The 143,867-nt window shown below is 41.1% G+C and overlaps 1 protein-coding gene across 1 annotated transcript; it reads right to left on the minus strand.

Annotated features, from left to right (window-relative positions):
- Positions 1 to 6,464: 6,464 nt before the first annotated feature.
- On the minus strand, positions 6,465 to 61,600 carry slc30a9 (solute carrier family 30 member 9; the record flags this gene model as incomplete). Its single annotated transcript, XM_055636960.1, has 19 exons — positions 6,465 to 7,088; positions 7,594 to 7,707; positions 9,436 to 9,565; positions 11,899 to 12,064; positions 15,244 to 15,351; positions 18,764 to 18,835; positions 19,602 to 19,641; positions 21,439 to 21,574; positions 21,885 to 21,940; positions 27,452 to 27,554; positions 29,195 to 29,262; positions 35,603 to 35,661; positions 35,968 to 36,050; positions 39,162 to 39,254; positions 40,316 to 40,415; positions 41,706 to 41,753; positions 46,401 to 46,580; positions 55,661 to 55,779; positions 61,542 to 61,600. Coding segments are annotated over 19 exons (1,779 nt in total), but the record flags the coding sequence as incomplete, so codon positions are not given.
- Positions 61,601 to 143,867: the final 82,267 nt, after the last annotated feature.

Consider the following 143,867-nt stretch of genomic DNA (forward strand, 5'->3'; position numbering starts at 1 on the left):
GCCAGTACTTGACATAATTGGCAGGTTTCTGCCCAGATGTAACACCAGCAGTGCAGAAGCAGCTCCAAGAAATGTTTCAGCTATTGACATTTCCAATATCTATTGAGTCATAACTTCATTTTCAATCTGGTCTAAATGTCATACTCAAAGCAATTATTTGGCTTCTGTATTACATCATACTCAAACCCTCCAGCCATATCAAAACAAATTGATGTCTGATGTAACAAACGTGCCCAAAAAGAAATATTAAAAATGCCCGTCATACCTGCAAGTAACTGGAAATGAGGAAAACTGCTTCATAGTTCAAATAATACGTATTCATGAATCTGGTACCTAATTTATAGCAATTTATTATTTAACTTTGAGTCATACATTCCTGAACAACTGTTTTAAAACATCATTTTTTGCCTGGGTAATTGTATGTGCAAACTGATCAATATTTTAAGGATTCTCATATTCAAATACTGTGTGGCACTCCATTTATATTTCAGCTTTAGCATCTGTTCTAGCAGGTTTGGGCATTGCATTGATTGTAGACTTATGGATGATATTTGCATGGCTTTGAAGTGAATTGCAGTAACATTCCCTACACATGGAATCATTAACCGTTTTGTTTCAGTATCAGCCGATTATGATTATAGTATATTGCAATATTAATTACATGCAGATCAACTTCAGAACAGCCTTCACTCATCTCAAAACCAGGACAATTTGCACACCTTCCACCTTAAAGGCTGCACAGGACGTTCACAAAAATAACACGTGACTCTCCAATATTTTCAGTTTCTTCAAAATACGATTAAGGTCCTTTCATCTAATTATTACAACTTTTACTTAGCACATTTGAATGCTAAATGAAAAGAAACAAATTTAGGAATGCACAATGAAAACACAATTTAGAAGCAAAGGGCAGAAATGATTTTGAACCATCACACACACACACAAAACAAGTACACAACAAATAATTTGCTACTAATTTCTTTATGAGACACTGAAACACAGGTGTACTTTTAGAATACTAATGAAAATCCCAGTTATCAATTCCATTAATCCAGGTAGAATGAGGTATTCAGCAGGTCAAGCAGCATTTGGAACAGAATGGCCAGTAAATCTTTTGGGTCAAGACCCCCTCCTCTCCCACTACAGACATGGCCTGACCCACCAAGTTCCTCCAGCAGCTTGTTGTTTGCTCCAGATTACACCATCTGCAGCCTATTGTGTCAACTTTTTAAATTAAAACTCTCATTGCCTTAAAACAAACCAACTTTTATCAATAAATGAATACTTGAATTGCATTGATTTAAGAAACTTAAGTTGATGGCTCACAGGTCTATTCCAGTGAATCTGTACTTTCATTTAAACTGAATGTAACACCTATATCACACTCATCTTTGTCATCATTGGTGCTGAATGCAAATTATTCCTTTAATATTGTTTAGTTGATGCTAAAAATTGGACATAATTAACATTGTTTTACCCTTAGTGCAAATAATAGCTTATGTTTGTGAAGACTTCATTAATTCAATCAAATCATTGATAGCTCAAAAGAGCTGCTATGAACACCTCATTAGGAGGTGCCAGACCTTTACAAAACAAAGTGTAACATTTTATTAATTGAACAAAGAGGGACTTCTGATAAAGCAACAGAATTGGTGCCATTGGAGCAGCCTATTATAGAAATATTCATTTTGTATTAAAAACAAAGTGCTGCTGGATCTCAGTGGGTCAGTCAGCAAATGTAGAGACTCCAAACTTCAGTAACTGCAGTCTAATTTCTTAATTCCTTTTGTGTCATTCATATAGATGTAGCTCTATTGGACTTTGGTTAGGCTGCATTTGGAGTATTGCATGCAAATCTGCTCATGCCAGTACAGGAAAGATGTGGAGGTTTTGGAGGGTACAGAGGTGGTTTAGCAGAATGCTGCCTGGATTAGAGGGTTTCAGCTAAAAGGAGAGGTTGGATAGATGTTGACTGTTTTCTCTGGAACATCAGAGGTTGAGAGAGACGATATAAGTATATAAAATTAGTGACAGGCATAGATTGGGTAAAGTCAGAAACGTTTTCCAGGGGTGGAAATGTCCAACACAGCTACAAAGTTGAGAGGGGGAAAGTTTTCTTTTTACACACAGTGGTCGGGACCTTTAGCGTGCTGCCAGTTGTGCTGGTGGAGGTATATACAATAATAGTGTTAGAGGCTTTTGGATGGGCACATAGAAGTTTAAGGAGTAGTGGAATGTGGATTATGTAGAGGCAATGAAATCAGTTTAACTTGGCATCAAGTTCAGCACAAACATTGTTCCTGTGCTGTACTATTCCATGTGTATTCTGTAGCTGCTGCTCGCCTTTTAACAGGGACTCGAAAGAGGGAGCACATATCGCCAATTCTGGCCTCCCTACACTGGCTCCCGGTGCACTTTCGGGTTCATTTTAAGTTACTGTTATTTGTTTTTAAATCTCTGAATGGGCTCGCCCCGCCTTACCTCTCTGAGCTGCTCCACCCATACACTCCTGCCCGGTCCCTCAGGTCAGCTGGTCAGCTGCTCCTGGAGGTACCGAGGTCTAGTCGGAGGCTCAGAGGGGATAGAGCCTTCTCTGTTGCTGCTCCGGCACTCTGGAACACCCTGCCGCTGCACATCAGACAGGCCCCCTCACTGTCCATCTTCAAATCCAGTGTTAAAACGCATTTGTACTCCCTGGCTTTTGACCATGCCTGAGGCTTTGCTTCTGTTTGTGGTGTTTTTGATGTTTCTTTATTTTACATGTCTTTTCCTACTATTTCTTTTGATTGTTATTTTTGGTGTGTATTAACTTTTTTGTCAATGATTAGTGATGTACAGCACTTTGTTGCAGCTATGTTTGTTTTTAAAGTGCTCTATAAATAAAATTATTATTATTATTATTATTATTATTATTATTATTATTCCTACTCTGCAACTTAGAACTTTTCTTTCTTAACAAAACCTTCCACCTGAAATATTAATTATTTCTCCAGACAGAAAAGACTGCAGATGCTGAAAACTGGAACAAAAAAAACCTGCTGCAAGAACTCAGCGCAACAGAGGAAAGGTCTTGACACAAAATGTCAACTGTCCATTTCCCTCCACACATGCCAGACCTGCAGAATTCCACTTGAAGTTTGTTTTTCAACACTGGCTGAGTGTTTCCTGCATCTGTTTTTATTGCAGTATTACCAACAGCAGGGAAAAAGTGTTGCTAAAAACTTCTTGGTTTGCAAAAAGAGCAAAGAGATGGTGCTGGGATACAAGAACATTAGGGATGGATACAAGAATAAGAAATTAATATCTGGGTAGGAACTCCATGGGATAGACCAGAAGCCTTAATCATAAAAAAGAGACAATATTGATTTTTAGTTCAGTAATCATCTATACGATTAGAATCAGAACGGGAATTCTGCAGATAAGACCAAAGAATTACACCTGTCAATGTACGACAGGTTTGCAGAGACTAAAGGTGTCCTATAATGATGCCATGAGAAGAACACTGCTAAGGAAACCTAGATTGTGTAGTGCTAGTAACATGTTTGTGGCTGCAGGAGTCAGTACTTTAGAAGCTATCCTAAGAAATCATATGTATAAATTCATTTGCAGGATAAATGACTCTAAACATGTAATTATTGTGGCCATGTCAAACATAAGGTTTAGCACTACACGCTACGAATCCGTTGTGGAGACACTGCAATCGTTGTCTCGTTGTTGGACATTGATCATTCTTTTTTATTCTGGATTTTAATTCATGTATTGTGTTTTTTTTAATATATAATTTATGATGCTTTTATGTGATATACTAAGATTTTATATGTATTTTATGATGTTTGTATATGCAATGTATTTTAATGTAATGTTGTCTGGATCTTGAGTCTGAAATAAAGTTTATTATTATTATTATTAATGTGTGATAGGAATTTTACAGCCACTCAATGTGAGAATGAACAAGCCATTTTAGGATTACATGAGAAAATAAGTGCATTGGCTGTCTAGAATTGAGTCAAACACATCTAAATGCAACTCATGACATCTAGAACCCATGTATTGTCTGCACCTGGATTAAAAATTGGGAAAGCATTAATCCATCTTTAAGCATCAAGATCTTTAGAAAGGTATGCATTTCCAATAAAACAAATGAGCAGAAAATTAGATGAGGCAGTTTACACTTGTAAACTTTACACGTAAACTGATGATGAAAGGAAGGAAAAAAAAAAAAATCAGCTTATTGTAACAAGTCTGTTACAATCGACAAAGATGATAAAATATATTTTACTTCGAGCAAGGCATTGTCTGCTATGTTGCATTCTTAACATGACATGTAAAAAAAAGTTCAAACAAGACATGGCTACTTTTGCATTTAGCCATAACATTGTTGCTGTCTGCATTTTTATGTTGGTTTATTTATAACAAAGCAATTAAATTGTGAAATATTATATTGTGCATTATTAATGGTTTACAGTTAATTAAGGTTCCAAGACATTCATTGATCTTTTTTCAAAACTGACCCAACTTATTAGGTGAAAAAAAGCCAAATGTATTTTAATGTTGAAAATTGTTTTCCTGAAGGTGCATCAGGGTAGATTGTCGTGATTGAGAAAACAGGATCACTCACTTAGCAGTTTATGGTAATTAATAATCAAGGCAATCCATTATGTCCAGAAATCCAAATTCAGCATTTTCTACAACCAAATGTAGTTTATATACATATCGTGAAACAGTGCAAGATTAAATTATTTCTCTTAAATGATCTGTATAACGTGTAACAAAATAATTACCATTTGTCTCTAGAACAACAATTTTGGTGAGTTTAAATGCATCAATCGTTTACACATCCTCTTATATCATTCTAGCCTTTTCACTAAAGGCTGGCTTAATATAAAACATAAACTGTAGAATATCTATGAAAAAAATTAAAATTGATTTCAAATACTTTGCATGCAAAAATTGCCTATGCAATTGAAAAGGTTCCCAATGTTGGGCGAGTCCAGAAACAGGGGGGGCACAGTCTTAGAATGAAGGGGAGGTCATTTAAGACTGAGGTGATAAAGTTCACCCAGAGAGTTGTGAATTTGTGGAATTCCCTGCCACAGAGGGCAGTGTTGGATTTAAGAGAGGAGTTAGATAGAGCTCTAGGGGCTAGTGGAGTCAAGAGATATGGGGAGAAGGCAGGCACGGGTTATTGATTGGGGACGATCAGCCATGATCACAATGAATGGCGGTGCTGGCTCGAAGGGCCAAATGGCCTCCTCCTGCACCTATTTTCTATGTTTCTAAAATATTAGTGAACGCTCGAAATGCGTAATGCCATTTTTGAAAAATTAAAGATTTTGGCATACCAATTAACTTCTGTTGTGATTACAAGGTAAATGTTCTCAATGCTGACCTTAATTCCAGTCTCAAAACATGACTCCCAATTCATATATTTTAATTTCCCATACCAAATATACTGAAATTACAGTCAACTCCAATGTTATGTGGGAGGGTTGTGATCCTAGCACCTGGCCCGCATCGCGATTTTCCATAACGCAAGGTTGCGTCACCTGTACATGCATACGAAACTCAAGTTGAAAAAAATGATTTATTCATTATCTCCAACCCACTCTCATGAACTTCTCAAATGCCTTATCTCAATTTTTGGAATACTGATTTATGAATTCTGTAAGGGCGAATGTCTGTTACCCGAGCTGCTAAAAAGCTTGGGGGAGGTAGCCTGTATATCGTCACAGCATTTTGTAGTGAACTTACAGGCATTTAGAAATTATTGATGTTTTAATTGGTTCTCTTAGAAATGGCAAAAAGAGATTACTCTTACTCTCACCGTCCCAGAAACGAGTGGATTTGGTAAACACCACATCATCTAGCACCCTTAAATGAGATGGACTTCAAGATTTTTATAGCACCTTTAATTCCAACAGTTCTAACTCCCATGCTGTCAAAAAAGATGTACAGTTCTGGTGTGTTCCACTAATTTTTCAATTTCATAAATATACATATATAGTTGAGATCACTAAGTTCAAATGATATTTTCAGCAGATTTTGCATGTAACAGCAAACTTGTAATTTCTAAACTGAACACAGTTTCCTGCTTTGCCTGCTCTGATTACCATTAATAAATAAGTATTTACTTTGGTGGATGGATACGACACTCACAATGTAAACAAGGGCAACTTTCAGCTCTTCCTGTAAAGCAATTTGAGTAGCAGTTGCTGAGTTTCCCAGATTACCACAACATAATGTATCCTTTGGGCTGTTAAATATTTCATAAAGTAAGTCAACTTCTGTTTTCTGATTTTAGTTTAAATAAGGGGATTCGCTATTTGATAAACTCATACCACAAATCTGAAAACGCTCCCATTATGGTCTGAGTACTAAACTTCAAACTTAAATATTAGATAATTTTGTTTCTCACTGTGAAATATTCTCCAAGATTTGAAATGAAACTCAGGACTTTGCATGTAAGAGATTAAGATACATTTTATTTCCTTCCATATAATTTTGGTTTGAATTTACGAGTAAACTCAATGGACCCAGAATTGAAAAAGATTGTGAAGTTAGCCTTCATCTTTTCAGTTAGCATTATGTCAAACCTGAACAAGATGAAACACAATGGTGTCATGTTTGAATCAGGGTAATTTTACATCAGTAAACCAAGGAATATGTTTCAATGGAAAGTTAGTTTATCTATCAGACTTGAGAACAGGTGGGCCAAGCTGTCTATTTCAATCTCATTCCTGACCCAACCATGCCTGGCTTCTGAACAAACAATCTGATGAATAGCATTCTAATGAATAGCAGCCAGGAAGATATTCAAAATAGTTGCACTGCTAATAATCGATGTTTGAACCACTTCCTTAACCATGTTACAACACAATAGATCCCTCCATACCACTGCAACCATGTCAGCCTTCCATAAATTGGATCATGAAATGTTTTAAATAACAGCATTTGATAATATTAGCTTACAATGACTACAGTAGACATTGGAGGGTTTTTTTCCCTTGTATTTATGATGATTTTCATTTGATATCCTGGCATTTTCATAAGATCTCCAAATCCACATGACGTACATCTGGATATTTTTGCTGTAAAAGAAAAGATGTTCCAATTATATTTACTTTCTTTAAACAAAAACATTTATAATGCATGACAAGAATTAAACCAACAGACATATGCATTCTAGTAAAAAGTTAAGAATCTGAATATTTGAGATATGATATTTCATGAATTTGTAGACAACACCTTATTTAAAAAGGGACATGGATCTTAATTCTGGCAGGTCAGAATCTGCTACAACTTTATTACTTCTTTAATCGTCAAGTTACTGAATCCCTGGTTGGTTCCAAATTTGCATGGAGCTCACAGAGCTTATACTCAAAAAGTTTCACATGCGAGTCTGAAGGGTCTTGACCCAAAACGTCACCTATTCCTTTTCTCCAGAGATGCTGTCTGACCCACTGAGTTACTGCAGCTGTTTGTGTCTATCTTAGGTTTAAACCAGCATCTACAGTTCCTTCTTTCACATGGTTCTTAAATATATACACACACACACATCTCAAATACATTGTACAAGGATAAATGTGTGTCTACCTTAAGTGCCTTTTCTAATCGATCAACCTCGGCTCCTAATGTATCAATAATATTCTCTCCGTGTTTCAGCATAAATGCTTCCAATTCCTCAGGAGATTTTACCAGCTGAATTTCCTACAGAATTAAAAAAAAGGTGTAAATTTCAATTTGAACTTTCAAAGCAGTTTCAGTGATGCGAGATTATTCTGCCAAATATCTTCAATGATGGAAACAAGATACAGGCTGATGATAAAAGAAATAAGACAGTAAAAGTTGAAAGGAAGAACAATTAACAAATAATGTGTTTCTCCAGCATTTTTGTCTACCTTCGATTTTTCCAGCATCTGCAGTTCTTTTTTAAACAAATAATCAGGGATCATAGAACAGAACCATAAAAAAAAGCAACTGTAAAAGCAACTGAAAGCATCCCATACTGCAAATAACAGAGCTGTGACAAGAGCTGTAGGACAAAAATTGCTCCTTAAATAATCTCATAACATTAATAATTATTTCACATCATTAATTACATTTCGTGCTGAAAGGTGTTTAGGAGCCGGAAGTCTTAGAGGGCCGATGGAAAGGAAGTAATTGTACGGATGCAGGTTGGCTCTGCAAATAATCATGTGAATAAAGTACCTTTGTTGGCAGTTTAAATTATCAATCCTTTTCAGTACCTTTGAGAATAAGGGAAATACTGCAGCTTGGTATTTGAAGTGCCAGTCAAATAAATGTTTTATTATTAAATATAGACCCTATGCCCGAATCAGAATACCAAATGCCAGGCAGATGTCTCCCAGTTAAGATAACTCAACAAATGCCTGCACTATGAGATTCAATTAAGGGACTGCACAATAGAACAAATAAAATCTGCCTCAATTGCTGGATTCCCAAGCAAGCAATTGTCTAAATTGGAAAGATTGGAAGAAAATAATTTCCCCAGTATAGTGAGCTGGCTATGACAGATAAAACAGAGCAGATGCAGTATGTTATTATAGTGCACTGGTCACATGGGGGGGGGGGAGAATTACACAATATCACAACCAACTCAAATGAGAACCTGGAGAATGATGCTTCACCAGCACCGTGCAACTCATCTAGAAATGGTAAACACAGACCTTAACTGAATTTCTTTCCTGCAGCTAGAATTGTTCTCCAGTTGTTGCCTAACCCTCTGAGTTATTCCAGAATGTTGTGTTTATCTTGGTATAAAAGCCAGCATCGACAGTTCCTTGTCATCACATGGTAAGTATGCAAGATTGTTAACTCTAGAAACTTATGTAAACATATGTAAAATTGTTGAGCTAGCCAAAGCCAGACAAGAATGCTAGATGACCAACAGGAGGCAAAATGCAAGGCAAATAGGCAGATTAGAGAAAGTACAATTGTGATTGCTGCCACTTGATAGAGACATGGAAGCACCACGAGCAGCAGAGGGAGAAACTGGCTTGCATCTGGGAAAGGGCATGCAAAATGTGGATCAGAAAACTATTTTCACAAATAGTACAGGACAAAAAAGTAGAAAATTCATGGAGTGGATGAGGTGCTGGGTAGATCCAGGTTCAGATTCAAAGTGCCAGTCGAAATCAATGCCATAAGGCAGCACCGATTGACAAAATGCTGGTGAAAGGGCAATTTATTGATTCAGCCAGAACAAGTATTATCCTGCTCAAGCAAGTCATTAATGTATGTCATTAAGATAATTCAGTTCATAATGCAGTACAAAAAGTAATAATTTACAAGCTTCCTTATAGCACATTAAACTTCAAGTCCTATTTTTTGCAGATGCTGGATCTCACTAGATATTGCAATTTTGCACAGAGTAGAATGGCTCCTCCACAGTGCCATTATTTAAATTTTACATACATTTAAGATTATGTCAATGTCTTGCTTCTCCAGGTAAGATCTTGTCACTATCCTTCCATCAAAATCAACTTCTGCTTTAAAACGAACTGTATTCATACCCATGTCAGTGGCCTTTACATCGTGCACAGCCCTGATAAAAAGATTAATCCAGTATTACTATTAAAACAATTCTACAGAACAATGCAAATTTAGGATGATTACAGCAAGATCACCTGCAACCACTTCCTCAGTATCCAAGAAAAAAACAAACCATGGGGGGGGGGAAGACAAATTATTAATTGTGATAATTATAATACACAATCTCTATATTTTTGCATCCCATCAATTACATAATCTATCTCGGCTTCTCTTTCAATTTTAGCTACATTCTCTTCCTTGATACAGGTATTCCCGTGTCTTAAATGCCATTCTCAGAGTCCACTATGGCATTTACTGTTGCCTCCTAACGGGCAGAAACCTCAATTTTGTCATCTTACTTCAAGCTGGCCCTCTTTATCCCATTAATCATCCCATCCAGTACTTCAGCTGCCATGCAATATTGGCAGTCTCATTTCCACCCAAGTTACCCCTCCCAACAGACAGTGAAAGAATCAGCTATCTCCAGGCTGATAGCTGGAGCTATCAGCTATCTATTATTTTCCTCTGGCTTATCCATTCGCTTGTGAATGTGACCCATGCCATTAACAAGCTTACTGTAAAGACTATATTTGTTGTGGTTTTGGTATGCAATTGAAATATATCTGAGGAAATATATAGTCTAAGAACAACAAGGCACCATGGGAAGCTAGAAACACTAGAAAAGAAATTGGAAGAGCCTTGCCGGAAATAAATGAATCATCGTCACACACGGGCGAGTTGCCTGGTGGCTAATGTTGTGGCACATTTTAAGAAGCGCTGCAAAGAAAAGCCTTGGAACTCAGAGATGAATAAACCTACCGTCTGTGGTAGGAATGTTATTGGAGAGAATGATGAAGGATAAGATACCACATACATTGGGAAAGACATGGTTTATTAAGGATAGTCAGCATGGTTTTATGCACAGGAGATTACGCCTCACAAATTTGATCGTTTTGAAGAGGTAACCAAGAAACCCGATTAGGGAAGGCCATGCATATAGTCTACATGGACTTGAACAAAACCTTTGATAAAGGCTCTATGCAGTAGTCTGCTCTGGAAGGTTAGATCACATGAGATTCAGGGAGAGCTAGCTAAATTGATACAGAATTGGCTTACTTGTTGGAAACCGAGGGCAGTGGTGGAAGGTTGTCTATCGGTCTGGAGGTTTGTGCCTCAGGGAGGGGCTTGTTTCCATGCAGTATGGTCAAAGTCTAAATTGTTCAAGAATTCATTATTTTCCCTCTCTACAATACAGCTTAAATTTCAAAGAGATCAGACATGTAAACTGGCACCAGATATCTGGCTTTGTGTTGGGTAAGCAAATGTGCATCACCATTCTGGTAATCCATGATCTCCCATCAAGCAAGTTCTAATCAATTGTGCAAAGAATGAGGATCAAAACCTTTTGTTTGCTCTATTATTTAATTTCAAAATATTAGTGGTTTAATGGTATGTTATCTAATTTGACTATTTCTGTCGCATATTTTCAAATAATTCCTCCAAACGCACAAAACCAAACCTTGCTTTCGAAGCCCTTTTTTTCCCCATTTGCCACTGAAATAGCTGACAATCAAAATTTTACTGATTCCACAATTTTTTTTAAAAAGCAAAACCAATCATACAAAACACAAATAGTGCGTCATCCTCAAATGCCCTTGTGTACCATGGATTCACTGGATGCAGCAAGTGGTCAGAAAAATGGGCAATATAGAGCAATTGACTATTATAGAACTTTTCATTTCACATGCAGTTGGATGCATACTGAGTTGGATGATCAGCCATGATCATATTGAATGGCGGGGCAGGCTCAAAAGGCCAAATGGCCTACTCCTGCACCTATTTTCTATGTTTCTATGCCAATTATTTTTACTTTAAGTTTAGAGATACAGCATGGAAACAGGCCATTTGGCCCAGCGAGTCCGCACCAACGATCGATCAACCGTATACTAATTCTATGTCCTACACACGAGGGATAATTTACAGAAGCCAATTAACCTACAGATCTGCACGTTTTTAGAATGTGGGAGGAAACCTGAACACCTGGAAAAAGTATAAACTCTGCACAGACAGCGCCTGTAGTCAGAATCGAACCCAGGTCTCTGGTGTTAAGGCAACAGTTCTACCATCGCGCCACTGTACTGTCCTATTTTAAATGGATCGAAATAGTGCAGACTCCATCAAATACCCACGTAATCAATTCTTTCTGCTAAAGAAGAAAATTCTCTCAGACAGATTATACTTTATTAGATCCTTTACTTGAAATATTCAGCAGCAATGAAAGCTTTCTTCGTGCTAATCATGATAGAAAATGTTACAGCATAGCAACAGGCTCTTCTATCCAAATACCTTACTGAAGGGTCATTCTCCAAAAGTTCAGTAAGCCTTTGTACATTTTCTGGCTGGATCGACCTCCCAATCAGAGCCTCAGTATTTGTGTAGATCAAAAATGTTGAAATAATGCCCAAGAGAGTTCCGATACCAAGGGAGCCAATGCAATCATAATATGGATTACCTAAATAAAAATAGATATATAACATCAATATCTGTTTCCATTATCCCATCCTCAAATACCAAAACATTTCAACTAAAAATAGGAAAATTGCATCCTAAATTTCAGGTATTTGCACAACATGGACGTAGAAATTAAAAAAATATTCTGCATTTTCTGTGCTGATTGGAATGGATTTTACTTCAGAAAATGGATCTATTTATGCCCGTGCTTCGTATAGGCACATCTGACACATATACATTTGAATTACAAAACCAGAAATTCTAACATGAAAGATACCAAAATAAAATAAAAGGCTGGAAATAAACAGCAAAGCACAAAGCATCTTAAATTGGAACTGGAAAGAAAGCTACCGACACCACAGGTGTTAAGCAAAGAGAGGGGCAAAAAGTAAGGTTGGGATAAGGGGAAGGAAAAAAAATAAAGAAAAAGGGTTCAAGATAAAAGAAGGGAATGACAGTGCATCCGATTGATACAAGAAAACTTTTTATTAATGTCCATTCAGCAGTCAAAAACAATGCAACTTTTTTAAAAATACCGATAACCCTAGTTATAACGGGCCACGGGGGAGGGAATGGTGTCCGTTATTGCCGATGGTCCGCTGTAACCGAGTGAGGGAATCGCACCAACCACTGAGCAGTCATCATGAAGCAATAAGTTATCTTCAAATGCAAAGTTCTTTTTAACAGCTAAAAATGTATTTTTGTTACTGCTCGTGACGGTCACAGTGGCGCAGCGATAGAGTTGCTGCCTTACAGCGAATGCAGCGCCGGAGACCCAGGTTTGATCCGACTACGGGGGTGCTGTCTGTGCGGAGTTTGTACGTTCTCCCCGTGACCTGCATGGGTTTTCTCCGAGATCTTCGGTTTCCTCCCACACTCCAAAGACGTACAGGTTTGTAGGTTAATTGGCTTGATAAAAATGTAAAAATTGTCCCTAGTGGATGTGGGATGGTGTTAATGTGCGGGGATCGTTGGTTGGCGCGGACCCGGTGGGACGAAGGGCCTGTTTCCGCGCTGTATCTCAAAACTAAACTAAAAACATTGTCTAATAGAGTATCATTGCACAAGTGTAGATCAAATCGATTGCTTCTCAATTGCAACGGCCTTTCGCAGTTTAACGAGCAAACGTGTCCTTAAAGCGACAGTGGTGTCTGATTACTGTGGGGACTTCCGTCCGTTGAAAAAACCAAATCCATTATAAATAGGTCCGTTATAATGATGGTAGATTATAGTCTCTTGGAGTTCGAACATAACAGGTTTTAATCATTCCACATTTTGCAGCTTTACAATCAGTTGCTTGGGTCACAAATTCGAGGGGTTTGTCCTCAAACCTCTTTTGCTCCTTTAAAAAACTCTCAGCAGGCTTATGGTCAGCTTCGCTAACATCCCCTTGTGGAGGTGGATGAGAAATTTTCCATTCTAACGCACTTTGGGAAGTCTTTAATACTAGCATGAAAGTTTTGTTTGCCTTTCTGTACAAAAACATGCACAATTCTTGAGGGCTAAATGGATGGTGTTATCTTAAGGTAAAAAGGGAAGATATGGCATGTTTGATGAATAGGTCATTAAAATGATCAGAGTTCACTAGTTCTCAAAGATATTTGACATTAAATGTTGGCTCCGTTCTTCCCAGAGGCTGCCTGACCTGCTGAATATTTCTGTTGTTTTCTGTTTTTATTTGTGTAAGTAAAATGTCCAATGTAGAAGTGTAGCATATTGATAAAAATATGAAATACTTTTTGGTTAACTCTTGCTTGTAAAATAACTGAACCAAAATTAAAGGACTGTGTTTTGTTTGGATCTCATTAAAGTGAGAACATAGAACAGTACAACACAGGAACATGCCAATCGGCCCACAATGTTTGTGCCGAACATGATGCCATGTTAAACTGATTTCCCTCTACATGACCCATATCCCTCTATTCCCTACACTTCCACGTGTGTACCAAAATCTACTTAACGCCACCATCATATCTGCTTCCAGCACCACCGTAGTGCGTTCCAGGCTCCACCACTGCGCAAAAACTTGCCGTGCACATCTCCATTGAACTTATCCCCTCTCACCTTATAGCTATGCCCTCTATTGTTAGACATTTCCACCCTGGAGAAAAGGTTTGACTGTCTACCCTATCTATGCCTCTTATAATGTGATATACTTCTATCAAATCTCTCCTTCACTTCTGATGGTCCAGAGAAAACAATCAAAGTCTATTCAACATCTCCCTGTAGCACTAAACACTTTAATCCAGGCAGTATTCTTGTAAACATCCATTGCACCCTCTCCAAAACCACTATATCCTTCCTGTAATGGGGTGTCCAGAACTGCATGCAATACTCCAAATGCATCCAAACCAAAGTCCTAGAGCTGCACTATTTCTTCCACTTATATTCAATGAAGGCAAGCATTAAACACCCTACCTACTTGTGCTGCTACTTTAATGAACTATGAACCTGGACTCCAAGTTCCCACAGCACATCAGTACTGTTATGGGTCCTGCCATTAACTGTGAGGTTGTTAGTACTTTGGAGTGAGACAAGGCGACATGTTGACTCCTAATCCAGAAACCTGATTGGAATGCTCATGAGATAATTTTTAATTTTCAGGGAGTTGGAGGATTATATTCAAATGTCCTCTGCTAGACAAACTATTCAAGGATTATTATTAATAGTTCAATGAAAAAATTAAAAACATTAAAAATGTCAAACCATTTAGCTAGATTAAATTAATTCTAAAAAAATTAATTAAGAAGCAATTACTCTTTCCCCTCTACTATTGCAATGAATGTTCTTTTGCCAGGGTTAATCTGGCACGATTTTAATGGACAAATTCCTCAGCCTAATTGCTTGGTCACTGCAGCAATTTCATGCTTCACCATTGTATTTTGTGAGGGGTCCAAGACAAAACGTATTTGGCAAAACAGCAACAACAAAACCTACAAGCGAGTTCAATACCAAACTGCTGGCATGTACCAGTAAGTTCCAGCCAGTGAAAATGTGATAATAAATACCCAACATGGCTGGTTAAAACATAAATCAATGCTGGCATCTCCAATAATTTCAAGGCCACTGAAAGTACCTACTGTACAACTTTGTCACATGCACACAAAATAAGCCATGTTCGTTCCCAATCACACAGAAAATTGAAGAAACTAACGATGAGTATTTTAATGTATTTTTTACCTGTAAGGGACGTTAGCGCCATACAGCTGCCAGCTAATAATACTCCTAGCACAGCAGCTGCATCTTCCAACAGAACAACATTGGTGGTCGGGTCATGACTGTGCACCACTAGGAAACAAATAAGTTATATTTTAATAGAGGCACAATGAGCATGACACTAAAGAATGTATTAGTACGTAGTGAATCTTTAGAATCCGATTAATACTTAGGTATTTAAAGTCTACGGATGAATATCTGAAGATGTTCATGCAGGTGTTGATTAACGGCTGTTTCATAAAAAAAAATCACATAACTTAGCAATGTTACAAAATTTTGAGATTTAAAAAATCCCTATTGATTTTCTATGGACATAACAAAAAAGCTGTGATCGTGGACAGTCAAAAGCCCATAACCTTCTTAAAAATTAAGAGAACTGAATGAAATTTTCAGTTATCATAGATTGAAGCATTCTGAAACAAATATAAAATAATCTTACTTGGATGACCTGAAATTAAAGCATATAATTAGTTAGTTACCCAATTATAGCTAATTTCAAACTTAAATTACTAGATCTAAACATCTATCCATTTCTTAATAAATGATTAACATTTTTAAATAGCCAAGTGTCCAAATAATATTCACAAATAATTCACAATAAAACATGATTTTTAAATCTCATTTACATCAATTTATAGGCCAAATGGAAGGAATTTAGTGTTCAATTGCTGTAAATTAAAGTCAATTTAAATTAGCTTTCTAATGGGTTCCTGTGAACGCGCTGGTTTAGAACGTTCACATTGCACTGGATTTGTGCCCTCAAACGCCCAGAAAAATACTGCGGGATATAAAGAGCCCAAAATGAACTACTCGCTATAGAAAACTTTATATACAGGGTTATATACAAGCCCCATTTAATGTAAAAATAAGGTACATACCTTTAATTGTTTGCTTTATAAAGCCCTGGGGCTGCGAGAGGTTGCGGGTTGAGAGAGTGATTTTTAAACTACTATAACTATTATACAAGGCCATAAAAACTAATAATACCTTTTGCGACGGGGTCTTTAAGCGATTTTCCGTTAATGATTTACTAGGCTGAACATTTTCGATTGCAACAGCCTAGTAAAAATCGCGTTTTAAACCCGCCCCCTCTAAACAGTGCCAAAATTGCGCACACGGGGTAGGGCAGATGCTCAGCCACGATTCAGGTAGGTTTTGTAACATACCTACATAACTAAGTGGATTTAAGCATTGGGCATAATTTAATGATAAATTATTTGCACCTGCATCCGAAGCATGTGGAGTTCATTTGTACTCCATAGACTTTTGTTTGTAGGCTGACATTTCTGAACAGTACAGATATTCCTTAATTTATGAATAGGTTTTATGAATCGTCTATCCTTAATTTATGAATTTGAACATTAAACAGTTGATAACATTTTAATAACTTTGCAACACAACAAATAAAAAGCACCATGGCACCTTTTCCCCCTGTACAATTATTTGACCCAGATTCATGACAATAACCAGACCAGACATCACTTATTTCTAGATATTTGGCACAATATGAAAATGAGATTCACTTCTAAAGTCTAAAAACAAAAGTCTCTCACGACATTATGTATGGAGTATAATTAAGCAGATTGTGTAGAATAAATTAGTCTTGCTTGAGCAGAATATTTATAATTAATTGCCAGATGTTCTCACAACAATATTTCTCAAGTAACTAACAATTCGGTTAACCAGGATAATGTTGAAAAGTTTATCAGTGGTGTGTGAAATGTGTTAAATAACACAAATAAAAATGGAAAACAAAGTTCTTCATGCAGCCCTTCATGCAGTTCTTCATTTCCAATTATCTATCTTGTTATAGTAATTGGAGGAAATTACTACATAGAATAAGTCCTTTGGCCTGCTATATCTGTGCCGACCACGATGCCAATTTAAGCTCATTTCATCTGTTTGAACATAATATATAGCCCTACATTACCTGCTGGTATCTTACCGATTACACAAACCTATCTAATCCTACCAGTATTTTCACATTTGTGTTAAAAAAGTTACAGATAAGGAATACTAGCCATTTTGGCTTGAGAAAGAACCCGACTTCTTAGTCGGAGCTTTCACATTTAATAAATTTAGGGTTTTTAGACTCACATGCTTTACACATAGGACATTTTATAAATTGATAACTGTAAAAAGTACTGCAGAACATTCTCTGAAACTGAGTCTTCTTGTAGCTTTATTTTACACACCTTTTTCATATCACTTGCAGAATTATACAGATAGCTTGCTATGTGCATTTCCATAATGCTAATTGGATATAACATAATTGATAAATTAGGGAACATTTTTTATATTGCAGACCCAAATTGGTTATAACGTGATTTTAATCTGGAACTAGAGAACAATTTTTAATTCTTAGGAATGCAACTATTGTTAGATCAGAACTGTATACATTCAAGCCACCTTTTTCAGTATCTGAACAGCAGAAGCCCTCAAATATTCTCCTGAATACCCCGCATCATCTTGTTGCATTCAAAACAGCATGTCCGGATGTGTTGACTTAAAATAGTTATTGAAAGAAACATCCTAACACTTATGCATCTCCATCACCACCATCTTACCATGACGCTAACATGTTCTTTGTCCTGTTAATTATCTGCAATGCCGACATGCTTTTGTTTTGATTCTTTCCTTTTCTGAGGACTTCATTTTCATTTCCTTAATAATGAACAGCACAATTTTCTCAATATTTATGTTAATTTCATTCTTTCCCAAACCTTGTTCTTGGTTCCTGCAGTGGTGTTTATCGTTTTACAATCTACTGGAATCTCTCTAGAATCCAGTGAACTTTGGTTATCTTCCAAAATTATTTTTGAGCTTCCAGATAATAATTTAACAATTTTCATTAATAATATTAATTTTGAGTTGATAAATTACTTTTGTTCTTTGTTATTTACTTATTTGGAAATGCCTTTGATGTTTCCTGCTACGAAAATAAATACAAATTGTTTGTTTTAATCCTCTGTTATATCCATATTTCCTTATAACAAAACATGCTTCAACTTCCAATAGAAACATGCTTAACTTTGATATTCTGCTCTTCAAAACACATACATGCAGTCCTCGGGTTTTGATAGGGTTCAATTTCTGAGAACTGAACATATACATTTTTGCAAGTCGGAAATAAATAAAAACAGCGAGTGCGAGAGGGATCGCAGGAGGAGCTGTGATGAATGCTGGTACACAGTAATCAGCCTCCACTCAGCCTCCTTAAATGGTTAAAAGCTGCCAATCATTCTCGCCTTGCTGCTGCAGTTCAACCCTATTGTAAATTTTTGCACCAAGGATATCATAGCCTGGATCAATATAGCTCAAATATATCTTTGATCAGGCTACTGGATGGCTTTTTCTTTCATCCATAATTAATACATACAGCTTTGTGTAATATTTGTCTACCTATGCACGCAGTTTTTGCTAGCAGTAAATTCCATTTAAATAATAAGTTGTATGGAGTGTGTATATTATAAAATTGATATACCATATTGATAAAATGTTATTCCTTTAGCACGAGCACTCTTTCGGAGTTCATTTATTGCTACCAAAAGTGTTGCTGTAAAAGAAAACACAGTAAACTAATTTGTCAGAAGCAAAAAAACAAAATTACAGTAGAATATCACAAGTTAATGGCAATAAAACTGGCATCTAATGAGTATATTAAATGTTTAATCAAATATAAAGTCAAAAGGAAATGACCAACCTGACATGGAATGTAATGTAAATTGTAACTGGTTAGGAAGCTATTTATTGCAATTGCCAGTAAACAAATAAGAATGACAACACTATAACTGACAGCATTTACAAAGTAGGAATTTAAACTAGATCTTTTAAAAGCCATAAAGCCACAAGAGCAAAGTTTAAATTATGTAAAATGAGATCTAAACTATTTAATGCTTAAATCCATTTACTCTTTAAAAAGGCAATTCAAAACAACTTAATATTGTGATGTTTCGTTATCAAATTAAAGCAAAAGTTTCAGTATAGTTTTTATAGCACGAGAGAAACGAGTTGGTTTGAAGGGTCTCAACCCGAAACATCACCCATTCCTTCTATCCAGAGATGCTGCCTGTCCCGCTGAGTTACCCCAGCATTTTGTGTCTATCTTGATCACGTTAATAGAGTGCAACTAAATACGGATCATCCATAACATCGGGAAATAAATTTAAACTTTAAAAAAACTATGCATATGCTTGCCAAATCATTTTGAATGAAAAAGCTGAACTTAATAAAAATCAAGCAGAATTTATCATATTGATACCATAATGAAAATGAATAGGATGAAGAAAATAGGTTTTTTAATTATTCTATGTATACTGTACCTCCTTCTGACACTAATGAACCAGCCAGAATAAAATAGGCCTGAAAAATATAAATGGAACATGAAAGAAAATCCTTTACAACTTTATTGCATTTAAACAAATTTAAATATTCCAAAATACAATGTTATTAATGTTAAGTGCAAAAATCTCATTTAAAAAAAAATAGCAGCCAAAAAAAATAATTTAAATGTATAATACTTCAACTTGGAGAACATGTTCCATCAGGAATAGAATACATTAAGGGAAAGTCAAATTATTTGTTTTAACTTGAAGATCAAATTAGCAAGAAGGTGGATTCTTGTCAAGTAGTATTTACAAAGAGTTCCAAGAGAGGTCACAAAATATCTTTGTTACCAACAATCTTAAAAATTGAAATGTCACAGATGGAATATGAATCAAGTTGCTGGAGGTATATTTACATAGTCTATCTAACTGCAGATGATCCTTAGCTGTAGTACAATAGTATACACAAAGAAATTAGAATTGATACAATATAATTTGAAAAATCTTGATAATATGTATGATTAGTGTAATAATTGTTAAAATTGCCTGCTTATTTCCTTTTTTTTTTAAATTCAAAAAATCTATTTTCTGCTTCATTACCAAAGATAAAGCGCAGGCATGGCTATGTATTCTTTCTTATACCAAGGACAAAAAAACTTGGTGACAAATTGTTTTGTGCTGGTAATGATTCCTCCCAATCAAATTAAGCAGAATAACACTTGGAAACTGAAGACAAATAGAAGAGACATAAAATAGGTGGAAGGGAAAACTAAAATCACATGCCAACTGCCAGATGTGTGTTTGTTTTTAAACACCAAATTCAGAAAGTGATATACATGCACAATTATAAGAATATAACCTTGAAAAATCTCTCTCCAGCTGAGAGGCCCTTCAGCCCACTGAGTCCGCACCGACCAGCGATCCCCGCAAATTAACAGTATCCTACACACACTATGGGCAATTTACACCTACACCAAGCCAAATAACGTCTTTGGATTGTGGGAGGAAACCGAAGATCTCAGAGAAACCCCACACGGTAACGGGAAGAACGTACAAACTCCATACAGACAGCACTCGTAGTCGGGATTAAACCCGGGTCTCTGGCATGGCAAGCGCTGTAAAACAGCAACTATATTGCTGCGCCCCTTGACAGTATCAAGATCAGTCCTCAACCATGAACAAAACACAAGCTTAGAGTCTTGCACTGCGAACATGAAATCATGTAACCTATGTCGCAGAAGTGTAAAGTATCAGCTTCCTTAAAGGTGCAAGGAAACTATATTTAGTAGTTATAATAGAAAATTAGATTATACCCAAAATAAAAAGTAATGATTTTCTTCAAGCTTTCTTCTCTTGCAAACAGTGTAGTGACTGGTGTGTATGTTTGTAGTTTAGTTCAGATGAATAGGTCTTCATATCAACAATTTGATTCAGACTATTTTTTTTAACATTCCAAGTACATAACAATTCAAGCAACATCCATGATCATATATACAACCGATTACCTCTTTCCACATCATATTGGCAACACAGCAGGACAGTTCAAAATTAAATCTGTAAAGGTAGCAAATACCATTCTGAATGGGAAATCTTTAAAGACAATATATGATATGCCAACTTCTTTACTCTGGCACAACTAAAATTCTTGTCAACAAAATGTGGCCAGGTTTATTCTCCATTACAGAAAAAATGGTTGAATTATACAAAGTGAAGGGACTGGTGTACAACATGTTATGCTTCGATTGAGCACCTACAATAGAAATAGCATTATCATCTTCTTGCAGAATCTATTCCAGAGTTCATCTCCAAAAGCATTTGCTAATACAGAACTTACCCACATTAAGGATTCTATATGATGGGGATGTAAAAGTCCATTAATTCCATGGTACCAGGAGAGTCCTGCACCCATCATAAAAATCCCTACTCCACTGATGAGGGATGCAATGGAGCGCATATTTGCAAATCCATACCTTAAGTTAAACAACAGAATACCAAATGTGAGAGACTATAAACCAAACTGTAATTTTGTGGATGGATTAATTATGCTTTACTTTGCATACAACATTAAACTTAATCCAATGATCATCATAAGCAATTTCAAAAGCATAAACAATAATGTTATTAAACTTTGGAATCTGCAATAAAATGTTCTGTAAAGAATAGCTGTTAAAACTATCCCTTTTCTCAATTTTTATCTAATTTACCAGAAAAAAGGTAGACACATGATAATTCCACATTTCTGATTAAGAACAAAGAAGGACAAAATTAAGTTTTCCTTACGGGTGGCCAGGATCTGGAATCTTGGACGACTGAATGACACCCACTGCTAGCAAAGCCTGTGGAAAATATGTCGATTTTATTGAATTGAATAAATAAATGGAATAAATTTTATTAGCCAAGTATGTATATATTCATGGAATTTGCTTTGGTGCTTTGCTCGCAAGTAACAACACGATATACAGTAAACAATTAAGAATAAACCGTTATAATTTAAACATGTGAAGAATGAAATAAAATACCAGAGCAAAAGGAGGAGACAGACTTTTGGTTATTGAGTAGAGCTACTGCTCGTGGAAAAAAGCGGTTTTATGTCTGGCTGTGATGGCTTTGACAGTCTGGAGTCGCCTTCCACAGGGAAGTACTTCAAAGACTTTGTGGCCAGGGTGAGAGGGGTCAGAGGTGATCTTACCCGCTCGTTTCCTGGCCCTTGCAGTGTACAGTTCGTCGATGGTGGGGGGGGGTTGCAGCCAACAACCTTCTCGGCTGATCAAACTATGCGCTGCAATCTCCGGATGTCATGCTTGGTGGCGGAGCCAAACCCGTCCATGATGAAGAAGGTGAGGACAGACTCTATGATGGTAGTATAAAACTGGATCATCATTGCCTGTGGCAGATTGTGTTTTCTCAGCTGCCGCAGGAAGTACATCCTCTGTTGGGCCTTTTTGATGTTGGAGTCGATGGTGGCCTCCTATTTAAGGTCCCTGGAGATGATGGTTCCAAGGAACTTAAATAACCACAGATGTGACTGTGGTGTTGTTGATGGTGAGTGGGGGGGGGGGGGGGGGAGAAGGGGGGGGCTCTCCTAAAGTCTACAATCAATTTCACGGTCTTAAGAGCATTGAGCTCCAGGTTGTTATGAAGGCACCAGGACGCCAACTGTGTCACTTCCTGACTGTAGGCAAATTCCTCCCCATCCTGGATCAGTCCAATCAAGGTTGTGTCGTCTGCAAACTTGAGAAGCTTGACAGAGGAGTCTGTGGAGGTGCAGTCGTTGGTGTAGAGAGTGTAAAGGAGAGGGGAGAGTACGCAGCCTTGTGGTGCTCCTATGCTGAGGGTCAGCGGGTCAGAGATGTGCTTTCCCAGCCTCATATAGTGCTTCTTGTCTGTCAGGAAGTTGGAGATCCACTGACAGAGGGGTTCAGGCACAGTTTATGACAGAATTGTTCAAAATAGTTAATAAAAGAACATTGCAAATTAAAGGAAATTAGCTCCACTTTAAAAAGAACAAAATAACCCAGCTACCATGAATCACAATGACCTATTGATGGGTTCAATTCAGTTTTATTTGTCATATGTAGGTTAACAGGGTCAAAGGGTCACCTCAGCAATGATATTACAAGGATAAAAATAAGATACAATAAGATAAGATAAAAGTGACATTGGTAGGTAAAAGACAATAAATAAAATAATCAACATATATGTGTTTATGAGTTCAGAAGCCTGATGGTAAAAACTGTTCCTAAGTCTGGTGGTGTGTGCAGCCATGCTCCTGTATCGTCTGCCTGACGGTAACAAGGAGAACAGTCTGCTGTGGTCCTTGATGATGCTGTGTGCCTTCCACCGCCTGTGAAAAATGTCCTGAATGGCCGGGAGACAGTTGCCAGTGATGTGCTGCCTTCACCATTCTCTGTAGTGATTTGTGGCTGTGGGCAGAACAGTTCCCGTACCAGACTGTGATGCAGCTCGTCAGGAGACTCTCGGTGGTGCATCTGTAGAAGTTTGTGCGGATGCTGTCGTTCATGCCAGAATTCCTCAGTCTTCTCAGGAAAAAGAGCCGCTGGTGGGCTTTCTTTGTTATTGTGTCCATGTGCTGTGTCCAAGAGAGGTCCTCAGTGATGTGCACACAGAGGAACTTGAAGCTGCTGACCCTTTCAACCTCAGCATCACCGATGTGGATGGGGAGGTGTCCACTCCCCTGCTGTCTCCTGTAGTCCACGATCATCTCTTTAGTTTTGCTGACATTGAGAGAGAGGTTATTTTCCTGGCACCAGCTGTTTAGTGCCTTTACCTCCTCTCTATAGGCCGTCTCATCGTTGTCTGTGATGAGGCCCAGGATGGTTGTGTCGTCAGCAAACTTTAGGATGATGTTAGAGCTGTGCTTAGCAGTACAGTCATGCATGAACAGGGAGTACAGGAGAGGACTGAGCACACAGCCCAGTGGTGTGCCTGTGTTGAGGATCAGTGAGGAAGAGATGTGGCGGCCGATTCTCACCACCTGGGGCCTGCCCGTCAGGAAGTCGAATATCCAACCGCAGACGGAGGTCTCCAGTTCAAGATCAAGGAGCTTGGGGACGAGTTTTGAGGGAATGATAGTGTTGAATGCCCATCTGCAGTCAATGAAGAGCATTCTTTTTTTTTTTTGTTTAGTTTTCACTTCATTGTACTGTTTACTGGCCCACTATTTCAGAAAGTGGAACAAAACTGTTTCCTGCACCTTTAGCTTCAAACGTTTTTGATCCCTACCTCTATGGAAGTTGATAATGAGGGGCATTCAAGACCAATGTTCATCTTCTCAACATTCTTAAATAAGATATATGAACTGAATGAAAAATGCCTGAGAAGTACACTGAATTGCAGTCAAATCAGTTTCAAAAAGAGAAAGAAATAAGGGAAGGTACACAAAAAAGATGGAGAAACTCAGCGGGTGCAGCAGCATCTATGGAGCGAAGGAAATAGGCAACATTTCGGGGGGGGAGATTGGATTGTGGAGAAACAGGAGGCAAAGGATATGCATGAATTTCTCTACATTGGCGAGACCAAACATAGACCTAGCCACTGCTTTGCCAAGCACATGCTGTGGTCATCTGGATCTCCCGGTTGTCAGTAATTTTAATTCCCATTCCCACATTGACCTGCCTGTCCTGGACTTCCTCTACTGCCAGGTCGAGGACAAACACAAATTAGAGGAACAGAACCCAATGTTCCATCCAGGTAGCTACAACCCAACCAAATTCTCCAATTTCAATTGACCCGCCCTCCCTTAGTCCCTCTCTCTTATCCTGGTCCTGTCCCGCTGAGTTACTCCAGCTTTGTGTCTATCTTCTTATATTTATCCTTCTTCCTCCAATCAACCTATTTTCCCCTCTCCCCCAACTCCCCACCACCCTACATTCCTCCTAGTGCCTTTCATTTCCACCCTCCCATCTGTTTTATTTCCCCATCTGCTCCTATCTCCCATCATTCAATTCCATTCTTTCCTGCAACTGTTGTTCTCCATTTATTATCGCCCCCCCTCTGTCCCTATCTCCACCCTTCTCTCTCCCACCTGCCTGTTTTCTGCCAATTAATCCCTCATCACCTATATCCACCTATCGCTTGTTGTATCTTGCTGAAACCCCCACCTCTTCATACTTCCCCTTTATCCTTTCGGACTAAATGAAGGGTCCTAAACTTTAACCATTCTTTTGCAGATGATGCCATTCATCTTCCAGCATCTTGTACCTTCTGCATGGATATCTTTTTGATTTCAAGCTTCCAACAACTTCTTGCAGGCATTAATTAGACTGAACTCAATAAATGCTTCCTTTGTGTGTTAATTGGTTGTCAGTAGGCAATTAATGCATTAATGCATCATTAACTGGTTGTTACTTTCCGTATATCCTGGCCTATTAAAATCAACTGCAGCAATTATTAAAGATTTTTTAATAAAAAGTGTTCATTTGTTTCTAATTATTGATAAATTAACTCATGTAAAAGACTGATGAATAGCTATCGGCAACAGTAATTTATATTTGAGAAAGGCTTAACGTCCCTAGGCTTTGAATGTTTTCAATTTCATTTGACAATAACTGAACAAACGGAATGGAAAACGGAAATCATATCTGCTTGTCAACACAAACAAAACGATTCTTCGATGTGACTGGGTAACTTGGTGGAAGCAGTCCAGAATTGTAAAAGCATGGGTGACAATAAAGGACTTTAAATTATATTATTATTGACATACCATTTTAATTTCAGTTCATTACAGAAACTGTCAGTTGACACATTTGCTTGAATATAATTTTAATTGGTAATACAGGTGCTCAACTTACAATGAGGTTCCGTTCCGATAAACCAATTGTAAATCGAAAATATTGTAAGTCGAAAATGCATTTAATACACCTAACCTACCAAACATTCTCTCTCTTCCGATAAGGCTCGAGAATAGTGGGAGAAGGCACTGGGGCATCGACACTTGTTGATTGTTTAGCAGGCATAGTGTTCTTCAGGAAGATATCAAGTTTTGGCTGTAGTTTGTTTCTTCTTTTCATTATATATTTCCCTATAACAGGCAAGAGCATCCAGTATCTGCCTGTCAGTTTTTGCGAATCTCTCGTAATTGCCGTCCATTTCTTCCAACATCCGTACGCCACTGATGACAGTAGCAAACGCCTCCGCCACTTTGTTGTGAACGTTTTCTGTGCCTCGGGTATAACTTCTTTCTGTGCCTCAGCTTCTTTACCTCTTTCTTCCTCCAGTTCGATCACCTCCTCGTTGGAAAGTTCTTCAGCCTCAATGCCAACAAGCTCATGAATATCTTTATCAATGTCCAATTCTAGCTGTTTCCCAATCACCAATATCTTGTTACTTACTGTGTAATCAACACCAGAATCTTTGTTAAAACCTTTGAATGTGTTCACATACGTCTTCATAACTTTCTTCCAAATGCCGTTCATGCATTGCTGTGTGACTTCTTCCCATGCTGCAGCGATGTTCCGGATAGCATATAAAACCTTTCCAAAACTCTCGGAATGTTCAGCCAGATTTAGTCGCTTCAACAGCCTGCGCAAACGTTTGGTGTAAATAGTAGGCTTTGAACGCAGCTATTGCGCCTTGGTCCATTGGTTGAATGAGTGCGGTTTTGTTCGTCGACAAATACACAACCTTTACATTGGGATGAATGTCGCCGATATGCTGCCAAGATCAGAAGAATTTTGAATGGGATGTTGTTTTGCCTACAATATTCTCTTGCCTGCAAAATAAAAGAATTTAGAAACCAGTCTTCAAACAATGCTACTGTCATCCAGGCTTTCTTGTTACGGTAATATAAACGGGAAGCGTATGTTTGCTACCATTCTTCAATGCTCTGGGGTTCTCCGAGTGATAGATTAGTAAAGGCTTTAATTTGAACTGCAACATTTCCACCCAAAAGCAGTGTTACACGGTCTTTGCATGCCTTTAAGATGGTCGATATTGTCGATTGCGAAAATCGGGAGACACAGATGGGCGTTTTGTAGACATGAAGGGATGCTAAAACACAAAACACTATCCAAAAAACGCTGGCAACACAGTACACTGTAGAGTATCGGTTGTTTACACTTGTGATCGCGTGGCTGACTGGGAGCTGCGGCTCGCTGCTGTTGCCCAGCATCACGAGAGAGTATCATGCTGCTTATATAGCTAGCCTGGGAAAAGATCAAAATTCAAAGTACGGTTTCTACTGAATGTGTATCAATTTTGCACCATCGTAAAGTCGAAGCATCGCAAGTCGAAGAGCATCTGTATTAAAAAAAATTATTCAAACCAGACTTATTCTTGTAACAAATTCAATAGCCAACACAAATTTATATAATTGACAGCATCCTTACCTGGTTGCAAGTGTCAGCTAATGAATGTATAGCTTCTGAGAACATCGATGCAGACCCTGTATAAACCCAGGCAAGTAGTTTGAAGATAAAATTCAGTCCATTGCTAGAGAGGGAGTTAGCAAAAATAACATATTGACAGATAGTACAGTGATTTCTGCATTTAAGACTAACAATAAACTGCTTCAAATTCAGTAAAAATATAGTAATCAATTTTGATTATACAACACTAAATAAAATACATTTTATAACAATTCGTTTATATGACATATGAGCAAAATTAGGCCATTTGGCCCATTCGATCACGGCAAATCTATTTTCTCCTTTCAACCCCATTCTCTTGCATTCTCCCCATAACCTTTGACGCTTTTACTAATCAAGTACCTACCAATCTGTTTTAAAAATACCCAATGAATTATACTCCATTGCCGTCTGTGGCAATTTGCAGTAATCTCCCAACCAGCTCAGCCATAAACATGTGGCTAGATTGCAAAACTAGATGTGTTGCTATCCTTCAGACGTTACCTCAAAGGAATTGAATGGTGAATTAAATTTTGCACAAGCAATAAAAAAACATTTTAGACATTAACTTATTCACTACTACCTTGTCCTTCATATGGATTCTTATCAGACAGGAAGCAAAGAGCAGGAGTAAACGGGTCCTTTTCACAATGGCAGGCAGTGACTAGTGGGGTACCGCAAGGCTCAGTTCTGGGACCCCAGCTGTTTACAATATATATTAATGATTTGGACGAGAGAAATTAATGCAACATCTCCAAGTTTGCGGATGACACGAAACTGGGGGGCAGTGTTAGCTGTGAGGAGGATGCTAGGAGGCTGCAGGGCGACTTGGATAGGTTGGGTGAGTGGGTAAATGCATGGCAGATGCAGTATAATGTGGATCAATGTGAGGTTATCCACTTTGGTGGCAAAAACAGGAAAGTAGACTTATCTGAATGGTGGCCGATTAGGAAAAGGGGAGATGCAACGAGACCTGGGTATCATGGTACACCAGCCATTGAAAGTAGGCATGCAGGTGCAGCAGGCAGTGAAGAAAGCGAATGGTATGTTAGGATTCATAGCAAAAGGATTTGAGTATAGGAGCAGGGAGGTTCTACGGCAGTTGTACAGGGTCTTGGTGAGACCACACCTGGAGTATTGCGTACAGTTTTGGTCTCCTAATCTGAGGAAGGACATTCTTGCCATAGAGGGAGTGCAGAGAAGATTCCTGGGATGTCAGGACTTTCATATGAAGAAAAACCGATGGACTTGGCTTGTACTCGCTAGAATTTAGGAGATTGAGAGGGGATCTTATAGAAACTTACAAAATTCTTAAGGGGTTGGACAGGCTTGGTGCAGGAAGATTGTCCCCGATGTTGTGGAAGCCCAGAACAAGGGGTCACAATTTAAGGATAAAGAGGAAATCTTTTAGGACCGAGATGAGAAAACCATTTTTTACACAGAGAGTGGTGAATCTCTGGAATTCTCTGCCACAGAATATAGTTGAGGCCAGTTAATTGGCTATATTTAAGTCGGAGTTAGATGTGGCCCTTGTGGCTAAAGGGATCAGGGGGGTATGGAGAGAAGGCAGGTAGAGGATACCGAGTTGGATCATCAGCCATGATCATATTGAATGGCAGTGCAGGCTCAAAGGGCCGAATGGCCTACTCCTGCGCCTATTTTCTATGTTATCTAATTTCATTATTAAAACAAAATAAAGCTAGCAATACAAAAACAATAACTTACATAAAAATAGCAACCATCACCACCTTTCCTGGCCCTTGTAAAAATGGTGTTGACTTAGTTGACCTAGGCTGAAGAGAAAATTTTAAATCAAAACCTTTTTGACTCTGATCATCACCACAGAAGTCATGTTTCAATTATAACGGTTGCTCTGCAACTTCGGATCCAGAATATGAGGTCACACACTCAGAATAAAGGATCAACAGCTTCACTTGAAAACAGAAATTGCAAATCTGAATTCTCTACTTCAAAGATCAGTGAGTGACTGAATATACTTAATTATTAAATAATGAGTACAGTAATCCCTCATTATAACAGACCATTCGGTTGGGGGAGGGAGGGGGAAATTTGCACCCGTTATTGCCAGCTATCCACTATAACAAAGTAAAGAAATATGATTGCATATGCACGAGGGACAAATAACTGCAGTTGCTGGTTAATACACAAACGTATATAAACGTTCATGCCTGCAACCCATGGACATGGGGACAGGGATGGGATCCCTTTCAGCTGTTACAACATGACAAAGAATGTCATATGGGAAAAAGGCAACAGTAGAGGTGACAATCTTATTGAAAGGATTGCACAAGTATTATGTTCTCTAAATAAATAAAACAAAATATATTTGTATTTGAAAGCGGCTTCAAAAGTGACAAGGAGAGCTTTTTCAAGGGAAGCAGGATTGGAAATGGTATGCATTGAAAGGTAGGAGAGCTATGAAGGAATGGCCTTATCTATGCTCAAGAGGCCTGGGACCGTTGTGGAGAGTGTGGAGGAGGGTCAGGGCGGTGAGTACTTAAATCGGGCACGGTGCTTTATTTCACAGAGGCCCGGGACCGTTGGAGAGTGTGGAGGAGGGTAAGGGCTTTTACCGAAATCCGTAACGGTCCACACTCCATAGGGAGGGTTCTGGTGGAAGCCGCTGATTGGCGGAAGCAGACTAGAGGAAGCAACTGATTGGGTGCAACCTCAGGTTAGCATTTCTGCTTTCTGGTTAAAGGTACAGTGCTTTAGTAAGGTACAGGTAGTAAAGGTACATTGAGCCAAGTGTACAGTGGGCTAAAGGTACAGTGCTTTAGTAAAGGTACAGTGAGCTAAGGGTACAGTGGGCTAAAGGTACAGTGCTTTTTGTTTATATAATAAAGGTGCAGTTTAAAGGGAAAGAGGGAGCAGCTGTTTGTGAGTCAGATACCTGCTGATTTCTCCCAGCAGTTTCTATTGTATTATACTGGTATCAGATCCAGGGTAAGGCGAGAGAATGACAGTCAGAGCAGTGTACTGTTCTGGATGTCAGATGTGGGAGGTCATGGTGTCGGATGGCCCTCCAGACGTCCACATCTGCACCAGCTGCAGAGAGATTCTTTGGAGCGCAGAAGCTCCAAATTTATTTCACAGAGGCACTTAATTCTTTGGAGTGCAGAAGGTTAAGGGGGGACTTGATAGAGGTTTTTAAAATGATGAGAGGGATAGACAGAGTTGACGTGGAAAAGCTTTTCCCATTGAGAGTAGGGAAGATTCAAACAAGGGGACATGGCTTGAGAATTAAGGGACTGAAGTTTACGGGTAACATGAGGGGGAACTTCTTTACTCAGAGAGTGGTGGCTGTGTGGAATGAGCTTCCAGTGAAGGTGGTGGAGGCAGGTTCGTTTTTATAATTTAAAAATAAATTGGATAGTTATATGGACGGGAAGGGAATGGAAGGTTATGGTCTGAGCGCAGGTATATGGGACTAGGGGAGAATATGTGTTCGGCACGGACTAGAAGGGTCGAGATGGCCTGTTTCCGTGCTGTAATTGTTATATGGTTATTATATGGTTATATAGATGGGGCTCCTAAGGGACCGTATTAGGATCCTGGAGCAGCAGCTCGATGACCTCTGTCTTGTCAGGGAGAGTGAGGAGGTCATAGAGGGGAGTTATAGGGAGGTGGTCACTCCAAAACCACGGGAGAGAGACATGTGGGTCACGCTAAGGAAGGGCAAGGGGCAGAGGCAGGAACGAGTGAGTACTCCAATGTCGGTACACCTTGCAAATAAGTACTCCTGTTTGAGTACGGATGGGGGTGACAGCCTACCCGGGGGTAGCGACAGCGGACGGGCCTCCAGCACAGAGGCCGGCCCTGTTGCTCCGAAAGGCAGGGAAAAAAAGAAGAGGGCAATAATAATTGGGGACTCTATTGTTAGGGGGTCGGATAGGCATTTCTGTGGACGCAGTTGGGAGACCAGGATGGTGGTCTACCTCCCTGGTGCCAAGGTCTCGGACGTGTCTCAACGCATCCAAGATATCCTTAAATCAGAGGGAGAGGAGCCTGAGGTCGTGGTACATATAGGTACAAATGACATAGGTAAAAAAAGGGAAGAGGTCCTGAAGGGAGGATTTAGGGAGTTGGGAGGAGAGTTAAGAAAAAGGACCAAAAAGGTAACAATCTCAGGATTACTGCCTGTACCACGCGACAGTGAGAGTAGGAATGGAGCGAGGTGGAGGATAAATGCGTGGCTGAAAGACTGGTGCAGAGGGCAGGGATTCAAGTTTCTGGATCATTGGGACTTCTTTTGGGGAAGGTGGGACCTGTACAGAAAGGATGGGTTGCACTTGAACCCGAGGGGGACCAATATCCTGGCGGGGAAATTTGCAAAGGCAACTGGGGAGAGGGACTCGTTTGGAGAGGGACAATGGTTGGGGCGAGGGACTCAAATAGAGAAAGCTAGTAGACAGAATGGGAGGCAGGAAGCAGAAAAGGGAAGCACTCGGACACAAGAGGAGAGAAAAAAAAGGAAATAAACAGAGACCTAAATGTTTCTTAAATGTGCATATTTTAATGCTAGGAGCATTGTAAGAAAGGTGGATGAGCTTAGAGTCTGGATAGACACCTGGAAGTATGATGTTGTGGCGATCAGTGAAACATGGTTGCAGAAGGGCTGTGATTGGAAACTAAATAGTCCAGGATTTTGTTGCTTCAGGTGTGATAGAATTGGTGGGGCAAGAGGTGGAGGTGTTGTATTGCTAGTCAGGGAAGATATTACAGCAGTGCTTTGGCAGGATAGATTGGAGGGCTCGTCTAGGGAGGCTATTTGGGTGGAACTGAGAAGTGGGAAAGGTGTAGCAACACTTATGGGGATGTATTATAGACCGCCGAGTGGGGAACGAGAATTGCAAGAGCAAATATGTAAGGAGATAGCAGATATTAGTAGTAAGCACAAGGTGGTGATTGTGGGAGATTTCAACTTTCCACACATAGACTGGGAAAAACATTCTGTAAATGGGCTGGATGGTTTGGAGTTTGTAAAATGTGTGCAGGATAGTTTTTTGCAGCAATACATAGAGGTACCTACTAGAGGAGGGGCAGTGCTGGACCTCCTGTTAGGAAATGAGACGGGACAGGTGGCAGAGGTATGCGTTGGGGAGCACTTCGGGTCCAGTGATCACAATACCATTAGTTTCAATATAATTATGGAGAAGGTCAGAACTGAACCTAGGGTTGAGATTTTTGATTGGAGAAAGGCTAACTTTGATGAGATGCGAAATGATTTAAAAGGAGTGATCTGGGACATTTTGTTTTATGGGAAAGATGTAGAAGAGAAATGGAGGACATTTAAAGGGGGAATTTTAAGAGTACAGAATCTTTATGTTCCTGTTCGGTTGAAAGGAAACAGTAAAAATTGGAAAGAGCCCTGGTTTTCAAGGGAAATTGAACATCTTGTTCGGAAAAAGAGTGAGATCTACAATAATTATAGGCAGCATGAAGTAAATGAGGTGCTTGAGGAGTATAAGGAATGTAAAAAGAATCTTAAGAAAGAAATTAGAAAAGCTAAAAGAAGATATGAGGTTGCTTTGGCAAGTAAGGTGAAAGTAAATCCAAAGGGTTTCTACAGCTATATTAATAGCAAAAGGATAACAAAGGATAAAATTGGTCCATTGGAGAGACAGAGTGGACAGTTATCTGCAGAGCCAAAAGAGATGGGGGAAGATATTGAACAATTTATTTTCTTCGGTATTCACCAAGGAGAAGGATATTGAATTATGTGAGGTAAGGGAAACGAGTAGAGTAGCTATGGATACTATGGTGAGTTTCAAAGTAAAAGAAGTACTGACACTTTTGAAAAATATAAAAGTGGATAAGTCTCCAGGTCCTGACAGGATATTCCCTAGGACATTGAGGGAAGTTAGTGTAGAAATAGCCGTGGCTATGACAGAAATATTTCAAATGTCATTAGAAACGGGAATAGTCCCCGAGGATTGGCGTACTGCGCATGTTGTTCCATTGTTTAAAAAGGGTTCTAAGAGTAAACCTAGCAATTATAGGCCTGTTAGTTTGACTTCAGTGGTGGGCAAATTAATGGAAAAGATACTTAGAGATAATATATATAAGCATCTGGATAAACAGGGTCTGATTAGGAACAGTCAGCATGGATTTGTGCCTGGAAGGTCATGTTTGACTAATCTTCTTGAATTTTTTGAAGAGGTTACTAGGGAAATTGACGAGGGTAAAGCAGTGGATGTTGTCTATATGGACTTTAGTAAGGCCTTTGACAAGGTTCCTGATGGAAGGTTGGTTAAGAAGGTTAAACTGTTGGGTATAAATGCCGGAATAGCAAGATGGATTCAACAGTGGCTGAATGGGAGAAGCCAGAGGGTAATGGTGGATGGCTGTTTATCGGGTTGGAGGCAGGTGACTAGTGGGGTGCCTCAGGGATCTGTGTTGGGTCCTTTGTTGTTTGTCATGTACATCAATGATCTGGATGAAGGGGTGGTAAATTGGATTAGTAAGTATGCAGATGATACCAAGATAGGGGGTGTTGTGGATAATGAAGAGGATTTCCAAAGTCTACAGATTGATTTAGGCCATTTGGAAGAATGGGCTGAAAGATGGCAGATGGAGTTTAATGCTGATAAATGTGAGGTGCTACACCTTGGCAGGACAAATCAAAATAGGACGTACATGGTAAATGGTAGGGAATTGAAGAATACAGTTGAACAGAGGGATCTGGGAATAACCGTGCATAGTTCCTTGAAGGTGGAATCTCATATAGATAGGGTGGTAAAGAAAGCTTTTGGTATGCTAGCCTTTATAAATCAGAGCATTGAGTATAGAAGCTGGGATGTAATGTTAAAATTGTACAAGGCATTGGTGAGACCAAATCTGGAGTATGGTGTACAATTTTGGTCGCCCAATTATAGGAAGGATGTCAACAAAATAGAGAGAGTACACAGGAGATTTACTAGAATGTTGCCTGGGTTTCAACAACTAAGTTACAGAGAAAGGTTGAATAAGTTAGGTCTTTATTCTCTGGAGCGCAGAAGGTTAAGGGGGGACTTGATAGAGGTCTTTAAAATGATGAGAGGGATAGACAGAGTTGATGTGGACAAGCGTTTCCCTTTGAGAATAGGGAAGATTCAAACAAGAGGACATGACTTCAGAATTAAGGGACAGAAGTTTAGAGGTAACATGAGGGGGAACTTCTTTACTCAGAGAGTGGTAGCGGTGTGGAATGAGCTTCCAGTGGAAGTGGTGGCGGCAGGTTCGTTGGTATCATTTAAAAATAAATTGGATAGGCATATGGATGAGAAGGGAATGGAGGGTTATGGTATGAGTGCAGGCAGGTGGGACTAAGGGAAAAAAGTTGTTCGGCACGGACTTGTAGGGCCGAGATGGCCTGTTTCCGTGCTGTAATTGTTATATGGTTATATGTTATAAGATAATGGGAATCAAGGTGGCGTCTGAGATGACATTGGTGCAGAAGGCTGTGAATACTGGTGCATTGAGGAGAAGAATTTGAGGTAAGACTGGCAAAGTGAACTGAAAACGTAATCAGAATTACTATATATGAAGATACTGTACAAAAAATATTAGTATAGGATACATGCCATCCTTTTATAGACAGAATTACATTCAATGTAACGATACAATATTGTAACTTTAATTTTGCTTAAATATTTGTAAATACTGAATAAAAGTTATAGGTGATGGTACAAATAATTAGCCAACTGCTCAAAGTTTACTCTCTCTTCTTGTCACTATATCTGCTTGCTCATACTAAATGAATTTCAGAGAGCATGCTATATTTTCCTTTATCTCTCCCATTCATGAATTCATCTGCATAGAAAAACAACTCATAACTGAAAGCTAATTTACACAATCCCTTACTTTTTTTAGACACAAGGGAAAATACTTAAAATATTTGTTGTTTTAAATATATTTAATATTATTTTTAACATGCTCCTGTAATTTCTCACCACTTTGCATATCAATTTTGACTTGGACAGGGCAATAAACCTTAAACTGACCAAAGGAATACCAAAATCAAGTGTAAATGTTTGTGTCCAAGTTATTTTTTTTTGTAAATGCTACTGTATCTGGTCGAGTAGCTAGCAGAAACTAAAAAGTGGACTTAAACTGTACATTTGGCCTCACCATAGTCATACCCAAAAAATCATGGTATTCCTTCATTAATTTCTGGTTCTTGAAAAGATCTACAAAAAAGAGAAAACCTTTGTTAAGACAAATCCATTCTGCAATAAGAAATAAATTCAATTAAACTCAGTTGGTCTCATGTGAAACTGAACAGCATTTGTAATGCAGAGCCAGAGAGATATTACTGCTTAATACCAGTATGGTTAATATTAGATCATAACACAAGAGCTAAAGTTATGCATGGGCATAATGTGATACTTAATCAATTCATATCTATGGGAAGTTATACAGCTAACAAAAAATAACTATCTATTACCCCCAAAGTATCAAGCTTAATACTCCAGAAATATTTCACACACACTTACTTTCCTTATATACAATTTCTTCTTCTTTGCGATGATTTTTTGCCCTTGCTAGCGCTTCCAAACTTCCATGCACCTCAAGAGCCCTTAAAAGAAGAATTGAGCAATTAACGTGCAATTACTGCCTCTATGGTAGATTTCAAAACATTACTCATGAAGAAACACTTTAGTCATACATTTATTAATACACTTATATTTGCCAGTGGAATTATATTAAAATAATCAGTTCTATGAGAATTATTTTTTCCAGTTTGTGTTTAATGATTAGTCAATGTTGACATTTCTTTCCTTCAAACAACAATGTATTTTACGAAAGTTTGATAAACCTTTCTTCCATTCATATATACGAATACAGAGAATAGTACTCTAAATTAATTTGGTGTGCAAATAAAGAAGTTGGCAATAAATTGTTCAATAAAAACGAGATGCAGTTACACTCAAGGAATTACATGTAGATAACAAGGAGTACATTTGAGAAGCTGAGGATATAAAGTTTTAAAACTTAGAATCCAAGGGATATAGATTTATAATTATTCAAAATATGGAACCACAAGTAGAATTGGTGGAATTCTGAGTTCCAAACCCAAGGAAAATAATTTAAAGAATAGGAGATAATATTAGCAACAAGAGTCAGTGTCCAGGACTGAGATGGAAAGGCCAAGCTGTTCTGAGAGTATTCTCCCCAATGTGAAGAAAACATGGATCAATTATTAGGGCACTGGGAGTGAACTCATTGGACTTTTTGAAACTTACAGAATAATGAAAGACCTAGATAAAGTGGATGTGGAAAGGAAGTTTCCACTGGTGGGATAGTCCAGGACCAGAGGTCACAGCCTCAGAATTAAAGGGTGTTCTTTTAGAAAGGAGGGGAGGAGGAACTTCTTTAGACAGAGGGTAGTTAATCTGTGGAACTCATCGCCATTGGTCTGCGGAGGCCAAGTCGGTGGATATTTTTAAGGCCAAGATAGAGAAATTCTTGATTAGAACGGGTGCCAAGGGTTATGGGGAGAAGGCAGGAAAATTGGATTAGGAGGAAGAGATCTGCCATGATTGAATGGCGGAATAGACCCGATGGGCCGAATGGCCTAATTCAACTCCTGCTCCGATATACTGATCCCTGATATTTTCCCACACCCATTTGTCTAACACATACAGGCCTCATTCTCAGAACTTCATTTCCATAAGCAGATTGCACAGAACATGACTGTCCCCCAAATTCCCTGTTTCTGGCCACAATGCAAATTTAGAGCTAGATGATTTCCCTTCCAGGCTTAGCCAACCTCTCCTGAAGAAGGGTCTCGACCCGAAACATCACCTATTCCTTTTCTCCAGAGATGCTGTCTGACCTGCTGAGTTACTCCAGCCTTTTAGAAACATAGAAATTAGGTGCAGGAGTAGGCCATTCGGCCCTTCGAGCCTGCACCGCCATTCAATATGATCATGGCTGATCATCCACCTCAGTATCCCGTACCTGCCTTCTCTCCATACCCTCTGATCCCCTTAGCCACAAGGGCCACATCTAACTCCCTCTTAAATATAGCCAATGAACTGGCCTCGACTACCCTCTGTGGCAGAGAGTTCCAGAGATTCACCGCTCTCTGTGTGAAAAAAAAGTTCTTCTCATCTCGGTTTTAAAGGATTTCCCCCTTATCCTTAAGCTGTGACCCCTTGTCCTGGACTTCCCCAACATCGGGAGCAATCTTCCTGCATCTAGCCTGTCCTACCCCTTAAGAATTTTGTAAGTTTCTATAAGATCCCCTCTCAATCTCCTAAATTCTAGAGCGTATAAACCAAGTCTATACAGTCTTTCTTCATAAGACAGTACTGACATCCCAGGAATCAGTCTGGTGAACCTTCTCTGCACTCCCTCTATGGCAATAATGTCCTTCCTCAGATTTGGAGACCAAAACTGTACGCAATATTCCAGGGGCGGTCTCACCAAGACCCTGTACAACTGCAGTAGAACCTCCCTGCTCCTATACTCAAATCCTTTTGCTATGAAAGCTAACATACCATTCACTTTCTTCACTGCCTGCTGCACCTGCATGCCTACTTTCAATGACTGGTGTACCATGACACCCAGGTCTCGCTGCATCTCCCCTTTTCCTAGTCGGCCACCATTTAGATAATAGTCTGCTTTCCTGTTTTTGCCACCAAAATGGATAACCTCACATTTATCTACATTATACTGCATCTGCCAAACATTTGCCCACTCACCCAGCTTATCCAAGTCACCTTGCAGTCTCCTAGCATCCTCCTCACAGCTAACACTGCCCCCCAGCTTAGTGTCATCCGTAAACTTGGAGATATTGCCTTCAATTCCCTCATCCAGATCATTAATATATATTGTAAATAGCTGGGGTCCCAGCACTGAGCCTTGCGGTACCCCACTAGTCACTGCCTGCCATTGTGAAAAGGACCCGTTTACTCCTACTCTTTGCTTCCTGTTTGCCAGCCAGTTCTCTATCCACATCAATACTGAACCCCCAATGCCGTGTGCTTTAAGTTTGTATACTAATCTCTTATGTGGGACCTTGTCGAAAGCCTTCTGGAAGTCCAGATACACCACATCCACTGGTTCTCCCCTATTTTGTGTCTATCTTCCATATGATATCCAATCCACAATCCTGTATGCTTCCCTCTCTGCCCTTGCACCCCACTCCAACCTCAATCTCCCAATAATCTCCCAATTGGGCCTCATCACCAGAAATCCCAACCTCGCGTGTTTGACTTTGGGACAACCCAGTAGGTGTATATTTGTATGACTTCAGTGACAATCAAGCCCACTTAATTAGTACACCCTTTTGGATGTAAGAGAATGTGGAAGCTTAGAATCCAAATCAAACAGTAAATAATTCTTCTTCTTTCTATAGTAAATAAAAATTCCAGAAAATATTGTTTCAAGTTTACAAGAAATCATTTCCTAGAAAGCTTTCTTCCCAAGGAAATGCCATTGCAGAAAACAAAAATCATGTTAAACTGCAACGGTTAACAAAGGGCATAAAGTATTGGTGCAATAGTAGTTAGAACTATTGATCTGGAGGCCATATATTCATACATTATCTCACTCCTCTCCTAATCTCAGCTCTATTGTTCTACACCGTTTCACCTTGCCAGAGATTATAAAAATAAACGTTGGATGTTTATTTTTGAATCCTCTACCCATTAATGCAGCATTAAAATTGATCACTACCCACCTAGCGATTATGTCAGATCTCAAATGTACAGTAAAAGCTTCTGTATCATCATGGGGACTTCGCCGTCTTATTTTTCTTAACTTCTCCAGGTCACTGCGAACAAAAGGCAAACGGAAAGTGTCAGATTATTATTGAAGAATTGCTATCAACAACCTTACAATACAGAATGCTGGAACTATACCATTTTACAATATGGTACAGCAAGACTTGTCAGTCGTTAAAGCTTGAAAATACATTGAGTAGCAGAAAATGGCCATAGAAATTGCACAAGGCATCACCTTAAGTTGTATTATGTATAAATCCAATACCAACAAGGATATTTAAAGGGCAAAAAGGGGCCGAGATAGCTCTGGCGTTAAGAACAATCCCAAAAGGTTTTATAAATACACAAGGGGAAAAAGGGTAACTAGAGAGTGGGACCCCTCAGGAATCAAAGCAGTCAGTCAACTCTGTGTGGAGCCACAGGAGATAGGCACAGATAGGCCTCAATGAGTATTTCTCCTCTATATTTACCGAGGAAAAAGACAGTAGGACAAAGGAACATGGGGCAGTCAATGGAAGTGTCTTCAGAGCAGCCAGTGTTACTGTCGAACAGGTGCTGAAGATACTATCGTATATGAAGGTAGACAAATCGCCAGGGCCTGATCAAATATATCCGAGGACATTGTGGGAAACTAGAGAGAATTACGGGAGCCCTGGTTAAAATTTATGAGTCGCTTTTAAATGCAGGCGAGATGCCGGAAGACTGGAGGGTGGCAAACGTTGTGCCTTCTATTCAAGAAGGGCTGCAGGGAAAATGCTGGGAACGATGGGACAGTGAGCTTAACATCTGTAGTTGGAAAGTTACTGGAGAGTATCCTGAGGGATAGGATATAGACAGACAAGAGCCAATTAGGGATAGACAGCATGATTTTGTACGTGATAGTGCCTCCCATATCTGATTGAGTTTTTTGAAGAAGTGACCAGTATGATTGCAATTTCTTATTCTGATATCTCGGATTAGCATAATGCACAAACTAGCTTGTTTTGTTTGTAACTATAGGTTATTTTCTGCACATAAGAGGATAATTATATATTACAGGAATTTGTTTTATTTTCTATTCTAATATTCTGCATTAATTTTTTTTTAAATTCTTAATAATACCACCAAATACCTGGGTTTTAAACAGAATTCATTCATTGCTCGCATTGCTGTGATGAAATTATTTTGAGTGTATGTGGACCCATAATCACGTTTCTTCAGAATAGCTTTAACTGAAAAATATTGGGGTATAAGCAGTCAAACAATGAATATATCATTAACACAGTGATACAGAACTAAATATTATACTTTGCTCATTTCAATGTGGAAACACTGGACTTTAATAGTATAGTTACAGTGCAAGTTTTCAAGAAATAAGATTTTATAATTAGGCAATCTATCACTCAAATCTGCAATTATAAATCTAATATCCTAGTATTTAAACCTTGCTTTAGTACATATATTTAAAAAATTCTAACAGTCAACACAAAAGATACAGTTTACGTGTGGATTGTGCACATTAGAATCAAATTTTGGGAAGTACCTTGTTCGTCTCATCTGCATCTGCAATGTATTCACTTAGTAAGGCAGGTTCCAGGGGTTAACAATTACAGAGCATCAGCACGATCATTCCAAAGTGACAAATAATCTAGTTACCGAAGCCCAGATTGCACATGGTTCTTGCCAACCATTATATCCACAACATGTCTAAAACTCTGAACTTTAGGATTATTATAGTCACATGTATCAAGCCACAGTGAAAAACTGCCTTGCATGTTATAGAAACAGATCAGATATACTATTCATAGATTCTAGCTGTTCAAACTCAACTACAATAAATAGAGCAAAGGGGAATTAGAAAATACAAAAATGAGTTTAGGTTAGGTTTGAAGTGCAAGTGCAAAGGAATGAGGTGCAATACAAATAATGGAAGAGGGTAGCTGTGCAATGAATTTACCAAGATATAATTTTACTAAAGAATACCATTATAAACTCAGCATTGAACAGAGAAGTGGCTGTTACAAGGTGCAAAATGTATTCAGTACTTTTCAGTCTAGAAATTGAAATTGCTTTGATGGCTTTTGGCCAAAACATGAATTCTATTTCTTTTTCCACTAATGCATCCTGACCTCCTGAATAGTTCCAGCACATTTGCTATGGAAGGAGTTATCACTGGATCTAGTCCTGGATCCATAAGGCAACCATGAAATAATTAGATTTAGTTTTGTTATGAAGTAGGGCAAGAGGCAGACCACAGCAAAACTACATAGATGCTCAAATGATGTCACAAAATTAGGGATCTAAAAATTAGAGGTAAACTGGAATCAGAAATTGGCCATGAATAAAATCTGGAAATTATGGGCATACTCTATATGTTCGACAGCATCTGTAAAGAGAGAAAATGTAGCCAATGTTTCAGGTTTATGAACTTCTGTAAGAGCAATACAACTGATACACTGCAATTCACCATGATAGGCGGCAAGTTTGGGCTTGTAATTAATAACATCAAATAAAATGCTCACCTTTCACTTGGATTTTCTCCAAAGCAGGTTGACTTGATGAACTTGACCCTTGAGCAAGGAAGATAATTTTGCACAAACCAGAAATTAGGACGTTATTAAAATACAGAAATGTATCAAACCTACAGGCAATAATTATCAATAGCATTTATGCATCAATTTTTTTTTATATGAAAAAGCATGACAGAGGAGTGTAATGAAATGTTATGTTAGAAATGTTGCACAAGATGTTAACCTATATAATTAAAAGTGATTGAAACCTTTGTTGAAATAGAACACAAGAATGCTTTCAGGAGGGCATAGAATGCTTTAAAGAGTGAGTGGTCCGAGCAGAAGTATTCGGAACTTCCATTCTGAAAGATGATTGAAAGGAAAAAGATGCAGATATGGAAACTGATCTATGTTGCTAGAAACTCAGTGTGAACATTTGTTGAGGATGGCAAACATAATTGTATTGTATTGTATTGTATTCAAATGTATTGTCATTGTCTCAATTTGAGACAACGAAATGAATTTCCCTTACAGGCAGTATCATAAAAAAAATCACAAAAAAATAAATGAATAATAAATAAATAATAAAACATATTAAAAATAAAATTGAAATTAAAAAAAAAAATTAAAAAAAATAAGGCTCTTTGTTTGTGAATCAATCAATAACAACTTTGGGGACAAAAAAGACAATGTGCAGCAGTAACTCAATGGTTCAGGCAGCAGCTCTGGAGAACATGGATAGGTGACTTTTCAGGTCGGGATGTTTCTTGAGTTATTGAGGGGAAATGAGATGGCTGGAAGAGAGGAGGGTCAGGACAAATAGGGACATTGTCTTGCCCATTCTCTCTTCCAGCTAACCAATCCCCCCCAACCCCCAACAAGTAAACTGGAAGAGAGAAAGGGCAGGACAAAGCTTATTCGTCTTGTGCCTCCTCTCTTCGAGCTTTCTCTCCCCCCCCACCCACCACTGACCATAATCAGTCCTGACCCGAAACATCACCGGTCTATGGTCTCCAGAGCTGCTACCTGACAGAGTTACTCCAGCATGTTGCCCTGTTTGTAAACCAGCATTTTCTGTTCCTTGTCTCTAAAATTAACTTGGAGATTAGTTTCTGAATGTAGGAATACACAATTATCTGTGTATTTCAGCTTGACTATAGAGGTGGTGCGTAAGTCAATATAAGCTGAACAGCTTCCTTTAGGTCCTGTAGATTAGGTCCATTCCATTTGGACACTCGTTGATGAAGAGGTGTAACAAACAAAAGATGGAGACTCAGGGCAAATCTTCTCAGTTCCTCAGGGGCTCCTCTAACTATTTTCTATCTTAGTATACACTTATCAATAAGTAATTGCCATCTGAATAACCCTCACTAACAAAAAATCTTAACTTCCCTAATTTGTTTATTCTGGTTGTAAGAAGCACAATTCTGCACAAAGTACTCAAAATTCTGCAAAATAATTACTAACCATCTGCAAATGAGAATTATCCCAATTTCTCATCTTTATTTTCAAACTACAAACTCGCTTAACAAATGTCTTGGAATCAGACATTCTAACCAACATTACCTGTTTTTTTTAGCTGGAGTTGCTCAAGAATCTACAATAAATGGCTTGCAAGCTATATTATTATAAAGGCCCAGAATCAGTAGCATCAGAACACAGGGGTGACGATGTAATGACTTTAAATAAAACAGCCTGTAAAGATTTAGCATGCTCTAGAGGATTGTCCTCTACTCTAATATGACGTAGTGTAGAGAAAAGAGGGACTGCAGGAGGGCTTGGACAGTTTGGGAGAGTGGGCAGAGAAATGGCAGATGGAATATAGTGTAGCAAAGTGTGGAGTCGTGCATTTTGTTCGTAGGAATAAAGGCATAAACTATTTTCTAAATGGGGAGAAAATCAAGAAATTGGGGGTGCAAATGGACTTGGGAGTCCTGGTGCAGGATTCACAAAGTTAATCTGCAAGTCGAATTGGTTGTAAAGAAAGCAAACCTGATGCTAGCATTTATCTCAAGAGGACGTATACAAAACAAGGGATGTAATGCTGAGGCTCTATAAGGTGCTGGTAAGGCTGCATTTGGAATATTGAGACCAGATTTTGAGCACCATATCGGAGGAAGGATGTGCTAGGTCCAGAGGAGGTTTACAAGAATGATCCCAGGAATGCGTAGGTTAACCTACGATGAGTGTTTGTCGGCACTGGACCTCTATTCGCTGTAGTTTAGAAGAATGAGAGGGGACCCTCATTGAAACATACATAATAGTGAAAGGTTTGGATAGAGTGGATGTATGGAGAATGTTTCACAAGAGGGAGTCTAGGACTAGAGGTCATAGCCTCAGAATTAAAGGTCGTTCTTTTAGGAAGGAGATAAGGAGAAATTTCTTTAGTCAGCTATCTGGACAGCTATCTGCAGAGCCAAAAGAGATGGGGGAGATATTGAATAATTTCTTTTCGTCTGTTTCACCAAGGAGAAGGATATTGAATTATGTGAGGTAATGGAAACTAGTAGAGTAGCTATGGATACTATGGTGAGTTTCAAAGTAAAAGAAGTACTGACACTTTTGAAAAATATAAAAGTGGATAAGTCTCCAGGTCCTGACAGGATATTCCCTAGGACATTGAGGGAAGTTAGTGTAGAAATAGCCAGGGCTATGCCAGAAATATTTCAAATGTCATTAGAAACGGGAATAGTCCCCGAGGATTGGCGTACTGCGCATGTTGTTCCATTGTTTAAAAAGGGTTCTAAGAGTTAACCTAGCAATTATAGGCCTGTTAGTTTGACTTCAGTGGTGGGCAAATTAATGGAAAAGATAATTAGAGATAATATATATAAGCATCTGGATAAACAGGGTCTGATTAGGAACAGTCAGCATGGATTTGTGCCTGGAAGGTCATGTTTGACTAATCTTCTTGAATTTTTTGAAGCGGTTACTAGGGAAATTGACGAGGGTAAAGCAGTGGATGTTGTCTATATGGACTTTAGTAAGGCCTTTGACAAGGTTCCTCATGGAAGGTTGGTTAAGAAGGTTCAACTGTTGGGTATAAATGCAGGAGTAGCAAGATGGATTCAATAGTGGCTGAATGGGAGAAGCCAGAGGGTAATGGTGGATGGTTGTTTGTCGGGTTGGAGGCAGGTGACTAGTGGGGTGCCTCAGGGATCGGTGTTGGGTCCTTTGTTGTTTGTCATGTACATCAATGATCTGGATGAAGGTAAATTGGATTAGTAAGTATGCAGATGATACCAACATAGGGGGTGTTGTGGATAATGAAGAAGATTTCCAAAGTCTACAGAGTGATTTAGGCCATTTGGAAGAATGGGCTGAAAGATGGCAGATAGTTTAATGCTGATAAATGTGAGGTGCTACACCTTGGCAGGACAAATCAAAATAGGACGTACATGGTAAATGGTAGGGAATTGAAGAATACAGTTGAACAGAGGGATCTGGGAATAACCGTGCATAGTTCCTTGAAGGTGGAATCTCATATAGATAGGGTGGTAAAGAAAGCTTTTAGTATACTAGCATTTATAAATCAGAGCATTGAGTATAGAAGCTGGGATGTTATGTTAAAATTGTACAAGGCATTGGTGAGACCAAATCTGGAGTATGGTGTACAATTTTGGTCGCCCAATTATAGGAAGGATGTCAACAAAATAGAGAGAGTACAGAGGAGATTTACTAGAATGTTGCCTGGGTTTCAACAACTAAGTTACAGAGAAAGGTTGAATAAGTTAGGTCTTTATTCTCTGGAGCGCAGAAGGTTAAGGGGGGACTTGATAGAGGTCTTTAAAATGATGAGAGGGATAGACAGAGTTGATGTGGATCAGCTTTTCCCTTTGAGAATAGGGAAGATTCAAACAAGAGGACATGACTTCAGAATTAAGGGACAGAAGTTTGGGGGTAACATGAGGGGGAACTTCTTTACTCAGAGAGTGGTAGCGGTGTGGAATGAGCTTCCAGTGGAAGTGGTGGAAGCAGGTTTGTTGGTATCATTTAAAAATAAATTGGATAGGCATATGGATGAGAAGGGAATGGAGGGTTATGGTATGAGTGCAGGCAGGTGGGACTAAGGGAAAAAAGTTGTTTGGCACGGACCTGTAGGGCCGAGATGGCCTGTTTCCGTGCTGTAATTGTTATATGGTTATAGTCAGAGGGTGGTGAATCTGTGGAATTCTTTGCCACAGAAGGCTGTGGAGGCCGTCAGTGGATATTCTTAAGGCAGAGATAGATAGATTTTTGATTAGTTCAAGTGTCATAGGTTATGGGGAGAAGGCAGGAGAATGGGGTTAGGAGGGAGGGAGAGATAGATCAGCTATGGATGGCGGAGTGGACATGATGGGCCGAATTGCCTAATTCTACTCGTATCACTTATGACCTTCAGCATAGTTAAGGAAAGGTTTTGGGCCAATGTCAGACTGCCACAAATTCACTGATGAGGCATAAAGGATGAAGCTTGCAAGATGACAGTGAACAGGGAAGTCACTTGTGAAGGTAGTGGTAAAAGTGTGAGATACTCATTGATTTAGGAAATCAGGTTCGCCATTTCAAACGGCTTCCAAAATCATAAGGTATTTTAAAAATTCAGGAAATAGCATACACAAAAAATATGAATTACAAATTGCTGAAAAATTATAATGATCGTTGGCAAGCTTGCTTTATAGTCTGTGACAAAACTTGGAATATTGAATAAATTAAGTGCAATTTTACCAGTTTTTTGGGGTTCTTGGCAACTACTGGAATCTGTTGAGTTAATGCTGAAACTATGCTCAGTAGTGCCATCCTTTTTGCCATTGGATGAACATAAACGCAGCTGGGCAACAGCACTGATAGGAAAATGTAATCCTATATTATGCCACAGATTTTGATTGGCCACATTGTTCTTGAAAACTGAAATCGAAAACATGGAAATAAAATCAATTTTCTGATGATTGATTCAGAAAAATACATTTTCAATTATCACAGATGTAAGTCATTTTAAGGATTTAAACCAAGAATCTTCACCAAGAGATCGTTAATAACAGCTTTAGATCACAATCCATAACACAAGAACTGAAGTTATATTTCACTTCCATGGATTTTAAAATCAAATAGAATGACAGAAGTAAAAATAAGCATTGAAGAGGAATTATCTTGATTTTTGTGTATGAACCTTGATCGTGGGACAAATTGATGGATGAGGAACGTCTATTATTAACTACGTGCAATTAGCTTCCTCAGCACTCCGATTCAACCTCTCCTTCATTCTATACAACGTCAAGAGGCTCAAAATGAAAATATTTCCCATATCTTTCTCCCATGAATTCCACAATTTTAAGGCCTGGGAAATAAATATAGCAGGTTCAGTTCCCAATAATATCCTTCATTTATTTAGATGCAGGAAGACACAGTAGAACTGCTGGAGAGAAATATTGAGGGAGGTGCCGTGGTAGTCTGGTGCTCTGACGGCCATGCGACAACTCTCAGACACCTCTCTGGAATTCTCTGCCACAGAAGGTAGTTGAGGCCAGTTCATTGGCTATATTTAAGAGGGAGTTAGATGTGTCCCTTGTGGCTAAAGAGATCAGTGGGTATGGAGAGAAGGCAGGTACAGGATACTGAGTTGGATGATCAGCCATGATCAAATTGAATGGCGTTGCAGGCTCGAAGGGCTGAATGGCCTACTCCTGCACCTATTTTCTATGTTTCCTCCTACTTATCCTTGGACCTTGATCCCACAAATGAACACCAGGCCTTTATCTCAAACACCATTACTGATTTCATCTCTTCTGGCTGTCTGCCTTCCACAGCCTCCAACCTTTTCATTTCACAGCCCCATACGGCCTGTTACAGAGAAACATAGAAAATAGATGCAGGAGTAGGCCATTTGCCCCTTTAAGCCTGCACCGCCATTCAATATGATCATGGCTGTTTTTACCTTCTCCCCAAAATCCATAAACACAACTGCCCTGGTAGACCCATTGTTTCTGCCTGCTCCTGTCCCACGGAAATAATTTCCACGTACCTTGACTCCATCCTATCCCCCCCGGTCCAATCTCTCCCGACCTATGTCCAAGATACCTCACATGCCCTTCGTCTCTTTAATGACTTCTGCTTTCCAAGCCCCCACTCTCTCATCTTTATTATGGACGTTCAGTTACTCTACAACTCATTTTCTTCCTCGACCGCAGAACCATCCAATTTCCCTCTACTAACACTATTTCACTGGTCCTCACGCTCAACAACTACTCCTTTGACGCCTCCCACTTCCTCCAAGTCCAAGGCGTAGCTTGGGGCACCCGCATGGGTCCCAGCTATGCCTGTCTCTTTGTAGGGTACGTTGAACAACCCCAGTTCCAGACTACACTGGCCCTATCCCAGAGCACTATATCCTTCACATTGATGACTGCATTGGTGCTACCTCCTGCACCCAAGCAGAACTCATGGACTTCATCAACTTCACCACTCATTTTCATCCTGCACTCAAATTTACTTGGACCATCTCCGACACCTCCTTTCCCCTTTCTTGATCTCAGTCTCCATCACAGGACTGACGTCTATTACAAACTGACTCCCACAACTATCCCAACTACACTTCTTCCCACACTGCTTCCTGCAAAGATTCTATCCCCTACACCCAATTCCTCCTACGCCACATCTGAACAAGATGGGTGGGGGGGGGGGGGGGGGGGGGGGGGGGGGAGGGGGGAGGGGGAGGGGGAGGGGGAGGGGGGGGGGGGAGGGGGATGCCTCTCTGAACAATGGGAGGGGAACAAGATAGGCCTTTAGGGGGAGGGGGAGAGGGGAGCCCAGACAGAACAGGTTGAACAAGGGGGACTTGATAGAGGTCTTTAAAATGATGAGAGGGATAGACAGAGTTAGACAGAGTTGACATGAATAAGCTTTTTCCATTGAGAGTAGGGAAGATTCAAACAAGAGAATATGAGCTGAGAATTAAGGGACAAAAGTTTAGGGGTAACATGAGGGGGAACTTCTTTACTCAGAGAGTGGTAGCTGTGTGGAAGTGGTGGAGGCAGGTTCGATTTTATCATTTAAAAATAAATTGGTTAAGTATATGGATGGGAAAGGAATTGAGGGTTATGGTCTGAGTGCAGGTAGATGGGATTAGGTGAGAGTAAGTGTTCGACATGGACTAGAAGGCCGAGATGGCCGCTTTCCGTGCTGGAATTGTTATATGGTTATCTGTGCTCAAGATGATGTGTTCCATACTAGAACATCCGAGATGTCCTCATTCTTTATGGAACGGTGGATCCCCTCTCCCATCATAGATGTGGCCCTCACCCATCTTCTCAGCACCCCGTAACTCTGCCCTTGCTCCCCCTCCCCCGGACCCCTTAGTCCTTATCTTCCACCTCATCAGCCGTCGCATACACCACATAATCCTCCAAAATTTCCACCACCTCCAACAGGACCCCATCATTAACTACATTTTCCCATCTCCACCCTTTTCCGCCTTCCGCAGGGACCGTTCCCTCCTCAACTCCCAGGTTAACTCATCCCTTCCCAGCCAAACCACCCTTTCCCCAGGTACCTTCCCCTGCAACCACAGAAGATGTAACACCTGTCGCTATACCTTCTCCCTCGACTCTGTTCAGGGAACCCGACAGTCCTTTCAGGTTAGGCAGAGGTTCACTTGCATCTCCTCCAACCTCATCTACTGGACCCGTTGTTCAAGATGTGAACTCTTATACATCAGCAAGACCAAACGCAGACTGGGCGATCTTTTTGCGGAACACCTTCGCTCAGCCCGCGTGAACCAACCTGATCTCCCAGTTGCTAGACACTTTAATTCTCCTTCCCATTCCTACACAGAGCTTTCAAAGTGTCCTCGATCTCCTCCATTGTCAGAGTGAGGCTAAATACAAATTGGAGGAACATCATCTCATATTTCAGTTGGGCAGCTTGCAGCCCAGTGGTGTGAATATTGATTTCACTCACTTCAGGGAGCCCCGGCATTCCCCCTCTCTCTCTGTCCCTACCCCACCCAAGTCACACTAGCTTCTCATTTTCACCCTACAAACAGCTTACAATGGCCTGTTTCCTTTATCATCGTTACATTTTTGCATATTTTTCATTCATTGTTCTCTCCACATTACCGTATATATATCTCTCGTTTCCCTTATCCCTAAACCAGTCTGAAGAAGCGTCTCGACCCGAATATTCACCCATTCCTTCTCTCCAGAGATGCTGCATGTCCCGCTGAGTTACAGCTTTTTGTGTCTATCTTCGGTTTAAACCAGCATCTGCAGTACCTTCTTGCACGTGTAGCTTGTTGATTCAATTTCTCTCAATAGTTGCCTCCAATTTCTCCATATGGTTCCAACAAATTTTAACTCGAGCACCAGAAATATTACCTTCATTTTCTCCTATCCATTCCAGTTTTTCTGGTCTGAAGGCTAATATTAGACCTCAACTAGTCTTCATCTTCATGGATGCAGGATTCATTATAGAACCATTAGCATCTGGAAGGAGGGAAGGCATGTTGATATTTCAGCCATAGATCTTTGTCAGAATGCTGTTGCTCGACTGCTCAACACTTTCTCATGTTACAATAACAAACCTTCAGTACTTCCTGAACTAAATTCCGCTGTAAAATTATGAAATAACTAGGCAAAGCAAATCAATTTATTGTTGCAATCATTTTGTCAATATGATGGTTTTTGCATCGCCCACCAGTTCTCAGCTCCATCAAACGTATGCTTTTTATCCTATCCCATAAATTAATGTGATTGCTGTCGGCATTCAACATTTCTTTGACAGTTATTTTTCTTTCAATCTATTTTATTTGTTCAACTGTGCATCAAGTCGTATGCCCATTCCCTCCACAGATGCTGCCTGACCCACTGTGTTTTTATCCAGCAGTGTTTGTTTTTTCACTTCTGAAATGTCCTTCTTCAAAACATTATTTTGGATGTACCTAATAAATTCTGCCCTGTCTAAGACTTTTGCACTGTAATCCCAGTGAATATAGAGGGAAATTAAAGTCACCCACTATGACAACCACATCTTTCTGTAAATTGCTTGCAGATCTATTCCTCTCTCCTGCTGGTTATTGGGTTTTATAGTATAATCCCATCAGAGTGTGTGCACCTTCCCTATTTTTGAACTCATTTTGTATTAGTGGATGAACATTCCCGTATGTCCACTCCGAGTGCCACTGTGACATTCCCCCTGATTAACAAAACAACTCCATCTCTTTTATCTCCCTATCACAACATCAAAACTCTATAACATTGAGCTGACAGTCCTCATGCAACCAAGTCTCTGCAATGATCACAACATCATAGTTCCAAACACTGATCACAGAATGTGACTTTTTTTTCCCTATTCAAGCATTTATACAAATACTAGTGTAGGTCAGTGGTTCTGCCTGACACTCAATTACAAGGCTTTTCAATCTTGATCCTAAAACTTTTAATCCAAGTCAGTAACAGCAAGTTTGCATTTCAATTAATTAATGATTTCAACCCTTACCCCTCGCTAAGGTAGTCATCCATATTTCACACAAAATCATTTTAGTGCACATCTAATGACCACAAATGTATCCAATTTTTTATGGATATTAATAATAGATTTTGGAAATAAAATATTTTACAATTATTCCAACTGACATTTATTTGTCACAATTTATACTCATAATTATATCCTCCAATCTGACATAACAGAAAGTAGACTGACATTTAAGTGATGTGGGTTTTAATAATGGCTTTGCCAGCTCTCTTGTGTGATGGTCTGTTTGGATACAAACTAAATTACCATTAATCCATAAACCAATAAAAAAAGGTAACAAAATGATCAGAATATCAGGAAACAAAGCAACACCACCATCAGAAGAACTTTAGAAAAAAAAAGCTAATTATACAAATATTGCTGATACAATCTAGAAACATATAAAATAGGTGCAGGAGGAGGCCATTTGGCCCTTCGAGCCAGCAAACCGCCATTCATTGTGATCATGGCTGATCGGCCCCAATCAATAACCCGTGCCTGACTTCTCCCCATATCCCTCGACTCCACTAGCCCCTAGAGCTCTATATAACTCTCTCTTAAATCCATCCAGTGATATGGCCTCCACTACCCTCTGTGGCAGGGAATTCCACAAATTCACAACTCTCTGGGTGAAAATGTTCTTTCTCACAGTCTTAAATGGCCTCCCCTTCATTCTAAGATTGTGGCCCCTGGTTCTGGACTCACCCAACATTGGGAACATTTTTCCTGCATCTAGCTTGTTCAGTCCTTTTATAATTTTATATGTTTCTATAAGATTCCCCCTCATCCCTCTAAACTCCAGTGAATACAAGCCCAGTCTTTTCAATCTTTCCTCATATGACAGTCCCGCCATCCCAGGGATCAATCTCGTGAACCTACGCTGCACTGCCTCAATCATAAGAATGTCCTTCCTCAAATTACGAGACAAAAACTGTACACAATACTCCAGATGTGGTCTTACCAGAGCCCTATACAACTGCAGAAGAACCTCTCTACTCCTATACTGAAATCCTCTTGTTATGAAGGCCAACATTCCATTAGCTTTCTTTGTATTGTATTGTATTCAAATTTATTGTCATTGTCTCAATTTGCGACAACGAAATGAATTTCCCTTACAGGCAGTATCATTAAAAAAAATCACAAAAAAATAAATAAATGATACATAAATAATAAAACGTACTAAAAATAAAATTGAAATTGAATTAAAAAAAAGCACAAACACAGAAAGTCCACGACACAACATAACATAAATGGCACCAAGGTGAGGATGGCACTATAGTCCAGCCAGCCTCCCCTCCGTGTTCATCCGTGGTCGGGGCCTTCCGAGCACCCGCAGTCGCCGCCCCGGGTGGCCCGATGTTCAGGCCCTCACGCCGGGCTGGTGGAACGCCGACGCCGAACCCCGATGGTGAGCATCCTCCTCCTCAGCAGCCCGGACCTCCTGATCAGCCGCCTCCCGCTGCCGGAGTCTGCAGCTCCTGAGTCCGCAGGCTGAGCCCGGTAGAGTCACAGGACCCCACGCTGTCCATCAGCGCCGACCACGTTGGGAGCTCCGCAAACCACAGCTCCATGATGTCGGTGCAGCAGGTCCAGCACTCCGGGCTCCAGACGGCGACCCCCGGTAAGGCATCGCCAGTACCGCGATGTTGCAGCGCTGTCCCGCCGCTGCTGGAGCTCCGGTCGATCCCGGCAGGAAGGCCGCGCCAATCCAGGTAGGTAGGCCGCTGTGGGGGGAGGGGCGAGGACGCGACTCGAATAATAGTCGCGTCCTCACCAGGAAGCGGCTGAAGGACGGTATCCCCCGCACCGTGCCCTCTTCCCCCACATAAAAACACCAAAAAACCACAAAAAAAAACACACTTTTACATAACTAAATAAACAAAAAAACAAAAAGCTGTAGGTGGAGGCTGCTGGCACCAGCGCCACCGGAAGTACAACATCCTTCATTATACTTCACTGCCGGCTGTACCCGCACACCGACTTTCAGTGACCGGTGTACAAGGACGCCCAGATCTCGCTGTACCTCCCCCTTACCTAACCTAACCCAATTGAGATAATAAGCTGCCCCCTTGTTTTTGCCACCAAAGTGGATAACCTCACATTTATCTATATTATACTGCATCTGCCACGCATCTGCCCACTCACTCAACCTGTCCAGGTCACCCTGCAACCTTCTAACATCCTCTTCACAGTTCACACAGCCACCCAACTTTGTGTCATCCGCAAACTTGCTATTGTTGCTCCTAATTCCCCCTTCCAAACCATTAATATATGGTAAACAGTTGCGGCCCCAACACCGAGCCTTGTGGCACTCCACTGCACGTCAACACCCTACCCCCAATACCATGTGCTCTAATTTTAGTCACCAGTCTCCCATGCGGGACTTTATCAAAAGCTTTCTGAAAGTATGGATACACTACATCCACTGGCTCCCCTTCATCCATTTTACTTGTCACATCCTCAAAAAAGTCCAGAAGATTAGTCAAGCATGATTTTCCTTTCATAAATCCATGCTGACTTGGACTAATCCTTTTACTGCTATCCAAATGCCCCATTATTACCTCTTTAATAATTGACTCCAGCATCTTTCCCACCACCGAAGTCAGGCTAACTGGTCTGTAATTCCCCATTTTCTCTCACTCCTTTCTTGAAAAGTGGGATAACATTAGCTATCCTCCAATCCACAGGAACTGATCCTGGATCTATTGAACATTGGAAAATGATCACCAATGCGTCCACTATTTCTAGAGCCACCTCCCTGAGGACCCTGGGATGCAGACCATCAGGTCCAGGGGATTTATCATCCTTCAGTCCCATTAGCCTACCCAATACTATTTCTCGCCTAATGAAAATTTATTTCAGTTCCTCTACCCCCTTAGATCCTCTGTCCTCCAGTACTTCTGGCAGATTGTTTGTGTCTTCCTTAGTGAAGACAGATCCAAAGTGCCTGTTCAACTCTTCTGCCATTTCCTTGTTCCCCATAATAATTTCACCCGTGTCTGCCTTCAAGGGACTCACATTTGACTTTGCTATTCGTTTTCCCTTAACATATTTAAAAAAGCTTTTACTGTCCTTCTTTACATTCCTGGCCAGCTGCCCCTTGTACTTCATCTTTTCAGCCCGTATTGCCCGTTTTGTTTCCTTCTGTTGTCCTATGAAAGTTTACCAATCCTCTGGCTTCCGGCTACTCTTTGCTGTGTTATACATCTTTTCTTTTAGTTTTATTCTATCCCTAACTTCTCTTGTTAGCCACAGTTGCCTCCTACTCTCCTTAGAATCTTTCTTCCTTTTTGGAATGAAATGATCCTGCGTCTTCCGGATTATGCCCAGAAATTCCTGCCACTGCTGTTCCACCGTCAATTCTGCTAGTATCCCTTTCCAGTCTACCTTGGCCAGCTCCTCTCTCATGCCTTCATAGTCCCCTTTGTTCAACTGCATCACTGACACTTCCGATTTAACCTTCTCCTTCTCAAATTGCAGATTAAAACTAATCATATTATGATCACTACCTCCAAGCGGTTCCTTTACCTCGAGTTCTCTTATCAAATCTAGTTCATTGGACAACACTAAATCCAGAATTGCCTTTTCTCTGGTCAGCTCCATTACAAGCTGCTTTTAGAATCCATCTCGGAGGCACTCTACAAACTCTCTTTCTTGAGGTCCTGAACCAACCTGATTTTCCCAGTCTACCTGCATATTGAAAACCCCATCACCACAGTGGCATTACTTTTGTTCCATGCCAGTTTTAACTCCTGCTGCAACTTACACCCTACATCCGGGCTACTATTTGGGGGTCTGTAGATAACACCAATTACTGTCTTCTTGCCTCTGCCATTCCTCAACTCAATCCACCGTGACTCTACCTCGTCAGTCCCTATGTCTTCCCTCGCAAGGGACTGAATTCCATCCCTCACCAGAAGAGCTACCCCCCCCCTCCCCCCCCCCCCCCCCCCCCTCCTCTGCCCACCTGCCTGGCCTTTCTATAGGATGTATAACCCTGAATATTAAGTTCCCAGGCCCAATCCTCCTGCAGCCACGTCTCGGTAATCCCCACATTGTCATATCTATCAACCTCTAACTGAGCCTCAAGCGCATCTACTTTACTTCTTATACTTTGCGCATTCAAATACAATACGTTTAATTCCTTACGCATCTCACCATTCACATCGATCCCTATTACACTTGGCCATACTCTCCTATCCCTTTGTGAGCTTTCTTTCCCGTTAATTCTGGGGTCATTAACTATCCCTTTCCCTTTAACTCCGTCCTTGACTATCCCATTTGACACCCCCCCGCCTTATTTAGTTTAAAACCACCTGTGTCGCAGTGGCAAACCTGCCTGCCAGAATGCACCTGTTAAGGTGCAATCCGTCCCTTTTGTCCCCCTTACCCCAAAACAATCTAGTAAATAAAAATATGATGCAGTTAAAAAGAGAAACGGGAAGTTACATATATATATTATTGAAGTACACTTTACTCACCATTATGGGCCAGACCAGCTCTGATAGCGTATTGTCGGAGGTAAATGTTGCACACTGTGAGCCATGGTTTTTTAACTAAGCCAAGAAACATATTCATATATTTTTTCAGGACACAGATTCTGTTGAGAAATTAACTTCAGGTTAATAATAATGTTCCCAGTAGGTTATATACAACAAATCAATCTGTATAATTATCCTGGAGATCCTTAAAAATACTTATTTTTCCCTAATATTGAAAATAGATAGATCAGAGCTCACTATAAATTGTCCAATAATATACAAGGAAGCAGGTGGCGTAGTACCTGAGGCCCTGTAATCAGCATTAATTGAAATATGCAATCCACAGATTAAACCATGACAAGGAACATTTTTTTAAATAGTAAGAATAGTACTGAATAACAACACAAAAGTGTTTAAAAATTGCTTCAAAATAAGTTATAATCTACAAACAAAATGTGGATGGCAGTTTTCTTCTCCCAAAGAACATCACAGGGCATATTTTTATGACAATTCTATAAATTATCACAAGAAAATCTTTATATTCCTGATTTATTTAATTTAAATTTACTATCTGCCTTAAGGAGATTTTAAGTTGTGTTATTTAACCACTGTGCTATTCCACACATATTCACTTCAATCCTAATGTTAATCTTTATTAGCTCCCTAAACCTCTGGAATCCAAATGCTTTCTTTCTAATTTCATTGGCTGCTTCAGAAGGTTTCTCTTCTTCTCCCATCCACAGGTTGCTCGCTCCTTCCTCCCAATTCAGCTTTACTCTGTATTGTTTCATCCCAAAGTAGAGTCGAGTCGTATATTTATTGCCACAGCTTGCTTTTCTTTGGCACTGACATGATGGTGGTCTTCTTGAAGCAGGTGGGTACCTCAGAACGGAGAAGGGAGAGATTAAAGATGTCCCTGAATACTCCTGCTAGTTGGTCCCTGCAGTTCCTAAGGACGCGACCAGGGACTCCGTCTGGGCAGTTGGATTCACCCTCAGAGTGGCCGATCTGACATCTAACAGTGACTCTGGGAAAAGGTACATTCAAATCTGACAGGACAGAGGTTATCTTGGCCTTCTGTTCAAAGCGAGAATACAATATATTCATGATTTTAATGGTTTCTCTCAGTTCCTTTTATTTTCATTCATCTTTCTGTTTACAACTCCAGATAGGGTCACTGCTGTTAACAAATCTTCACCACTCTCTTAACTGGCACCAACAAACCCGGTCTTATCACCATCTTATTACAGGCATTCATTCATCTCTCTCCAATCCTCCCCCTTTCTCTGCAACTTAGACATGCTCGGTTTCTAATTTCTCTGGATTCTGAAGAAAGTTCATAGTCCTGAAACCTTAACTCGTTGCCTGTTCAGCCATGAATTTCCGTAATTTTTCTCTTTTTGAAGTACCATCAATATGCCCAGTTCTAATAAGTAGAAACAACTAGCACAAACCCGACATACATAAAAAATGCATTCCAATATACTTTTGCTAAATATATACAGAAGTTTAATATCAAGACCAGCAATATGTATCATAGTGCAATCCAATACTTTCGACTTTGCAGATACAGTGTGGAAACAGGCCCTTCAGCCCACGAGTCTGCACCGTCCAGCAATCACCTCGTACACAGGCATTACCCTACACACGAGGGACAATCTACAATGTACAGAAGCCAATTTACCTATAAACCGGGAGTGTGGGAGGAAACCAAAGCACCCAGAGAAAACCCATGTGGTCACACAGGGAACGTACAAACTCCACGGACAACACCCGTAATCAGGATCGAACCCGGGTCTCTGGCGCGCTAAGGCAGCAACTCAACCGCTGCATCACTGTGCTGCCCCTATAATACTATTAAATGTTGAGCTGAATCAGACAACTTTATCGAAACACAACGTTTTTCCAGAACAGTTCAACTTAGTCCAATCCATGTGGGTATAAAACATTTTAGTTATATTTTTTCTACACCATGGATTGGACTGAGGATCAAGAAAAGCTGGAAATGTTGTACATCTTTAGGATTATTTCTGCAAATAATAAAATAACATATTTTCAAAAAGAAGTTTATAAGGTTCGAGAAGGCAACTAATTAAATTCTGAACTTCTTTAATAGAAGTCACGGGGAAGTAGTTCAATGGTTTATTAATAGCAAAGCCACAAGATTCAATTAAACTCCTTGGTCATTCACAAATTATTTAGTTAAATCACATGATTTAAATCTATGAAACAGCTTACATGGTTTACAATAAAATAACTCAAAATACTCAGAGGAAAAAACCATATAGAACTGACATCCAATCTGTATTTAAAATAAATATTAAACTTTCTTTCATTTTAAATAAAAATATAGGACATGCAATTGCACTTTTGTTGATGTTCAACAACATTCGAGAAATTTTAAATTGCAACCAGTGGTTTTTCAGCTATGAAAATTAATTTTATTCAAACCTCACTATTTTTAAACTTAAAAAGGAAAAATATATATTTCTTGATAAAAATGCTAAATCATCCCACCGAGTAATCATTTGCAAGCAGCAGACAAATTGTCAGAATTGATTTAGACAACTTATAACCAGGTATGGAGACAATAATTGAACAGTAAGAGTCATGGAGTTATACAGCACGGAAACAGGCACTTTGGCCAAATTTCTCAATGGCGACTTAGATGTTCCATATAAAGTAAAACAAGCATCTCCTTTTAACTGGAAGGAATCAAGAATCATTTAGGCCCAACTGGAAAGAGATTCAAGTTTTTAAATATTCAAATGCTGATGTGCCCAATTGAAATCATTATTTCAAATTAGTATGGGATGGAGCAATAAAGGATATATGATTCATCTATTAATATATTTGTATTGGGGGTAATTAAGGGGATTGTAATATTGTGGAAAGTCATGTTAGAATAAAATGGATATAGTGTTACAAAAATAAGGACCAAAATAATCAACGTAAGCACATATGTGCCTACATATGTACTGAGTGTATTCCTATCATCTACACCACCAGAACTATCACCATTGCTCCACATTAAGGCATTCAGAAATTGGGTAATGCAATTTTTTTCAATTCTGACTAAATAATTTCAACCTCTCATTTTATATAGTAAATATTCAAAAGTGATGCAAAACTTATTTGCAACAGAGGTTTGCAGTTATGACAAACTTTCAAAGAAGGTGGGATTGATTTTAATTCATTTGGAAGAGACATTATTACTGATCTGATAGCAGCATTAGAAATAACTTTTATGGAGAGATAAATAATTAGTTGGACCATTCAACTAAATTTAGAGCATCGTTAAAAGGGCAAGTAAAAACATACTAAAAAGAACACCTTTGAAGAATGAAGCAGTAGGAAGTAGAGGATTGCTTAAAACAAAGAACTCCAATGGAAGATGGCTACAACCTTGCAGATGATGACAACGTTAGGATAGATTAAATTGGTCATAATAAAAGTGAACACGAGACCAAAGTTTCTCAAAAGGAGATAGCAACCAGGTTGTGTCCAGAGTGTGGAAGAATTCATTTAACACCACAATAAAATTATAAGAACAGGGAGCCCACCTGTGCCAGACCACTGAAAACACCTTTAAAATCACACCTTCACCCTATCATCTTTTTTCACAATCACTTTAAGCACAATTTATTTTTAAAAGCCACTCATAGAGACTTAGAGTGTGGATACAGGACTTCGGCCCAATTTGCCCACACTGACCAACATACTAGTCTGAAGAAGGGTTTCGGCCCAAAACATTGCCTATTTCCTTCACTCCATAGATGCTGCTGCACCCGCTGAGTTTCTCCAGCATTTTTGTGTACCTTCGATCTTCCAGCATCTGCAGTTCCTTCTTAAACATACTAGTACATCTGCTTGGGTTTAGCCCATTTCGCTCTAAACCTGTCCTATCCATGTAACCTAAGAAATGTTTCTTAAACGTTGCAACACTACCTGCCTTAACGATCTTCTCTGGCTGCTTGTTCCATTCACCCACCATCCTCTATGTGAAAATGCTACCCTTCGGGCTCCTGTTAAATCTTTCCCCCCTCTCCTTACACATATGTCCTCTGGTTCTCGATTCCCCAACTCTGGGCAAGAGACTGCATCTACCCGATCTATTCCTCACATGATTCTATACACCTCTCTATAAGATCACCCCTCAGCCTCCTGTGCTCCAAGGTATAGAGTCCTAGCTTGCTCAACTTCTCCCTGTAGCTCAGGTCCTCGAATCCTGGCGACACCCATCAACGTCTTATACAACTGCAACATGACCTCCCAACTTCTATACTCAATACTCGGACTGATGAAGGCCAATGTGCCAAAAGACTCTTTGACCATCCTACGTACTTGTGGTGTCACTTTCAATGAACTATTTATCTGCATTCATAGATCCCCTGCTCTACAACATTCCCCCAAGCCCTACCATTAAGTCCTGCCCTTGTTAGTCTGCCCAAAATGCAACACCTCACCTTTTTCTGCGTTGAATTCCATCAACCGTTCCTCAGCCCAACCGATCAAGATCCTGCTGCAATTTTTGACAACCACCTTCACTATCTACAATACCACCCATTTTAATGTCTAGCTACTATTGAATCTTACATTGCTATTGAAAGTAGTGGATTCCCGATTGTACAAAAAGCAAAGCCATTTACATCCTATTTTTCACAGCATGGAGGTAATATGAGAAGACCAGCAATAGATCTTTATGGCAATTTATGAGATAACATTGCAGAGAAGCAATTGTAAATGTGCCAGCTACAACTAAAGACACAGGACTCAAACAAATCAAGTTGTTAAGTTTATGGGTTAAAGAGTCTGTTCCTGTTCAATGTACAAGACCGTGGGATATTTTATTTGAAAAAGATTATAACATTACTTAATGGGAATAGGGATAGATACTGTGGATGATATATTGATCACTAGCTGTCAACAGCCCAACCGATCAAGATGGTCTGTGAATCAAGCTTTAGCAGCAAGTCCTATTCAAATGTGAAATAAGGGTAATGTCCATATTGAAATTTGTACTGTGCTATTCCAAGCTATGGATTGTAGCTGCACCGGTTTAAAATTAGGACAATCTTTGAGAATTGCTACAAGTTGTATATTTTCTACAATGAGTAACTTATTTTTCATTCAAGTCAGATTGTGCTGAGATTTTCAGAATCTAAAGCAGTTAGCAAGAAATGTTGAAGCAAGATTAACCAGTAGTCACTTTGTACAGTGTAAATAAACTGGCTTTAATTTCATGATGAATATTAACAAGTTACAGAACTACTAATACCCAGAGATAAGATATTTAGTTACTCGCATCAAGAGAAATACTGTATTACTTCTTCGTTTTGAGGGGATTTGAGTATTTTAGAGGTTCTTATTGGTAAAGTTTTGCAGTTAATTACATCTGCACCTTGTTCGTCCCTGATCCCGATGACTTATTTCTCCCAACCTCCCCACAACTACTGCTGACGTAAAAAGGATACACACAATCTACTGGACACAAACAGGACATTCGCTCAAGCGAATGTAATGTCAGGTTGTTTCCCCAACGCCGATTCCCTGTTCGGGATTCTGCTCATCAACATTAACCGAGGCCTCACATGATCCCCTCGCAAGACACAAGGTTATCTATCGGTGGTGACCAGAATGTTCTCTCGGGGGCCGTGGCGGGGATGGGAAGAGGTCAAGCGGACAGTTTTCCGTCCGGGCCACACCGGCGGCCAGCGAGAGATCCACCGCTGAGAGGCTGAGAGGCAGCGGGCAGGCAGAGACCGGGCAGCGGCGACAGGTTGACCATCACTCCCCCGACGTCTGCATCGCGGCACCGGAACCGTCCGTCACCTCCCCGCTATAACCGCGCCTCACGGCTGAGCCCAGCTCTAACTCTCACCTGTCCGCCTGTGTGTTCTCCTGCGGCTCCGATGTCCCACCTTCATGGCGCACAGCCGCTCATTCTTCCTTATTCATCACCGCCGCCGCCTCACACAAACAGCTCGCTCTGCTGCTCACAGCCGCGCCGACACCACACGTCGCGAGATCACGCCCGGCCCGGCCCGGCCCGGCCTCCGCGAGAGGTGGGCGGAGCAAGAGTGCGTCACAGGTCACAACGGGGTGGGGAGGGGGGGCGCGCGCTCCGGTCGTGGTGACGTGCGCGCCCCGGGCGGTCGTTGGATCTTTGCGCTGGACCAGTTCGAAACTCCCTGACAACGGGCAACGTCACAAGGATCGGGCTGTTGGAGAGAAGGAATGGGTGACGTTTCGGTTCTAGACCTTTCTCCACAGATGCTGCCTGACGAGCAGACGAGGGCATTGGATCCAGTTTGAGATACCAGCTACCAAGACAGATCTGTGCAGTAATTCATTCTTCCCCCGCACAATTAAAGCATGGAATAGTCTTCACTGTACCATAGTTACCCAACCAGACACAACTAAATTTAAGGTAGCTCTTTTTTCTCCAAGAACCCTTTTTTGCTTAAATCCACCCTCTGCCACCTCCAGTTTAAATTCTATTTTGAATATTTTTGGAGGACCAGGATTTGTTATATATTTTTTTAAATTATGAATACCGTTTTTTTTTTTAAATGACCCCAATTAATTTAATGTCGAACAGGGTAATTGTCACGTCAAACAAGGGTTACCACCAATGTTACCACCGATGTTACCAGAGTGAATTTCTTCCACGATACAAAGTGTACAGAAATTGACAAGCATAAAGATAGATAAATTGTGCAATGATGTAAAAAACTAGCAAGATTTGGAAACTAAATGGAAACTGAAAGAGTCATGCTTTTATTGAATGGATGTGGGGTAATGTGGAGTCATAATCATACGATACAAGACCCACCACGTCCTTGATAACCATTGCATCTATACACACAAGTCGTTTTCTACTATACCTTGGTGATTCAAGTGCTCACCTGGATGTTTTTTTTAAATGTTGTGAGAGTACCTGCCATTACCACATTCTAATGTAGTTTGTTCCTGAAACCAATGCAAAAAATCCACCTACAATTCCCTCTAAACCTCCACCTCTCACTTTACATTTATGCCCTCTAGTTCTTGCCTCCTAGATCATAGAACATAGAACTATACAGCACAGGAACAGGCTCGTCAGCCCATAATGTCTGCCAAACATGATGCCAAGTTAAACTAATCTCTGCATGCACACAAAAGATTATATCGACTTCCCTCAAAAATAAATAGCTTAAAGATTGCGGAGTCAAGGGATATGGGGAGAAGGCAGGAACGGGGTACTGATTATAGATGATCAGCCATGATCACATTGAATGGTGGTGCTGGCTCAAAAGGCCAAATGGCCTACTCCTGCACCTATTGTATGTATGACTGCAGAAACAACATTTCATTTGGACCTCAACGAGGTTCAAATGACAAATAAAATTGTATTGTCTATTGTCTATTGTCACCCAATCTCTCCTTACAACTGAAATGCTTCAATCCAGGAAACATCCTGGTGAATGTCTTCTGCAACATAGTCACACCCTTCTTATAGCGTGGTGATCAGAACCAAAATAAACCAAATAAACCTACTTCCGATGAAAGTCACATAAATATAAAGTATGGGCCAAAGGATTTAGAGATGATCTGAAAGGGATCTTGTTCACCCAGATAATTCTGGACATTTCTTAGATGCTGTTAGCAACTCTGCTTCCGTCACTGTCTCAAGTAGTGGTGAGTACCCTGAAGGCACAGCCTGTGAGAATGGTGGAAGCAGAGTCGCTAATAGCATTGTCCAGAGAAGCATTTGAATCACCCAGGCATTGAAGTCTACTGGTTTAGTGTTGGAAGATCATTACGGTTAGATGCCCACTGATTGACGTGGACCTATAGGGCCATAAGGACTGCTTCCTTGCTGAATCACTCTATAATATTAAATATACCTTAGTACTTTGTGGTCTAGCAGTTATATCTTGTTTAGACTTTAGAGAAACAGCACAGAAACATGCCCGTCGGCCCACTGAGTCCATCCACACCTACCAGCATACAGTAGCACCCTGTACGCAACCACTATCTTACACACTTGGGACAGTTTAATATTAAGGGAGCAACTCTACCACTGAGCCCCTAACATTTAAATTGTATTAAAATTCTTGTGTAAGATGCCATTTCCTGCACACATTAACATATCAGGATTTTTAAGGAAGACCTTACCGTCTGTAGGCAACTAATGTTTATTGCTACTAATATCAATCTGAAAGTAAATGTCACATTTGTTTAGTTTAAGAACTGCAGATACATCTGCCTCTTTTTATAACACTTTTATGTGTGTTTATGATTGTGTTTATAGTTTGTTTGGTTGTTTGTTTGTTTGTGTTTTTGCACCAAGTCCGCAAGCATTGCCACTTTCATTTCACTGCACATCTCGTATGTGTATGTGACGAATAAACTTGACTTGACGACTTTATTATAACAATTTTATAACACTTTTTTATAACAATTTTATTATAACAATTTTATAACACTTCTTTTTGATAGAGTTGTCTTTCATCATCTTAACATACTGTTTCCAAGCAACAGCTCTGACTCTGAACCATACCAGTTTTATTTCTTTATTACATTTGCCAGCTGCCTCATTCTTTGGCTGAAGATGGGTGTTAAAGATAAAGATAGAGAGTGTTGTATAATTATGTGCACTGACCAAAAATTAAACACACAAAACAACTTTAGGGAAGCAACTTGAAAGATATTGAACTACCATTGCCAATTAAATTAACATGCATTGAAATATACATACAATGCATACGTGCCTATGTATTTGTGCATAAGTACTGTATTTGCCTTGCCAAACTTCTTTGATACGTTCTGTTCTCTTTTCTTGAAGGAGCTCTCTATTTAGCATTGTTCTTTCCTGTTTCGTAATCAAACCATTACAAAGTATTAGGTGAACCACAAGCATTTATTAAAGCACATGCAGAGAGAACAATACGTACTGTTACACTCATCGCATCGACTTTCAGATTATAAATCACATAAAATTCATAAATGACATCTATGTAAACCTAAAGAAATGGGCGGATTGGCGCTCCCCAATTTCTTATACTACTATTGGGCAACGAGTATTAAAAATGTAATTTACTGGCTGCATAACGCATGCCAACAGGTAGATTGGTTAATAATGGAGAGAGAGGATTGCTCACCTTTTAATATAGACGCGATTCTTCTCTCCCCAACAAAGTTGAAGAACACAATATATGAGAAAAATCCGATTATTCACAGCACTTTACGAATCTGGAGACAAGTAAAATCAACCTTTAAACTAAGAAATGTACCTCTTCTTTCACCAATAGCTAATAACCGGTCGTTTAAGCCATCTATTATAGATAAAACATTTATTTATTGGGAAAGACTAGGAATTAAAAAGCTTGGAGATCTGTACGAGATGGGACAGATGTGTACGAGAGGACCAAACTAAGGGACGAGCAGGCTGTTATCAGTGACTGCAGTCCTATTCAAATCCCGGACTGGATTACACAGTGGAATGTGTATCATGCATAATACATGTGGTGAAGGCTATATTGACAGAGATTAATATGGTTGATCTACATTTCCTTCTGATTTTTTCTTTAAGTAATCATTCAATTTTTTTTAATATCCTGCTATTGAATCTGATTCAGCCAACTTCTTAGGCACCTCCCAACTTGGTGTATCTTCCAAAAAAAATTGTCCTCATTACCTGTTCTTTCACCAATTATATTTACACCTATGTTTGTTCAGTACCATTATAAACAATTTCTCCCGACTTATACTTAACAAGTTATACTCTCCCAAGAGTGAAATTCATGATTGATTTTGATAGCATAACAAAGTAAGTATAACAAGTGCATTCTGCCATAAACTGCTTATTTCACAAGTCTATGTCTTTCTGCATTCTGTTAATTTTTCTCTCACTATTTACTACTTTTCCCAGTTTTATGTCATCTCTGAAAAAATGTAATTTATGTCCTGCAGATCCAAAGAAATGTCAAGAAAACCAATGGCCTGAATACCACAACTGTACAATATGTAAGGTGACCAATTAATATCACCCTCTGCTTTCTGTCTCTCAGTCATTTTTCTGTCTATACTACACTGTCCCCTTCGTCCCATTGCTAATAACTTCGCTGGCAGCTGTCAAATGTCTTCTGAAAGGCCAGATGCACAGCATGAGCTGCACTAATTTCATCTACCACCTGGTTGTGATAGAAACAGACAGACAAAATAAGTTTTCTCTTACATGTTTCCATTTTGGAAATCCCTCCAATTCTCCATCGTTTTTGTGGTGACTGTCCTCGTTCACATTGAAATAATTGTTGACCATTCATTAGTTGTGCAGCCTACTGTAATTAACCTGCAAATTAGCCTTGCAACTTTCTATTTGATGACTGATAGAATATGCCCTTGTTAAAACTCCTCCATTGCTTGTATTGGTGAGTAAAGTGTGAGTCTTTGGCTCGAGAGTCTTCTGGAGAGGAAAACTAGAGTTTCCTGGACAGGACCGACAGTGAGGTTGTCACCTCAAGGATACAGGAAGAGTGAAGGTGGGTGACTGTGAGAAAGGGGAGTAAACATGGAGTGCAGGAGACCCTTGTGGCTGTACCTAATGAAAACAGGGACACCCTCTTGGGTGCTGTCGGGGCAGATGAGTGGAGGACAAGTCGGTGGCTCCAATCCTAGCGATGAGACTCGACCAGCGAAACCGACGTCGGGCAAAGCCATAGTGATGGGTGACTCCATTGTCCGAGGCGCGAACAGGAGATTCTGTGGCGGCAGACGAGACTCGGAGATGGTCTGTTGCCTCCCTGGTGCCTGGATTCAAGATGTCAATAGACAATAGGTGCAGGAGTAGGTCATTTGGCCCTTCGAGCCAGCACCGCCATTCAATGTGATCATGGCTGATCATCCCCAATCAGTACCCCGTTCCTGTCTTCTCCCCATATCCCCTGACTGCTATTTTTAAGAGCCCTATCTAGCTCTCTCTTGAAAGCATCCAGAGAACCCGCCTCCACCGCCCTCTGAGGCAGAGAATTCCACACTCACCACTCTCTGTGAGAAAAAGTGTTTCCTCATCTCCGTTCTAAATGGCTTACTCCTTATTCTTAAACTGTGGCCCCTGGTTCTGGACTCCCCCAACATCGGGAACATGTTTCCTGCCTCTAGTGTGTCCAAGCCCTTAACAATCTTATATGTTTCAATGAGATCCCCTCTCATCCTTCTAAACTCCAGAGTGTACAAGCCCAGCCGCTCCATTCTCTCAGCACATGACAGTCCCGCCATCCCGGGAATTAACCTTGTAAACCTACGCTGCACTCCCTCAATAGCAAGAAGTTGTCTCGGACCAACTTCAGAACATCCTCGAGAGGGAAGGTGAACAGCTGGAAGAAGTTGTTCATGTGGGCACAAACAACGTTGGGAAGAAGCAGAAGGAGGTTCTGCAACGTGCGTTTAGAGAGTTAGGGAGAAGACTGCAAACCAGGACTTCCAGGGTGGTTATCTCTGGATTGCTTCCTGTACCTCGTGCTGGTGAGGGCAGGAACAGGGAGACAGGGGATCTGAATGTGTGGCTGGGGGGGTTGGTGCAGGGAGCAGGGATTTAGATTTATAGACCACTGGGATCTCTTCTGGGGTAGGGGTGACCTGTACAAAAGGGACGGGTTACACCTTAACTGGAGTGGGACCAACATTCTGGCAGGCAGGTTTGCTGGTGCTACATGTGTGGGTTTAAACTAAATAGCGGGGAGGAGGGGTTGACAAGTTGGGAGTATGAAGATGGAGTTAAAGGGGAAGTGAGTACAGGAAAAGTTACAAAAGACTCCCGAATTAATGGGAAGGAAAGTTCGAGCAGGGATAAGAGATAAGGTCAGGGTCAATAGTGTGAGAGGGGAGATGAATACCGAATTTAAAATGTTGTATATGAATGGGCGAAGTATAAGAAATAAAGTGGATGAGCTTGAGGCTCAGAGATTGGCAAGTTTGATGTTGTGAGAATTACAGAGACATGGCTGCAAGAGGACCAGAGCTGGGAACTGAATATTCAGGGGTGTACATCCTATCGAAAAGACAGGCAAGTGTGCAGAGGGGGTGGGGTTCGTAAAGAATGAAATTCAGTCCCTTGCGAGAGATGCCATGGAATCAGGAGATATAGATTCAGTATGGATAGGGCTGAGGAATTGTAAGGGTAAAAATACCCTAATTGGAGTCAAATATAAAAGATGAAATAGCGGCACATTTGGATAGCAGTAACAGGATCGGTCCGAGTCAGCACGCATTTACGAAGGGGAAATCATGCTTGACTAATCTTCTGGAATTTTTTTGAGGATGTAACTAAGAAAATAGACAAGGAAGAGCCAGTATACCTATGGAGTTAAAGGGGAAGTGATATAATTATAGAATTATAAAATATATAAGGATATAGAATTACCAGTATATATAAGGATGTAGTATACCTGGACTTTCAGAAAGCCTTTGATAAGGCCCCATATAGAATTATTAGGTCCCACATAGATTAGTGGGCAAAATTAGAGCACTTGATATTGGAGGTTGGGTACTGACATGGATAGAAAATTGGTTGGCAGACAGGAAACAAAGAGTAGGGATTAACGGTTCCCTTTCAGAATGGCAGGCAGTGACTAGTGGGGTACCGCAAGGCTCGGTGCTGGGACCGCAGCTATTTATAATATACACTATTGATTTAGATGAAGGGATTCAAAGTAACATTAGCAAATTTGCAGATGACACAAAGCTGGGTGGCAGTGTGAACTGTGAGGAGGATACTATGAGGATGTAGGGTGACTTGGACAGGTTGGGTGAGTGGGCAGATGCATGGCAGATGCAGTTTAATGTGGATAAATGTGAGTTTATCCACTTCGGTGGCAAGAATAGGAAGGCAGATTATTAACTGAATGGTGTCAAGTTAGGACATCTTCATCTCCCTTACATGAAAATCCATATTTCAAGTAATTTACATCGTACTTACAAACTTTTTTCACCATCTTCTTAGTTGGTGCTTCAGAGATGTCAGGTGGTCCAGATATATCGACGTTTTCTCGTTGTCTGCGGCTACATCTATCTTCCTTCTTGTTCTCTTTTGTGCGTTTTGGGAGAGGGGGCGCTGTCCTGTACGGCTGCATGCCCTGCAGCTGTCCTTTTTTTCCCACTTCTTTTTATTTTATCTTTAGTACGTTAAAAGTTTGTTAGTTGGGGGTCTAATCATTTTATGTGTGGGGGGGGGAGGGGGAAACTGCTTTTCAAGTCCCTACCTGGTCGGAGAGGCTGCCTTCACCCGGGCAGCACCTTCGACCCGTCCTCGCGGCCTACCAGCGGGGCCTGGAGCGGCGTTTCCTGAGGGGACTTGGCCAGAACCTTGGCTTTGGCGACGGCACAGCGCTGGAGCACTATCGTGAGCGGGCGATGCCTTGCCTGGGTCGCCGCGCTGGAACTCTGGAATGCTGGGACCTGCCGATTGAACATCGCTGAGCTGCGGGTCTGTGGAGCGGCCAGCTGCGGGCGGCGGTGCGGACTTTAACATCGGGAGCCTGGGATCTCTCGCTGAGATCACCAGTGGTGGAGCTCCGCCCAGCGCGGCCTGTTGGCTTGGAAACCGCGGTCTCCGGTAAGGAAGCAGCCATTCCAGGCACCCCAAGCCGCTGAGAGGGTTCTCCTGACACCGGAGCACCATCACTCGGCGAGAGGGCCTGAAACATCGGGCCGCCGTAGTGGCGACTGTGGAGGCCTCAATAGGCCTGACCATAAGTGGACAAGCAGATGGGGACTGGACTTTGTGCCTTCCCCCACAGTGGGAACCATTGTGGGGGAATGTTTTTATGTTTTAATGTTAAACTTGTTCTTTAATGTTATGTTGTATTTTTATTAGTGTGCTGCAAGGATATCTGAATATCCTCTGAAAAGGGGATTTACAAAGTATTTATTATTATTATTATTATTATTATTATAATTATTATTATTATATTATTATTATTATTATTATTATTATTATTATATTATACACCCAGTTTTTAACCAATGATCCATAAATTAGAATTTAAGGGCTAGAAAGGCATTTACCCACGACCATATGATTACTCTTTCTTAGTAGCTGACGCACATGAAGTGCAAACCATTCGGGCAAGTGAGGCTGAACGAAAATTTACGAGTTGTTGTGCGGTAGTCTGCAAACTACCCAAATGCAGCGACTATCACAACTTGAGTGGAAGAATTCATACGAAATATAACTTATTTTCAAATATGTACGTATAAAATAATTCGTAACCACAGCGTTTATTTCTAATAATGAATCTATGTTTCAGTAGTACATAACTGAAAATTGCCGCATACCCCATGAAGACCTTTCGCGTACCACTGGGGTTATGCATACCCCACTTTGGGAAACAGTGGTCTATGGCCTCTTGTCTATTGTCTATTTAACTCCAAAGAGAAACTGTTTATGAACTGTCAACTACTTCAACCCTCTCCAGTGCTTTAATACTGCTGCTCCCAGCACACGAAATGAAAATGAAATGATTCAATTTATTGTCAGTGTACAGTACAGAGACAACGAAATGCATTTTTAGCATCTCCCTTGAAAGGGAGACACAGGGCGTCGCGGTGTGCCCGCGCCTGCCGCCGTACATTCCATTACAGGCAAAGGTGGGTGAAGTGTCTTGCCCAAGGACACAACGACAGTATGCACTCCAAGCGGGATTTGAACCGGCTACCTTCCGGTCGCCAGCCGAACTCTTAGCCCATTGTGCTAACACATACACCTTTCCACAGCACTTTTGTATGGACATAGGCTCTTGAGATGTAATTCATCTATCTTGAATAAATCTGTGCGTTCAGAACCAGTGGCATTACCTGAGGAATGTAGTAGCATGCTATCCAACCTTGATACTACAGCTGATTTATGATGTATAATCTAATTCATTGCCATATTAAATGGTGGGGAAGACTTGAAGGACCTGATGGTCTAATTCTACTCCTGTGTTCTTGTGTGTAACCATCGCAATAGTTTATTTGGTTGCAAAACCTTGTCCTGAAAAGTTAATGCAAAGTTAATGAAAATGGGTGCTGCTTGCTGCAAAGAGCCTAATACAGTGTTTCCAATGCGGTATAATTATGTTTCATACAACTGCTATAAGCTACAAAGTACATATCCTTATCCTTTTACCTACAGTTAAACAACTTTTAAAATTTAGACAGCCAAGTGTATGTTATTATTTTTTAAATATCGATCCAAGTTTTCACTATGTTCTATGTACAGAATTGTTTCCTAACCATGCCTGAAAGTCCTGGCTCTATTTTTATTGAATTCCCCCAGCAGTCCTGCCACCAGACAAAGACGTCAATCAATAGTCTATCTCCAGGTTGTTTGTTACTCCAACCAACAGTAGTGTCCCTTGACTTGCCTATCAGTTCTCTTCATTACCTTGCAAATATCCGTAGGGGACACATCTCTGAGATTTTGTTAATCTTTGTTAATTAAATCCTTGATCTCCAGATATCATTCCAGCAAAACTGTGCCGCCATCTATCCAAGACCAATAATCCTTTCTTCTTTCAGTGCTCCACTGCATATTTATCCAGCACTATGTAAAATATGGCATTACTTCTACCCTTCATCACTCCAATCATCTGGTTAAAAAGGTCCACATTCCATTAGCCCTGGTTGTTTTGTGTCTCCTTGCTTGACATTTATGTGCATGGGCTGCAAGATCTTAAATTCTTATTGCTTTCGGCTTTTAATATTCTGTTCTATTCTTGAATGAAAAGTGGATGGAATTACAATTTTCTCCACTGAAGTGTACTTGTTACAGTTCTGTCCTTTGTCTTAATTTGTTCATATCTTTTTGCTTAATGTTTAATGTTTAGGTTTATGTTTATTATTGTCACATGTACTGAGATACAGTGAAAAGTTTTATTTTGCATGTTATCCACTCAGATCAGATAACACTATACATAAATGTAATTGTCAATCTCAGGTGCATTAGGTAAAAAAGAGGGAAAGATAGAGTGCAGAATATATTTCTCAGCATTATAGCCCACCACTTCCAGAGACAAAGTTCAACATCCACAATGGGATACAGGGGAGTAGGACAATACCCTAGCTTATGGAAGATTCAGAAGGCTGTCAATGATTCTTTGTACAGACGAACAATTAATTTTTTTTTGCAAACAATAAAGTCATGTACAGTGATGTTATTTTTTTTGCACACAGTTCAGTAAAGTATTGTCATACCTAAGCACAATCCCCAATTAGTACAAAGTGCATAGAAATAGTCCACTGAGTCCGCTTGCATGAGTCACCAGGTTTTGGCGCCATTTTCAGTCCAGTCCACATGCTCGGTATTCTGGAGCGGCGCCCAATCTAGGCAAACCCGGGCTGTTGCAGTTGCCTCTGACTGGATTGACCAGCAAAGCATCGTCCATATCCTCGCCAAGCCATCTTTAGCTCTTGTGTCGCGGGGGAGCCTCCCGCTGCTGGCCTTGAGGGCAAGCCTCTCCTTATCCACCCTGTCAAGATCGCTCGGGATATTATGTTTCAATTAAGTCACCTCTCATTCGTGCAAATTCCAGCGGATACAGGTCTGGACTGTCCAACCCTATTATATAAAACAATCCACCCACTCCAGGTATTAGCCTAGCAAGCTCTCTCTGGGCTGTTTCTGATACATTCACACCTCTCCTTAAATAAGGAAACCATAACCGTACACAGTAGTCCAGATGAGATCTGATTAATACCTTATATAACTGAAGCATAATCCCCTTACTTCTGTTCCCAATCACTCTCTTACCAGACCCTACTATTGCATTCGCCATCGCCGGCTCCCACCATCCACCTCTCTGGTTCTCCAGTCCTCGGGGGATGAGCAGGGGCCAGCCCGGCAGCTTCCCTCTACAGACCACGGGGCCCACTGCTCCTGCCTTCCGTCCGAGTATATATTTACACTATTTACAATGCATGATTTAACAAGATGAAAAAACATTTCTGCCCATGATCTCAACAATCAAGAGCTGCTTTCCAGGGCCAAGATTCCACCGCAGGGAAGGAGAATGGAAAAATGCAGGTTGAAGTCAACTCTCAATGGTTTATTGAGGCAAAGAGCACAAATCAGTCTTGTGGGCTGAATGTGGCTTCTGCAAGCTGTAAGTTGTGCATGGTGGCTACAAGAAATGTTTGATAACGTGTTAGTATATTGAATGTTTGGTGTCTTGAATTCACAGCTAACTATGAAATCCAGACCAAGCAAGGTAAAGCATTTGGTTTGAAGAAGAAGGGTCTCGACCCGAGCATCACCTTTTCCATTTCTCCAGAGATGCTGTCTGAGCCGCTGAGTTACTCCAGCTTTTTATGTTTATCTTTGGCTTAAACCAACATTTGCAGCTCCATCCTATGCATTTGGTGTTTTGTCAAACTGGTTTGTGGTTGTTTGCATGAAGGCTTTTGCACCCTCTGGAGGTTATACCATTCACTACACCTAATAACACAGAGATTATTGGGGAAGTAAAAACCAGAGATGTAGGAGATAATGTATTGGAGTGAGTGGAAGACAGGCTGGCTAATGGGGAACACAAAGTAGGAATAAATGTGTCTTTCTCCAGTTGTAAGATGTAATGAGTAATGTACCAAGGGGATTTGTGGTGTAGCCTTAATGTAGGGTGAGGGAACTGAAGGTATGGTTTCTAAATTTGCTTATGAGACAAAATTAGATAGAAATGTATGAAAATCAAGAAATTGCAAATGATGGAAATATGAAACATAAACTGAAAATGCGACAAACTCTCAACTGGCCAGGCAGCACCTGTGGATGGATAAACTTCTACCGCGGGGCCGGCATGGACTCACCATCACCCCTGGAGGGGAGCTTCGACCGCCGGCCCTGCAGTCTACGGTGCTTCTGGCTGCGGCGGAGTCTTTAAATCTCGACCGATCGGCCTACACCATCTTAAAGCCGCGGTCTCCGGTGAGGAAGAGCCGATCCTGGACTGACTCTGGACTGTGGTCCTGTCCACGGGGGGGAAATGGAGGAGGACTGGCCAAATTTTGTGCCTTCCACCACAGTGATGAATGCTGTGGTGGATGTTTGTGTTACAGTTTTATTGTGGTTGTGTGTTCTTTATTATTGTACTGCTGCTGACAACCCAAATTTCCACCGACCCTGGTTGTGTGGCAATAAATTATATCTAAATTATATCTATCTATCTATGTTGCTTTGTCAGAACTGCTCATTCTGATGAATGATCCCAGGCACAAACTGTCTATCGTTCCACTGATACCATCAGCATTTTTTATTTAAGTAGGAAAATGTTTTCTCCGGAGGGATTGTGGATAGGTTGTGAGTAAGCAATGATCTGCCAAATAGAGAAGAATATGGGAATAATTAGGAATTGTGTATTTTGACAACAACACTAAATAAAATGATGTAACAGATGAGAGTTTGTAGATCCATGTGATCAAGAAAGGTCTGGTTATTCTAGTGTTATCCTAGTGCAAGATTGGCAGAAGGCCAGTGTACAGGTACAGCCAGTAATTATATAAACCAGTCCGACATTATCATTTATTGCATAGGCAATTGAAAACAAGTAAACAGATTACGCTTCAGTTACAGTATATAAGGTATTAATCAGATCTCATCTGGACTACTGTGTACGGTAATTGTTTCCTTACTTAAGGAAGGATGTGAATATAATGGAAGCAGTCCAGAGAGAGCTTGCTAGGCGCATACCTTGAATGGGTGGATTGTTTTATACAATAGGGTAGGATAGCCTAGACATGCATCTGCTGGAATTTGGATGAATGAGCAGTGACTTAATTGAAACATAAAATCACAAGCGATCGTGGCAGGGTGGATAAGTAGAGACTTTCTCCTCTTGATGGAAAATCTGGAACAGGGGCCACTGTTGCAAAACAGGGGGTTACCTGTTGAGATGGAGATGAAGTAAAAGTATGTCTAAGGGTCATGTCTTGTAATTCTCTTTCTCAAAGGGTGGTGGCATTGATGTTTTGAAAAAGGGGTGGCCACTTAAGACTGAGGTGAGAAAAATATTTTTTACCCAGAGAGTTGTGAACTTGTGGAATTCCCTGTCACAGAGGGCAGTGGAGGCCAAATCACTGGATGGATTTAAGAGAGATTTAGATAGAGCTCTAGGGGCTAGTGGAATCAAGGGATATGGGGAGAAGGCAGGCACGGGTTATTGATTGGGGACAATCAGCCATGATCTCAATGAATGGCGGTGCTGGTGCTGGCTCAAAGGGCCGAATGGCCTCTTCCTGCACCTATTTTCTATGTTTCTATGATATATTTTGCAGGTGGAAGTACCTAGACTCCTGATAAGCAAGGGGTAGATAGACGTGAATATAGAGTTGAGATTCAATCAGATCAACCATGATATTAAATGCCAAAGCAAACTCACAACCTTACTGAACAGTAAATCCACAGATGTCATGGACATTGGTGGAATTGTGAATAGTGATGAAGGCTGTCAAAGGATACAGCAGAATATAGATCTGTTGAAAATTTGGGCAGTAATATGGCAGATGGAGTTTAACCCAGACAAGTGTTTGGTGATGCATTTTCGGAGGACAAAGGCAATTGAAAAAAAAAATGCTTGAATCAGCAGGATCCTTAGGAATCAGGATCCTTTGAGTTACTTAAGTACTTTGTGTCTATCTTTGATATAAACCAGCACCTGCAGTTCTTGGTTTCTACTCCTTAGTTGCAAAATTTTCAGAGGGATCTTGAGGTCTGTTGCTCCCTGAAATTGGCCACACAATTGCATAGAGTGATAAGGAATGAATATGGCTTGCTTGCCTTCATCGGTTGGGCCACTGAATATAAAAGTTGGCAAATCATGTTGCAGCTGTATAAAAGCAATAAGTCAGTCTAAAGAAGGATCCCGACCCGAAACATCACCTATCCATGTTCTTCAGTGATGCTAGAATTTAGAAGATTGAGGGGGGATCTTATAGAAACGTACAACATTCTTAGGGGGTTGGACAGGCTAGATGCAGGAAGATTGTTCCCGATGTTGGGGAAGGTCACAGTTCAAGGATAAGAGGGAAGTCTTTTAGGACCGAGATGAGAAAATCATTTTTTACACAGAGAGTGGTGAATCTGTGGAATTCTCTGCCACAGAAGGTAGTTGAGGCCAGTTCATTGACTATATTTAAGAGGGAGTAAGATGTGGCCCTTGTGGATCAAGGGATCAGGGGGTATGGAGAGAAGACAGGTATGGGATATTGATTTGTATGATCAGCCATGATCATATTGAATGGCGGTGCAGGCTCGAAGGGCCGAATGGCCTTCTCCTGCACCTATTTTATATGTTTCTATGCCTGACCTGCTGAGACACTCCAGCATTTTGTATCTATTTTTGTATAAAGCTTTGGTTCAGCTCATTTGGAGATTGTGTACAGTTCTGGATGCCACATTATAAAAATGCAACCTGAAGTGTTGCCTATCCATTCCTTCCACAGATGTTGCTGGACACGTTGAATTACACCAGCACTTTGTGTTTTACTAGATGAAGAATGTGGATACTTTGGAAAGGGTGCAGAAGAAATTCATCAGGATGTTGCTTAGATTTAAGTGTTATAAGGAGCAGATAAATATATCATGGAGCATCAGGAACTAATATTTGACCTGGTAGAAGTACAGTAAACCCTGGTTATAACAGAGTGGGTGGGATGGGGATTGTGTCCGTTATTGCCAATTGTTCACTATAATTGAGTGGGGGAGGGATACAACACAGTATTGGGGGGTTAAACATGTGGGAATTCACATGCCGGGCAGCCAGTGCCCCGGCACCACACGGGGTGTATCAGGGACGGGTCTGGTACTCATGTTGCCTTCATGCTGCTGAAGGACGTTCCTTTAGGAAGGAGATGAGAAGGAATTTATTTAGTCAGAGGGTGGTGAATGTGGAATTCTTTGCCACAGAGGCTGTGGAGGCCAAGTTCATGGATATTTTTAAAGCAGAAATAGATAGATTCTTGATTAGTACGGGTGTCGGGGTTATGGGGAGAAGGCAGGGGAATGGGGTTAGGAGGGAGAGATAGATCAGCCATAATTGAATGGCGGAGTAGACCTGATAGGCCGAGTGGCCTAATTCTGCTCCTATCACATGACCTTATGACCTTATTATATATGAGAGAGTTACATGTGAGATGAACATGTGAGATGTAACTGTTCATCTCACATGTAACTCTCTCATATATAATAAGGTCATAAGGTCATGATATGGTGCCCGAAATTGCTCACAATACAATATCCATCCAGGGGCCACAGCAGTCCTTCCAGATGAGACAGAGGTGCACATGCACATCCTCTAACTTAAAAAGGACAAGGACAAAGGACAAAGGACATTTTTATTGTCATCTACTGCATTCAGTGCTCCCACTGTGGCCTAATTTATATCAGCAAAACCAAGCATAGGCCCAGCAATTACTAACTATTTTCAACTCCTCTTCCCATTTCCATACAGATCTATCTGTCCTGGGCCTCTTCCAGAGTGAGGCCAAATGCAAACTGGAGGAACATCGTATTCCACTTAGATGGTTTACAACCTTACATTATGAACATTGAATTCTTCAATTTTAGGTTACTAACCTATGAAACCCATTCCCTTTCCCCACACCCCTCTTCCCTGTGCCCCATATGGACACACACATTTCTCTCCTTCCTCCTCCCCTTCCACATATTTCTGCTCTGGCATCACAATTTGTACCTCATCAATCCTTATCTTCCACCTTTTGCCTTTATATCTCATTTGCCTATCAAAAACCTCCTTCACTTGTATCCACGTTGGGTCCCATGTTCACACGGGAGGGCTGGCCCCCCGACGCAATATTCCACCTCTCCACCAATTCCAATATTGGTGGCCAGTGGGAGGGGCTTTCTGGAGCGCTGGTATGGGTTCTTCGGGTGGCAGCTCAGTCCCTCAAGCCTGATCTGCTGGCAGCTCACTCACGGCTGGTGGGCTGGCAGATGATTCATGGCTATTCCATGAAATTCCATTTCAAGCAGGGTGCAAGGCCACCAAATTCAAGTGCAGTTTCCAACCACTTCAAGCAGGGCCAAGGCCACCAAATTCAAGTGCAGTTTCATTCAACTTCAAGCAGGGTGCAAGGCCACTAAATTCAAGTGCAGTTTCATTCCATTTCTAGCAGGGTGCAAGGCCACCAAATTCAAATGCAGCTTCATACCATTTCATGCAGGGTGAAACCACCATAAAACCACACAAAACACCAAACTCACAGTTCAGTAGCCATTCAGTGTGTTCAGTTGATTCACAGCTCAGACAGAATCGTGACCTCTCCCTCCCCATCATGCAGAGACTGAGCCACACCTACACTTCCGGGTTTTATAACCCCTCCCCCTCCCACCGGAAAATGTGTGGTCTTCATGGCATGATTGACAGGAGAGAGATTCTCAACATTTTTTAAACACTAATAACACTTTTATTTTTCATTGATGGGAAGAATTCTCTGTACCTGCTGAGCAGAGGGGGGACTGAGTAAGATGGTCAAAAATCACAGCCGTAAGTAGTAGCATTTTATCTAAAATCAATAAACAGTGCAAACAGGAAGTGCATTTGCAGTGGTGCCTTTTAACTTCAAGCCAAAGCACTCAAACCGCCATTTACAGTAAGTAGTGCCTTTCAACTTCAAGCCAAAGCACCTAAGCCACCATTTGCAGTAAGTAGTACCTTTTAACTTCAAGTCATAGCACCCATGCCACCATTTGCAGTAAGTAGTGCCTTTTAACTTCAAGCCAAAGCACCCAAGCCACCATTTGCAGTGCCTTTTAACTTCAAGCCAAAGCACCCAAGCCACCATTTGCAGTAAGTAGTGCCTTTTAACTTCAAGCCAAAGCACCCGCCACCATTTGCAGTAAGTAGTGCCTTTTAACTTCAAGCCAAAGCACTCAAGCCGCCATTTGCAGTAAGTAGTGCCTTTTAACTTCGCCAAAGCACCCAAACAACCATTTGCAGGCAGTGCCTTTTTACTTCAAACAAACCATATTTTCATTTTCAAACCACATTAAGGGGACTCACAGTTGAGTGGACATGTGTTCAGTGTTATTCAGAGATCAGAGAGATGTGACCCTTTGGCTTCATCCATCTTGCAGAGACTGAGTGAGGCAAACCACTTCCTGGTTTTATAGTCCGTCACCCTCACTCCAGCAGGGGCAGCAGAGAGAGAATGGTGATTTTTTAAAAAACATTAATATCTCTTTGATTTGTCATCGATGGGAAAAATCCTCCGGTCCAGGAAGGCGGAGGGCGGCTCTGAGCGAGGTGGCCAAAAATGACGGCCGTAGGTGGCGGCATTCTCTCGGAAATCACAGCACAGTGGGCCAAAAGCAGTCAAGATCAGACTTTTAGTAATATAGATATATATGGAACAATTGCCTGGAAGTTTGAATGCTTCTAGCTCCTACAACCTCACAATCTTAGAAAATAGTCAATAGTCAATAGTCAATAGTCAATAGTCTATTTATTTGTCATTTGGACCCCTGGAGGTCCAAATGAAATGCCGTTTCTGCAGCCATACATTACACACAAATAGACCCCAGACACAACACAATTACATTTTACATAAACATCCATCACATAGCTGTGATGGAAGGCCAAAAAAACTTATCTCTCCACTGCACTCTCCCCCCCCCCCCTGATGCCAGAGTCAAAGTCAAAGCCCCCGGCTGGCGATGGCGATTGTCCCGCGGCCATTAAAGCCACGCCGGGTGGTGCGAGGTCGCACACCGGGTCTTGGTGTTAGAGCCCCCGGTGTGCGCTCGCAGAGTCCCGCGGCCGTTCCAGCCGCGCGGGGCAGTGATGTCAGGCCCCGCTCCAGGAGCTCTTCAACCCCGCAACTCGGGCGGGAGAAGTCGCCGTTGCAGGAGCCCCGAAAAGCGGTCTCCCTCCAGGGAGCCGCGGGCTCCTGGTGCCGCCGTCCGCAGACCCGCAGCAGCAGCCTCCCAATCTCCGGAGGTCGGGCAGCAGCAGCAGCAGCAGCAGCGGCAGCGCTCCTCCACCGCTCCACCCGCTCCGGTCTCGGCCAGCTCCGCGGCGGTGAGGTGAGTCGGCACCTGAGTCCCCGGCTTCTTCGTGTTGGAGGCCGCTCCTCGTTGCGGCCTCAACGACAACCAAGACCCGACGAGGGAGAAAAGGTAAGGGGTCTCCAGTGCAGGGAGAGATTTAAAAGTTCCCCCCCCCCCTCCCACCCCCCCCGGCCCCCCACACACACACACACCCCAACATAAAAAACAAAACTACATTAAAACACAGACAAAAAATAATAAAAACGCGGACAGGCTGCAGAGGCCGCTGCTGACCAGAGTCGCGCCGCCTAATATGGTGTCAGTTAATCAAGAACAGCAATCATCCATACAATTCCAAAACCAGACTACGGTTTCTTCACTTCAGAATAATGGGACGTCTCAGGGAGATCAGAAACAGTCGTCCGTTTTTCATGGTCAGCCTCAAATGCAGCTTGTTCAAAGTTCAGGAGGCACCCAAAATCAGCAAGTGACACTGTTCATATCTCAAAGTTCAATGTCTGCATTACAGAATAACATGAATCAACAAGATATACAGCAGTCTAATGTGTTTAATCCTCCAAAATGTTCCATAAAGTGATGCTAAAGTGCTGTTAATCAGGTAATGCAATATGCATGTGTTGAAATATTGTTCCTCTAAGGAAAATACTAAACCAAGATTTATAACTGATGGTTTGTACCATTACTTTTGGGCTTGATTAGTTCTGAGTTATTGCACTTGAAAACAGCTGACCTCTTTAAAAAGATTCCAATTTCTTACATTTTTCAAAAATGTAATGTAAATGATAGAACTTTGCTTTTGGCAAACTGACTCATTATATAGATTTGAACCTATTGGACTAATGAAACGTATCAGTGTCTGATGATTGAAGTGACAAAGTGAGAAGTTTGTATGGTTTGAATTTCACTACCTTTCGAACTAGCGTGGATGAATGGTGCAGCAATTAGTGCTGCTGCTGCTGCTGCTACCAAATTGTAAAAACTGGGGCACTGGCGCTGTCTGCATGGAGTTTGCAGAACTGTATGGGTTTCTTCTCGTTGCTCCACTTTCCTTCTATGGCTCAAAGAAGATGCTACATGGTAGATTATTTGACAGGTAAATTTGGTGCAAGAGAATCAAGGTATGGGAGAGACTAGTTTACAAGAAAATAAGTGGCAGAATGGGGACCGATAGGAATACTTTAAGAGCTGGCATACACTTGATGGGCCAAAATGAGCATCTTCTCTATCATAAGAAAACATGAGAAAAATATTTTGAAAAAAAAGGTCAATTTTCTCCCCCAGATCATTCTATCACTATCACTTCGCAATACATTGTCACTAGCATCACTTAAATCATCTGTACCCCTACAAAATTGCAATATATTTGCTGATCATGACCAGGACTAAAGAAAAAAAATTTAAAGTCATTTTAAAGTATTTTTTTAACTGATTAGAATCAATATTTTTAATGGAAATAAAAACAAAATTAATTCAAAATGGCTTAAGATGAACTGATTGGGACAAAAGCATCCAAGGGAAAAGATGCCAAACTTCAACTGTGTGATGACTGTGGACTTTATTTTTGTCAAATTTTAATTACAGCCACAGTTATTTTCCTCTATATGGAGGAATATAAACTTTTTCCGAAATATTTGAAATCTGCAAGGATAATTTTGTATTGTACAAATAAGATTTCAAAGTATAAACCTATTTCAAAATAGTCTGAATTATGCATGAATCATGAAAAGTCAGTTTTAAGTAGGCAAAATAAAGTTGTTATTCGCATCCATTTGAGAAGAGTATTCACTATCTTTTAGATGGCTTAATGAAAATTGAACTTTTGGTCAGATATCAAGCTATATGCATTTATATATAGGAACTTCTGGGATGTATAATGCATTGTGCAGAACAAATAGACAGATGGATTTCAGGGCTAATGGGATAATTTGAATAATAAGTGAAATGGATAAGAAAATGGACCTTATACAGGTCCCTCAGGACATCGTGCCAATGTCTGGCATATGTGAAAAAGCAAATGAGATGTTTGTTGCATTAAAAATGGAAAGTAACGTCAATCAAGGAAACATCATTTGTTAGTCCCTGTCTGGAGAAATGAGCATAGAAAGATGCATCTGAGTTGAAGAAAGCTCAAAAAAGAACAATTAAGGAATCAGACAATAAAATATAAGGATAGATGCAACAATCTGGAGCTTTCAAAAGGAAGGCTAAAGACTATGTATATGTACAACTTATAGTATGGGTCATTCATGTCTTTTTTTACTGTTTTGAAATTACAGAAGAAAGTTTGACCTAGAGAACGGTAGGTTGACTTCATTGGAGCCTGATCCACATAATTGAACAAAGGTTCTGCTGGTGATTTCACTCTTGCCTTCTCAAAAGAACAGTTTAAAAACTATTTTAAGCCAGTGAGATCACTGACATTATTTCTGTAGCCATTTCATCTGCAGGTTCTGCAAGTCAGATAAATTAAAATTGCCCTTGCTATAAATCAAAATGACTGCTGATTAGGAGAGCAGACTACCTGGCATCTTTTGGCTATCAGTGGGCTGCACAGTGGCACAGTGGCAGGGTTACAGCGCATGCAGCACCGGAGACTTAGGATTGAACACGACTATGGGTGCTGTCTGTACAGAGTTTGTACATCCTCCTCGTGACCATGTGGGTTTTTTCCGAGATCTTCGGTTTCCTCCCACACTCCAAAGACATAGAGGATTTGTATTCTTGGTTTCAGTATAAATTGTCCCAAGTATGTGTAGGATAGCCCAGGAGCCGTTGGTGAGGGAGGAGCGACGTCCGTGCGGTAAGTGTAAAAACCCATCGCGGGGCTTGTTTCAGCAGAGGCCCAGGAGCCGTTGGTGAGGGAGCAGCGACGTCCGTGTGGTGAGTGTAAAAACCCATCGCGGGGCTTGTTTCAGCAGAGGCCCAGGAGCCGTTGGTGAGGGAGGAACCAAAATCTGCAACGTTCCATTCGCAGATCACACTTCAAATTAAGTGGGCTTGAGGAAGCCGCTGATTGGTCGAAAGGACTAGAGGAAGCAGCTGATTGGCTTATATCCCGGGTAAGGCTTTGTATTGTATTCGGATAAGGGGGAGAATGAGGGCCAGGGCAGTTTACTGTTCTAGATGTCAGATGTGGGAGGTCATGGAGTCTGATAGCCCTCCAGACGTCCACATCTGTGCCAGGTGCGTCGAGATGGGGCTCCTAAGGGACCGTGTTAGGAACCTGGAGCAGCAGCTCGATGACCTCTGTCTGCTCAGGGAGAACGAGGAGGTCATAGAGAGTAGTTACAGAGAGGTGGTCACTCCAACTGGGTCACAGTTAGGAAGGGCAAGGGGCAGAGGCAGGGACTAGTGAGTACCCCGGTGGCTGTACACCTTGAAAATAAGTACTCATGTTTGAGTAAGGGTGGGGGAGACAGCCTACCTGGGGGTAGCGACAGCGGCCGGCCCTCCTGCACAAAGACTGGCCCTGTTGCTCAGAAGGGTAAGGAAAAGAAGAGGAGGACAATAGTAATAGGGGACTCTATAGTCAGGGGGTCGGATAGGCGATTCTATGGACGCAGTCAGGAGACCCGGATGGTAGTTTGCCTCCCTAGTGCCAGGGTCAGGGATGTGTCTGAACGTGTCCAAGATATCCTGAAATGGGAGGGAGAGGAGCCTGAGGTCGTGGTACATATAGGTACCAACGACATAGGTAGAAAACGAGAAGAGGTCCTGAAAGGAGAATTTAGGGAGTTAGGAAGAGAGTTAAGGAGAAGGACCGCAAAGGTAACAATCTCAGGATTACTGCCTGTGCCAAGCGACAGTGAGAGTAGGAATGGAGCGAGGTGGAGGATAAATGCATGGCTGAGGGACTGGTGCAGTGGGCTGGGAAACACATTCTGTAAATGGGCTGGATGGTTTGGAGTTTGTAAAATGTGTGCAGGATAGTTTTTTGCAGCAATACATAGAGGTGTACCTACTAGAGAAGGGGTGGTGCTGGATCCCCTGTTAGGAAATGAGACAGGTCAGGTGGCAGAGGTATGTGTTGGGGAACAGTTCGGGTCCAGTGATCACAATACCATTAGTTTCAATATAATTATGGAGAGGGTCAGAACTGGACCTGGGGTGGAGATTTTTGATTGGAGAAAGGCTAACTTTGAGGAGATGCGAAAGGATTTAAAAGGAGTGAATTGGGACATTTTGTTTTATGGGAAAGATGTGGAAGAGAAATGGAGGACATTTAAAGGTGACATTTTAAGAGTACAGAATCTTCATGTCCCTGCTCGGTTGAAAGGAAATAGTAAAAATTGGAAAGAGCCATGGTTTTCAAGGGAAATTGGACACGGTTCGGAAAAAGCGAGAGATCTACAAAAATTATAGGCAGCATGGAGTAAATGAGGTGCTTGAGGAGTATAAAGAATGTAAAGAGAATCTTAAGAAAGAAATTAGAAAAGCTAAAAGAAGATATGAGGTTGCTTTGGCAAGTAAGGTGAAAGTAAATCCAAAGGATTTCTACAGCTATATTAATAGCAAAAGGATAACGAGGGATAAAATTGGTCCATTAGAGAGTTAGAGTGGACAGCTATCTGCAGAGCCAAAAGAGATGGGGGAGATATTGAACAATTTATTTTCTTTGGTATTCACCAAGGAGAAGGATATTGAATTATGTGAGGTAAGGGAAACAAGTAGAGTAGCTATGGAAACTATGAGTGGATAAGTCTCCAGGTCCGGACACGATATTCCCTAGGACATTGAGGGAAGTTAGTGTAGAAATTGCAGGGGCTATGACAGAAATATTTCAAATGTCATTAGAAACGGGAATAGTGCCAGAGGATTGGCGTACTGCGCATGTTGTTCCATTGTTTAAAAAGGGTTCAAAGAGTAAACCTAGCAATTATAGACCAGTTAGTTTGACGTCAGTGGTGGGAAAATTAATTGAAAGGATACTTAGAGATAATATATATAAGCATTTGGATAAACAGGGTCTGATTAGGAACAGTCAACATGGATTTGTGCCTGGAAGGTCATGTTTGACTAATCTTTTTGAATTTTTTGAAGAGGTTACTCGGGAAATTGATGAGGGTAAAGCAGTGGATGTTGTATATATGGACTTCAGTAAGGCCTTTGACAATGTTCCTCACGGAAGGTTGGTTAAGAAGGTTCAATTGTTGGGTGAATGGGAGATGCCAGAGAGTAATGGTGGATGGTTTTTTGTCAGGTTGGAGGCCAGTGACTAGTGGGGTGCCACAGGATCTGTGTTGAGTCCATTGTTGTCTGTCATGTACATCAATGATCTGGATGATGGTGTGGTAAATTGGATTAGTAAGTATGCAGATGATACTAAGATAGGTGGTGTTGTGGATAATGAAGTAGATTTTCAAAGTCTACAGAGAGATTTAGGTCATTAGGAAGAGTGGGCTGAAAGATAGCAAATGGAGTTTAATGCTGATAAGTGTGAGGTGCTACATGTTGGCAGGACAAATCAAAATAGGACATATATGGTAAATGGTAGTGAATTGAGGAATGCAGTTGAACAGAGGGATCCAGGAATAACTGTGCACGGTTCCCTGAAGGTGGAATCTCATGTAGATAGGGTGGTAAAGAAAGCTTTTGGTGTGCTGGCCTTTATATATCAGAGCATTGAGTATAGAAGTTGGGATGTAATGTTAAAATTGTACAAGGCATTGGTGAGGAAGGATATCAACAAAATAGAGAGAGTACAGAGGAGATTTACTAGAATGTTGCCTGGGTTTCAGCAACTAAGTTACAGAGAAAGGTTGAACAAGTTAGGTCTTTATTCTTTGGAGTGCAGAAGGTTAAGGGGGGACTTGATAGAGGTCTTTAAAATTATGAGAGGGATAGACAGAGTTGACGTGGATAAGCTTTTCCCACTGAGAGTAGGGAAGTTTCAAACAAGAGGACATGACTTGAGAATTAAGGAACAGATGTTTAGGGGTAATATGAGGGGGAACTTCTTTACTCAGAGAGTGGTAGCTGTGTGGAATGAGCTTCCAGTGGAGGTGGTGGAGGCAGGTTCGATTTTATAATTTAAAAATAAATTGGATAGTTATATGGACAGGAAAGGAATGGAGGGTTATGGTCTGAGTGCAGGTAGATGGGACTAGGGGAGAATAAGTGTTCGGCATGGACTAGAAGGGCCGAGATGGTCTGTTTCCATGCTGTAATTGTTATATGTGCAGGGATCGCTGGTCGGTGCGGACTTGGTGGGCTGAACGGCCTGTTTTCGCTCTGTATCTAAACTAAACAAAAATCAGTTTTCTATGTTGTGGGATGTTTATGGTTTTCAAAATAGTTTGTCCTTATGGAACATAGAACAGGACAGTACAGAAACGGGCCCTTCAACCCATAATGATTGTGGCAAACATGGTGCTAGGTTAAACTGATCTCATCTGCCGACAGGTACATGATCCATATCTCTCTATTCCCTGCACATCCAAGTACCTGTCTAAACACCTCTGAAATGCAACTATCATATCTGCCTTCACAACCACCAGGAGTACGTTCCAGGCCCCTTCCACTATTTGTGTAATAAATGTGTCCCTCACATCTCCATTAATCTTTTCCATTTCACCTTTGTAATGTAAGGCTTAAACAGACTGTGAGCTGAAATTGGAGTTGTCAACTAAATTAGCAGCACCATTTTTCAAAACCTGCTTAGGAAAACAAGAAGATGTTTTCGAAGATGCTTGGGCTAATTCTAAGAGACCAGTAGATCATGATGACACCTGCGATGTCACTGAGATAAGCTTTCCTTTTCCAGAGACATCTGAGACTAGCTTGGTGTCTGATAGGACACATAACTCACGCCATTATGATACCAAGAAGGATAGCTAGCTTGACACATAATCACCTGTTGTTCTTAGTGATACAATTATTATATAAGTACATGCTTCTACCATGAGAGCATGAGCTTTATCTTCGGGGAGAGGAATGAGCTTCATCAAAGAGAGAGAGAGAGCGAGAGAGAGAGAGAGCGAGAGAGAGAGAGAGAGAGAGATAGAGCGAGAGAGAGAGAGAGGAAGAGCTTGGATCATGGTGTGTGCCGGCTCCAGCCGGTGCAGACAGGAGACTCGAATACGCAGAGGACGTAAGAGTTGTTTTGTATTGTTTCTTTATTGATAGTTGATAGAGTTTGTGTGTTTTAATTGTGTTTGCTTTAATAAATAGTTATTTGTGCATTAGGGTTAGGGTTAGGTGCTTCCTCCATTCATTGATCTGAATCTTGAATCCTGCATATGTTTAATTCCAACCTTATGGCCATATTCTCTGGTGTTGGACATTTCCACCCTGGAAAATAGTTCTGAGTGTCTACCCTATCTATAACTCATGATTTTATACTCCTCTTAACCTCCAATGTTCCAGAGAAAACAATCCAAGTTTATCTAACCTCTCGCTGAAATTAAAACCCTCTAATCCATGCAGTATTCTGGTAAATCTCCTCTGCACCCTCTCTTAAGCCTCCACATCTTTCCTGTAATGGGGCAACCAGAACTACATGCAATACTTCAAATGTGGCACAACTAAAGTCCTATGGAGCTGCATCATGATCTCCTGACTTTTATATTCAATGCCCCTAGCAGCGAAGGCAAGCCTACCATATGCCTTCTTTACCACCCTATCCACTTGTGCTGCCACCTTCAGTGAGCTATGAACTTGGACTCCAACATTCCTCTGCACATCAATACTTTCCCCTTTAATTCAACTTCCCACAGTGCAACACCTCACACAACCATCTGCCAATTCTCCTCCCCATGTCTGCATCTGATCTATATACTATCTTCTGACAGCCTTCCTCACGTGTAATTGCTAAAATGTTGCTGTCATCAGCAAACGTACTCATCAACCCATCTGCACAGATCTCTGCTGAATTCCATAGGTCACAGACCTCCAGCCAGAATATCTACCTTCCACCACAACCCTATGAATAAGCTCCTACAGAATCCATATGACCAAGTCACCATGAATCCCATATATTTTAATCTTCTGGATCAGACTATCAAAAGCCATACGAAAATCCATGTATACAACATCCACTGCCCAACCTTCATTAATCTCCTTCATTACCTCCTCAAAAAAAATTAATCAGGTTGGTGAGACATTACCTTCTGCATACAAACTTGTGCTGGCTAGCCCTAATTAGCCCATTCTCTTCCAAATGGGTGTAAATCCTGCCTTGAAGAATTCTCTCCAAAGGTTTCCCTACCACTAACATGAGGCTCACCGGCTTATAGTTCCCTGGATTCTCTCTACCACCTTTTTTTAAACAAAGGAACAACATCAACCACTCTCTAGTCCTCCGGGGCTTTGCCTGTGGCTAGAGAAGAAACAATGATCTTCGTCAAGGCCCCGCAATCTCCTCTCTTGCCTCCCTCAATAACCTGGGATAGATCCCATCAGCCCCATGGGGCTATCCACCTTAATGTTATTCATGAGCCTCAGCACCACCATCTCAAACCGCCCTAGCATATTTACATTCTCCACATATTTACATTCTCGCTGTCCTCTAAGTACTGCTCCTCAATGAATACAGATGCAAAGTACTCATTTAGTACCTCACCTACATCCTTCAAGCATAGATTCCCTTCTTTATCTTTGATTTTGTAGTATACTATGATCTTGTAGTATAATCCTCATAAGCCCTGTATGATGCCATCTTCTTAAATCTGACATAAGCTTCCTTTGTCGACCTGACCAAGTGGACAAGCTTTTCCCTTTGAGAATAGGGAAGATTCAAACAAGAGGACATGACTTCAGAATTAAGGGACAGAAGTTTAGGGGTAATATGAGGGGGAACTTCTTTACTCAGAGAGTGGTAGCGGTGTGGAATGAGCTTCCAGTGGAAGTGGTGGAGGCAGGTTCATTGGTATCATTTAAAAAAAAATTGGATAGGCATATGGATGAGAAGGGAATGGAGGGTTATGGTATGAGTGCAGGCAGGTGGGACTAAGGGGAAAAAAAGTTGTTCGGCACGGACTTGTAGGGCCGAGATGGCCTGTTTCCGTGCTGTAATGGTTATATGGTTATATTGTTATACAGCCTCCTTGGTCATCCACATTTCCCTTACCTAGCCATCCTTATTCCTCCTCCTTACTGGAATATGCTGATCCTGCACATAGATCACCTGGCCTTTAAACTAAATTCTACCTAATATTCATAAAATAAGGCAGTGATGAATAGGATTATAGATAAAATTAGAGATTAATAGGAAAATGTAAAATTCAATTAACTTCACCTGAAATATTAACTATTTCCCTCTCCATATTTGCTGCCTGAGCTGTTGCATTTGAGTGTTTTCAGTTTTCATTTCCAACATTTCTTTCTTTATAATAAGCAGCATCTTGACCCGTTAAGTGTTTGTCTACGGTGTAAACCAGCATCTGCAGTTCCTTCCTACACATGCACTATTTAGAAATTGGGTTGTGGTTCTTCTTTTCTTTCTTTCTTCTTTTAAAATATTTGTATTACTTTTTTTCAAAAACAAAAACAAAACAAAAAAATATATAATAATAAACATAACAATAATATTGATATATAGGGATCAGGATTACATTAATAACAGGTATTACCTAAATATGAGGTCCTTCTGAAGAAGGGTCCGTCTGAAGAAGGGTTTCGGCCCGAAACGTTGCCTATTTCCTTCGCTCCATAGATGCTGCTGCACCCTCTGAGTTTCTCCAGCTTTTTTGTGTAACCTTACCTAAATATGAGTCCAGTGTCAAAATATACATTGAGTATAGATCTCCCAGTCTCTATGTAAATATAGTTAAGTGTTTAATAGAGAACTTGTATATACAAAAACAAAAAGATAAAAAGAAAAAAAAAGAAAAAATCAGAAAAAAGAGAAAAACAAAACCCCCTAAAATAGAAAAAAAAGCAAAACAGAATCTGGGCTGCAAAGAATTTCAACAATTTAAGTCCCTGTTTGTCGTCGTCCATTCCACCGTATAAAGGTAAAATAATTATTATAACAGTTGGAGTTATATTTATATAGTTTGAAAATGTTGAATAAAGCTGCCCCAAGTCCTATCAAGGGATGGGAGATTGCAACCTTCACGTGGCCCACCCAGTTTCGACAAATGCAATCAACCCGGTGTGCACAGTCAAATAAGATCAAATAGAACAAGTTGTCCTACAACTTTAGGCTGTGCACGCCACACGCAAGTAGAAGAAGAAGAGGTCCTATCAAATTTAACCAAGGGTTCAACAATGTCACTCCTAATTTTTTCTAAATTTAAACATGATATCTTTTCAGAGTACCAATGGAGTACCAATGGTCGGAGGATTAGAGTATTTCCATTTAAATAAAATAGATCTTCTGGCAATTAATGTAGTAAAAGCAATCAGCCGATGGGTGGAATGGGACAGATGAGTAGAATCTAACATTGGTAGCCCAAAAATTGCAGAAATAGGATGAGGTTGTAAATTAATACCTAAAACTACAGAAATAGTATCAAAAATTTATTTCCAATATTTTTCCAAAAGTGGGCAAGACCAAAACATATGAGTCAGTGAGGACACTTCAGAATTACATCTGTCACAGGTAGCATTTATATGACCATAAAAACGAGCTAACTTAACTTTTGACATATGAGCTCTGTGAACTAACTTGAATTGTATCAGAGCGTGTCTTGCACACATTGAGGAAGTATTAACTAATTGAAGAATCCTCTCCCATTTCTCTATAGGTAGAGAAATTTGGAGTTCTCTTTCCCAGTCATTCTTAATTTTATCAAATGTATCTATTTATAATTTCAAAATCAACTCATATAGTCGTTATTAAACCTTTCTGATAAGGGTTCAAATGTAAAACTGTTTCCAAGATTTTGGTTTGATGTGGTAACGGAAAAAAGGGTAGAGTAGCCTTCAAAAAATGTCTAATTTGTAAATATCTCAAGAAATGCGAGTTAGGTAGATTATATTTATTGGAGAGTTGTTCAAAAGACATAAAACAACCATCCAAAAACAAATCACAAAAAGCTGCTAATCCCTTCCTCTTCCATAACAGAAAGGCTTGATCAGTACTAGAAGGTTGGAAGAAAAAATTAGATATGATAGGAATCGATAAGATAAAATCATTCAATCCAAAAAAACTTACGAAATTGAAACCATATTCGGAATGTCTGTCTTATTATTGGGTTAGTCGTATATTTATTCAATCTCGTAATTGTAAAAGGTAACGAGACCCCTAGAATAGAAGCCAATGATAGCCCTTGCATAGAATCACGTTCAAGATTTATCCATCCTGGGCATTGGGTATCTTCTAAATCTTTTGTCCAAAACGTTAGATAACGAGCATTAACTGCCCAATAGTAAAATCTAAGGTTCGGCAGTGCCAAACCACCGTCTTTTTTTGATTTATTTTCTTTTTTTTAATTATTATTTTTATTAGAAGCGTAAACACATAATAACAACACGGTTTGTTGATCAATTACATTCATACAAAGCTTCTGTTCTTTTGTTTGGAATTTTTTGAAAGATAGAACTGAAAAGAAAGGTCTATAAACTAATAGAGAGGGGAAAAAAAAGAAAAACAAACAAATTAAAAAAATGACCAATAACAATTTTGGAGATAGGTCCGTAGTTATTCATCTAATCATGAGCTCAGGTTTCAGTCCAGTTTCTGTGTTGAACCAATTTACCTCTTTAAAAAATCAATAAATTGAGACCATATTCTAGAAAATAGTTCTGATTTGTCAGTTAAGACAAGTCTAATTTTTTCCAAGTGTAAGGTCTCAGACATTTCTGTAATCCATATTTTAATTGTGGGGGTTGTTGGGTTTTTCCAAAATCTTAGTATTGATTTTTTTCCGTTATTATACTGTAATCAAGAACATTTATTTGATTTGTTGTTAAGTTTTATACTTTGTTCTGATCTTCCCAATATTATTAATTTTGGATCGAGATCCAATTGAATATTAACAACTTCAGAAATAATTTAAAAAATATCCATCCAAAATGTTTTAATTTTTATGCAATTTACCAAGGTATTCGTTAAGTTGACTTCTAGGTGTTGACATTTATCACAGATAGGTGAGATGTTTGGAAAAATTCTGTTTAATTTTGTTTTGGAATAATATAATCTATAATCTGTGAATACTTTAAATTGTATTAAAGAGTGTCTGGCATTTAACGAACAGTAATGTATATGTTGTAAGCTTTCATCCCATATATCCTTCGTTATGGATTGAGCCAATTCATTTTCCCATGCTTGTCTATGTGGTTCTGTAGACGGGACAGTATCTAACAGGATATTATAAATGTAGGATATTAATTTATCTGTGTTAGGATGTTTATTCAAACATTCATCGAGGATTTCTGGGTCCTTAGTTCTATACACCTGTCTATGTGATTTTATATAATCTCTAAGTTGCAAGTATCTAAAAAAAATATTTTGATGTAGTCCATAGTTCTGTTGTAGCTCCTGGAATGAAAGAAGGATACCCTTTCGATAAAGGTGTCCCACTTTTGTAATTCCATAGTTTTTCCATTTTACAAATCCTTTATCTAACACGGACGGATTAAAAGGGGGGTTATTTAAGATAGGAAGAAGAAGTGATAAATTATCCAATTTTAGAGTCTTTTTTATATGTTTCCAGGTTCGCATACCACTATGTATTATTGGGTTTCCACTATAAGTTTTTTAAATCAATTTTGTAGGTGTTAACAAAATCGCGCCAATTTCAAAAGGTAGGCAGTTCTCTTTTTCCATCTTTAACCAATCTGGTTGGTCCATATCCTCCAACCAGAAGTTCATATTTTTGATATTAACTGCCCAAAAATAAAATAAAAAATTTGGTAAAACTAATCCTCCATTCATCTTCAGATTCAACTTTATTGTCATTGTGAGGTGTACAGTACAGAGACAACGAAATGCAGTTAGCATCTCCCTAGAAGAGCGACATAAATATGAGCAATAAATAAATCTATTTACGTGCATACAGTGGTAGTATTTTTTTTCCTGGTGGAAGGAGTGTCCGAGGGGGTGATTAGCAATCACCCAGGTACAGTGTTGAGTAGTGTAACAGCCGCAGGGAAGAAGCTGTTCCTAGATCTGCTGGTCCGGCAACGGAGAGACCTGTAGCGCCTCCCGGATGGTAGGAGGGTAAACAGTCTGTGGTTGGGGTGAGAGCAGTCCTTGACGTTGCTGCGCGCCCTTCACAGACAACGCTTGCTTTGGACAGACTCAATGGAAGGGAGTGAGGAACCGGTGATGCATTGGGCAATTTTCACCACCCTCTGCAGTGCTTTCCGGTTGGAGACAGAGCAGTTGCCATACCATACTGTGATACAGTTGGTAAGGGTGCTCTCGATGGTGCAGCGGTAGAAGTTCACCAGAATCTGAGGAGACAGATGGACCTTATTTAGTCTCCTCAGGAAGAAGAGACGCTGATGAGCCTTCTTGACCAGAGTTGAGGTATTGTGGGTCCAAGAGAGGTCATCGGAGATGTTGACCCCCAGGAACCTGAAGCTGGAAACACGTTCCACCTCCTTCCCGTTAATGTGGATGGGGGTGTGCGTGCCGCCCCTAGACTTCCTGAAGTCTACAATGAGCTCCTTGGTCTTCTTGGAGTTAAGGGCCAGGTTGTTGTCAGCGCACCATGCTGCTAGGATGGTCCTCCCTATAGGCCGACTCATCATAGTTGCTGATGAGGCCAATCACCGTTGTATCATCTGCGTACTTGATGATGGTGTTAGTACCATGTACAGGTGTGCAGTCGTAGGTGAAGAGGGAGTAGAAGAGGGGGCTCAGCACACAGCCCTGTGAGGGTGAGGGTTGAAGAGGTGTGCTTGTTTAACCTAACAGACTGGGGTCTGTTGATTAGAAAGTCCAGTATCCAGTTGCAGAGGGAGGGTTCGATGCCCCGGTTACCGAGTTTGGTGATCAGTTTAGAGGGTATGATGGTGTTGAATGCTGAGCTGTAATCGATGAACAGCATTCTTACGTAAGTGTCTCTGTTGTCGAGGTGGGAGAGGGCGGAGTGAAGTGCCGTTGAGATGGCATCCTCCGTACTCCTGTTCTTGCGGTAGGCAAACTAATAGGGATCCAGTGTGGGGGGTAGGCAGCCTTTGAGGTGTGCCAGGATCAGGCTCTCGAAGCACTTGGTGATGATGGGGGTAAGTGCAACTGGGCGGAAGTCGTTGAGGCTTGCCGCAGTGGAGTGTTTTGGCGCCGGCACGATGGAGGTGGTTTTATGGCACGTGGGCACAACTGCTTGGGCAAGTGACAGGTTGAAGATGTAAATTCAGACGTCTGTCAGCTGCGCAGCACAGGCCCTGAGCACGCGCCCGGGGATGCTGTCAGGGCCAGCAGCCTTTACGTGCATTAGTCCTACTCAGTGCCACGTACACGTCGTAGGGGGTGAGTGTGAGGGGTTGGTGATCGGCAGGGAGCACAGCCTTGATGGCTGTCTCTAGATTGGCCCTGTCAAAGCGGCCATAGAAGTGGTTAAGCTCCTCAAGGAAGGAGGCGTCGCTGGATGTGGGGGTGGTTTTGGTGGATCTATAGTCCGTGATGGCCTGGATGCCTTGCCACATGCGTCGGGGGTCGGAGTTGTTGTTGAAGTGCTCCTCAATCCTGAGCTTATGGCAGTGCTTGGCCTTCCTGATGCCCCTCTTCAGGTTAGCCCTGGATGAACTGTAGGCTCGGGCATCGCCTGACCTGAAAGCGGTGTCCCGTGCTTTCAGCAGTAGCCTGACCTCGCAGTTCATCCATGGCTTCTGATTCGGGAATATGGTCACCCGTTTGAGGGAGGTGACACTGTTGATGGTGGAGTTTATAAAGTCCAGAACAGAGGATGTATAGGAATCAATGTCCGTGTGGGAGTCAAGGTGCGCCTCTGCGGCTCCGCTGGCGTTCTGCCGCCCCCCGGCTCCGGTGGAGTTCCGCCACCCCGCGGCTCCGCTTCTCCGCTGCTCTGACTAGCTCAGGAGCGAGACGGAGATCGACCAGAAAGTTGTTGCAGCCGCAGGAACCGAAGTGCAGAAGTTCCTGTCAGCTGTATGAAAGGGATGCAAGACTGCTCCGTGTGAGCAGCCTTGAGACAGGTAGGGGAATGGTCGCTATTTCTTGAATTACTTGAATTCTTGGGAGACACGGGGCGTCACGATGTGCCCATGCCGCCGCCATTTCTTAGATTTACACAGGTGTTTTTTACTTATTCTATGATTCTTGTAATCCCAAATAAAACTTGTAACAATAGAGCCAAGTTAAAGAAAAAAAAATTTTGGAAGATAGATCGGGATTGAGTGAAATAAGTACAGTAATTGTGGAAGGAAAATCATTTTTATGGCATTAATTCTACCAAAATTGAGATGGGGAGTGTTTTCCAATATTCAATATTCGTATGTAGTATATTAAGTAGAGGAGGGAAGTTTGATTTAAATAAAGACACGTATTTCTTAGTCAAATAAATTCCAAGGTATTTAAACTTTTCGTAAACTATTTTGAAAGGAGATTGTTGCAATATATATGGGTTTGGTTCCATTATTGGCATAATTTCACTTTTATTCCAATTCATTCTATATCCCGAAAATGACCCAAATTGCGTTGTAAAATTTAATAAATTTGGAATACTAGTTTCTGAATTTGTGATGTATAATAATACATCACCTGCATATAAAGAAATGTTATTAACTGTATCTTTAATATTGTACCCATAAATTTCAGGATGAGCTCCGATACTTTCTGCAAGAGGTTCAATAGCTAAAGCAAATAGTAATGGAGATAGTGGGCATTCTTGTCTACAACCTCTAGATAGATTAAATTTAGGTGATAACATTTGATTTGTCAATATTCTAGCCGATGGATTAGTATATAGGAGTTTAACCCATGTCCAAAACATCTCACCTAATTGAAAATTTTCCATTGCAGAAAAGAGATAGGGCCATTCTACCTGATCGAATTATTTTTCAGCATCTAACGAGATGATTGCTAAATCTACATTAGCTATTCTATTTGAGTATATTATATTAAACAATTGTCTCAAGTTATAGAATGAATAGCGTTTTGGGATAAAACCTGTTTGACCGGGATGTATTAATTTATGAATTATTAAGCTTAATCTGTGGGCTAAGATTTTTGTTAATATCTGATTGGTATTTAAAAGAGCTATTGCTCTATATAAGCCAGGGTCTTCAAGGTCTTTGTCAGTTTTTGGTATGTGTTATTGTTGATTCATTTAAAGTTTCTGGCAATACCTGCTGTGTAAAAGCATAATTATATAATGTCTGTAGGCGAGGGAAGATCAAATCATTAAATTTTTAATAAAATTCAGAATTTAGACCATCGGGGCCCGCAACCTTTCCATTTTTCAAGGATCTAATGGACTCTTCGATATCTTTGATTGAAATTTCAGCACCTAATAATTCTCTCTCTCTCAGATCTAATCCTGAACAATTACATTTCTTTAAGAATATTTCCATTCTTATAGTACAATCTGTTTTTTTGGCTGATAAAGTGTCTGATAATATTTCAAAAATCTGTCATTGATGTCCTTGTGCTGGCCAAGCTGAAAAATATCACAAACTCCCTGCTGGACCCCCTGCAGTTTGCATACCGGGCCAATAGATTCGTGGATGATGCAGTCAACCTGGGCCTGCACTTCATCCTACAGCACCTAGACCGCCAGTGGACCTATGCGAGGATCCTGTTTGTTGATTTTAGCTCTGCATTCAACACCATTGTGCCAGAGCTGCTACACTCCAAACTTTCCGAGTTGACTGTGCCTGAACCCCTCTGTCAGTGGATCACGAACTTCCTGACAAACAGGAAGCAGCATGTGAGGCTGGGAAAGCACATCTCGGACCCGCAAACACTCAGCATAGGAGCACCGCAAGGCTGCGTACTCTCTCCTCTAGTCTCTCTACACCTACGACTGCACCTCCACAGACACCTCTGTCCAGCTTCTCAAGTTTGCGGACGATACAACCCTGATTGGACTGATCCAGGATGGGGAGGAATCTGCCTACAGACAGGATGTGTCACAGCTGGCGTCCTAGTGCCCTCGCAACAACCTAGAGCTCAATGCTCTTAAGACAGTGGAACTGATTGTACACTTTATGAGAGCTCCCCCTCCCCTCCCCCCCCCCCCCCCCCTCCCCACTCACCATCAACAACACCACAGTCACATCTGTAGAGTCTTTTAAGTTCCTGGGAACCATCATCTCCAAGGACCTTAAGTGGGGGGCTACCATCGACTCCACAGTCAAAAAGGCACAACAGAGGATGTACTTCCTGCGGCAGCTGAGGAAGCACAATCTGCCACTGGCAATGATGGTCCAATTCTACACGGCCATCGTAGAGTCTGTTCTCACCTTCTCCATCATGGTCTGGTTTGGCTCAGCCACCAGGCACGACACCTGGAGGCTGCAGTGAATCGTCCGATCAGCAGAAAAGATTATTGGCTGCAACCTTCCCTCCATTGATGAACTGTACACAGCAAGGGCCAGGAAGCAAGCGGGCAAGATCATCTCTGACCCCTCTCACCCTGGCCACAAACTCTTTGAATCACATCCCTCTGGAAAGCGACTCCGGACTGTCAAAGCTGCCACAGCCAGACATAAAAACAGTTTTTATCCACGAGTAGTTGCTCCACTCGACAACCAAAAATCTGTAGCCTCCCTTTGATCTGGTATTTTGTTGGTTCACATGCTTGATCAATGGTGTTTTATCATTAATGTTTTATTATTATTAATGTTTAGTGTTTTCTGAGTCATTCGTAACTGTCATTGTATGTCATGTTGTTACTTGTGGGCAGAGCACCAATGCAAATCCCTTGTATGTGAATACTTGGCTCACTCACTCACTCACTCACTCACTCACTTACTTACTTACTTACTTACCTACACAATGATAGTGCTTCTCCCGTATCTGATCTAATTTTATGAATTGGTTTTTCCTGATCTAACTTGCGAAGTTGATGGGCTAGCAATTTTTGTGGTTTATCACCAAATACAAATTGTAATTGTTTAGTATGTTGATAACGTTTTATAATTTGGTCTGAATATATGCAATTTAATTTATATTTAAGTACAGCAATTTTGTTGTGTTTTATCATAGAAGGAGCTATTGTGTTTTCAATATTTAATTGTTTTATTTCCATTTCTAGTTCATATTGTTTAACTCAGCTCTTTTTATTATGAAAGGCTTGAGAGGAGACAAGTGCTCCTCGTACAAATGCTTTAAATAATTACCACAGAAGGGAGACAGGGGTTTCTGGAAGATCGTTCGTCTGAAAGAACATATTAATCTGTGTTGTGAAGTATGTGCAGCACGCTTTATCATTTAAAATTTGAGGATTGAGTCTCCAGTGTACCTGCTTATTATCTATACCTTTTAATTTAACCATGAATGTTAAAGGTGCATGATCCAAAATTGTAATATTATGATATTTTGAATTGTATGTATACGGGATAAGTTTGGAGTCCACTAAAAAATAGTCAATTATTGAGTAAGTTTTATGTACTGGTGAGTAAAATTAATATTCTCGTCCAGTAGGGTTTCTATTCTCCAGACATCTTTAATTTTGGTAGTATTAATATATGAATTTAATAATTCACTTGCCTTGGATTTTATTTTCCTTTGCCTTGATGATCTATCTAAATAAGGGTCTAATGTGCAATGTACGTCTCCACCAATTATCAGATTGTATTGTGTAAGTTCCGAAGTAGCATTACGTGTTTTCTTAAAAAACAGTGGGTTATCAAAATGTGGACCATAAACGTAAGGAAGATTACTTTTTCTGAGTATAATTCACCCACCAATATAATATATCTACCATAAATATCCGCAATAGTTAACACATGTTTAAAAGGCATACCTTTACGGATTAAAATTGCAACCCCTCTAGACTTATGGGAGAATGAGGAATTATATGTTTTAGCGATCCATTTTGCTTTCAATCTATGCTATGTTTTGCTTCATTTTTAAGATGAATTTCTTGAAGGAATGTTATATCAGCTGTGAATGCTTTTAAGTGTGCTAATACTTTACCTCTCTTGATTGTTTCATTAATACCCTTGACATTCCAACTACAAAGTGTAATTCCTTCACCCCCAATTTTCATATTAACATCTAGCATCTCATGGATAGGGTGGCCTGTAAAGAAACAAATGGATCAACACCTTGAATCTGGTATTCCACCCGAACACAGGATTGATGAATTTTAAATTTGATAGATCTTCATCTCCAACATATCTCCTTAAAAAAATCTTATAATTAAATTTAACATTTATGTAATTAAAACTAAGATAGATAGATAGAAAGTTGGTAATGTGCCAAAAAGATGGAAAAACTACAACTACAGTAAGTGTAGTTAGTGATAGCCACACTAGCGTCTCTAAAATTCTAAGGACTTCCGTAGCCTTGTTAAAAAAAAATAATACTAGTTCCATGTTTTCAAAGACAAAAAAATCTCAGTAATAACAATTTGTAAAAGGGAGGGGAAAAAAGAGTGAATTAGGGTCTGAAGGATTTTTATTCCAGGGTCTTAAATGAGACCAAGCGTTTATCAGAATTATTGAATAAAATCTCTGAAAAATTTATTGATTTGGAGGGATGTTCGAAATGTCAGAACTTGAGAATCATGGGAATCAAAGAGGGCAGAGAGGGAAATAAAAACCCTCGTGAATTTGCTGCCGATCTTCCACAAAAGGTTTTAAATTTAGATAAAAAGCCTCTACTGGATCGTGCACATAGGGCATTGAGACCATGTCAGAACCCTAATGCCCCCCCAAGACATCTGATATTGAAAGTGCATTATGGCCACGTTTTGGAAGACATTTTGTCGAAAATTGCTGGCAACAGTAACCTATGATTTGAAGGCAACATTATCCGTATTTTCAGAGACTATCCCGCAGAGGTTGTCAAGAGAAGAGCGCTTTTCAACGAGACAAGAGGAATTCTCAGGAAGATTTCAGACCTAAGATTTGGACTGTTACATCCTGCAAAACTCCGAGTTACCTACAAGCATAAGGAACACTTTGTTTACCGATCACAAGGAAACATTTGTGTTCGCCCAGGAGAAAAGGAATAGGTGACATTTCGGATCGAGAACCTTCTTCAGACAAGAGACTTCTTCAGAGAAAGGGAAACGAGAGATATAAAAACAAATGAATGAAGGACATGTAAAAGAACAAGTGAAAACCAGCGCTGCCGTTCTGACAATGGAGGAGGCCTCGGGCAGAAAAGTCATTATGCGAATGGGAAGGGAAGTTAAAGTGTTTGGCAACCGGTGTTCACAGGTGTGAGGAAAGGTGTTCAGCTAAACAATCGCCGAGTCTGTGCTTGGTTTCAGTGATATATAGGAGTCCACACCTGGTACAGCAGTTACGGTAGATTATTGTTCAGCTAATATCAATAAAACCAATACCAAACACTATGGCTAAGTTAAAGAATACTGCATACATTTTACCAAACCAGTGCTGTTATGGAGGTGCCCCTACAGCAGATAATATATTTGACATGTCTTCTCTATTGATCCAGGTCTTGGACATCTGATTTCAGTTTTATACTCAATTTTATTTACAAGGTTGTTGCCACATTTACGAGTATATTGCAGGACTCGAGGGCCTGAGCTATAGGGAGAGGTTGAGCAGGCTCGGACTTTATTCCTTGAAGTGCAGGAGGATGAGGGGTGATCTTACAGAGGTGTACAAAATCATGAGAGGAATACCTCGGGTAAACGCACAAAGTCTTTTGCCCAGAATAGGGGAATCGAAAACCAGAGGACATCGGTTTAAGGTAACGGGGGGGGAATAATTTAATAGGAACCCGAGGGGTAATTTTTTTACATAAAGGGTGGTGAGTGTATGGAACGACCTCAAGGTAGTTGAGGCAGGTACTATCACAACATTTAAGAAGTATTTAGACAGGTACGTGAATGAGATAGGCTTAGAGGGATATGGGCCAAACGCAGGCAGGTGGGACGTGTAGATGGAGCGTGTAGGTCGAAAAGAGCTTGTATGGATATGGGCAAATTGGACGGAAGATCGTGTTTCTGCACTGTGTGACACTATAACTTTATCTATTCATGTAAACTTTTCTGGAGTCTGCAGATAGAGCCTGACTAAAGAATGTAATTTCTTATCAGATGTAGCACAACTTGCTATGATTTGGTTGCTTCTGGTCAACATTCCATTTGATCAGCTGATAATCTTTTTGCTTTAATTGTGGCGTCACTGATTTAAATCTAACAGTGTTTATATAGTAAAAGGAGTTTTCACCGACACAACTTCTGCAGAAAATAGAAGATATATTCAACATATCAGTGAATATTTCAGGTCAATGATACAATCAATTTTAGTTGTTCCAAAGTGTGTCAATGCATGGCAGGACAGTACACTTCCAACAGGGGTGTATGAGCTTCTCGCAACAACAGGAAATAGAGAGAAGTACTTTTTTACATTAGGGAAAATTACAAATTGTGTTTCTGTGGCTCGTAATGAGCTGTTATATCATCATGTCAGCAAATGCAGCTGATATACAATTCACACAGCCAGCCTTCATTAGCTGCTGGTATCCTATGATGTGGGCAAGATGCTCTCAGTGCATGATGGGGCAGTGTCAACAGTGACTTAACCAGCAGTTGCAGTCCATTGGTGAACGTAGCATTGGCATTGCATAGCTGTCGTCAAGAATTTCATTATCCTATCTGGGACACATGACAATGACCTCCCTTGACTTGACTTGACTTGACTTGGCCATTAGGCCAGAAAGGAAGGTAAGGAAGGAGGGGGAGGGGAGGGGAGGGAAGGGAATGGACGGGAAGGGAAGGGAATGGACGGGAAGGGAAGGGAAGGGAAGGGAAGGGAAGGGAAGGGAAGGGAAGGGAAGGGAAGGGAAGGGAAGGGAAGGGAAGGGATGGGAAGGGAAGGGAGGAAAGAAAGGAAGGGAAAGGAAGAAAGGAAGGAAAAGAAGGAAAAGAGGAAGGTAGGAAAGAAGGAAAGGAGGAAAGACGGAAAGAAGAAAAGAGGAAAGAAATAAGGAACGAAAGAAAAAAGAAAACGAAAGAAAGGAAGAAGGAAGGAAAGAAGGGAGGAAGGAAAGAAAGGAGGGAGGAAGGAAGGAAGGAAGGAAAGGAAGGAAGGAAGGAAGGAAGGAAGGAAGGAAGGAAGGAAGGGAAAGAAGGAAGGAAGGAAGGAAAGGAAGGAAAGGAAGGGAGAAAGGAAGGGAAGGAAGGGAGGGAGGAAAGGGAGGGGGAGGGAGGGAGGGAGGGAGGGAGGGAGGGAGGGAGGGAGGGAGAGAAAGAAAGAAGGAAAAGAAAGAGAGGCAAGAAGGAAAGAAGGAAAGAAGGAAAGAAGGAAGGAAGGAAGGAAGGAAGGAAGGAAGGAAGGAAGGAAGGAAGGAAGGAAGAAGAAGGAAGGAAGGAAGGAAGGAAGGAAGGAAGAAGGAAGGAAGGAAGGAAGGAAGGAAGGAAGGAAGGAAGGAAGGGAGGAGGAAGGAAGGAAAGAGAAGGAAGAAAGGAAGGAGGGAAGGAAGGAAGGAAGGAAGGAAGGAAGGAAGGAAGGAAGGAAGGAAGGAAGGAAGGAAGGAAGGAAGGAAGGAAGGAAGGAAGGAAGGAAGGAAGGAAGAAGGGAGGAAAGAAGGGAGGGAAGGAAGGAAGGAAGGAAAGAAGGAAGGAAAGAAGGAAGGAAAGAAAGAAGGAGAGAAGGAAAAAAAGAAAGAAAGAACAAAAGAAGGAAGGAAAGAGAATGAAGGAAAAGGAAAGGAAGGAAGAAGGAAGGAAAGAAAAGGAAGGAAAGGAAGAAAGAAAAGAAAGAAAGGAAAGGAGGAAAGAAGGAAAGACAGAAGGAAGGAAAGAAAGAAGAAAAGAAGGAAGGCAAGAAGGAAAAAAAGAATGAAAGAAAGTAGGAAAGAAAGAAGGAAGGAAGGAAGGAAGGAAGGAAGGAAGGAAGGAAGGAAGGAAGGAAGGAAGGAAGGAAGGAAGGAAGGAAGGAAGGAAGGAAGGAAGGAAGGAAAAGGAAGGAAGGAAGGAAGGAAGGAAGGAAGGAAGGAAGGAAGGAAGGAAGGAAGGAAGGAAGGAAGGAAGGAAGGAAGGAAGGAAGGAAGGAAAGAAGGAAGGAAGGAAAAAAAGGACCAAAAGGAAGGAAAGGAAGAAGGAAAAAACAAAGGAAAAAATGAAATTGACATAAACTATATTGCGCATAAACTATATTGCACATAAACCGCATAAACTATATTGCGCATAGCTTCACCCAACTTCTTCCCTACCGGTGTGATATGACAATAAACTTGATTTATTTTTTCATTATTGAGCTCCATCGATTTTGTTTGACCAGCAGAGGGCAGTGCTTTGAATCGTGCAGTTATTTACCAGAAAATGACAAGAAGTGCCTTTATTTAGCACTGCCACGAGATGGCATCAGCAGACTCAGTAGGCCCAGCTGTTTTATTTGTTTTAGATCTGCAGATCAGAACTATTGTAAATGATGCAGTTAGTTTGAAAGGAACTAGTTACTACTGTTCCACATTCTGACTTCATTTCTGATATTTTTCCAATAAATTTCCATCTCTAATATATTCCATTAGCTTGCAGACAGTGCTTTGATTTGGTCTTTGAAAGGGAAGCAACAACATTTCACTTAAGAGTTGTCATACCTTTAATTTGGTATCCAACCTCTCCTAATATAAATTAAAAATCTAATTTGTCTATTCATTTTTAAGCTATCTCGTTGATAATGAAATTATTTCTTGCACACATGAAAAGCATCAACATGAGGCACTAGCTCAAGATGGCAGCATCTGTCATCAAGAATCCCATCATCCTGGCCATGCCCTCTTCTCACTGCTACCATCGGGCAGAAGGTTCAGAAGTCCGATGTGCTACACCACCAGTTTCAGGAACAGTTACTTTCCTACAACCGTCAGAAACATAGAAACATAGAAACATAGAAATTAGGTGCAGGAGTAGGCCATTCGGCCCTTCGAGCCTGCACCGCCATTCAATATGATCATGGCTGATCATCCAACTCAGTATCCCGTACCTGCCTTCTCTCCATACCCCCTGATCCCCTTAGCCACAAGGGCCACATCTAACTCCCTCTTAAATATAGCTAATAGTCAGGTTCTTGAATTGAGCCACACAACCCAATTCGACCTTGGCAACTGAACACCACAGACCACATCTTGCACTGCCAGGGACTTGTTTTTGAATTGTATATTTTTGCATATATATCTTGTTTTGGTTTTTTTTGCACAGTGTTTCTTTGCACTGTCTTGTAAAATTTGGGCGTAATTTATATATAATTTATCTTTTCGTGTGCTGTCTGTCTAGGATCCTGAGATGCTGCTGCAAGCAATATTTTCATTGTACTTTTAGCTTACCATACTTACACATATGACAATAAACTTGGCTTGACATGACTAGATCACTTTTCTAATCACCTACATTGAGAAATATATAGGAACTTGTATTTACATGGTATGTTTAAAATGGTAAATGTTTGCAAGAGGATAACAGGTGCATAACCAAACAATAATTGATCATGTGAGATACTAAACTGACCATCAAAAACTTGATCAGAAGTATTTTTTTTTAAAAGCTTAAAGGCAGAAAGGTAGTTTGAGTGACTCTGGAATCTTGAGTCTTGGCAACTGAAAGCATGGCAATCAATCTGGGGAAGTTAAGGAGTGACCAAGTGGGCAGAATTGGAGGAATGCAGATAGCTTGCAGTGTAGTAAGCTGTACATGACCAGAGAACTGGTGAATGGTGTGATTCGGGAGGGATTAGAAATGAAAATAAATTTAAGATCAATATGTTATTATAGTCATACGGCACGGAAAAAGGCCCTTCAGACTAACTTGTCCATGTGGACCAAGATGCCCATTCTAAGCTGGTCCCAATTGCCTGTGCTGGTCCATATCCCCTTAAACCTCTTCTATCCATGTACCTGTTCAAATGTCTTTTAAATGTTATTTTACTTCGGAGTCACGTGAGTGATTCCATGAAGAACCCCGCCAGTCTGCATGCGCGCCAGCGGCACCTGTGTCAGGGCTGCTTAATGTCTCCCTCTCGGAGGAGGAGAGCATTTGGGGTCAGTTTTATTCTGACTCCGAGTCCATAGGTATAGCCATGGAGCATACCTCAAGGCATGAAGGCGAGCCAGAGGTGCCAGTAATGGCATCAAGATTTGCAATCCCGAACGAAACAGGGGAACTGCTGGGTGAAGAATTGGCCGCAAGTATAAATTACCTGGCCTCACACCAGTGTCAGGAGCACACAATGGAGGAAACATCCAAAAAGTATGAGACTCCTGCTAACTGTGCCTTGCTCAAAGTGCCGACCATTAACCACGCCATCTGGGGTCACATGGGCGTAGGTATCAGAGCTCAAAAGGTGAGGCTCCAGAAGATACTGAAGCTGCTCGCCTCCGGCATCACAGCGTTCGCCAGGTCAGTGCATGAAGGGCCCCTGTCTAATGTACAGCAGGATGCCCTGACCTATTGTGCAATGCACATTTTGAAATAAATTGCCTGAGAAAGAGTGCCATCCGACCTACTATCAATCCTAAGTTCGCGACGCTGTGTAAACCCAGCAATATTCAGCCATGGAATCTGCTGTTCAGTGAAGATCTCGCAAAAAGAGTTAAGGAACTCGACGACGAGGCACGAACGGTCGGACTCATCAAAGCCCCGTGGATTAGCAAGACTTCGCTTCGGCGACAGCACCCCTACAAACGGTTCGCTGAAACTGGCTCAGGCCAAGGACCGAGTCGGCCATTCACAAATATGTGCAGTTGGCGCACTCCAACAGTGGCACGGGCGAACATGTCCTTACCCCCCAAAACTCAGGGGCAGAAATATCCACCGGTAACCATAGAGGTAGGTGGGTCTGGTTCTGTTCGAAACATATCATGTGTGGATCAGTTATAAGTTGGGGGGAGATAACACTTCTTTTTGAATGAATGGTATTGGATAACATCAGATTTGTTTATACTGCACAGTATACAAGGGTTCCGAGTTGAATTCCTTCCCAATTTGTGTCCACCCACACAGCATACACCAAGTCGGACATTGGTTTTTTCACAACAAGAAAATTTGGATGTACAGGCTGAAATTGAAAAGTTATACAAAAAAGGGGTAATTGAGAAGTCGTTTTACCAATCTCACCAATTTGTGTCTAATATTTTTCCTAGGCGAAAGAAGGATGGGGATGTCGAATCATTCTAGACTTGATGAGCCTTAACCCCTTTGTGCAGTATAAACATTTCAAAATGGAAACTTTTGTTACTGCCAAACAACTGATTTCCAGAGGATGCTATATGGCATGTATAGATCTTAAAGATGCATATTATTCAGTACCCATTCATAGGGATCATCGGAAATATTTAAAGTTTAGGTGGATGAGTCAATTATTGCAATTTAAAGCATTGCCTAATGGATTAACCTCGGCCCCTAGATTATTTACAAAACTGTTAAAACCAGTGTTGGGGCTACTCCGGATTCAGGGTCATATTGTAATGGCTTATTTGGATGATATCTTAATCATAGGGAAGACTTGGGAAGCAGCTGCATTATCTGTTTCAGCTGCTAAACTCATGTTTGAGAGATTGGGGTTTCTCATCCATCCAGTTAAATCCAAATTGACTCCAATTAGAGTTATTGATTATTTGGGATTCACCATTAACTCAACTCACATGTCCGTGAGTCTGCCCAGGGGCAAGAGATTAGAACTAATTGAAGGCTGTAACGAGCTCGTGGTTGAGCAACAACCTTCAATTCGACATGTGGCTAGCATACTTGGCAAATTAGTGGCTGCTTTTCCAGCTGCACAATTTGGACCTTTGCATTACCAACATTTACAGCGTGCAAAGGAGCAGGCACTCAAAACATATGCAGGTCACTTCGATAGGCCCATGCAGTTACCAGTTGAAGCCATTGCTGAATTACAGTTGTGGATAGCAAACATTTGGCGTTGCTCCAGTAAAATTCTGATTGAAAGACCTTCAGTTGTCTTACAGACTGATGTTAGTGCTCCAGGATGGGGTGCTACTGATACCATATTTAGCTGCAGAAGCAGATGAAATATGCATGAGGCATTTATTCTCCAATCCCATGGTATTAATTATTTAGAACTGCTGGGAGCATTCTATGGCTTATTGTACTGGTATGCATCACTTGCATGTTCAGCTTCAGATTGACAACACTACGGCAGTGGCATACGTCAATCAGATGGGTGGAATCAAGTCAGTATCTTGTGAGAAATTGGCTAACATCATTTGGCACTGGTGTATTACAAGAAACATTTGGGTTTCAGCTATCTACTTACCAGGTAGATTCAACATGGTGGCGTACACCAGGTCACGGAAATTCAATGACAACACTGGGGCAGTGGCGGTAGATGCATTCTCGCTACACTGGGGTGGAATGTTTTTATATGCATTTCCCCCATTTTGCCTCATCAGTCGGTGCTTGCTCAAGATCAAGCAGGACTCCGCCTCATGTGTTTTGATAGTACCTGACTGGCCTACACAGCCATTGTTCCCACTCGTTTTGTGAATAATAACACAGCCTCTTATGACTGTCACTAAATGCAGTAACTTACAGGTGCACCCTGTGACTGGGGAGAAACATCCATTGCGTGACCGTATTGATCTATTAATTTTCAGATTCTGAGGAGGCCATACCTGTGGCTCGGACTATCCGATCGTACTGTGGATATGATCACTGTGGCCTGGAGGGATAGTACCAAAAAACAGTACATCTCTCATGTTATGAAATGGGAGGTGTTCCGCTTATGGGGGAACATATCATATCACACGACACGCCTCAGACCTGTTGGAATTTCTTTCAACCCTATATTTTGAGGAGGGGTTAAGCTATAGTGCCATCAATAGTGCCAGGAGTGCTTTGTCATTGTACTTATGGCAGGGATCGGAACACCATTCTATTGGATCTCATCCGTTAATAACCCGGTTCATGAAGGGTATTTTTAACTCTAATCCCCCCAGGCCCAGGTACTCAGATATCTGGGATGTGAGCGTGGTTCTCATGCTGCTTCGCCACTGGGCTCCAGCCACATCCCTGTCTTTGCCCAAAATCACTCTCAAGGTGGTCCTGCTCATGGCGCTGGTTTCAGCGCAAAGGGTCCAGGCGTTGCAGAAGCTGCGATTGGACAGGATGGTGTCATCTGTAAATAACATAATGTTTTACATTTATGATTTAAGCAGAGCAGACCAGGGGTGTCAGGGCTCAAGCTTATTTTTACGGCATACCCCACTGAGGTTGTGTGCAGTTAAGCACTTACAGCAATATGTTAAAAGGTCACCAAGAGCAAGCACTATTTATCAGTCACAAACAGCCGCATAAGAAAGTGTCAGCACAGACCATTTCAAGATGGCTGAAACAGGTTCTGGTGTGTGCGGGAGTAGACACTGACAATTTTAAATCTCACTCCACCAGGGCGGCATCAACGTCAGCAGTGAGGGCATTAGACGTCCCTCTCGACCATATCCTCGCGGATGCAGGATGGTCAAATGAACTGACTTTTCAAAGATTCTATAATAAAACCGCTTGCCACACCAGGGGTATTTGCCCATTCCATTTTGAGTTCTGTTACATAGCTTCCCCCTGGGAGAGAGGGGTTGCTATTGTTTTCCTTTTGTTAATTAAAGCATCAACATGTTTTAATCTATGCCATGTTTCAATGCATTGTTTATTACTCATTCATCCTGGGTCAACTGATGCAGTGTGTGACGCCTGGATTTGTATCTATGGCATGAAATCACAGAGCTTCGAAATCTTCACGGAATCACTCACGTGACCGAAGTAAAATAGTAAGATTAAACGAGCTTACCAGTTTGAAGTTTGATCTTTATTTTATGAGGAGTTACGATGAGCGATTACGTGCCCACCGCTCCCAGCCCTCATATCAAAAAGGTCATCTGGTAGTTCTAGTTCTCTAAGCTTACTATGTTACTTCAATTGCTGTTATCTGTGATTTCACACCGCTGCTTTGAAGATTGACGCACATCCGGACTGGCGGGGTTCTTCACGTAATCGCTTATCGTTCCTCATAAAATACAGATCAAACTTCAAACTGGTAAGTTCTCGTTTAATCTTACTATTTATTATACCTCAACTACCTCCAATGGCAGCTCGTTCCATATACCCACCACCCTTTGTGTGAAAAAAATACCCCTCAAGTTACTGTTAAATATTTCCCTTCTTTCCATAAACCTACGCCCTCTAGTTCTTGATTTCCTTATTCTGGGAAAAAAATTCTATGCATTCACCCTATTGAATCCCTTCATGATTTTATATACTTTTATATGATCACTCCTTAGCCACTCCAAGGAATAAAGCCCAGCCTCTTCCTATAGCTGAGGGCTACGAGTCCTGGTAACATCCTCATAAATGTTCTCCTCACTGCTTCCATTTTAATGGCATCTTTCCTGTAGCAAGGTGATCAAAACTGAATATTATACTCCAAGTGCGATATTACCAACTTGTTGTACAAATGTAACATAATATTCCAACTTCTATACTCAGTTCCCTAACTGATGAAGGCCAATGTGCCAAAAGGCTTCTTCACCACCAAATTTACTTGTGACAGCACTTTCAAGAAACCATATACTTGTAATCCTCAATCCTTCTGCTCTACAATGCTCCCCAATCTCCTCCTGTTACTGTGAAGGTCCTGTCCTGCTTTGACATTCCAAAATGCAACACTTATGTGAATTAAACTCAACTTGGTATTCCTCACCCCACTTGCCCAGCTGAACAAAATACAACTGTAATTCTTGATAACCATCTTTAACGTCTATGATGCCATCTATTTTACTGTCATTTGCAAACTCACTAATGATATCTTACCCTGACTTTTTCCCTACAGGGAACTCAAGCAAATATAAAGGAAGAAGATGCAAAAATGAATTTCCTTGTCCTTTGTAAATCAGTCATACATTGCTCATCAGATGGTTAAAATTTTATTTTTAATCATTTCACAAGGCTTTTAATCTAGTTTTCCATGCAAATGATTGATTCTAGTCATGGAAAAGTAACTATCAAAGTTTCTGGATAGAGATAATAACAGGAATTTGGACCCCAAATTTACAAAAGTTGCTTTACAATTCATTCGGAGATCTTTGCAACATTGACTTTGAAACATTGGGGTCCAAATTACAGTTATTTCTATCCAGAAATTTACAGCTCTGCTTTGAATCCAAGCTGATCACCAAACTCGCAGGACTTGGGGTCAGCACTCATCTCTGCAACTGGATCCTCGACTTCCTGACCAACAGACACCAATCAGTGAGAATAGGGGACAAATCATCCTCCACGATAATCCTCAACATTGGGGCTCCACAAGGATGCGTACTCAGCCCCTTCTTTACTGCTTGTACATGCACGACTGTGCAGCCATGTACAGATCTAATTCAATTTTCAAATTCGCAGACGACACCACCATTGTGGGCGGATATCAAATAATGATGAGATGAAGGAGATTGAGAATCTCATGTTCTGGTGTCGAGACAACAACCTTTCTCTCAATGTCAGCAAGACAAAGAAGAATAGTGTGCAAAATTAGACCACATGGTATTGGAGGTAGGGTGTTGACATGGATAGAGAACTGGTTGGCAGACAGGAAACAAACAATAGGAATTAACGGGTTATTTTCAGAATGGCAGGCATTGGCAAGTGGGGTGCCGCAAGGCTCAGTGCTGGCACCGCAGTTATTTAAAATATATTAATGATTTAAACGAGGGAATTAAATGTGACATCTCCAAGTTTGCGGATGACACAAATCTGGGTGGCAGTGTGAGCTGCAAGGAGGATGCTATGAGGCTAAAGGGTGACCTGGATAGGTTGAGTGAGTGGGCAGATGCATGGCAGATGTAGTATAATGTTGATAAACATGAGGTTACCCACTTTGGTGGCAAGAACAGGAAGGCAGATTATTATCTGAATGGTGTCAGATTAGGAAAAGGGGAGATGCAACAAGACCTGGGTGTGCTTGTACATCAGTCACTGAAAGTGAGCATGCAGGTTGGGCATGCAGTGAAGAAAGCTATTGCGAGAGGATTTGAGTTTAGGAGCAAGGAGGTCCTACTGCAGTTGTACAGAGCCCTGGTGAGACCGCACCTGGAGTATTTTGCACGATTTTGGTCTCCTAATTTGGGGAAAGACATTATTGTAATTGAGGGAGTGCAATTTAGGTTCAAAAGGTTAATTCCCAGGATGGCGGGTCTGACAAATGATGAAAGAATGGGTTGACTGAATATTCACTGGAATTTAGAAGGATGATGAGAAGATATCTTATAGAAACATAAAATTCTTAAAGAATTGGACAGGTTAAATGCAGGAAAAATGTTCCCAATGTTGGGGGAGTCCAGAACCAGGGGTCTTTGGAATTATGTGGAATTCTCTGCCACAGAAGGCAGCAGAGGCCAATTCACTGGATGTTTTCATGAGAAGGTTAGATTTAGCTCTTAGGGCTAAAGGAATCAAGGGATAAGGGGAAAAAGCATGGACAGGGTACTGATTTTGGATGATCAGCAAAATATATTTTCATTGGCTCGAAGAGCCGAATGGCCTACTCCTGCACCTATTTTTCTATGTTTCTACTTCAGGAAAGTGAAGCGGAACACATATCCCAGTTTGCATTGATGGTGCCGAAGTAGAGATGGTTCAAAATTGTAAGCTGGATGAGGGAGGGAAAGGGAAGGACAAAGCCTGGCAGTGGGGATTGATAGGCAGATGTATGAATAAAGGCCAGAGATGAAAAGAGAGAAGATGTGAGACGAAAGGATGGACGAGTTGTGAATTGTGAAGCTGGAGGAAGGAATGTAGGTGGAAAATGAGGGAGAAGGAATGGAAGTATCATCAAAGACCCACACCATCCTGGCCACACACTCATCTCCCTGCTATCTTCAGGTAGAAGGTACAGGAGCCTGAAGACTGCAACAACCAGGTTCAGGAATAGCTACTACCCCACAACCATCAGGCTATTAAACCTGGCTCGGACAAAACTTTGATTATTAATAACCAATCATCTGTTATTTGCACTTTATCATTTTATTTATTCATGTGTGTATATATTTATATTATAGTATATGGACACATTGATCTGTTTTCTCTGGAAGTCTCTGCCACAGAGGGTAGCTGAGGCCAGTTATTTTATTTAAGAGGGATTATAGGGGTATATGGAGAGAACAGGTACGGGATACTGAGTTTGATCTGTTTTGTAGTGGCCTAAATTTCTATGTTTCTATGTTTTGTAGTAAATGCCTGCTATGTTCTGTGTGCTGAAGCAAAGCAAGAATTTCATTGTCCTATCTGGGACACATGACAATAAACTCACTTGAACTTGAACCTGATGTAAATAATATACTGGTTTAAATCAAGTATCACGGCAACAAAATTGTAACTGAGTACTTTGATTTAATACTTTAAAAAACAGAGAGCAGTGTAATGTATTCCTTCATATTCATGTGTATGTTAATGAGTTGGTGTTCAATATAAGTAGGGAATGCTGGGTAATAAAACTCTCTCTCGCAACCTGTGTGTAAGTCTTGTTCTTCATTCTGCCATCTGGAATATAACATTTCTTAAACGTTGCGATATTACATGCCCCAACTACTTCCTCCTGCAGCCTGTTCCATACACTCACCACCCTTTGTATGGGTCATTCTAGTAATTCCTGTCACTCTAGTGTCATGTGTACAGTAGAGTAGAGAAACAATCCCTTCGGCCTAATTTATCCGTGTCAACCAAGTTGTCTACCTGAGCTTGTCCCATTTGTCTGAGTTTGGCCCTATATCACTCCAAACAATGTATCTATCCAAATATCTTTAAAACATTGTAATTGTACCTGCATTCCTACCTACTCCGGCAGCCCGATCCACATACCCACCATCCTCTGTGTGACAAGGTTGCCCTTCGGGTCCCCTTCAAATCTTTCATTTTTCACCTTAAATCTATACCCTTTAATCTTAGACTTCTCTACCTTGGGAAAAAGATTGTGACCATTGTCACTATCCATGCTCTTCGTGTAAACCACGATAAAGTCACCCATCACCTCTGAAACTGCAGGGAAATAAATCTCCAGGCTATCCAGCCTCTCTTAATCACTCAATCCTCCAGTTCTGGCAATATTCTTGGGAATCTTTTTTTCACCCTTTCCAGCTTAATAACATCACTCCTTTAATTTTGGTCAGTGGGGGCGCTGCAAACCGGCAGCCCTGCCAGCATCGTGTTAGTTTTTTCTACTTTTTTTGTTTGTGTTTTTGTGTGTTTTAATGTATGTGTTTAATGTTTCTCTGTGTGTCTTGTGTGGGGGGTGGTGTGGGGGAGGGGTAAGGGGGAAACCGTTTTGGTCGCCTCCTCCACGGAGAGGCGACTTTTTCCATGTTGCGTCCCCCATGGCCTAGCATCGCGGATCGGTGCAGCCTTTCACGGAGACGCGCCCGGGGCTTCAGCTGCGGGTGCAGCATGGACTCTCGTCGCGGAGCGGGCGAGCCCTCCCCGGGGTTTGCTGGAGGGGAGCACTCCGTTCACTGGCCCGCGGCAGCCTGAAGCCGCAGTCTGCAGAAGTCCAGCTGGCAGCGTCCTATGCCTGGGATCCCTCGTTGGGGACCTGGGAGGAGAAGAGCTCCGACCGCCGGACCGTGGCCTACTTCTACCGCGGACGCTGCGTGGACTTACCATCAGGAGCGGGGCCCCTCGCCGGGGACGCCTGGAGGGGAGCTTCAACTGCCGGCCCTGCGGTCTGCAGTGCCTCTGGCTGCAGCACGGCGGTGACTTTATATCTTCGACCGACGGCCTGCGGCCTACACCAACCTGAAACCGTGGTCTCTGGTGGGGAAGCACCGATTCTGGACTTACCGGGACTTTACCTGTCTACTCATATGGATGACTGCAGCGGCGGCTGCGGAGGGTCCAGGATCCACGGGGGGAAATGCCTTCCACCACTGTGATGAATGCTGTGGTGGATGTTTGTGTACATTTTTATTGTGTTTTCGTGTGTTCTTTATTTCATTGTACCACTGCTGGCAAATTTATTTCACTTGCATTTTATGTGCAAGTGACAAATAAAACTGATATTGATTGATATTAAATTAGGCAACAATATCTGCATTTACATTTGGCATTCAATTAAAACGAACGGTATAAACTGCTGGAAGTACAAAAACTCCAGAATATGCTGGAAATGCTCAGCAGGTCAGGCAGCATCTATGATCTAAACAATCAATGTGAAAGATTAACACTGTTTTTCTCTCTATAGGTGCTCCTGACCTGCTAAATATTTCTAATTTTTTTTTAAAATTTCAATCTCTTCGATATATGTTATGACAAAATAAAATTCCTAATTTCTAACACTTAACAAAATAAAACAAATAAACAAATTTTGCAGTATTAGAGAACTAGTAAAAACAACTGCTAATTGATCCCAATCTTCACCCCAATCTTCCAAACTAAATTTAGCAAATGTTCAGTTTATAGTTGGAGGTAATCTAATGTTTGTCAGTTGCATGCAGTTAAATTATAACGGGTGTCAGCCACCAAATGCAAATCTCTATCAGGACATGTCATCTTTACTGAGGCTTTCCATTTTAAAATTAAAACATGCTGGAAAACACTGTCCATTAGTGAACCTTATGATTAACACTCCCTCTGGTCCACTCTGTCTTTCCTAAGTAGCACCATCATTGTTCCCCGTCTGGCTTTCACTTACTATAAAGTCCCTCTGGACACTCAGCAGCACTCTTAAGTGTTTGGCTTAAACACTGTTCCTCAATTACCGTATGTCTGCTGATATGCAACAATTCCACTCTTTTGTTAATGGAAATGAAGAAAATCAATGTTTTGAAATCACCCTGCAGCATTAATGCGTGGGAGGTTAACACATTCAACCAGACTTCCTCTGCACTTTTAATGGAAACTTTAACCAACGTGTCCCGGACTGATAAAGCTCAAACAACTAAGGAAGGAATTTCAGATAAACATACCAATAATTTCTCATTTAGCAAAATTAATGAAACCATATACCTAACCCATTCTTGGCTCTTCAAAGTAATTGGCCCTAATGTTAATTGCATATTTTGATTTCTTTATGATCCCCTGCATGTGCCATCGTGTCATAGATGTAATAATTTCAATGATGAATCTACAATGTATGGATATTATTAAAATGTATTTATTACTGCTTGTTTATCCTAGATTGACAGCAATACATTATCATAAATTGGGTATATAACCCACAAGATGAATGCAGCATTCTGCTTGTCACTGTTGTTTTATAGTGATTAATCTACCCTCAGGAAAATGTTTAATGAATGTTAAGAATTGATGTGACTTTGTTAATATCACTATGATTTTGATGACAAAGGTTTAGCAATATTTGTGGGTTGTGCCAGAATATCTATTTAAAGAGACATGGAAGTGTTTAATGAGGGAACTCAAGCAAATATAAAGGAAGAAGTTGCAAAAATGAATTTCATGGTCCTTTGTAAATCAGTCATACATTGCTAATCAGATGGTTAAAATTTTATTTTTAATCATTCCACAAGGCTTTTAATCTAGTTTTCCGTGCAAATGATTGATTCTAGTCGTGACTATCAAAAAGTAACTATCAAAATTTCTGGATAGAGATAACAGGAATTTGGACCCTAAATTTACAAAAGATGCTTTAAAATTCATTCGGAGATCTTTGCAACATTGACTTTGATTTACATTGGGGCCCAATTTACAGTTATTTCTATCCAGAAATTTACAGCTCTGCTTTGAATACCATTATACCATCCAAGCTGATCACCAAACTTGCAGGACTTGGGGTCAGCACTCATCTCTGCAACTGGATCCTCGACTTCCTGACCAACAGACCCCAATCAGTGAGAATAGGGGACAAATCATCCTCCACGATAATCCTCAACATTGGGGCTCCACAAGGATGCGTACTCAGCCCCTTCTTTACTCCTTGTACACCCACGACTGTGCAGCCATGTACAGATCTAATTCAATTTTCAAATTCGCAGACGACACCACCATTGTGGGCGGATATCAAATAATGATGAGACGAAGGAGATTGAGAATCTCATGGTTACACAGAAAAGCTGGAGAAACTCAGCGGGTGCAGCAGCATCTATGGAGCGAAGGAAATAGGCAACGTTTCGGGCCGAAACCCTTCTTCAGACTGATCAGGGGTGGGGGTGGGTGGGGACAAGAAAGGGAAAAGGAGGAGTAGCCGGAAGGCTGGAGGGTGGGAGGAGACAGCAGGGGAGCTGAGGAAGGGGAGGAGACAGCAAGGACTAACAGAATTGGGAGAAGTCGATGTTCATGCCCCCGGGGTGCAGACTCCCCAAACGGAATATGAGGTGCTGTTCCTCCAATTTCCGGTGCTGCTCGCTGTGGCCATGGAGGAGACCCAGGACAGAGAGGTCAGAGGCGGAGTGGGAGGGGGAGTTGAAGTGCTGAGCCACCGGGAGGTCAGCTAGGTTATTGCGGACCGAGCGGAGGTGTTCGGCGAAACGATCGCCCAACCTCCGCTTGGTCTCACCGATATAGATCTGCTGACATCTAGAGCAGCGGACGCAATAGATGAGGTTGGAAGAGATGCAGGTAAACCTCTGTCGCACCTGGAACGATTGCTTGGGTCCCTGAAAGGAGTTGAGGGGGGAGGTAAAGGGACAAGTGTTGCATCTGCTGCGGCCGCAAGGGAAAGTGCCCGGGGAGGGGGTGGACCGAGAGGGAAGGGAAGAATTGACAAGGGAGTTATGGAGGGAGCGGTCTTTGCGGAAGGCAGATATGGGGGGAGATGGGAAGATGTGGCCAGTAGTGGGGTCACGTTGGAGGTGGCGAAACTGACGGAGGATTATTTTTTGTATGTGATGGCTGGTGGGGTGAAAGGTGAGGACTAGGGGGACTCGGCCCTTGTTGCGAGTGCGAGTGCATTGAGAATCTCATGTTCTGGTGTCGAGACAACAACCTTTCTCTCAATGTCAGCAAGACAAAGAAGAATAGTGTGCAAAATTAGACCACATGGTATTGGAAGTAGGGTGTTGACATGGATAAAGAACTGGTTGGCAGACAGGAAACAAACAATAGGAATTAACGGGATATTTTCAGAATGGCAGGCATTGACGAGTGGGGTGACGCAAGGCTCAATGCTGGCACCGCAGTTATTTAAAATATATATTAATGATTTAGACAGGGAATTAAATGTGACATCTCCAAGTTTGCGGATGACACAAATCTGGGTGGCAGTGTGAGCTGCAAGGAGGATGCTATGAGGCTGCAGGGTGACTTGGATAGGTTGAGTGAGTGGGCAGATGCATGGCAGATGCAGTATAACGTGGATAAATGTGAGGTTACCCACTTTGGTGGCAAGAACAGGAAGGCAAATTATTATCTGAATGGTGTCAAATTAGGAAAAGGGGAGGTGCAACAAGACCTGGGTGTGCTTGTACATCAGCCACTGAAAGTGAGCATGCAGGTTGGGCAGGCAGTGAAGAAAGCTAATGGCATGTTGGCCTTCATTGCAAGAGGATTTGAGTTTAGGAGCAAGTGGGTCCTACTGCAGTTGTACAGAGCCCTGGTGAGACTGCACCTGGAGTATTTTGCACGATTTTGGTCTCCTAATTTGAGGAAATACATTATTGCTATTGAGGGAGTGCAGCGTAGGTTCACCAGGTTAATTCCCGGGATGGCGGGACTGACAAATGATGAAAGAATGGGTTGACTGAATATTCACTGGAATTTAGAAGGATGAGAAGGGATCTTATAGAAAAATATAAAATTCTTAAAGAATTGGACAGGCTAGATGCAGGAAAAATGTTCCTAATGTTAGGGAAGTCCAGAACCTGGGGTCTTTGGAATTATGTGGAATTCTCTGCCACAGAAGGCAGCAGAGGCCAATTCACTGGATGTTTTCATGAGAAGGTTAGATTTAGCTGTTAAGGCTAAAGGAATCAATGGATATGGGAAAAAAGCAGGGATGGGGTACTGATTTTGGATGATCAGCAAAATGTATTTTCGCTGGCTTGAAGAGCCGAATGGCCTACTCCTGCACCTATTTTTCTATGTTTCTATAACGATCGACTTCAGGAAGTGAAGCGGAACACATATCCCAGTTTGCATTGATCGTGCCGAAGTAGAGATGGTTGAAAATTGTAAGCTGGTTGAGGGAAAGGGCAGGACAAAGCCTGGCAGGGGGGATTGATAGGCAGATGTGTGAATAAAGGCCAGAGATGAAAAGAGAGAAGATGTGAGACGAAAGGATGGACGAGTTGTGAATTGTGAAGCTGGAGGAAGGAATGTAGGTGGAAAATGAGGGAGAAGGAAGGCAATGGTGCAAGTCCCGGTGATTGGACAAATTGGAGAATTTTATGTAACTACAAACCCACAATCTCACACTCAGAAATTGCAACCAATCTTCAATCCTTTTGTCTCACACCATCTTTCTTGTCATCGCTGGTCTTTATCCAACCATCTGCCTATCAAAAATATGCTTGGGTAGCTTACAATCCTGCAGTATAAACATTGAATTCCCCAATTTTAGGTATCTTCTACAAACACCCCCCCCCCCTCCCCTCCCCTCCCCTTCTTCTCCCTCCCCCCACAAAACGTCTGTTAACCAGTTCCAATGTTTGCAACAATGTCTCCCTTTTGGGCTCACCATCTCTAGTCAACAATTGGCCTACTTCTTGCCTGAGGTCATCTGTTGCTTGTCCAGGATTGGCCTATTTTTTTTCTTGCTTTGTTTCCACCCCTCCCCCACCCGCACTACAATCAGTCTGAAGAAGGGTCCTGGCCTGAAAAGTCACCTATCCATTTTCTCCAGAGATGCTGCCTGGCTCGCTGAGTTATTCCAACATTTTGGGTCTATCTTTGGTGTAAACCAGCATTTGTAGTTCCTTTTCATTATGCCCATCCAATACCCCCCAGACTTTGCCCTGCCCCTCCTCATTTCCACCTTTCTTTCACCACTCCCTTTAATCAATCTGAGGAACGTCCCAACCCAAAACTTTACCTAACTATGTCCTCCCGAGATACTGGCTGACCTGCAGAGTTACTCCAGCATGTTATGCCTTTATTTGAAAACCAACATCACTGGTAGATAGTTCCACATATCCAATCCCCTAGGTATGAAAAAGTTGTTTCTCCAATTCCTAATATATCTTTCCCCTCATACCTTAAATTTATGTCCCCAGTTCCTGATTCCCCAACCCTTGGTGAGACTATGTGCAATCACCTCATGATTTTATACTCCTCCATAAGATTACAGTGATTACCTGTACCTCTTGATATAAAACACTCAAGTTGCTAAAGTAAAATATTCCACTGAAATTAAATTACCATAACCACAATCACAATCACAATAATACTTTACTAGCCAAATATGTTTTGCAACATATATACGAGGAATTTCATTTGCCAAGTCAGTCATACAAATAAATAGCAATGGAACACACAAAACAAATGTTAACATAAACATCCACCACATTGACTCCTCCACATTCCTCACTGTGATGGAAGGGACAAAAATTTCAATCTCTTCCCTTTGCTCTCCCATGGTCGGGGGCCTCGAGCCCTCCGTTGATGGGATAATCTTGACTCCCGTAGCCGACGGTGGGCCCTCTGCATCGGGGCGATCAGCTTCTGCGTCGGGGGGATGTCAGCTCCCCGCGCTGGACGATCGAACCTCGCATCGGGGCTGGTCGAACCTTCCACGACGTTGGAGCTCCCGACATCCACAACCTCTGTTGTGTATTTGGGTGCTTTGAACAGACTAGAAATAAGGCTCAGACACGGGAGTAATCATACAAGCTTCTTTACTTCAGGACGCCACCCTGAGTCTCCCCTTGCACATGCGTACTTGCACAAGACATCACAAGACACCAATTACTTATGCTAATTATCCCATACCGAACACTCCTCCCCCTTTAACTTGGGGGCAGGTAACACTATTTCTATTATATACATAACACTCCTCCTCCTTTAACTTGGAAGCAGGTAACACCATTTCAATTACATACACCGCACTCCTCCCCTTTTAAGTCCATTTCACCTGTACGGTATATGCGCTTTTTCCTACCCATCATTGAATAATACACTGTTGCATAATGGTATTATACTTAAACCAAATACATTACCCCTTGCTTTATGAGTTATAATTTTCTGGTTCATGTATTTGTTTTGTTTTCCTCTTTGAAGGTGGGATCTGACCCATGGCTGCAAGTTTTCGTTTTCTAACAGCTTCCTCTGTTGTACAATTCCCATTCTCTGCTTAGTTATCTGCTCTTGGAGTTTCATGAGATTCTGCAATGCATAACCCTTTGTCCATTGCTCAGTGAAGGAGGCTCCATGCTGGACTATACTGAAGTGTCCTAATTGTAATCGGTCCTGCATACTTTTGTTGTGACCGACCAGCCTCTCTTCTTTAGACTTTTCTATAAGCCACTTTCTACTCATTGTCACACATTTATTCAACCTTTCCTTGCATCGTTCAAGCATTTTCTGTTGTTCATCTACTCGTCTTCTTAAGTCTATATTAAGGGTAAGGGGGAAATCCTTTTCTGGTTTTATCAAGAAGTAGGATCTATATTGTCTTTGCAATACAACACTGGCTTTCCTATATCGTTTAAGCCTTTTGTATAGATGAAGCTTTTTCTGTTGTTTATCTATTTGTCCACTTAAGTCACATCTCTGGTTCTTCATCAAGTAAGATCTATATTGTCTTTGCAATACAACACTGGCTTTCCTATATTGTTTAAACCTTTTGTATCGTTTAAGCCTTTTCTGTTGTTTATCTATTTGCCACTTAAGTCACATCTCTGGTTCTTCATCGAGTAAGATCTATATTGTCTTTTCACTACAACACTGGCTTTGGTTTGTGCTCTGCATAGTTTTCTTGCTTTATAAGCACGGTAGTGAGACTGCACTACAATTGTTGTATCTTTCCATTTGAGGAAGTCTTTCCTATATCGTTTAAGCCGTTGTATCATTTCAGCCTTTTCTGTTGTGCCTCTATTTGTCTTTTTAAGTCTTTCCTATACCAACTCATATGGAGTACTGACTGCACTTTTACGGTTGCTCTCTTTTGCTTAACCCACTGCCTAACCACCATATTCTTGTAGGCAGTCTAAATGGTAATAGTTGCATCCCTCGTTGACTGATATTGCACAAACTGGGAATGCCCTATTTTGCATGCTTTGTACCATCTCTGGATCGAAATGACTGCTTGACGCACAGCTTTGTAGCGTACCCGTAATCGGTAACCACGGTATGCTGCTTGCAAAGTGACTACAGCCGCCTTTTGCATCAAGAAATGCTTGCTTGTAATGCACATTCTTATGAATGACTTAATACGGCGTGCTGCCTTGATTTTCGCAACCAATACCCTGGCTTTGATCCCACGGTATAAGGCCTGAATACAAACCACTGATTTTCTCAAACTATTATACAGTCTCACTTGGACTTTTCATATCTGGCAAGCTCTGTATCGTTGCTGTACTGCAATGGCAGACCAGCGTAGTTTCTTAAAATACTGACGCTGTTTATGGATCTGATAATAAGTTTGTATGACCTTGGCAGATTTATGCAATTGCTTTTGAACAAGCATTCCTCGGTAGGCTGCCTGAAGCAGTACAACACTGCTGCATACCTTCATGTAAGTTTTGCGATCACTTACCATTTGAAGGTGTGCCCTATAATGGGTTTGCACTATTATAGCTGCCCTTCTCCTTGCCTTGCATTGACAGTATACTCTATGCATTCTAAATGCTGTTTGTATTACCATTGCTGCCTCTGTTTGTTCCGGATCTCTCTCCGTACCTTCATACCCCTGAATGCAGCTTGAATAGCTAGGGTTGCTCTTTGGATGGCTTTTACTTCTTTTCCTTTGCCTTTTCCCTTTGACCGTTTCCCTCTGCACTTGACCTGTGTCCCATTGCACCCTTGGCCTGACCTTGGTCCTTTTGCACTTGACCTTTGTCCTTTTGCATTTGACCTTGGTCCTTTTAGGGACTCCCTGCCATCTTTAGTTCAGGCCCCTTGCTTCTGGATACCCTTGGAGGTTTTGGCGAGAAATGAGCCATTAATACCTCCTTACACTCCTCGTACGTTTTATCCGTGGGCGCTGCTGGCAGCAGTAACGTACGGAAGGTGTAATAATTCTCTCTTCCTAAGCCTAATATGAACCATGCTCTCTTCTTCTCCTCTGTAGTGATATCATTGGAAATGAACGAAGCCTCCAAGACTTCAGTCCATTTCTCAAAATTGCTCCCAGAATCTAACTGGGGCCATTTTCCTATCCATTGAATAGCCATGCTACTTGTTGCTATCCAGGTGCCCTATAGGGTGATTTCACAAAAGGTCACTGGATCATAGATCCTCACCCACGTGACCGCAAAATCCAACTGGGGGGTACAAACGTCACTTCCAGTACATGTTATTGATGCTAGAAACGCAAACTTTCAAACCTGTTAAAAACCGCGAAAACGGCCCGTTTTTGAGCTGTAAATAACTGTGCCAGTCGGGGTGACCGCGAGGCACAGCTATCTTACTTTAGAGTCCAGAAGATAAAGAAAAACGAAGGTAAAGACAAGAGAGCGCTGAAGGGAAAATAACAGCGGAAGTTGTTGGCCGTGCAGATATAAAGATCGAAAATATCGGGATTTTATCGCGTTTGCTCACTGCATTTCATCAAAACATCAATAATGCCTTAGTTTTGATGAAATGCAGTGAGCAAACGCGATAATTCCCGATATTTTCGATCTTTATATCTGCACGGCCAACAACTTCCGCTGTTATTTTCCCTTCAGCGCTCTCTTGTCTTTACCTTCGTTTTTCTTTATCTTCTGGACTCTAAAGTAAGATAACTGCCTCGCGGTCACCCCGACTGGCACAGTTATTTACAGCTCAAAAACTAACCGTTTTCGCGATTTTTAACGGGTTTGAAAGTACGCGTTTTCAGCATCAATAACATGTACTGGAAGTGACGTTTGTACCCCAGTTAAATTTTGCGGTCACGTGGGTGAGGATCTATGATCCAGTGACCTTTCGTGAAATCACCCTATTCAGGTGCTCTTGTACAGACAAAACGCTGCTTACCTCAAGATAAGAAAACACATATCTCCTGTACAGCCAAAACACTGCTTCTGCCCTGGATAACACAGTTCTGTATTAATTAGCTTTAGCAACAATCACTGTCTCTTACTTAATCTTATAATAATAGATTTATACTATTAACCCACATTTCCTGTTAATAGCAACTAGAACATTTTAAACATATTCTTCCTATGCACATAGATTTACTTAAATTATTGATAACAGTCCAATGCATTACACATCCAACAGTCCTGTTTTTACTGTGACAATGCATTACAGTTTTATTGTGAAGGATTTCACTGCTTCAGCTTGCAGCCTGTGTGCATCCTCGACCTCCACTGTTGCCCTAGCTGGCTCCCCCCCGGAGCTTCATGTTACTTTTAAACACCGCTGGCCACTCCGGACCTCTGATTCTGCTGCTGGCTCAGCTGTTGCTGTTGCCCTAGCTGGCTCACCCCCCCTCCCCCCCCGGAGCTTCATGTTACTTTTAAACACCGCTGGCCACTCCGGACCTCCGATTCTGCTGCTGGCTCAGCTGTTGCTGTTGCCTCTGACGGCTCTCGCTGTCTCCACCGGCTGGCTTTTGCTGCTTTGCTGGCCTGCTGGTCTGCTGACCTTCCTCTTTACCACTGCTCTGCCGACTTGCCTGCCCGCTGTCTCCACAGCCCTCCCGGCTGCTACCGGACCCGCTGCACGGCTCGTCGCTGGCTCCTGTGGCCACCCTGCAGAAGGCGAAGGCGAGTCGTTGCTCGTTTCTGCTGCTGGTCCCCGCTGCTCCAAGCGTCGGGACTGTGCCTCTCAGCTTTCTCAGCTTTCTCCACTCTCGGCAGTCCCTTGCGACCGGGCTTTCACGGCTCTCCGCTTCTCTCGCGGGCCTGTCCGTTTTTCTGCTCACGGTCGGGCTGACTCTGCTCCCGACCGGGCTTTCTTTACTTTATCCCCCCACCGGGCTGACTGTTCCCGGTTGGGCTGAAGACTCAGCCTCGGTCAGTGGCTCTCTGGACCTGTCCGTGGCCTACACGATACTAGGCCCTCACCTGACGTCTGTGGCTGCTACTGGGGCTGGCCGTGGGCTACACGGTCCTCTTGTCGGTGCTTCTCTGGACCTGTCCGTGGCCTTCACCCGACGTCTGTGGCTGCTGCTTGGGCTTGGCTGTGGGCTGCACAGCCCTGGGTACATTCCAGGTAAGCTGACACCGTGCTCGGTGACCCTTACTGCCCCTGCTTGTTTTCTTAGCTCTTCCCTGTGCTATTGCTTCCCGTTCCTACCTTTTTTCTTTTTGGCGCCAATTCAAAACCATTTGGCTTGGTGCTGTTCCACTTTGTTTCCAAATATTACTTCTATTTTTAAACTTGTTTTCGATTCTTCTTGCTGGCCTTGTTCTTATCTTCGTTCTTTTATCCTCGTCACCAATTGTTGTGTATTTGGGTGCTTTGAACAGACTAGAAATAAGGCTCGGACACAGGAGTAATCATACAAGCTTCTTTACTTCAGGACGCCACCTTGAGTCTCCCCGCACATACGTAATTGCAAAGATATCACAAGACACTAATTACATATGCTAATTATCCTATACCTTACAACCTCTCCCAAGACTGCGAGCTCCCATTGTAAAATCAGCCGGCCAAGGTTGGAGCACTACCAGGCAAGGATCGACTCCAATGTAAGTCCACGGCCCGCGGTGGGGCCCCAAGGAGGCCTCCTGCTCCATTGATGGTAGGCCGCAGAGCGACTGGAGAATGCGATCCGAAAATTAATTGCATGTCCGGCAAAGTAAGAAACTGAAAAAAAAGGTTTCCCCCGACCCTGACCCCTCCCCCTCCCCCACATAAAACAAACCGGAGAACATTTTTAACACACAATAAAAATTAAAAAAGACGAAAAAAATAAACAGAATAGACAATAAAATGCTTGTGAGTAATATTGGAGAAGTGATAGGTTTTCACAAATTCGAGGAGAACGAGGTTCAAACAAAACTAATGTGGCAGGGGGATGGGTACAAGAGCAGAGGGGCAGGGGGGTGTAAAATGAAGGTAGAAGCAGTAGGTAGCAAGGTGAAAAGTAAAAGTGGCAGGCAGACAAAACCAGGGCAAAAATCAAAAAGGGCCACTTTTCAACATAATTGTATAAGGGGTAAGAGCGTTGTAAAAACAAGCCTGAACGCTTTGTGTCTCAATGCAAGGAGTATTCGTAATAAGGTGGATGAGTTGAACGTGCAGATAGCCATTAATGATTATGATATAGTTGGGATCACGGAGACATGGCTCCAGGGTGACCAAGGCTGGGAGCTGAACATTCCGGGATATTCAATATTCAGGAGGGATAGAGAGAAAGGAAAAGGAGGTGGGGTAGTGTTGCTGGTTAGAGAGGAGATTAACGCAATGGAAAGGAAGGACATTAGTTTGGAGGATGTGGAATCGGTATGGGTAGAGCTGCGAAACAATAAGGGGCAGAAAACGCTGGTGGGTGTTGTGTACAGGCCACCTAACAGTAGTAGTGAAGTTGGGGATGGCATCAAACAGGAAATTAGAAATGCTTGCGACAAAGGCAAAGCAGTTATAATGGGTGACTTCAATCTACATATAGATTGGGTGAATCAAACTGGCAGGGGTGCTGAGGAAGAGGATTTCTTGGAATGTATACGGGATAGTTATCTAAACCAACATGTAGAGGAACCAACGAGAGAGCTGGCTATTTTAGACTGGGTATTGAGTAATGAGGAAGGGTTAGTTAGTAGTCTTGTTGTGCGTGGCCCCTTGGGCAAGAGTGACCATAATATGGTTGAGTTCTTCATTAGGATGGAGAGTGACATTGTTAATTCAGAAACAATGGTTTTGAACTTAAAGAAAGGTAACTTTGAGGGTATGAGACGTGAATTGGCCAAGATTGACTGGCAATTAATTCTAAAAGGGTTGACGGTGGATATGCAATGGAAGGCATTTAAAGACTGCATGGATGAACTACAAAAATTGTTCATCCCAGTTTGGAAAAAGAATAAATCAGGGAAGGTAGTGCATCCATGGATAACAAGGGAAATCAGGGATAGTATCAAAGCAAAGGATGATGCGTACAAACTAGCCAGAAAAAGCAGCATACCGGAGGACTGGGAGAAATTCAGAGACCAGCAGAGGAGGACGAAGGGCTTAATTAGAAAAGGAAAAATGGATTATGAAAGAAAACTGGCAGTGAACATAAAATCTGACTGCAAAAGTTTTTATAGATATGTGAAAAGAAAGAGATTAGTTAAAACAAATGTAGGTCCCTTGCAGTCAGAAACAGGTGAGTTGATCATGGGGAACCAGGATATGGCGGACCAATTGAATAACTACTTTGGTTCCGTCTTCACTAAGGAAGACATAAATGATCTGCCGGAAATAGCAGGGGCCCGCGGGTCAAAGGAGGTGGAGGAATTGAGTGAAATCCAGGTTAGTCGGGAAGTGGTGTTGGGTAAATTGAATGGATTAAAGGCCGATAAATCCCCAGGGCCAGATAGGCTGCATCCCAGAGTACTTAAGGAAGTAGCTCCAGAAATAGTGGAAGCATTAGTAATAATCTTTCAAAACTCCTTAGATTTTGGAGTAGTTCCAGAGGATTGGCGGGTAGCAAACATAACCCCACTTTTTAAGAAGGGAGGGAGAGAGAAAACGGGGAATTACAGACCAGTTAGCCTAACATCGGTAGTGGGGAAACTGCTAGAGTCAGTTATTAAAGATGGGATAGCAGCACATTTAGAAAGTGGTGAAATCATTGGACAAAGTCAGCATGGATTTACGAAAGGTAAATCATGTCTGACGAATCTTATAGAATTTTTCGAGGATGTAACTAGTAGCGTGGATAGGGGAGAACCAGTGGATGTGGTGTATCTGGACTTCCAGAAGGCTTTCGACAAGGTCCCACATAAGAGATTAGTATACAAACTTAAAGCACATGGCATTGGGGGTTCAGTATTGATGTGGATAGAGAACTGGCTGGCAAACAGGAAGCAAAGAGTAGGAGTAAACGGGTCCTTTTCACAATGGCAGGCAGTGACTAGTGGGGTACTGCAAGGCTCAGTACTGGGACCCCAGCTATTTACAATATATATTAATGATCTGGATGAGGGAATTGAAGGCAATATCTCCAAGTTTGCGGATGACACTAAGCTGGGGGGCAGTGTTCGGTGTGAGGAGGATGCTAGGAGACTGCAAGGTGACTTGGATAGGCTAGGTGAGTGGGCAAATGTTTGGCAGATGCAGTTTAATGTGGATAAATGTGAGGTTATCCATTTTGGTGGCAAAAACGGGAAAGCAGATTATTATCTAAACGGTGGCCGATTGGGAAAGGGGGAGATGCAGCGAGACCTGGGTGTCATGGTACACCAGTCATTGAAGGTAGGCATGCAGGTGCAGCAGGCAGTAAAGAAAGCGAATGGCATGTTGGCTTTCATAGCAAGAGGATTTGAGTATAGGAGCAGGGAGGTTCTACTGCAGTTGTATAGGGTCTTGGTGAGACCACACCTGGAGTATTGCGTGCAGTTTTGGTCTCCAAATCTGAGGAAGGACATTATTGCCATAGAGGGAGTGCAGAGAAGGTTCACCAGACTGATTCCTGGGATGTCAGGACTGTCTTATGAAGAAAGACTGGATAGACTAGGTTTATACTCTCTAGAGTTTAGGAGATTGAGAGGGGATCTTATAGAAACTTACAAAATTCTTAAGGGGTTGGACAGGCTAGATGCAGGAAGATTGTTTCCGATGTTGGGGAAGTCCAGGACAAGGGGTCACAGCTTAAGGATAAGGGGGAAATCCTTTAAAACCGAGATGAGGAGAACTTTTTTCACACAGAGAGTGGTGAATCTCTGGAACTCTCTGCCACAGAGGGTAGTTGAGGCCAGTTCATTGGCTATATTTAAGAGGGAGTTAGATGTGGCCCTTGTGGCCAAGGGGATCAGAGGGTATGGAGAAAAGGCAGGTACGGGATACTGAGTTGGATGATCAGCCATGATCATATTAAATGGCGGTGCAGGCTCGAAGGGCCGAATGGCCTACTCCTGCACCTAATTTCTATGTTTCTATGTTTCTACTCATTTATGTTGATCTTGTTAGTATTATAACGAAAATGTTTTACAGAAGTACCCACATTTCCCTCATAAGAATGTAATTGTGAATAAAAGTTGGGCTACGGTGCAAGATGTTGATGAGTTTGCACGATGTATTGTGTTCAATTTTTGTCGCCCTGCTAAGAGACCCAACAGAGACCTTAGAGCGCAAAAAGTAGCCAAGATGCTGGTTAGAAAATTGGTTGGGCGGGAGGTCGGAAACTGGTGCAGCAATGAAAGGGAGGCCTGAGAGTACACAATGTTCTGTAAACTGCTTAAGAAAATAATACAAATTTTATTCATTAGCACTTGGAGAAGGAATTTGGAATATTTATATGATGAGGAAGGAGTATCTAGAGCAAATTAACAAGTGAAATTCATTTGAAGTCCACGGACCTTATACCTTAAGTGCACAAATCTTAAATATTGTAGAAAGGGTTGGGGCCAAACTAATGATTTAAAAAGATTTGTGGAATTCATTGCCAAAGATGGCTGTGGAGGCCAAATCATTGGGTATTTTTAAAGTGCAGAATGATAGATTCTCGATTAGTAAGGGTGTCAGGGGTTTTGGGAAGAAGGCAGGAGAAAGGGATTGAGGGGGAAAGATAGATCAGTCATGACTGAATGCCAGAGTAGACTTGATGGGCCAAATGGCCTAATTCTGCTCCTATAACTTAAGAACTTATGAACTTATTATCTTTTAAATGTTGTAATTGTACCCACCTCTAATGACTTTTAATGTACACTGACCATATTGAGTTCCGCCTTGCGTTCCATACTGATGTATTCATTATTGAACAATGCTAAGAATTATGCACCTGTTTGCATTTCACAGAATGTTTGGAGAGGGTCTTTCAGGTCTGGAGCTGAAAATGTATTGTTAACTTTTAAAGTTGAAAATTCTTGGATTTACGCATTTGAGATTTGGTGTTTTATTTATTAATGCATTCTTTTGTTCATTTAATTATCTGAGCAGATATTTTCAAAATTATCCCAGATGAAATCTAATTCTTGCTCAGTAATTACCTCAAATAATGCTGAAAGATTGTATGAACCTTGTTCAGTTGAGAAATAAACTGTTAAATAATAAATATATTTTTGAACAAGAATATAAACAATGAACAAATCAGAAATTCTGAAATAAAAATTATATAAAAATCTGACAGTGGTGACAGCAACAGGGACAAAATAATGAAAAGGATAATTTAATTTAAATTGAAACAAACATTGTCTCATATTTTGCAATAAAATGCATGTACAAAGATGGGTCACAATAAATTACAGCTGCCATTGCAGAATGCCCTTGACATTTCCAATTTTACACCATCAGATTTATCATTCTTGCTGATTTAAGCAGAACCTAAAACAAATATGGATCCAAAGGCTCACATTCACAGGTAATGGCAAGTCTAATTCACTGTGCTGATCCGATTTGGAAATCTATAGGGACCTGTAATTGCTGCATAAAAGAAACAGCAAATAAAGTCCTTTTTCTTTAGTGTCAGCAGACTGTGATTATTGCATTTATTGGATTTTACTGAATGGGTTTCACATTTTGTCAAATGAGCAAGGGAAATATACCTGCCCTCTAAGGCCTGCATTAGCATTTCTGCACCATAACAGTAGATAAACCAAAGTAATTTTTCAATTCCAGGTTGAATGTAATGGGATATTTGAAATCCCAAGCCATAGTTATTTTATGAAGTCTGACTTCTTTGATTTAGAAGAGCAGTGTTCTATTTTCTGAATCCGCTTCTGAGTTTTTTTTCCATTGGTGGTACAGGGACTATTTATTTACACGTTCACATCGTTAGATGGACACAAACCGTACATCCCTATCACACACAGCCCGAGTAAATTACACATGTAAAGTGACATCAGATACGGTTCATCAATTGGGGAATTTTAGACTAATTACTGCAATGTGTTGCCATGGGAAATATTTCACAAGAGAGAGGTAATGTTGTGCATTTTGTATAGAAATATATAGAATATAGACACTGGCTACATTCATTCATATTTTAAATAAAACTGTGTTATTAGAATAAAACATTTAATTCAAATAGCTGACTGTAATTTTTACAGGGTTCCTTTCAAACGTAGGGACAAATTGTAAATTACATACTGTATGTCAGTGCCCAGTCTTTCCTAGATTCCAGGATCCTTATGCATTAGATTTTTTAGCATTTATAAAGATATGAAAAAAAAACCTCACAATGCTAAATTAGAAAGCTGCTGGTTCCATTTAAGTGAAGTACTTATTGTCTTATGCATGTACAGGTAAAAGGAAAATGGAAATGTTGCTTGCAGCAGCATTGCATATACATACTCAGACAACTGATAAAAGTGTAAATTATACATAAATTATCCAAGACAGCAAAAAGAAAAAGAGTGCAAATAACAAATGATGAGTGCAAAAACACAATTAGAAAAACAAGTCCATTGTAGTGCGAGAGATAGTCCATAATGTTCAGTTGCTGAGGTAATGGGCCTGTCCCACTCATGTGACTGTCAAGAGTGGCGTGCGCGCACACACGCACCCACACACAGCGGGGTCGAAGTGAAATTCACACGGTGCAAAACCAATGAGATACAGACACACACCGCGCCGCGATGAACAGGAAGGTCGGCGCTGTAATTAAAGCACAGTGTACGGGAAGGGTCACGTAAGTCCTTTAAAAGAGGTGGGGAGAAGGGGGGTGGAGAAGAAGTGGAGACAACAGATATACACAGCTGTGAAGCTTGGCAGACATAACATTACCGGTTGGTTATCTTTGGTTCTGAAAACTACTGCTTATGTTTTTTTTCCCCAATGAGCCAATGAAATTCACCAGTCAGCACCGGCTACGACCTCCTGGCAACCCATTACCACTGGACCTACGGCACGAGAATTCTCGCTACTCTCCATGGCGGCTTCATTCTGGTCGCCGCTAATTCTTCAACGTTGAAAAATCTGTGGTGACAATAATGAGGCCGCGAATGCCAGAACTCCTTACGACCATGAAGGCCTTAATCTCCTGCAGTCACTTTAAAAAGTCGCCTAAGTGGGACAGGCCCATAAGATTAGGGTTGTGCAAGGTAGTGGAAGAACCCGATGGCTGTAGAAAATTAGCTGTTCCTGAACCTGGTGATGCTCAGCGGTTAGAGTGATGGGGATTTATTTATGATAGATGTCACCTTCTCAATGCACAAAGAAACATAGAAAAATAGATGCAGGAGTAGGCCATTCGGCCCTTCGAGCCAGCACTGCCATTCAATATGATCATGGCTGATCATCTAAAATCAGTACCACGTTGCTTTTTCCCCCATATCCCTTGATTCCTTTAGCCCTAAGAGCTAAATCTAACTCTCTCTTGAAAACATCGTGAATTGGCCTCCACCGCATTCTGTGGCAGAGAATTCCACAAATTAGCAACTCTCTGCATGAAAATGTTTTTCCTCATCTCAGTCCTAAATGGCCTAACCCTTATTCTTAAACTGTGACCTCTGGTTCTGGACTCCCCCAATATCAGGAACATTTTTCCTGCATCAAGTCTGTCCAATACATAAAGAATTTTATATATTTCTTTAAGATATCCTCTCATCCTTCTAAATTATAATGAATACAAACAGAGTCGACCCATTCTTTCATCATATGTCAGTCCCGCCTTCCTGGGAATTGACCTGGTGAACCAACTGCACTGCACTCGCTCAATAGCATTAATATCTTTCCTCAAATTAGGAGACCACAATTGTACACAATACTCCAAATGTGGTCCCACCAGGGCTCTGTACAACTGCAGTAGGACCTCCTTTCTCCAAAACTCAAATCCTCTCGCAATAAAGGCCAACATGCCATTAGCTTTCTTCACTGCCCGCCCAACCTGCATGCTTACTTTCAGTGACTGATGTACAAGCACACCCAGGTCTCGTTGCACCTCCCCTTTTCCTAATCTGGCACCATTCAGATAATAATCTGCCTTCCTGTTCTTGCCACCAAAGTGGATAACCTAACATTTATCCACAGTATACTGCATCTACCCACTCACCCAACCTATCCAAGTCACCCTGCAGCCTCATAGCATCCTCATCGCAGCTCACACTGCCACTCTGCTTTGTGTCAACCGCAAACCTGGAGATGTCACATTTAATTCCCTTGTCTAAATCATTAATATATATTGTAAATAACTGGGATCCCAGCATCGAGCCTTGCGGCACCCCACTAGTCACTGCCTGCCATTCTGAAAAGTACCTGTTAATTCCTATTCTTTGCTTTCTGTCTGCCAACCAGTTCTCTATCCATGTCAATACCCTACCCGCAATACCATGTGCACTAATTTTGCACAATCTCTTGTGTGGCACCTTGTCAAAGTCCAGATACACCACATCTACTGGCTCTCCCTTATCCATTCTATTTGTTACATCCTCAAATATTTCCAGATTAGTCAAGCATGATTATCCCTTCATAAATCCATGCTGACTTTGACCGATCCTGTCACTGCTTTGCAAATGCGCTGCTATAACATTTTTACAACTACATCATCTTCTCCCCACTACCGATGCAAGGCTAACTGGTCTATATTTCCCCGTTTTTTCTCTCCCTCCTTTCTTAAAAAGTGGGGTTACATTGGTTCTCTCCAGTCCACAGGAACTGATCCAGAGTCGAGAGAACATTGGAAAATGATCTCCAATGCATTCACGATTTCTAGGGCCATCTGCTTGAGTACTCTGGGATGCAGACCATCAGGCCCTGGGGATTTATCTGCCCTCAGTCCCAACAGTTTACCAAACACCATTTCCTGACTAACGTGGATGCAGCATCTTATCTAGATAGTTTCGATGGTGGGAAGGTCTATGTCATGTTGGACCAGGCTGGGTGTCTTCCTTCCACACATCAAGTAGAGTCTATTTTACTTTGAGCTGCTCTATTGCCCATTCTGTAATGGAAAGTTCTGCCAAATGCCTTACTTTTCCCAAAATATCACTAGTGAAATTCCAGAAAACTCATCAGTATTTTATCCTGTGCTATTCACTTTTAATCATGAACATTTGCTGTTCGTGCTTGTCCTTGGTTGACACATTTGTGACCATACATCAGCAGACAGACTATTGGTGCTGGATTTTGAAAAAAGGCCAGTCTTTTGGCCAGGTAAAATTCAGTCTACCTTTAGTCTTAGGGTAAACATCATCAGTGTTAAAAGAAGCAAAGTTTTGTTCTTTATGCTGTTAAAGTCATTTTTTATCTTGTTACTGGTTTTAAGGACATAATGTAAAATGCTTACACTGTTTGTCTGCACAACAACAACCATTGATCTTCAAAGTAAGCAATTTGAGATGTTTATTATTTCCGCAGTCCCAGCAACCCAGGATTCATTCAAGCCTTGTGTAAATAACTGTACATAATCCTACAATTCTTGATCCTGTACTTTATAAAGTTTATTTGGAAACTATCGAAAGACTGCACAACTATGTGCAAAAATAAAATCATGATTTCAAATCTTACTCTTTCCTTTTAATTTTATACTTGAATCCCTTTGATTCGAGATTCAAGAATCAAGAGAAACATAGAAACATAGAAATTAGGTGCAGGAGTAGGCCATTCGGCCCTTCGAGCCTGCACCGCCATTCAATATGATCATGGCTGATCATCCAATCAGTATCCCGTACCTGCTTCTCTCCCATACCCCCTGATCCCCTTAGCCACAAGGGCCACATCTAACTCCCTCTTAAATATAGCCAATGAACTGGCCTCAACTACCCTCTGTGGCAGAGAGTTCCAGAGATTCACCACTCTCTGTGTGAAAAAAGTTCTTCTCATCTCGGTTTTAAAGGATTTCCCCTTTATCCTTAAGCTGTGACCCCTTGTCCTGGACTTCCCCAACATCGGGAACAATATTCCTGCATCTAGCCTGTCCAACCCCTTAAGAATTTTGTAAGTTTTTATAAGATCCCCTCTCAATCTTCTACATTCTAGAGAGTATAAACCAAGTCTATCCAGTCTTTCTTCATAAGACAGTCCTGACATCCCAGGAATCAGAGAGTTTATTGTCATGTGTCCCAGATAGGACAATCAAATTCTTGCTTTGTTCTGCACCAACAGTATATTTTACTTCGGAGTCACGTGAGTGACGACGTGAAGAAGCCCGTTCAGCGTGCACGTGCGCCATTACGTCAGACGCATTGGTGCAGGCGGCCGGTTGGAGCAGCAGCTTCTCGAGCCCGGTAAGTTTAAACTTCAGGCAAGCTTGTTTTCTTACCCGTTTTCTTCCTCGCAGGAACCTCTTGTTCCAGAGGCTTCTTGCCGGAGGATTCGCGAGGCCCGACGAGGGAACCAGCTATGGGCTGTGGGGAAACCCCGGTTCTTGCCGCGGGAGCGGATAGCTGGAGAATGTCGGGTATCGTGAAGTCGGTCGCTGACGGGTGGTCAGTAGCTTCCAGGCGCTCCGGGTGCCGGGATGGTTTCCCCTCGATAGGCACATAGACGCTGAGGGGGCCTCCAGTAGACCGGGTGTCAGGAGGGTTTTACATCCGATATACATATTAATGCTGGGGTTCCCAGGGAGGGGGCCTCCAGTAGACTGGGTGTCGAGAGGATTTCCCCCCGATATATAGTCGTTGGGTTACTGGGGTTCCAGGGTAGGGGAATCCAGTAGTTATGCGGCTTTCAGACCGCAGGGGTCCCCAGGAAAGGGGTTAAACAGACCGGAACGGTCAGCCCTGGTGCCGGTAGGGTTTTTTCTCTCTGGTAATAAATATGGGTCTGGGATTCCCGTGGGAGGGGAAATCCCCCAGCAATGCTGTGCCCAGACCGCAGAGGTCCCCAAGATATGGGGTAAACCGACCAAAGTAGTCAGTCCTGGTGCCGGGAGGGTTCCCTTCCGGTAAAGTGAAAAATGTAGCAATGTTACAAAATTTTGAGATTTAAAAAATCAAGTCTGCAATTTATCCCATCAGATAAAGCATAACAATAAGTTTAATTTGACACCAAATTCACTTTCATATCTCAAGTATTAAAAAAGTTATGACCATTTTCATACTCGGAAATTAGCATCTTGTTCCCTATTGATTTTCAATGGACATTACAAAAAAGCTGTGATCTTGGATAGTCAAACGCCCATTTCTTAAGGAAAGATTAACATTTTTAAATAGCCTAAGTGTCCAAAGATTATTCACAAATAATTCACAATATAACATGATTTTTATATCTAATTTACATTAATTTATAGGCCAAATGGAAGGAATTTAGTGTTCAATTGCTGTAAATAAATGCCCATTTAAATCAGCTTTCTAGTGGGTTCATGTGGAACGCGCTGGTTTAGAACGTTGACATAGCGCTGGATTAGTGCCCTCAAATGCCGAGAAAAATACTGCGGGATATAAAAAGCCCAAAATGAACTATTCGTTATAGATAACTTGATATTCAGGGTTATATATATGCCCCATTTAATGTAAAAATAAGGTACATACCTTTAATTGTTTGCTTTATAAAACCCTGGGGCTGCGAGAGGTTGCGAAATCAGAGAGTAATTTTAAAACTATTATAACTATATTATCGAGGCCTATAAAACTAATAATACCTTTTGCGACCGGGTCTTGCAGCGATTTTTCGTTAATGATTTACTAGGCTGAACATGTGCGATTAGTACAGCCTAGTAAAAATCGCGTTTTAAAACCCGCCCCCTCCAAACAGCGCCAAAATCGCCGACATGGCTGAGGGCAGATTCCCAATGACGATTCAGGTAGGTTTTGTAACATACCTAAAAAATGTGGAGGTTGACCAAGATGGAGCCCGATTGAGAGGAGGCTCAAGCTAAATACACCCTAATAGCAGGAGTTGTGTCAGTGCGGGACTATAGGCGAGTCCGTGCCAGCAGCAGGGCTGCTTAATGGGGATGCCAAGTCTACGGCAGTGCCAGCCTTTAGCTCTAGGCTGCGCCAGCAGCGCCTTGTAGTAGGGCTGCTTAATGTCTCCCTTATGGAAGAGGAGAACATGCCGGGTCAGTGTAAATGTGAGGCTGAGGGTATAGCGTGGAGCATACCTCAGGGGATGAACCTCACATGTCAGAGGTACGATTCCTGGCAGCAAGGTTGCCATCCCAACACAATGCAGTGGTCACCGCTATCAGGGGACGTTAGAGCCACCAGCCGAATCTTCTATTCAGGTAAGACCTACTCCACAGGTAAAACCTGAAGGACGAGTAAGGATTCATAATTTAGGGGACAGCGCACCCCACGGCTTCATCGGCAGGATGCGGTTCACTGAAGCTGGTAGCAGCATGAAAGCTGACCAGAGTTACTCTACAACTAAGTGACCACGAACAAGTTGGTAAGATTTACAATTGGTTGTACAATACCCAAATGATTGAGACATTGGCATCTACTCGGAGGCATTTTAACCAGGTAAACTGGACATTATTAGTATTCCAAGAAGGTTGGAATTTGGCCAGAAGAGTGTTGAGCCAGGTCCAGTATTTTAGCCAGGGTTGCCTTCGAGACAGGCTTGGAGATATGGGGAATTATCTTTCAAGGCAAGGTCAGAATTATGGCAAGAGTTGTCTTGGGACATGTGAGATTTATCGGAACCGGGCCAGAGTTGCCGTTCAGGGCAGACACAAAATGATGGCAGGCGTGGCCTGTTCATTATGAAAGAAGGGTGATCAAACTGATTTCAAAGGGTTTTTCCATGTACAATGATCATCAGATATGCAATTTGAAGGCATTGCTATGATGAGGCAATTTAACAGTATGATGACAATAAATCATTCAAAGGACTACTCAGATTTCAAAAACATTTGTGATGTATTGTCTGGATTATATTTTGACGCTGTATTTGGCTAAAATCCACTGTTTCCGTCTCAAGCTACTTGAGAAATTGTTCTCTCCTACCCAGTTAAATTAAGTTGTTATCAAATGGACAGTTAGCCTGTGACTCCGCCCTGGGCAACAGATTGGAGTCAATAGAAACTTGGAACAGCCTTGTTGTTATAAAGCAGTTTCTATTCATTAGATTAACTGGCAATGTAATATGTGATGCAGCTGTGCAAGTGGGAGAACTGACAGCATGCTTAATGGCAAACTATAAAGGGCCATGAAGGTCATTGATAATACACCTTGGCTATTACCAGCTGAAGCTACTAAAGTCACTATGATGGACAAACAGTATTCAGCATTGCTCCAGTAGTTCACCAATAAATATGTCATTATATTGCAAAATGATGCTATGGCCTAAGGTGGGAAAATGCGAATGTCATCTCTAGTTGGAGATGCAGGAGATTTGCATGAGTTATTAACTCTTCAGTATTGGTATCAACTATCTATAGACCCTAAGTGCATTTTATGGGTTAAAGAGTGATCGAGTGAATATGCATAGGTGCATGCTCAACTTCATGTTGATACACTATGATGTGGCATATAAGCACGAGGGTGCAATCAGGTAAAATATCCTGTAAAAGGTACATAATCTCATTTGCCACTGGAGTATCATTAAGTACAGATCAATGACAACACAGAATGGGTGTTGGACCACACAGTATTTATGAAATTCCGATTCAATGCAACACCAAATATAGATATGTTGTTTTCATGCTAATTCAAAGGTTGCAAAAATGTGTGGCATAATAGTGGCGAAAGATACATTCTCGCTACAAGCATGAAGAATGGTCTTTTATGTCTTCCTCCATTTTGCTTTATGAGTCGGGTCTTGAAATAGTCATCAAGAGCCGCTTTATGTTCCAGCTGTGGAATTGGCCTATGCAGTTTGATTCCCGATTTGTCGGGAATAATAATAATGCAACCTTATATGGTTATTTTAAACGTAACTTGCTGGTTCAGCCTGTGGCATGATAAAATCAATTTATGTTCTACAGATTCTCAATAGACTGTTTACAGCTTGGGTTGTCACACCTATTTTTGTATGTATTCACAGTGCTGGAATGGTACCAAAAAGTGGTACTTTGCTGCTTCAGGAGATGGGAAGTGTTTGTTTAATGCTCATGTTACATTTAAAATGGTACAGATTCTGAGCTATTGCAGTTCATTTAAATGGTCTTTGACAATATTGAGTTATAGGGTCATTAACTGTGCCAAGATGCTTTCCATCAGACTTACTGCAGCTAACGAGGTCCACTTTGTTGGGTTCACCTCGGATATTGAGTTAGTAAAGGATATTTTTTACACAAGTTTTCCCAGGACAAGTACAATGCAGTATGGGAGGTTGACATTGTGTTAACACTATTTCACCAGGGGGTTCCAGCTACATTCTTAGCTTTGACTGGACCTCGTTAGGTAGTTATCCTCCTGGCACTGTTTAGCGCAACAGGTCCATCGCTACATTATTGTGACAGGAGAGGATGATTACATCTGCAAATATATGCATAGTATTTTATGCTATAATTTATTTAAGCAGAACAGTAGGGGTGTCAGGTCTCAAATTAGTTCAAGGCATATCCAGGGACCTTTCGTTATGTGAGGACACACATATACAACAATACGTCAAGGTCACCAGTGCCTTTGAGACTGAGCTAACCATGATTGTTAGTTACAAAAAACGTTATAAGAACGTATCTGCTCAGATCTTGCCAGGTGTTAGAACAGAGTTGAGTTATGCACGAGTAGATACTGATCCAGATCTCACTCCACCAGGGCTGTTATAACAGCAGCAGCAAGGGTTAATTACGTTCCGCTGGACCACATCCTAACGGCTGTCGCGTGGTCAAACGAACAAATTTTCAAACGTTATAATAACCCGTTGCCAGACCAGGGGTATTTCTCAACTTTATTTTATGTTCTGTTATAGGTTCCATCCGGATGAGAGATGTGATTATTGTTATTACTTATTTAACAGCATCAGCATGTTTAAATCTATGTCATGACTATGCATTATGAATGTTTTTCCCTCATTTGTCAATGGGGCAGTTGTGGTTGTGTAGACTTGTTTCTCACGGCATGAAATCACAGAGCTTTGAAATATTCACGTAGTCACTCATGTGACTCCGAAGTAAAATAGTAAGATTAAATGTGAACTTACCAGTTTGAAGTTTGATCTTTATTTTATGAGGAGTTACGATGAGGGTCCACGTGCCCTCCGCTCCCAGCCCTCATTAAGGTCATCTGGTAGTTCTTGTCTTCTTTCATCTTACTATTATACTTCAGTCACTATTAATCTGTGACTCCCTCTGCAGAAGCTTTTAAGTTTGACCCACATGTATCCGTTGAACGGGCTTTTCTTCACGTCGGTGGACAGAGGGACGCCTCAGATAGCAGAAAATGCTGAAATAATTAATATATGTGAACAATCGTGTAAATTAAAATAAAATGTAAGGGAAATGTAAAAGAAAGTGCTGGAAACTCACAGGAAATCAGACAGCACCTGTGGGCAAAATAATATTTGACATCTTAGCTTGAAGACCCTCATATATTTGTTTGAGGTTTCCAGCATCTGTAGCTTTTCACTTTTCCTTTAAAACTGTAAGAGAATGTGGCTAAAATGGTAGATCAGTCAAGAAATTCATATATAAACAGAGAAAATCGCATGGAGTTTAATAACAAGTGTGGCTGGGCCTTATACTTTATTTATTCTTTGGATTCCAATGTAATTTTATGTGCCACCCTCAAAAAGGACTAAAGCTAAAGATAATCAATCTGTAGATACATTACACATGTTCTTCACCGTTTCAACCTGTGATCCAAAGAATCCAAAGATAGTCAGCACAAATTGTACTACTTATGTAGAAAGAAATTATCTCAAACCTTGTTTAAATGCAGCTGGATAATTTGATATGAATGTGCCACACAAAAATCCTTTCAGTTTTAAACAAACATAAATTCTGATGAATGTTATTTCCAGTGTATCATTTCTTTCTTATTTTTGAATGAATCCTTCTTAATTTGTGTTTCCAATGTTTTCCATTTTTGATTCATCTGTTATTTTACCAAAGGTATCCTACACACACTGGGCAAAATTTACAATTATATCAAGCCAATCAACCTACAAACCTATATGTCTTTGGAATGTGGGAGGAAACCAAATATCTCGGAGAAAACCCACACAGGTCACGGGGAGAATGTACAAACTCTGTACAGACAGCACCCGTTGTCAGGATCAAACCTGGGTCTCCGGCGCTGCAAGCGCTGTAAGGCAGCAACTCTACTACTGCACCACCATGCTGCCCACATTGTTTACTTAGAGTTTCTCAGTTTTATTAACGTTCAGTAAAATTGGGTATTTTTAGTTATCATAAAATACCAATTGATGCAAAAAGTCCTGGTGGAACCCAAATAAGGCAACATCTGTAGATGGACACCAATGTCACCGGCCCTCCACTGATGCTGTCTGACTCATTGAGTTACTCCAGCATTTTGTGTTTTGCTCAAGATTCCAGCATCTGCAGTACATTGTGTCACCATTTGATATATGTTAACATTTGGTTTGAACAAAATCATAATTACATCAAAATTGTTAATACTGTAAGCCAAATCCCTTTAGATTTTTTTTCCCCATGTCCATCCATGCTTTTTTTGCTCTTCCAACTCTTTTAACCATTCTCTTGACATTGACTAGTGCATCCCACAAACAAATTAAATTGGTCAGTCATCTGTCTGAACTGGTGACAGAGGTTTTGGGGAGAAGGCAGGTGAAAGGGGTTAGCAGGGAGAGATAGATCAGCCATGATTGAATGGCGGAGTAGACATGATGGAACAAATGGCCTAATTCTACTTCTATCACTTATGACCTTAAAGCCCCTGTCCCACTTAGGAGACCTAAACAGCAACCTCTGGTGACCTTGCCCGCCACCCAAAAAAAAAAATCAAGGTCGAGGTGACCTACAACCACCTCCCACGCATATGTTGAAAACCTTCCTCGACTGATGAAATCCAGTTTTGACTAGACCTGCGACAAAAAAAATAATCGATTTTTAAAACGGCGACCTATTTTTAGATGAGGCCGGTTTTAATCATGATGGAAAAAAACAGCAGCAAGCTAGATGAAGTCTCAGCCACACGGGAACCACTTTCGACCATTAGGGAGTGACCAAAACCTCCGGTGACCTCATGGAAACCTTGGGTGGCATGCACAGTCACCAGAGGTTGCTGTTTAGGTCTCCTAAGTGTTTAACACTTCGAAATCTGCATGCTGCATTAAACCAAATTATAAATTCTACACATTGATATTTATTGTCAGCAGTTTTATCAATACAATGCAAATAAAAATTGATTCATCAATTAAGTCTTTGAGGTGGTTTTTATGCCTTATTTATGTATTGGTTCAACATTTTTATTTTTTTCTTTAGTTGCAAAGCTCTGAAATAGGCCATTTGGCCCAACTTATCAATGCTGACCATCGTACCAATTGCTACCAATCCCACATACCAGAGCTCAGTCTGTAGCCTTCTATGCCCCCTTCCATTTCACGATGTAGAATCATGAATTCTACACGAATCAAGTGCTTGCCTGGATACTTAGATTTTGTTCAGTGTTCTTTTTTGTTGGCTTTTTTTTCCTGAGGAGTGTGAAGTGTAGACGGAGTCGATATGCGGGAGGCTGGTTCGTGCAAAGGACTGAGCTACTTCCATAACTAGCTGCAAGGATCAGATTACACCAAGATAAAATCATTCCACTTGGTGATAACATTCCTGGAACTGGTCATTTAAAAATACATTTGTTACACTTTCACCTGACAAAAAGCAACAGATTATAATAAAATAGCCATTCTGTTGTGCTAATAATTTTGATGGTTTTACTTCTTCAGTGAAATAAGCCGTTTTATGCCATATCTTATAGTTCAAAGCAACATCTCGAGTCACTGATTATTATTGCTTTTAAATAAAACTTTGATTTATTTCTCTTATGTTCCTAAAAACACAAAATGCATTTTCAAATCCCTTAGGTCCAGCAGTAGCATTAAATCTCCTTCCATTTTTGATCTGTTTCACTGTTAAGTCTATTGATAAAATAGCAATATGATGCCATTGTGCGTGAGTTATAAGAGAACTGTGCCAGAGGCTAGCTCTCTTCACCATTGTGTTGATCTTTTATCAGTGTCAGAGATGCCGTTTGAGATGTTACCGTGACATTGTTCATGTCATGTACATTTTTCATGACATCATCAATATTCCAAACTGGCCCATATTGAAGATTCACAAAATAAAATAAATATAAAATCATATTTCTATATCTATCCTAGAATGAATACTTAATGGGTACATATATGCCAATTTTCATGAATGTGACATCTTGTAGTCTCAAAGCATTTTGTGCAATGATTTATCTGTGAAGAGCAGTGATGATTTTTATGCCAGCAACAGAGGACTGATAGCTAGGGAAGAGTGAAGTCAATTTCCCTCTCACAATCACCCCCAGCTGCTGAAATAAGGTAACAATGCAACGCCAGGTGAACCTGCCACTTCAAGGAAATCAGTTACTGTGCAAGATGGTCAGGTGGGAACAATACCAACAGCTTGCTGATCTTGTTAAAGCCAGCAACTGCAGGAGAGAAGTATTTCATTGCATTATAGAGGGACTGCATTTAAATTATGCTTCATTGGCAATGGTGTTTTAAAACATCTTTAAGTTGCAAAATGTCTAATACAAATCCCAAGATTTTCACAGCTGGAAGTGCAGTGCCAAAATAGGGACATGCAATTTTTAAACTCATTTATATGTTATGCAACAACATTTAATAAAGAGTTCATTTCTGCCTGTGCGTTCCATTTTGCCTTTACCTTGTACTTCCGAGCAATTATTTTACCTAAACAGGACAACCTCCTGGCAACTCATTACTGATGCTGCAACTGTAAGCTGATGTTTTTGTCCTTTAACAACATCAATAGACAGTATGCCAAGTTATGGTGTTGGATGCCATTAACACAAAGAACTGATCAAGCTGCACACCCTTAGGCAGTGATGACAGCTTTGAGAAGTAGACTGGTGAAGCTGAACACTTTGATATTCCAAATCCAGGGCTGGGCTGAGGAGGATAGAAGGATCCCACAATGGTGTCTTTATAACTCTTGTTATTCCTTCACTTTCAGTCATACAAACAATTGAAAGTACAAATCTGTAAATACCTCCAAATTGTAGAGGTGCAGTTAGCACATCAGAAGACCGCCAAAAATAACACGACAAAATTAACAAACTTGCAGAATGGGGATGTAATTGCCAAATCTCCTTCAATATAGATGTGACATGCTATACTTTGTTTGGAGGATCAGGCAATCCTGTTGAAAATTAATATCCATACGAGATGGAGGAACAAAATAATCTGAAATACTGACAACATCTCAAAGCAGCAGGTAATGAAATGTAAAGGGCAACAAAAGAACATGGTTATTTCTAGAGGAAACTGTAAAGTCTAAACTTGTATAGAAGCTTGATTAGACCCCATATGACACACTGTGAATCTACTATTATAAAGAAGATAAGATTCGATTCTCAAATGAGTGGCAAAATAATGGAACTGATGAATGACTGTATAGGATGCTGTCCTCAAAGATAAAGTGATCTTTGTGGCACAGACTTCCACAATTCTGACATCCAATGTGAATATTTTGGTTTTGAATTCAGGGACTACCCTTCATGTGTAAAATTACATTTGCAGGTTGATTTTTTTCCCCCTAGAATTAATCCTTGTAAATAATGCTGATAAATGTTGGTTCATTATGCCCAGCTTATTTACCTTAAGACAAAGTGGGTAAGGCACTGGTTAGCCTAATTTCAAATATAGTCCGATGATAGGCCAAACGTTTGACAGCTTTTCATCTTCAATGGTACTTTATTTTTACATGCACTTGGGTACAGTGAAATTATTATTTTGACAGAGTTCAGTAAAAATCTTACTATAGATATGTATAATTGTTATCAAGTACAAAAGTGCGATAGTAGATTACACTGAAGCAGTTACATTTCCGGTGATATCTTGTACCCTTCAAGTTCAGTCATAACTTGGCCATAAAATGGGTTGGAGTTACAGGGGTCGGCCTGCCCTAGCGATGTTGTCGATGCCTTCTACTGCTGCTCTGCATTGTTGCAGGCCGTAAGTGATCCATGTTCAGTCACTTGGA

This window comes from Leucoraja erinacea, chromosome 1 (genome assembly GCF_028641065.1).
Source record: "Leucoraja erinacea ecotype New England chromosome 1, Leri_hhj_1, whole genome shotgun sequence".
Classification (NCBI taxonomy): Eukaryota; Metazoa; Chordata; class Chondrichthyes; order Rajiformes; family Rajidae; genus Leucoraja; species Leucoraja erinaceus.